This window comes from Schistocerca piceifrons, chromosome 2, assembly GCF_021461385.2.
Source record: "Schistocerca piceifrons isolate TAMUIC-IGC-003096 chromosome 2, iqSchPice1.1, whole genome shotgun sequence".
In the NCBI taxonomy this organism is placed as follows: Eukaryota; Metazoa; Arthropoda; class Insecta; order Orthoptera; family Acrididae; genus Schistocerca; species Schistocerca piceifrons.
Window position 1 is genome coordinate 852,191,147 of NC_060139.1, and position 144,179 is coordinate 852,335,325.

Below are 144,179 nucleotides of genomic sequence, written 5' to 3' on the forward strand. Positions count from 1 at the left end.
ACAGCTCTCGAAATTGCGTACAGTCGTTGTCGGTGGCTGCGATCGCCGCTCTTTCACTGCATTCAGTGGACCCGTAGGTGAAGTGCTTAAAGGCCAATTGTTAATCAGCAAACCCATCCATACTCCTGTGTCTCAAGGTTAACGCTGTACTGACACTCTCGGGAAAGCAAACCCGAAACGTAACTGAACAGTACTGAATGCAAGCTTCAAGGCAAAGAGTAAAGTGGATAGTGCTGTTGTCAACTACATGTAACGTGAGTGAATGGAACACAGCGCAGTCTGTCGATAATTGCACGGTTGTGCAGATATTTTCGACACAATTCAGACACAAAGATAAAAGGGTACATGAGATCACACGAAATGCAATTACTCCGTATCGGACCAGATGTGCGGCTGGATTCAATACTTCCTTGTAGGTTGAACGTAATGGAACAAAATCGATAAGTGTTAAGATAATTCCGGAGTACTCCAAAGAAGTGTTATGGGACCGTTACTGTTTACAATGATCTAGTAGAAAGTGTCGGATGTCAAAATGGCTCTGAGCACTATGGGACTTAACTTGTACGGTCATCAGTCCCCTAGAACTTAGAACTACTTAAACCTAACTAACATAAGGACATCACACACATCCATGCCCGAGGCAGGATTCGAACCTGCGACCGTAGCGGTCACGCGGTTCCAGACTGTAGCGCCTAGAACCGCTCGGCCACTCCGGCCGGCTGTCGGATGTCCTTTAAGACTGTTCCTAGATGATGCGGTTGTCTATAAGTAAAGACGCAACGCCAGAAGACAATATCGATGTACAGAACGACCTGCACTCTCTCCGTCTTCAGGCCACGAGTGGCCCACCGGGACCATCCGACCGCCGTGTCATCCTCCCGGTCGTTATGATGGTATTCTTGACCGAAGCCGCTACTATTCAGAACGACCTGCAGAGGACTGATAAATGCTGCAGGCTCTGGCTGTCGACCCTGAACGTAAATAACTGTAAAATATTGCGCATACTTGAGGAGAGAAGTCAACTATTGTACAACTACATGATTGATAACAAATTGCTGGAAATTGTTTCTACGGTAAAATATCTGGCATTAACCGTTCAGAGCGACCTTAACAGAAATGACCACATAAAACAAACAGTAGGAAAAGGAAGAATCTTACGAAAATACAACTCATTCACGAAGGAAGTGCCTTACAAGGCACCTGTTCGGCTGACTCTTGAGTATTTTTCGTCAGTCTGGAACTCTTACAGGCAGGACTGATAGAAGAGAGAGAGAGAGAGAGAGAGAGAGAGAGAGAGAGAGAGGATGCAACGAAGAGCGGCGCGTTTCGTCACGGGACCATTTAGTCGGAACGAAAGCGTTACCGGGATGCTCAACAAACTTCAGTGGAAGACGCTACACGAGAAGAGTTGTGCATCACGGAGCGGTTGACTTTTCAAATTTCGAGAGAGAATTTTCAGGGAAGAGTCGGACAAAGTATTACTCCCTCCCAGATACATTTCGCGGAAGACCACCATGGGAAAATTCGAGAAATTAGAGCTAATACGGATGCCTACCGACAAACATTCTTCCCACGCGCCATACGCGAGTGCAGCAGAGAAAGGGGGGGGGGGGGGAGAGAGAGAACGGAAACCAGTTATTGGCAACCAGATGTACCCCCCGCCACACATCGTTAGTTGGCCTGCGAATACTGAGCTAGGTGCAATGGTCCCCAACACTGAAATACTCAGAAAATCTTCCTGAACGATCTCCGAAATTTTGTCGGTGTGTTCTCCAGTGTTCCTTCCTAAAACTAAATAACTAAATTTACAGTCTGCTCACATCCTCTTAGCAGTTTCCTATCAAACTGTCTAATAACTTCCTTTTGTTCCCAAGACGCATCCCCAGAGCACTGCGCTGTCGCAACGAAGCGACCTACGCCCATTCCTAGAGCCAACCTTTATCAGCGTGCGGGAAGAACTATTTGACCTGGCAGCTACGTAGCTGCGATAAAAGCGTGTTTGGCATGCCGCGCATATTCTGCGAGTGGCTAATAATTCCAGCTTCGTCACTGAGCACACACTCTCTTTAATTAAGCAGCGCAATGAATAACATGCATTCCATACGGGCAGAAAAGCAACAGATTTCATAAAGTGTGCTCTAAAATTGCACCAGCTCTGAATGAGCCATATATAGTTGACGTGTGAAATCCATTTCCTACATGAAAAGCACAATATTCAGGGTATGCAGTGTATAGAACATGGACAGAACTAGGTTAGCAATTGTTAGCTTCCTTATGTAGTGGTAGGACGTACTCACTCGAAAACAAAATAATCACGTAATCCAATAGAGACAAAGAAAAAATTGGAAAGACTGCACATCTCCCTTATTTATCCGGCTATTCCGCTATTCCTATGAGAGATAACGCCGTAGTCACTGGCTAATACAGTTAATGCTATCCTAAAATACAGCATGGAAAACAACCGACTTCTGTCTTCAATACCCGCGCGGTCTAACGCGCTGCAGACATGGACTGTGCGGCTGGTCCCGGCGGAGGTTCGAGTCCTCCCTCGGGCATGGGTGTGTGTGTTTGTCCTTAGGATAATTTAGGTTAAGTAGTCTGTAAGCTTAGGGACTGATGACCTTAGCAGTTAAGTCCCATAGGATTTCACAGACTTTTTTTGGTCTCCAATACTGATATTTATTAAGGCGCACGATGCTTTTCGACCCGCGAGAGTTCATCTGCAGTTGCTTTCACGTAGCAGTATCTGCCGACACTGTTACATGTAAACACGTTAGTTAGAACATGACGTAGTTTTGGCTAATTTAACTGTTTTCACAAAAATTACTTACTGGTTCTAGTATCAGGCTGTACACGCCTGCGACGCACGTAATTTGTGTTACTAATGGAATGATTAGCATTCACAATTATTTGCTTACGTATGTTCTTAACAGAATACTTGTGTACATTATAAATCAAATGGCAAAAACTAAAGCATCCAAACATATTTCACAATTTTCTATTCTGTACTAAGATTCAACTGAAGCTAAGAAGACACTTTCTTGTAGATTTTAAAGGTAAAGTATATGCTATGAACAATTTTAATTTTTAAACTTTGGTCATTTAGGAACAATAAACTACTGAAAAACCGTGGCTATAGCATTGCGTTTGCTCGTTTAACATGTTCCCGGTAATTTTTATTATGCAGGAAAGTATTTCAAGCCGGCCGAAGTGGTCGTGCGGTTAAAGGCGCTGCAGTCTGGAACCGCAAGACCGCTACGGTCGCAGGTTCGAATCCTGCCTCGGGCATGGATGTTTGTGATGTCCTTAGGTTAGTTAGGTTTAACTAGTTCTAAGTTCTAGAGGACTAATGACCTCAGCAGTTGAGTCCCATAGTGCTCAGAGCCATTTTGAAAAGTATTCCAAGTTGTTCTGGCTCTGAGCACTATGGGACTTAACATCTATGGTCATCAGTCCCCTAGAACTTAGAACTACTTAAGCCTAACTAACCTAAGGACATCGCACAACACCCAGTCATCACGAGGCTCAAGTTGTTCTGTTTAGTCTATGTAGAATAAGCGTGTCATATACTAGTGGCCAGATGGTTTTTGAGTTCTGCTCCTACACTTCAAGTGCATCATTCGCACTTGATAATGACGAAACTGGCTTACAGTCGTACGCAGAACGGTGGTGTCATTTGTAAATTTAGCATGACAATAAAGGGAGACATTTTCAGAACTGAAGATGCGAGGGTAGCTCATGAATCATGCCTGTACATCTCAGTTGGTATGAACTTTTCCTCTCTCCCCCACCCTTTCTATCGATTCGAGTCACGATCACGTTCACCGTTTTAATGTGTCAGGAAATCTCAATGACTATACGAAGTCACAGAGCAGCTTGTAACAAAGGTATGGAATAATTTGCGGAAACTGGAATAATTTGCTGGTTTGTTTACGATACTAGGTAGAGCAACACCGGAGAAATGACCCAGTGGTCAAAATGCAATAGTGCAATAGAGCAGAAAGTGTCGGAAATTTGGCACATGTCTGCATCGCACTATTGATGCAGCAATCCTGAAATTTGTACTTTTAATAGACCTTTGGAAAAAAGAGAACCACTTGTATGAATATCAAGGACTCAGATGGAAACCCAGTTCTAAGCAAAGAAGGGAAAGCAGAAAGGTGGAAGGAGTATATAGAGGGGTCTATACAAGGGCGATGTACTTGAGGACAATATCATGGAAATGGAAGAGGATGTAGATGAAGATGAAATGGGAGATATGATACTGCGTGAAGAGTTTGACAGAGCACTGAAAGACCTGAGTCGAAACAAGGCCCCGGGAGTAGACAACATAATATTAGAACTACTGACAGCCTTGGCAGAGCCAGTTCTGACAGAACTCTACCATCTGGTGAGCAAGATGTATGAGACAGGCGAAATTCCCTCAGACTTCAAGAAGAATATAATAATTCCAATCCCAAAGAAAGCAGGTGTTGACAGATGTGAAAGTTACCGAACTATCAGTTTAATCAGTCACAGCTGCAAAATACTAACGCGAATTCTTTACAGACGTACGGAAAAACTGATGGAAGCCAACCTCGGGGAAGATTAGTTTGGATTCCGTAGAAAGGTTGGAACAAATGAGGCAATACTGACCCTACGACTTATCTTAGAGGAAAGATTCAGGAAAGGCAAACCTACGTTTCTAGCATTTGTAGACTTAGAGAAAGCTTTTGACAATGTTGACTGGAATACTCTCTTTCAAATTCTGAAGGTGGCAGGAGTAAAATACAGGGAGCGAAAGGCTATTTACAATTTGTACAGAAAGCAGATGCCAGTTATAAGAGTCGAGGGGCATGAAATGGAAGCAGTGGTTGGGAGAGGAGTGAGACTGGGTTGTAGCCTGTCCCCGATGTTATTCAATCTGTATACTGAGCAAGCAGTAAAGGAAACAAAAGAAAAGTTCGGAGTAGGTATTAAAATCCATGGAGAAGAAATAAAAACTTTGAGGTTCGCCGATGACATTGTGATTCTGTCAGAGACAGCAAAGGACTTTGGAAGAGCAATTGAACGGAATGGACAGTGTTTTGAAAGGAGGATATAAGATGAACATCAACAAAAGCAAAACGAGGATAATGGAATGTAGTCGAGTTAAATTGGGTGATGCTGAGGCAATTAGATTAGGAAATGAGACACTTAAAGTAGTATAGGAGCTTTGCTATTTGAGGAGCAAAGTAACTGATGATGGTCGAAGTACAGAGGATATAAAATGTAGACTGGCAACGGCAAGAAAAGCGTTTCTGAAGAAGAGAAACTTGTTAACATCGAGCATAGATTTAAATGTCAGGAAGTCGTTTCTGAAAGTATTTGTATGGAGTGTAGCCATGTATGGAAGTGAAACCTGGACGATAAATAGTTTGGACAAGAAGAGAATAGAAGCTTTGGAAATGTGGTGCTACAGAAGAATGCTCAAGATTAGATGGGTAGATCACATAACTACTGAGGAGGTATTGAACAGAATCGGGGAGAAGAGGAGTTTGTGGCACAACTTGACCAGAAGAAGGGATCGGTTCGTAGGACATGTTCTGAGGCATCAAGGGATCACCAATTTAGTATTGGAGGGCAGCGTGGAGGGTAAAAATCGTAGAGGGAGACCAAGAGATGAATACACTAACAGATTCAGAAGGATGTAGGCTGCAGTAGGTACTGGGAGACGAAGAAGCTTGCACAAGATAGAGTAGCATGGAGAGCTGCATCAAACCAGTCTCAGGACTGAAGACCACAACAACAACAACAACAACAGAAACGCAACGTGGAGTTTTAATAGCCCTGTTTTCTACTAGTGTAGTTATGAAATACTTTTAAAAGTTCCGTTCTAATAGTATTATCATAGAGCTTTTTTGTAATTTTCTTAATTTATAGGCTTTCGGGAAGGCCATTTCAATTATCAAATGTCAATTAAGACGTTACAAACGTGAGGACAAGACTAAACTCAGTCCGCCAAGCGGAGAAAATCTCCGACTCGGGCGGGAATTGAACCGGGGCCCTTTCAGTTAGCAATTCGCCGCACTGACTGCGCAACTACCGAGGCGGGCATTATCAAGAGTTCGTTTCCCCGCCTAGCTTACAGACTATTTCCATAGCTGTAAGCGCAAACAGGCTGCGCAGCAGCGCCTCTCAATAGAATTTTTCGAAGCCGCCGCCCCGCCAGTCAGGAACGGTGACGGAATGAGGTCGGCGAGCGGGCATCTGCAGATCGCGTCCATCAAAATTGCTCAAAAATAGCCGGCGATTCCGGAATCGCGGAGTGGAAGCTTCTGTCGTCCTCTGCTCACAAGTCGCTTCAGTTGATGACCACACGTCTGTGTCACACTGACCACTCTGCCGCCACGTTACCACTAGTGGTTCATACTGGTTTCTATCTGTCCTCTTCTTAAAACCTACGTTACACCAGCCATATTCCGTTAAAAAATAACTATTCGTGCCGGTTACGCGTCACGTATCAGCGCGTGAAACAGCCGCGGGTGGGTCGGTAACGTCAATGATCAATTGACTGTGCTGAGAACTGGGTGCCAAAGTCCTTTCTGTGCTGAAGACTGCGCACGCGCGGAAAAAGGAGGAGGAGGTGTCGTCTGCCAACGGTGGAAGTTAACCAGCCATATTCAGCTTGTTTCACTAATGTTCTGGTAACGAGTATTTTGCTTTTGTGTCTCCATAATCTTTATGTCATTATTTGCTTTGTTTTCGTAACACATCACGAAGGCTATAAGAGGACTTGATAGTTTTCTACAAGAGTTCTCCCACAAGAGAGGCCAAGTATCTGAAACTCAAACCCTATTTACGTTTTACAATATACGGACAAAGACAAGGCCTACAACGTGCATAAATAATAATTAAAACATGAAACTATTTTTACTGACAAAAGTTTTCAACATTAAAAATTTGACTGTTCTGAATAAGAAAAATAGTTTTGAATGTTGACTATTGAAAGAAAGCAAGGCGCAAAGGCTGAAGTGAAATGTACTGCCCTGTAAATATTTTTAATGTGTTTGTATGTATATATTTTCTCGAGGAAATAAATGTTGATGTTTTGAAATGTTTGAATGACACTTTTCCTGTTCTTTCAGTTCTCAGCCGCGTGGAAAATTTGCCATACGACAGTTGCCAAGAACATCCACTATGAATCTGGCATTGGTTAATAATAAATTCTACAACTGGGAATCCCTTTACGCTGTTCTTAGATTGAGATAAATTGTAACAAGGATGATCTCACATTACCTCATTTTCGTAGCAGACGGCACTCGCAACACAAGAATTTAGAGCCGACGTGTAAACAGAACAGCCACTCACTCAAAGTGAAGTCTGGGTGCAGGAGTAATACGCCAGAGTCGCTGCAGTAGATTTCACGTGCCACGAGTAGTTGACTGGTACACAAAAGCACACCGAGCGAGGCGGCGCAGCACACTGGACTCGCATTCGAGGAGACGACGGTTCAAACCCGCGTCCGGCCATTCTGATTTAGGTTTTCCGTGATTTCCCTAAATCGCTTCAGGCAAATGTCGGTATGGTTCCCTTGAAAGGGCACGGCCAAATTCCGTCCCTAATCCGATAGGACCGACAACCTCGCTGTTTGGTCCCCTCCCCCAAATCAACCAAGAAAGCAGCTCGTGTAGAAGGGGTGCTGGAGCATACTAAAGCGTGCACACGAGGGATGTGGCTGGGAATATCCTATGCTGCAGGCAAAAACGGAATATCACCAAATCGAACCTCGTGGCGCACTTGATTGTACAGAATGGTTTGTGGCTTTTTCTTCCAATTATTGATGAAGCCATTGTTTTTGACGAAACTTTGACGATTGTGTTGCTTCAATTTGTGTTCCGATGTTGATGACGAAAACAACACTGATAACAAACATTTCGGGGGAGATAGGCGAAAAGGGGTGGGAGGGGGGGAGAGGGAGAGAGAGAGAGAGGGAGAGAGAGAGAGAGAGAGGAGAGAGAGAGAGAGAGAGAGAGAGAGGGGGGGGGAGTGGGGGGAATGGGAGAGGAAGAGAGAGAGAGAGAAAGAGAGAGAGAGAGAGAGATATGAAAAGGGGGAGGGAGGGAGTACAGCTAAGCGCTCATCGATATCGACGTCATCAGAAACTGATTGCTAGCTCAGTTCGACATGTTTGTTGAGTGAGTGTTCTCGGCATATTTATTAGTTAATGGTGTGCTTTCGCGTGTTCAGTCGAGTTGTGGAGTCCATTTTTCTGCACGATATTTCGTCTTCTTCAGGAGCAGCAAGATATGTTATTATTATTCGTTCTCCCATCAGTGTGTGATGCTTTGCTGGTGTCGTCCTCTGATGCTCATTTAAGCAAGCCTTGCGATCCGGCACTCAGTTTGTCAAGATCTCACCCGTCAGTGTCGGAAAAAAAGCCGAGAGAAATGTGATAAGTTTACGTACGAATTAGTTAGTTCTACATACTTCAGAATTGCAATTTGTGACCTACAGAAAAGTAGTGGTAGTTCAGTATATATTGGTTTGCTTCTTTTTGGTGGTGTAGTCGTAAAGCTCAGGCATGGCAACCGAAAGGTCGTAGGATCGAATCCCGGTCGCACTTTCACATTCTTCAGTCTGCCTTCACCTCTCAGTAATGCCACCAACAGCATGTTCGTTAAGCTGTAGAGCTCAGTTCCCCAGTAGGATTACTGGGGCACGTTAGGGCAACACTAGCGGCCGAAATGGCGTTCAATCGGAAGATTTGCAACAGGCGGCTAAATATCAGCCAGTCACGTCATACGACTGCTTTTTTGCGTCGATGGGAACAGTGATAACAACGTATAGTTTACAGCAGTCTTTACTATCAGCGCCTCGTGAAGGAGTTAAAAACTTTAACTGGTCTTTAAAGTTCGTAGGAGTGAATGAGAGGCTGAAATGGAGAACAAGGAAGAGGAGGGGCGTAATTAAAGAACGTCAGATGGAGTTCACGATACAGGGTGTATCAAAAAGAATCATCAGATTTTTAAAAAATCATAACTATTATGTTATGTGAGATATGTGCGTGAAAAACGTACTGTTGGAAAAAGCAAACTCTCGAGTTTTACGTGGTTCCCGCTAGGTAGCAGCTGAATGCTTCCACTTCAGTTCTAGTACAAATGGTGTCGGGACAACAGAAAGCGTTTTGTGCTCTACGTTTTACGCAGTACGCTTCAGTAATAACTGTTCAGCGTGACTTTCGTACTAGGTATGGTGTGGATCCTCCTTACAGCACAGAGCATTAGACGATCGCATGAACAATTCCGAGTAATAGGTTGTTTGTGTAAAGGCAAATCGCCGGACCGTTCCCGATTATCTGACACAGACGTCGAACGCACGCGCCACAGCACAGTTTCACAAGGAGTCCGCAGAAATTCGTTCGCCTCGCAGCTCGACAGCTCAATATGCCCCCGATGTCCGTCTGGCGTGTATTGCGTTGGCTTTTACACATGAAATCATACAAAATTCAGTTACTGCAAGCTGTTCGTGGAAGTGGCAAACAACAACGTGTGGAGTTATGTAATTTCGTTCTTGGCACGATGGAGGATGACACTTTCCCTCCACACTCAGTGTTTGGTGACGATGCAACATTCCATTTAAATGGAAAGGTGAACCGTCATAATGTGAGGAGATGGGTTACAGAACAACCGCTTGAAGTTGTGCAACATGAGAAGAACTCTCTTAGATTTAAAGTGTTTTGTGCAGTTTCACGGGAAAAGGTGTACGGTCCATTTTTCTTTGCCAAGAACACTGTGCAGGAAGCACATATCTCGATATGCTTGAGAACTTTCTTTTCCCACAGTTGGAGCCTGATTCGAACGACTTCGTTTACCAACAGGATGGGGCACCGTCAAACTGGCATCGGAAAGTGCGCCAATTTTTAAAAGAAAGCTTTACTGAACGATGGATCGGTCGCACTGGACCAAATAATTCAGCCTTACATTACTGCCCCCCAATGTCACAGGACCTGACTCTATGTAATTATTTCTTGTGAAGGTTTATAAAAGACTCTGTTTAAGTGCCTCCGTTAGCAAGAACAATGAGTGAACTGAAACATCGGGTAACAGCAGCTGTGAAGCTGTAACTCAAGACATGCTCGCTGCAGTGTGGGAACAATTTGAATATCGCATTTACATATGCCGTGCATCTCAATGGGGTGTAATGTACACCTATGAAAAGGTATGAAAAAAAAAATTTCGAGTTTCCCGTTCATAAAAAAAAGTTCATTGTATATCTTTATTAGTTTTAGAAATATAGACGTGCCAAATCGGACGATTCTTCTTGATACACCCTGTATTTTAATTTGATGCTGGACGAGGACGATATACACTACTGGCCATTAAGATTGCTACACCAAGAAGAAATGGAGATGATAAACGGGTATTCATTGGACAAATATGTTATACTAGAACTGACATGTGATTACATTTTCATGTAATTTGGATGCACAGATCCTAAGAAATCAGTACCCAGAACAACCACCTCTGGCCGTAATAACGGCCTTGATACGCCTGGGTACTGAGTCAAACAGAGCTTGTGTGCAGCGTGCCCATGCAGCTTCAACACGATACCACAATTCATCAAGACTAGTGACTGGCGTATTGTGACGAGCCAGTTGCTCGGCCACCATAGACCAGACATTTTCAATTGGTGAGAGATCTGGAGAATATGCTGGCCAGGGCAGCAGTCGAACATTTTCTGCATCCAGAAAGGCTCATACAGGACCTGCAACATGCGGTCGTGCATTATCCTGCTGAAATGTAGGGTTTCGCAGGCATCGAATGAAGGGTAGAGCCACGGGTCGTAACACATCTGAAATGTAACGTCCACTGTTCAAAGTGCCGTCAATGCGAACAAGAGGTGACCGAGACGTGTAACCAATGGCACCCCACGCCGGGTGATACGCCAGTCTGACGATGACGAATACACGCTTCCAATTTGCGTTCACCGCGGTGTCGCCAAACACGGATGTGACCATGATGATGCTCTAAACAGAACCTGGATTCACCCGAAGAAATGACGTTTTGCCATTCGTGCACCCAGGTTCGTCGTTGAGTACACCATCGCAGGCGCTCCTATCTGTGATGCAGCGTCAAGGGTAACCGCAGCCATGGTCTCCGAGCTTATAGTCCATGCTGCTGCAAACGTCGTCGAACTGTTCGTGCAGATGGTTGTTGTCTTGCAAACGTCCCCATTTGTTGACTCAAGAGATCGAGACATGGCTGCACGATCCGTTACAGCCATGCGGATAAGATGCCTGTCATCTCGACTGCTAGTGATACGAGGCCGTTGGGATCCAGCACGGCGTTCCGTTTTACCTTCCTGAACCCACCGATTCCATATTCTGTTAACAGTCATTGGATCTCGACCAACGCGAGCAGCAATGTCGCGATACGATAAACCGCAATCGCGATAGGCTACAATCTGGCCTTTTATCAAAGTCGGAAACGTGATGGTACGCATTTTTCCTCGTTACACGAGGCATCACAACAACGTTTCACAAGGGAACGCCGGTGAACTGCTGTTTGTGTATGAGAAATCGGTTCAAAAATGGTTCAAATGGCTCTGAGCACTATGGGACTTAACATCTGTGGTCATCAGTCCCCTAGAACTTAGAACTACTTAAACCTAACTAACCTAAGGACTACACACACGTACATGCCCGAGGCAGGATTCGAACCTGCGACCGTAGCGGTCACACGGTTCCAGACTGAATCGCCTAGAACTGCACGGCCACAACGGCCGGCCGAGAAATCGGTCGGAAACTTTCCTCATGTCAGCACGTTGTAGGTGTCGCCACCGGCGCCAGCCTTGTGTGAATGCTCTGAAAAGCTCATCATTTGCATATCACAGCATCTTCTTCCTGTCGGTTAAATTTCGCGTCTGTAGCACGTCATCTTCGTGGTGTAGCAATTTTAATGGCGAATAGTGTACCTCTGGACGAAAATTTCTCAAATGCTCTGAGTTATTAAAATCTGTGAATGCCAGCCTTGGTTTCTGCAAAAGAGCGCTGCAGTAATTGCGACGCAGGCAGCACGTGCGTTACTGTATGTGTGGGTTCGTCAGAGGACGCTGGTCAGTGTACACACACACACACACACACACACACACACACTAGGCGTGGCAAGCAGCGCGGCTCGTGTGGTTGTGGTGCGCTGTGCAGGCGCGCGGGCGCGCTTGCGGCTACCCTTGCCGGGTCAAGTACAAGGCCCGGGCAGCTTTCACTCCGGCCGGCGCAGCCAGCCGAGGCCGCAGCGCACGCCAGCCTCCGCCCAGCTCCAGCACCTCGCCTCTGCTCTCGTCTCGTTTCAACACACACCACTCCGTTGGCAAAGCGCGTACCTGGAAACCGAGAGGTCGCGGCATCGAATCCCGGACGGGTTGGGGAATTTACAGCCTGCCTTTAATCTAACCTTCACCTCTCAACGAAAAGAACAGTCCTCGGGAACGACGCGTCGTTCGCAGTCTACTTTAAACCGTAGGTCCACTTTCCCCGATACGATAACTGGGCTAGATTAGGTACACGCAACTCGCCGAAGTGGCGTACAATTGAAAGAGTTTCACTCGGCTACTGCGCGACAGGAAATTATTATTAGCACTAGCTGACAAAGCACGCAGTAGCCGGGTATTCGTTATGCCAATTTTCTATTAAAAATGAAACAAAAAATGAACTCTTTTTGTAGTCAAATATCGAAAAACTGTCATTTCAATTTATTCGTCAAAACAGCTTTGAAATTATGAAACAGTCGTACAAAGAAATATGCATAATGTACAAAATGTAAGAGTACAGTATAGAATTAAGAAACATTGTCCCTGACAGTTTCCATATGCTGGGTGCAGCTGTTTGGCGTCTACAATGCAATTTTTAAACGTCTCTATGGCAACGCCTCTTCATAGCTCTATAGACGGCTGTCGTTCTCGCCTACAGCCGTTTGTGCTTCGCAGCTCAACGCTTTCAATAAATGCATTAAAAAGTCATGCATGCTGGGGCATTATTTTACGTATCTCAATGTTTATGACGTCACATGTCCTCAATTATGTGCTTTTTCAACTACTTTTCCAAATAGCACCACAATGTACCCTTGTAGATGCATTCAGCGGCACATGTGGATACTGCTCGCGTTTACTGCGAATACAGCTAGTATCACAGAGGCAGTACATTTAAACGTGATGCACGACGCGGCAATTTTTCGCGCATCTCGTTGTTTATGACGTCATATCTAATGAACTAGAATAGGTAGCTGGTTCTTAGCCGCACGGCGATTTCTGTCAGGCAGTAAAGGATGTGTGTACTAAGTCTGATTGAAATCTATTCATTGGTTTACGCCGAGAACTTGAACGAACATACATACGTACATAGATTTTTATAATGTGTACGGATTACACACCATTGCGTAAGGGAAGAAGTCTCACGCCTTCCAACACATACGTTCTCCAAAATGACAACGAATACTTCCCCTCCCCCTCGGCATCACTCGAATCTCCGGGTAAAGTGCTGTAATACGTCGAAATTCGCAGTAAATTCACAGAAAAGCCAAGCCACGTTATTTCACCTCACCATTCAGCGTCTCCGTCGTTCAGGTTTCCGCGCCTCTATCTAAAACCAACATGCTAAAGCATTTGGGGCTAACAGTCCACAGAAAAATAACATGCTGTGAACACTTTCTTACCACAGAACACAAAGGTCGAAACCTACTAAAAATATTAACAGGCGGTAGCTGGGGTCTACATTCTTCTACCATTATGGTTATCGTAAATCTTGACAAAACCATATAATTCCCTTCTCCATTGTTTCAATGAAAGTATTGTACACTTTACTTTTGAGATGACTAGAGCAACAAAAGTCCACAGGTTCCAAGTGAAATGATCGTGGAGGCGAGATAGAGAGCCATCTAGGCTAGACCTATCCGCACTGGTCCGTCTTACTTCAGCAACAGTGTCGGCGCCCCATAACGCACGTAAGGCAGCCCACAACCAAGTGTTACGGGTGATATTTGAGCCCAATTAGAGTCATTTCACTTATCAAACACATTTTTGCTAACTACAACACTTCACACTGCAGTCAGTGGTGATTCGTAAGCACACGTCCGCAATCATTTCGCAAGCGGTTCTTTCGCAGTTTCTGGTTTACCGCGATTGAGCGCGTCGTCTACATTTAGTCACCTTTACACAGGTTTTATGAAATCTATAAGCCACTGCTTACTGCTACAACCATTCAAGCAGCTTCCGTAGAACAATGAATAGGCTCGGAATATTTAAAATGCCGTAGCTCTAATACATTTTCATGAGCAAGAAGCAGAGGTTATTTCTAGGAGTCGTTAACCAAGTAACAAGGTTGAAAGGAGAATGTAGAAAATTATTTCACTTTCCGCTGACTGCGAGGGAACGGAAGAACAACACGAGAAAGAAGCACGATGATCAAGAGCAAAGCCATTAACGCGTCGCCCCCTCTTTGTTTCACACACACACACACACACACACACACACACACACACAAACGCGCGCGCGCACGCACAACACGCAGCCAGAGAGTGCCTACTGGCCACAGCTTAAAGGTGACGTCGCGATCGCCGCTGATGTTGCGTAGTGGCGCGCTGCGCTTGCGCTGCCACCGCAATGCGATTAGCAGGGATCGCCGCGCTCTCATCGCGACATTGCCGCAGACGGGTCTGGCCACATCCGGATGGTGAAGGTCGACTCACACTGGACGTAAACGGAACGCCACGTTATGTCATGCAACGGAAACCTCCCATCACACAGCTGTTGGTTCAAACCAGACACCACATAATGTCACACTATGAACAAATGTCTGTTCATCGTAATTTTAACGCGGAAGTCGATAATATGTCACGTATTCGTCCGACTGTGTTGTTATCTCATTCGATTCTCCCTACCGCGAAACCTAAATTACGCCGTGTCGACTATAGAAAGCTGTAGCGAAACGCAGAAAGACCTCCAAAGCGTCCACGATTGGTACCGAGATTGGCACTTGACCTTCTTCTGACTAGTTTGATGCATCCACCAATAATTATTCTCCTGTTCCAAACTCTCCATCTCAGAGCAGCATTCGCACCTACAGTGAAGCGCCAAAGAAACTGGTATAGGCATGCGTATTCAAATACAGAGACACATGAACACGCAGAATACGGCGCTGCGGTTGGTAAGGTACGGCCAAACTTTCAGGAAACATTCCTCACACACAAAGAAAGAAAATATGTTATGTGAACATGTGTCCGCAAACGCTTACTTTCCATGTTAGAGCTCATTTTATTACTTCTCTTCAAATCACATTAATCATGGAATGGAAACTCACAGCAACAGAACGTACCAGCGTGACTTCAAACACTTTGTTACAGGAAATGTTCAAAATGTCCCCCGTTAGCGAGGATACATACATCCACCCTCCGTCGCATGGAATCCCTGATGCGCTGATGCAGCCCTGGAGAATGGCGTATTGTATCACAGCCGTCCACAATACGAGCACGAAGAGTCTCTACATTTGGTACCGGAGTGGCGTAGACAAGAGCTTTCAAGTGCCCCCATAAATGAAAGTCAAGAGGGTTGACTTTTTATTTGTGTGTGAGGAATGTTTCCTGAAAGTTTGGCCGTACCTTTTTGTAACACCCTGTATAAGACAAATGTCTGGCGCAGTTGTTAGATCGGTTACTGCTGCTACAGTGGCAGGTTATCAAGATTTACGTGAGTTTGAACCAGCTGTTATAGTCGGCGCACGGCCGATGGAACACAGCACGTCCGAGGTAGCGATGAAGTGGGGATTTTCCCGTATGACCATTTCACCAGTGTACCATGTATATCAGGCATCCGGTAAAAAATCAAATCACTGACATTGCAGCGGCCGGAAAAAGATCCCGCAAGAACGGGACCAATGACTATTGAAGAGAATCGTTCAACGTGACAGAAGTGCAACCCTTCCGCAAATTGCTGCAAAATGGTGGGCCATCAACAAGTGTCAGCGTGCGAACCAATCAACGAAACATCATCGATATGGGTTTTCGGAGCCGAAGGCCCATTCGTGTACCCTTGATGACTGCACGACACAAAGCTTTACCACTCGCATCGGCCCGTCAACATCGAGATTGGACTGTTGTTGATTGGAAACATGTTGCCTGGTCGGACGAGTCTCGTTTCAAATTGTATCGAACGAATGGACTTCTACGGGCATGGAGACAACCACATGAATCCATCTCTTCAATGGTGTGGGACGTGTACAGTTGGAGTGATATGGGACCCCTGATACGTCTCTGATAGGTGACACGTTCGTAAGCATCCTCTCTGATCACCTGCCTCCATTCATGTCCATTGTGCATTCCGACGGAGTTGGGTAATTCCAGCAGGACAATGAGGTATCCCACACGTCCACAATTGCTACAGAATGGCTCCAGGAACACCCTTCTGAGTTGAAACATTTCCGCAGGCCACCACACTCCCCAGGCATGAACATTATTGAGAATATCTGGGATGCCTTGCAACGTGCTGTTCAGGAGGGTTCTCCACCCCCAAGTACTCTTGTGGACTTATGGACAGCCCTGCAGGATTCATGGAGCCAATTCCCTCCAGCACTACTTCAGACATTAGTCGAGTCCATGTCACGTCGTGCTGCGGCACTTCTGCGTGCTCGCGGGGGCCCTACACGATATTAGGCAGGTTTACCAGTTTTTTTGGCTCTTCAGTGTATGTCCTCAATTTTTCGTCGGATAGATTCCAGTCACTGTTTTCTCCTACAGTCTTTACCCTTTAGAGATCCCTCAACTACCATGGAAGCTAATCCCTAATGTCTTAACATACAATCAGTTCCACAAGAAAGTGTATGTCGTTATCTGTATGAAATAAAAGGCGTTATTATAAATATATGTTTACATGAGAAAAGATGTCATTACTAACTGCACGTTTACCTAATAGTTATTCCAATCGCCGCCATTATCGATTATAGTTTGGCACCGTTTTGGCACGACTTTCACCTATTTTCTGCATATTCTCTCGGTAACGACTCCTATCGTCCTGATTTTATGTGACAGCTGTTTCAAAGTATGTACTTGTTTTCCTTTAAGTTTCATCTTAATATACTACCAAACATTTTCTATCGGATTTGCATCAGGAGACATTGCAGGCCAATTCATTCGTAGACAAAAAAAAAAAAGGTTCAAATGGCTCTGAGCACTATGGGACTTAACATCGGAGGCCATCAGTCCCCTAGAACTTAGAACTACTTAAACCTAACTAACCTAAGGATATCAAACACATCCATGCCCGAGGCAGGATTCGAACCTGCAGCCGTTGCAGTCGCGTGGTTCCGGACTGAAGCGCCTAGAATCGCTCGGCCACCGCGGCCGGCATTCGTGGACACCTCACTGTCTTGTCTTCAAGTTGTACAGAGACGGCTGCGATGTTTCTGATCATTGAAGCACCCAGTTTTCCTCGTTCCAACCAAATACGAGGGTTACCCAGAAAGTAAGGCACCGTATTTTTTTTTCTCAGCCGAAAACAATGCTACGAATGCGAAACGGTGCATATGTATTATTTGAAGTCTCCTGAGAGAGCGCGCCAAGTTTCCGTCACTTCCGACAGATAGCGTAGCTGCAGGACAGTTTACAAATGGCGTTTGTAGTTGATGTACGTTACAAGCAATGTGCCATCATTGAATTTCTTACTGCAGATAAAGAAAGTGCGAGTTGAGTGCCCCGGAAACCAAACATCATCATCATCCTTACACGAGACACGACACAATCTTCTCATAAACTATATGTATTCGAATGCGATTTCTGAATAAGAAACCCGCTGCCTAATCTATCCTTATAGACAGAATGTGGATGGCATTATTTCTACCCGCTATGTGTGGTTGCAGTGGAATGCTAATCATATGCATATCCAGGCATACAGTACACTCCCTGCCACATTAGCTTCTGTTAAAAGCTTGCTAAATTGACTTCTGTTGAAATTCGCCTTCATGGCTTTGCAGTTTTAATAGCCAGCAGGGTATCTAATATTTTGTTCTTCTGATTACTTTCGTGAGATACAGAAAAGTAGCGATAGCTCTGAAAATACTGATTTGCATGAAATGGTACATAACTTTTCGATTCCTTTCATCATTATTTTCACGTTCTTTGATTTTTCATACACACCGAAAAGTCATCTTGTGCAACAGTGAATCATCAGAAATAAAAATATGGATGTGGAGAAATACACTTGAAATGGAATGGTAGTATGAGGAATAAAGATATTCTGTAAAAAACTTGAGAGGAAAGAAAGCTAGTGAAAATGATAAGAACGAAGAAAGCATGTTGGCTGTGACATATTGCGACGAAGTAGTCCACAACAAAGCGTTACCGAAGGAAAGATTACGTGGAAGAGATGGAGAGAAAGAATACGGCTTGGAATGCTGAGTCGCATATAAAAACTGAACAAAGTTACTTGCAGATTAAGTAAAATGTAAGCCACATAGATCAACGATGAAAGAAGAAGGACCGTGGTAACATTATCGCCACCTGTACTGTTATAAATTCGAAACTATCAGGCTGTGAACTCGCCCGATAGCAACTATGTAAAATTGCATATTTCGCCAGGGAATGACAAGTAGTGGGTAGTTATAATTAAAGTGCAGCTACTCGTGGAGGTCCAGTGTGGGCTGTAATTATCGTACGGCAAAGAAACTTCGTAGACATGCCAGTCCGTTACCGAGGAACCGAGTTACGCTGAAAAAAGATTAATTCCAATTTTGGCCGCCAGGTGCAAAACTGGTGCTGTACATCTCATCGACAGCTCATAAAAAATTGTCATTATACCTTTCTCACTTGTTTGGCCTTTTCTGCCCACATCCTGCTCCTAATCCATTACTTATGGAAATATTTCTATATATCTTCTGTGCATTTACAACGCCAGAATTGCACCTGACGGCAAAAACTGGAACTAATTTTTTCCAGTGTACATCGGTTCCGCATTAACACATTAGATTATCTACCAAGTTTCGCTGCCAAATGATAATTACGGCTCTCACCGGACCTCTTTGATTAGTTACACGTTAATTAGAACCACACCGAACAAAGCGCTGATAACCGAAAACAAGAATGATTCTCGGAGGAGCTGTGGCATCGAACGGTCGGGAAGCGGTGATTGCGAGGGCTGGTGCTGTTACACTTGGCACGAATCACAAAAGAATGTCGCCGACCCCGCGACGAGCGCAGCTACAAAACAAGCGGAACTGGTTCTCTCTCGGGCGACTCGTATGCTGGGATGTGAAAGTATTTCCTCGCCGTCTGCCTTCCGGCGGTTGACTCACGTCAACACAGTGATGATACCGACTAACCCGGCAGTGTTATTACCACTAACTCCTTCCGTAAGTATTACATAACTGTCCTTTAACGACTGCCGGAAACCACAACAGAGTTGTGCTTTGATAACCAAAAATTACTTGAAAATACGTCTATTTACCTGTGAGTCGCACCTAAATCTCTAGCTGCACAATTTTTGAGGTGGTACTACAGCAATGAACGCTATCGCACGCTGTGTTGTGTTTTCAGTGCGTCCATTTCACCTTCTCCTCGGAGCTTCCGTGACGCTGCGCTAAGCCACAAACGGGGTAGCGGCCAGAATCCACTCCTAACAATGTGTGGCGTGTGAAATATTATTATGTGCTGTACAGCTCCGCAATTCTTTTCGCAAACATGATTTGGCAAACCCGGATTAATTTCTGTAAACTACACCAGTTTAAATTAGCGTCGGCAGTCTAGCTTTGCTGTGTGTCACAGGGTCAGACTTCTCACTGTTCCAAAGTCAATAATGAAAGACCCTTATTCATTTATACTGCGCTACGCAATTAAAAGGTCACTTTATCGACACCCCGTAACTGCCTCCCATTGCGACGCATAAGTTTGAAATTTGGCTCAAAGTTGCCTACAACCTTACTCTGTAATGGCACAAAACCGTGGCGTCCTGCGACGCATGGGAAGAGAAGGCCACAGCACAGGAGTTTATGTGAGGTTTAAGGTGGGCTAATGCTGTCGCTATGGCACCAGATTTCACCAAACGTCTTCCCAACGCCACTGTGAAAGTGTCACACGATGGGAAGTTGGTACAGCCCCTCATACCCACGTTTAATCCCTTCTTTTTCTAAGCTGTCTATCCTACAAACGGCGGGATATTGTGGACGAGCGGTTTCGGAATACAACCGCCTTTGCAGATAAACAAGTGCTTGCTTGAAAGAAAACACTGACGGAAAAAAAATCGCATCGTCAAAAGAATTACTGTAGAGTAATGAAATTTCGGGAGTACATTTTTCTAGGTAACGTATTTAAGTGATTAACATTCCAATACCACAGGCAGTTGCATGGGCGAGATAAGCCACTGGAAATGTGCAAGGCTGGTACATTAATAATAGACGTAACCACCAGAATCTTGAGTGCAAGCAGGCAGACGTACATGTCTTGTGCGTACAGGTGCCGGATGTCAGTTGTAGGATGGAGTTCCGAGCCTGATGCACTTGGTCGGTCAGTACAGGCAGGGACGGTAATGTTGGTTGTGGATGACGCTGGAGTTGTTCAATGATGTCGCATATGCTCGACTGGAGACAGATCTGGTGATCGAGCAAACTAAGGCAACACGTCGACACTCTGTAGAGCATGTTGAGTTACAACAGTGGTATGTGGGCGAGCGTTATCCTGTTGGAAAACACACCCTGGAATGCTGTTCATGAATGACAGCACAATAGTTCGAATCACCAGGCTGAAGTACAATTCTGCACTTAGGGTGCGTGGGGTAACCACGAAGTTGTTCCTGCTGTCATACGAAATCCCACTCCAGACGTAACTCCTGGTGTAGGTCTAGTGTGTACAGCACACAGACAGGTTGGCCGCAGGCCCTCAACTAGCCTCCTTCAGACCAATACATGGGCAACACTAGCAGCAATAAAGAACCAGCTTTCATCAGAAAACACAAGAGACCTCAACCCTGCTCTCCAATGAGCTCTCCTTTGACACTATTGAAGTCGCAAATGGAAGAAAGTGTCCCAAGGGACCCCTTCCTGGCGAGAGAAGCCAGAGGAAGGTGATTTGTCTCTTGCTTTGAGGCGGGGCCATGCACAGTTGAGCAGCCCTGAGGGCCCAATGTGGTAGGTACAATGGCAGGAGTACCGACGCCAAAGGGGACAACATTGTCGTAGCTGTTGCATATGACACTGTTTGATACGCTGGGTGCTGCCACTCGAAGTATACACTTGGTCGCTCCAAGTTGGCTCATACCCTGTCCCTTCAAATTGGCGTGTAGCTTATCATCAGACAGCAAGAGCTGTTATCATCAGACAGCAAGAGCAGTTATCATCAGACAGCAAGAGCAGTTCTCGGTGCAAAATGCTGCCCTGAACCATATTTAGACGATTATGGGGCGCGACAGTCACCGGTATGTTACCCAGCTTGTTACAGATGAGCAGCGCCCATGACTGGCCAGGGGATGCTGTTTTGACAAAACTAATGCACTTTTCATTTTAGTGATGGCAGCCACTTCCCCCAAACTTGTCTTCTAAGATCTCCACAAAGAATAAGAGCTTTGTGAACAAGAAGGAATCCCCATCAGTCCTTGTGCAAACTAAGTATTTGGGGGAGTGTTTCTCTACTTGCCACTTAGCCCCTACATTCCTCTCATGGAGTAGCCACACAGGAATGGAATATTTTAGGGTCATATCTCTCTGCATTAAAAGTGGACTTTCCTTCCACAGATACTGCTGGGAGATAACTTTATCCGCTTCATTTGCCGCTCATCCGCCATAGTGCCATCCACGCCAAATGGGGACCCTCTCCATGAGAGCCACCCAGCCATCAGCACCCGCTGTCTGGTCAGTAATCCGTTACTCGAGTCCCCGTGCCTCAGTCACGATAGGCACATACTCTTTGGCATACATGGGGAGTTTTCAGCTCAGGCACCCACAGTGCAATCCCTGCGTGGTCAGGGTCTACCATTGTGCACGTAACAGATACCCCCCTACAACGGGATGGCTACTGTGCTGGTTTTTACCTTATTTTACCTTATTAAAGGGATGTATGCAAAGACGGAAAGGCATAAAAGTGGAGCATACACCGTATTGGACGACCTTCACTGCACACTCCGCTTATGGAGAATTTTGGAAGGCAAGGGGAATTAAGTAAGTGCGAGGTATGCGTATTATTTTGGTCACTCTGTAAATCCTGTTCTTACGTAAATATCGATATGCATAGCTCACGGAACAAAACTATGTAGCTGAGTATTCTTTGACTATTAGTACAATATCTTTATGTTGTTTCGCCGCCTCTGCCTGGGAGTGCTAGCGAAGTTACTATACACGCAATCTTAGTTGAGCAGTGTTGAGTAGGAAACATATTTTAAAGACTGGTCAGGAAATTTTCTTTATGGGTGTGATATGAGATTGGTGGAATTGGAGTATGAATACTTTTGATGCAATTGGTTCAAATTGCTCTGAGCACTATGGGACTTAACAGCTGAGGTCATCAGTCCCCTAGAACTTAGAACTAGTTAAACCTAACTAACCTAAGGACATCACACACATCCATGCCCGAGGCAGGATTCGAACCTGCGACCGTAGCGGTCTCGCGGTTCCAGACTGACGCGCCTAGAACCGCACGGCCACACCGGCCGGCTTGATGCAATTATAGGGAGAGAAGCTGATGAGATTATTTGTTTCGCTGGAATGTTGTTTTGTGTTATTGAGACTGCAGCAACGAAGATCAGGTAGTAGGACTGTTATATGGATTGCTCTGATAAGATGATATTTGCTCGCTTGAAGTTATTTTTTGAAAGTCGTGTTCTGTAAATACTATTGCGGACATTCAGTTGATTTTTAAAGCATTGCATTTGAATATGGAGCGTCATTTTAATTTTGTCGGTTCTTACCATTTAAAATTCCCACCTTTCATTCAGTTTATTATGTACGTACCCACATCGCACTTTGTGGTACAGAATTCTGAGTCGTAGTTTTTAATGTTGCTTTGCTGATGTATTCTATGCGCTGCTTTCGAGAATCTGCAAAAATGTTTGTCAAGATACGAGGTAAGTGAAAATCCAGCTCAGGGTCTTTCTTTGTACGTTTTTATTATTATAGAAGCGGAAGGGACACAGAAATAAGGAGAAGGTGGAAATGAAAGTTACAGTTTGGAAAAAAGCTGAATGTAAATGAAGAACTCTGGCAACTTGGGGGAGGGAACAGTCGTGGGAGGGGGAGGGGTGGAATTGACGAGAGTGAGCTGCAGATTGGTTTACGGGCGAGGTGGCTACTGCGACAGAAGGTATGTCATTAGCTGTCTTTTGAAGTTTGGAAGGCACTTAGTTTCTCTAATTTTAGAGGTAGACTGTTCCGAAGTCGGGTTCCTGATGGGGAAAATGATTTAGAGAACATGGAAGTGTTAGGTGATGGTACAGAGAGGATTTTACTTTGTTGAGAACGAGTATTTCTGCTGGGCTGCTCAGATAGTACTGCAAGAGTTGAAGTAAAATAAGAGGGAGCGCAGTGATTGAGAAGACAATAGAGCAAACGTAAACTATGATAGCCTCTACGCTTATCGGCACGCAGCCATGATAACTGCTCATAGGCGGAAGTGATATTGTAGAAACTGCGCACGTCACAAATGTATCGCACACAAGCATTCATTGCCAGTTCTAGCCTGCGTGAGCTTTCGTACGGCAGTACTTGGAAAACAGCATCAGAATAGTTAACTAGTGGGGAGTATTACTTACTCTACGAGCTTCTTTTTAAGCTGGAGAGGAAATACTTTTTTATATCCCTGTAGTGAGTGACAGCTTCTTACAGAATGCATCTGTGTGTTCAGTCTCAGCCATGTCCAGAATTAACCCCAGTTCTTTGCAGAAAAGGAATAGGTTATTTCTGTGCTGTTTAGGATTAAGGGTCGAAGATATTCCCTGAACTGAATGGTAATAACTATTTTGTGAGCGACTAAGATTGCCTGCGTTCCACATGGGTAAAGTTGCAAACCTATGTTGTACGCCCATCCAGGTAAGGTACGTATATCAGCATTTACATGCTGGATGCCTGTGAGCAGATGTGTTGCTCTTGCGCTTAGTTATTACTAAGGGTCGTCAGCGTATAAATGATAGTGAAATGGGAGATAATAGTCGACAGACGATTAACATATAATAATAAAAGTAATGGGCCCAGTACTGATCCTTGTGGGACGTGTGGCATTACATTCTACCACTGTGACCTCTTTGTTTCTATCATTACACACTCTTGGCGGTAGGTAAGGTATGAGTGCAAGCATTGTACAGCACTTGAAGAAAAAATCTTACTTGTGAGTTTAGCAAATACAATGTCAAAACCGACAGTACCGGCAGCATTGCTGAAATCCAAAAAGCACGTAATGGTAGCCTGTAGTTTGTCCATAGTTTCTTTCAGTTCGTCAGTCACTTTTATAAGAGCGATCGTCGTGCTACGAGTTTGCCGGAAACTCGATTGGTATTCATCGATAAGGTTATCTAATATTAAATGACTGGTAAGCTAATCGTGGACTATGTACTCTAAAACCTTGGATAATGCTGGTAGAATACGAATGGACCTGCAGTTGTAAGGTTGTTTGGCAGATTCCTTCTTGAGTAACTTTTATGAGTCCCTACTCCCAGGTAATTTTGGGAGTACTCAACAGTGAGTGCTATAGGGCCGTTACTGATCATGATAGAAATATCCTGTTGAGTACCATCGGAGGCTGCGTGTAGCTGTCTGCAGACTGTAATGTTGTGTGTATGAAAGTCACAAAGCCATAAAGCAGTAGCGAAAAGCAGGGAGACTTACCGAGGTTCGATACTTGATGGAGGGACTGCCAGTTGGTCCTGAACATGAAAAAATCTAACGTACTGTGCATGAATAGGCGGCATGACTCATTGCTGTTTCGTTACACTATTGGCGACAACAACGATTGTAAAATATCTGGGAGTAACCATTCATAGCGACCTAAAGAGGAACGACCACATTAAACTAGTTATACGAAAAGCTCAGTGCCAGACTTGAGATTCCCTGAAAGAGTCGTCAGGAAATGACTCACCCAGGAAAGAAGTGACTCGTTCTTGAGTACTGCTCGCCAGTCTGAGACTCTTCGCAAGTATGTTTAATAGAAGAGATGGGGAAGATACGAAAGGGGGCGTTGCGTTTAGTCATGGGTTAGATTAGTAAGCGCGTCATTACGAGGCAACATTACTGTTACGCGTATCTCGTTGAATGAGCACAACGAGGAAACGAAAGGAATTCGAACTCATACGGAGGTTTAGCGACATTTTTCCACGCCGCGCGCCATTGGAATGTAATGGTACCGTATTTAGCATCCGTTACAAACACCAGAAGGTGATTTGACGAGAACAGATGTTCTGCGTTATTACATACTCAGATTGCGACTAGTTTCTTGGGGAATGCGAGAGTTTAACATCCCGTCGATATCGATGAAATTAGTAACGGAGGAGGAGCACAGTCAAATAAGGATTGGAAGGGGGCCAGGGCCCGCTGGTGACTTCTCTAGGGTCGCTAAAGAAAACAATGGAAAATCTAACTAATATCTCGCCACAGTGAGGTTTGAACCCTGCTCCCTCGAAGGAAGTTTTCTACCCGGTCGGGGTCATTGCAGCACGCTCGATAGAGATTTCCCCTTCCTATGCTTTCACCTGAAAAGACTTTGACAACCAAATCTGGACGGCTGAAGGTGGTTTTAATCCGGTTCCTGCAGAGTGCGAGTCTAGTGTCCTAACGATTGCTCTTGTTTGGTGGTTATATACACGAAAGGTCTCTCAGAGGAAGACTACAACTACAACGTGGATCACCAACCACGCCGTTCTCTACATCGGAGGAATGCGTACGACTGCATACGAAACTGTCAGACTCTTGACTGGTTCGAAACTACTGACAGAAGAGGAGAAAGCCAGCGACGTCCGTCAGCGGAGGATATACACAAGTGGCAGCGGCCTACATTCCGCGCACGCCAGGCAGTAACCTTTGTTATAAACCAGACGGGCTGGGCTTTCGCCGCAACCGGTTCACGGAAGCTGCCAGCATACTTTGGGTGCCTCTTATGGTCCGGGACACCGGCGGTGCAGACAAATTACCAATTCATATTTGAAAAGGGTTGCCTACTCGCCGTTTCCTTATGCCGATGACGGCAGCTTCCCACTCCGCGGCGGATGAAGGCTGGTAGCGCATTCACATATATACTCCGCAAGCCACTGTACAATGCATGGTATTTCATACCAATATTACAGATTTCTGCCGCATTTCACTAGCATGTTAGGTGAGAAAAAGGGACACTACATTGTACGCTCCCCAATCTGTATTATTCTCGTGACTACGACACGAGATATACGGCGGAGGCAGAAGAATGGTCGTATAGATAGTCTTCTTACAGTACAGTTTCACTAAATTTACCCTTCTTTCCAATAACTCCCCAAGTTCGTTGAGCCTGTATGTTAACATATTCATATAGGCTCCGCTGACTTGTTACGACGATCCTCGCACTGCGTCTCTTAATTCGATGTCTGCTGTTATGCCTACCTGATAAGAACTCCAAACGCGACAGCAGTATTCTAGAAAGGTGGCAGTAGTGTCTTGTATGCGATTTGCTCTACACGTGCATTTTACAGAATCCTTCACACAAATCTGCGTCTTCCATTAGCGGTACCTAATACTGGCTCTACATGATCGTCCAATTTCATGACGCTTCTTACTACCACTCCTGGATGATTATGCATTTTGTCCAAGTCCGTCTGGCTTTCCTTACCGTGCTCCAACGACGAAAATTTCCTGTAGACAACAGCTTCGTCAGCGAATAATCATGCAGTACCGCTGATCCTAATTAATAAGTGGTTTATGTATAGCGAAGGTAAACCTATTAAATAACTTCCTTGGAGCGCACCAGATGTTAATTTCTTTTCTGTAGAGCAGGGGTCTCCAAACTATGGTCCGCGGGCCGAAACCGGCCCGCGGTGGCCGGCAAACAGGCCCGCGTTAGCTGGCCGGACATCCCCGGTATCCGGCCCGCCAAATATTTGAGGTGGTACCTATACTGCCAACAATTGAGTTTCGAGGCCAATCGCGACTGAAATTACTAAGTTAAATAGTCACAATTACACTGTAGTTCCACTAAAAAATACAGTGAAAAAATATTCCAAGTCGTGCTATACTAATTTCGATTTTCAGATTTTCCTTGTCTCTTCGAATTCAAACTTTGAATTGTCCCACACGTCGTCGTCTCACCTACTAGTACAGCGCATTAAACACTAAAAAAACTCGTGAGACACTCGCAACACAGACACAATCACGCAACAGAACTATCAAATATATGCTCTGGCTCTGCTACTCGCTACAAGACTACATAACTAATCTTATTGTTGCACCGCTTGAAATAACAATGCGTTGACATACTCTACCTCTGTTACGTCTTGCAGTAATAGTGTTGCTAACAATGATGTTGAGATTTCGTTAACTTTGCAGGACGCTTTCGTGAAGAATGTGCAGTGACATACTTTTTTGTCGGCGAAATTCGCCAGAATAAAATACGCCAGAATTTAGGTCAGGTACGTCCACCAATCAAAATTACGTAATTAAATAAAAATCGTAGTTCGTTTCAGTGCTAGCTATTCCCACAACCTTAGTTTTTTGCGATTTCATCTTTTCTTTAGCCTTACATTACGGTGATCATGGAGTGCTAGGGTGCTTTAATCCCACTAGGTAGATCTTGGCCCTTATGACTTCGTGGAGGAGTCAGCGTGGCCCGCGGACTAAAAAGTTTGGAGACTCCTGCTGTAGAGCAATGTCTGTCCAAGTATAACGTATCGAGTTCTATCAGGCAAATTCTGATAGAGCCAATGATGTAACTGTAAAGACACTACACTGGTGTGCAAAACTCACGGACGGAAGTAACTTTCGCACGATACGTCACTGCCATGTAACACAGCTCGATCGAACTTGGACCATACTCAGAAATAACTGCTACAGTACAGTACAGGAGGTAATTAAAAGAAATACGAGATGAGCCGAACAAATCACACTTTCATTCGAAGACAGTAATTACTGAAGTCACTGCGATTTATGACTGCCTCCTGGATAACACACAAGGCGAAACATGGTTGTTAATAGCGTGTGTGATCCCCACGGAGAACAATGCTGGCCCTGGAACGTACTCCCATGTTGGCCACAACGTTGGTAAGTTATTGTTGTAGGGCGTTCCATTCCCGCGTCAGCGCAGTTTGACAACTGCTGAACGGTTGTTCGTGCATGTGGACGTACTGCATACGTCTCCTCAACTCATTCCAAACATGCTGGATGAAATTTAAGTCAGGGGAATACGCAGGTCAGTCCATTCGCCAAATATCCTCTCATTCCAAGGGCTCCTCCCGCTGCACTCCTGCACTATTCGATGCGGTCGCACATTGACACCTGTAAAAATGAAGCCAGTGTCGAACGCATCTCTGAAAAGGCGCTCGTGGGGAGGAGTAAAGGGTCACAGTACGCCCGGGCAGCATAATGCCTCACCGCATAATTAACACCTGGACCACCAAACCATCATGCTCGACAATGGTGGACGTACCCTCATACGGCGAGAGGTGGGAACAAGAACTGCAGCCAGGAACGTGTATTGCCTACGATTTGCTTACGATGAAAGGATTTCACAAAAGGCACACTCTGCTACGGCAGATAGAATACCGTTCTTCGGGCGATGTTCAGAGTCATACTAACCTTTTTAAGTCATCGTTGCCCTTCTAATGTTAAAATTAGTTAAATTCCACGACAGCAGTTTAATTAAGCCTTTGAACATTTTCAGATGGAACAATGCAGTGTGCATTGTCAACCTTTCGCCGTTTTCGCAATGAACGCCGCGTAGTCCCACTTGATAACAGCATAAGGCCGGAACTCCAATCTTGGATACAAATAATTTTTGCGGTACAAGGCGACAGCGATATCTTTATAAATGGGGTTCTTTCGTTCTCTGGAATGGAAGAGGAATGTGTGCCATGGCGGTACAGTGAGATACCTAGCTCTACAGTGGAGACAAACCTATTACAGCTGTGTGCCGGACCATGACCGTGGGGCTGGAGACTTACCTTTCGGGGAGGGGGGCGGGGGAGGAGGAGAAGGGGGGTAATGCTTTCACCGACTGAGCTATCCAAGCACGACCCACACCCACCTTTACAGTTTCACTTAACGCCAGTACCTCACTTACTTTCCAAACTTCGCAGACGCTACACTGCATACCTTTCGGGACTAGCACTCCTGGAAGAAAGGATATTGCGGAGTAATGGCTTGCTTTGCCATAGCCTAGGTTCAAATGCTTCAAATGGCCCTAAGCACTATGGGACTTAAAACCTGAGGTCATCAGTCCCCTAGACTTAGAACTACTTAAATCTAACTAACCTAAGGACACCCTACACGTCCATGCCCGAGGCAGATTTCGAACCTGTGACCGTAGCAGCAGCGCGGTTCAGGACTGAAGCGCCTAGAACCGCTCGGCCACAGCGGCCGGCGCCACAGCCTAGGCCTCAGGGTGTTGTTTCCGGAATAAATTTGTCACTCTATAGCGGAATGCGCACTGTTTTGAAATTTCTGGCAGGTTAAAACTAGGAGCGAGACCCAGAAGAGAAGTGACGATGGCAGGTCGTGAGTCGTGCCTGGATAGCTCAGTGGGTAAGAGCACCGACACCAAAAGGCAAGACTCCAGGTTCATGGCAACAGTTTTAATCCACTATGCGGTTTCAAAATAACGCATAAGCCGCTGCAGAATGTAAGAATCATCTGTGGTAAAATTTTTAATCCGGTATGCGGTTTCAAAATAAGGACAATCCGTTGCAGAGTACATATTTATTGCACAAGAACCAAACATTGTACAGATATCATACATATGTCATTTTGAAGAGGAACCCTAAAAGTTGTTTTTCATGAAACTTTTATCCATTCTGGATTTGGAACACTGCGACTATCTTGTTAAAGGTTTCAGGAATTACTGCAACCAAAGTAAATTGTATCATCTGATGATGAATCGCCAGGCGATTCGAAACCGGTCATGAATAAATAAAAATTGAAGAAAAAACGGCAATTGGTTGCAGTAATCCCTGAAACTTTTTTTTCATGTATACCGCCACAGCGTAGTTTGGTAATTCGCCGATAGTCAGCACTATTCGCAAACATGGTGAGTTCAGGTGTGGAGCATCGATGGATAGGCCGTGCTACAGAAGGGGACAGCTGCTTCATGAAATGGCCTCCCCGATCACCAGATCTCACTCCGTGTGACTTTTTTCTGTGGGGACACATTACAAATGTGGTGTATGTACCGCCTCTACCACGTGATGTAGCAGAGCTCCGGGAGAGAATACGGGAAGCGACTACCACAGTCGACGATGCAAAAAAAAAAAAAAAAAAAAAAAAAAAAAAAAAAAAAAAAAAAAAAAAAAAAATCAGACTTTCTCTTCAAAACGCAATATGTATGACACCTATATGTTTAGTTCTTGTGCAATAAATTATTGAAAGTGTTCCCGGACTTTATGTACACCCTGTATAAGAATCATCCGGGAGGCAAAGTGGTTGCAGACATCTTTCGTCGAGGCCATACGAACAAGGGGCACATGCACGTCACGGAAAAGTGTGGCACGCCTAGGCTACGGTTACAGTCACACCAACATCGGGGAATTCCTCCGATGACCTCACTGGGCGACCTTTTCCTGTCAGTACGCCAGTTCGTGCGCGGTCTCAGTGCAACCGAACTGTGGATGATGATCGATGGAATTAAAACCACTTTGTCTTCGACGATCGAAGCAGGGGACGTTACCACACGCAAACCAGAGACTGAGAGACATATAAGGAGTTTGTGGCATCCTGAGAATGAGAAATATCATTAACACGGATATATCTTGAAATCTATGGTCTGAAGCTTGAGTCACCGCAATATTTCTGACGCTGATGTCCGTAAAATTTAGAATATCGGACTGAAAATTACTGTTTCCGATTTCATCCAATGAGGAATATCTTCTTTTCCACACTGTGAATTCATTCGTTGCACTGTCATTTCAAATGTGCAACATTACTTCTTTATTAACTGCGAAGAATATTTTAACCAAAGATAAGTTAAAATCACTCAAAATTGTTCAAATGGCTCTGAGCACTATGGGACTTAACTTCTGAGGTCATCAGTCCCCTACAAATTAGAACTACTTAAACCTAACTAACCTAAGGACATCACACACATCCATGCCCGAGGCAGGATTCGAACCTGCGACCGTAGCGGTCGCGCGTTCCAGACTGTAGCGCCTAGAACCGCTCGGCCATCCCGGCCGGCTAAAATCATTCCATAACAATTAGGTGACTGCGTGAATTGACAGATGCAGATGATTTACGAGCAAATTCAGTTAAAATGGTAATCTGATCATTACGTTGCAACACCAGCCTTAGTGTGAGAGACTCCGCTGAGTATTTCCCTAGTAGAACTGAAGATAATAACTTCAAATTTTTGGACAGGGTATTAAACAGAATGAATATAAAGAACATTACCGTATGGTTACGAGACCAGCCACTCTTCCGCTGAACTAGATTTTCTGATAGTGGATTGCTTTTCAGTGTCAGCACGAAACATTTCGAGTATCTAATGGAACGTTTCTCTCTTCATTATCATACATTCTTATAACTTTTATGATTGATCCAATGACTGAGGAAAGAGTGTATGGTGTTCGCCACATTCTTCGAAAGAGGTACACTGTAGCTCACAGACATGCATTTGGCATTGTTTTAATAGCAAAAGCCGTATTACAGGAGTCGCCTCCAAGCTGAGAAGCGTCGTTGCATCCATCACGCCAAAAACTGACGAAGGAGTTCGGCCGCAGTGTGACCAAGCTGTGCACCACTGATGTCGGGCAACCTCCGGCAATGGCGTCTGCCGATCATTGTCCATGCCACTACGACCGCGCGCCCTGTGAATGCTACGGCCAGTCATCGATCAATGTCACGCTGATTTTGAATAAGCAAATCTCGTTCCGTTAGCAAATGTCTATGAGACGAGACGTGCGCAATTTTTCACAGTAGGGTCCCGTGCGGAAACGTCCTCGCCGATATCTATGTAGGTTGCACCTGAAACTCGTCCACTGTCTGCCTTCACTAATTCCGCGATAACTTATCTTAGCAGAATATCTCCGCTTCAGCGAAAAACAAAGCATCGAGTCACTGACCTGTAATCACGCACAACCGAAACTGTGTCGAGGCGAAACAACCGTTAGCTACTTGTAAACAGACTCATTTTTAATATATGCGCAGTATAGTTACCAGTTATAGACGATATTCAGAACTGACTTTATATCTTACGAAATAAGAGCACAATAGCGAGTTGCATGAGCGCCATTTATGAATACTGAAGAGTGTACCTCCAATGGGTGCTAAAGGTACCTCCAGCAATAATAGTGCTCCAAACAGTTGTCCATCTCTTCGAAAAGGAAGAAGCAAGGTTAGGGTTTACCGTCTCGTCGACATCGTGGTCACTAGAGACGGAGCACAAGCTCGGACGGAGAAAGAAATCTATGCGGTGGTTGTTGTTCAAGTTTTACTGTCCCCATTGCTACATATCCTTAAACCTGATACACAATATAAATATGGTGCCGCTCTATCAAACAGCCATATATATTGCGAGTTTATAATATGTTTTATTTTGTAACGAGAAAGAAACCGATGCATTCCCTTGACGGAGGGTGTCCCATGAAGCAAGTGATGAACAGAACGTTTTTGAATACGAAATTGAAAATATCTATAGAAACGACAGAAAACTCAAACAGCAATTCATAGATATAGATACTGAAATATGAATGGATTATCTCCATAATTTTTTTTCTTATTAAGTGGGGCAACTCGATACTGTGCCCAGTCTGCTCCAGATCGTATATATAACTAGCGGAGTTGCATACTGTAAACTTTAACACAATGTTTGCGATCCAGAATGAAATTTTCACTCTGCAACGGAGTGTGCGCTGATATGAAACTTCCTGACAGATTAAAACTGTGTGCCAGACCGAGACTGGAACTCAGGACCTTTGCCTTTAGCCTTTAGCCAGCAAGTACTCTACCATTTGAGCTACCCAAGCACGACTCACGACCTCTCCTCCTCACTGCTGTACTTCCGCCAGAACCTCGTCTCCTACCTTCCAAACTTCACAGAAGCTCTACTGCGAAACTTGCGGAGTTCGAGTCTCGGCCCGGCGCACAGTTTTAACCTGCCAGGAAATTCCATATCAGCGCACAGTCCGCTGTAGAGTGAAAACTTCATTCTGGAAACATCCCCCAGGCTGTGGCAAAGCCGCGTCTCTGCAACATCCTTTCTACCAGGAGTGCTAGTTGTGCAAGTTTCACAGGAGAGATTCTGTAAAGTTGGAAAGGTAGGAGACGAGGTACTGGCGCAAGTACAGCTGTGAGGACGGGGTGCGAGTCGTGCTTGGGTAGCTGAGATGGTAGAGCACTTGCGCGCGAAGGGTAAAGGTCAAGAGTTCGAGTCTCCGTCCGACACACAATTTTAATCTGCCAGGAAGTTTCAGTATTTCCCGTGTTTACTTTAATTGTTGAAAACAAAGCTTGCTACCGCTCCCTCACATAAAGCTGTTGTAACCCAACATGCTCTTGGCCTACTCGATCACCAAATCTGTCTATAACAGAGCACATACGGGACATCATGGGACGACAACTATAGCGACATCCACATCGAGGATTAACCGCCCCTGTATTGACCCACCAAGTGCAACAGGCATGGAACTCCAGCCCACATCTGACGTCCGACTGAGTGTATGAACGTTTGCTTGCTTTAATTCAACATTCTGGCGGTTACACCGGTTATTAATGTACCAGTATTTCACATTTGCAACGGCTTATCTCGCGCTTATATTAACCTGTGATCTTGTGATGTTAATCACTTAAATATGTCACCTAGACAAACATAGTCCCGAAATTTCATTACTCTACATTAATTATTTTACGGTGTTCAGATTTTATTTTCCGTCAGTGTATTTCAGTGTGAATATTGCCAGCGCAGTAACTAGCTAGCTACGTTAAATATATTAGTGTTCGGTATGAGAGGTAAACGCAGCGACGGTGAAACGCAACTAGGGCGGACGTAGCAGTGATCGGAGGAGGGCAAAAGGCGCATATAGCGAACTGCCCGCCCACGCTTCATCAAGCGTCCGGCACCGCAATCAAGCAGCGGGGCAGTTAATAACTCATTACGGCCGGCGGCGCAGCGGGAAACCAGGAACCGAGGGCCCACGTGTCGGGCCGCGAGGGCAAGCCCGCCGGCCCTGCCCCCGGACCGCAGTCACGGCGGCCGTGCTGGGGAACGAACCCTGGACTCCGCTCTCTGGGAGGTCGCACGTGACCACCGCTCCGCTACCTTTACCCGTTGTCCCCTCCAAGTGGAACGCACGCACAGGCCTGCCTTCGCGGTAAACCAGCTGATATTTCGTGAAGGACGCCACTCACCACAGCGAAACATTAGAGTGCTACTTTCCAGTACAAAGAGATGACGAATATGTTATGACTAATGAAAATTTGTATCATCCGGGACTCGACTCCGCACTTCTTGTTTACCTTGAACCATTAGTCTACCTGGTCACGCACGTATCCAGGCTGGACTCTAAGTTTCATCGCAGCTGTTGTTTCCGAATATCTTGAGGCTTTTCCCCTTAAGAAATGGTTGGTTCCTGCCATGACGTAGTACTGCGTCGAGCACACTAACCTCATAAGCTGTAGTCTGTGGTACATTGCATGAGGATACGGTTGCGGCTTCTTTTACGGTTGTGTCCGGCCAAACACACGCGAGACCGACCTGACTGGCATCTGCTAGCCTTTCTAGCGACTAATTGCACTACTCACAACGAAGGCCCGTTCCAAGCTAATGACATAAACACGAGGGTTAAGTACACCGCTGGCCATTAAAATTGCTACACCACGAAGATCACATGCTACAGACGCGAAATTTAACCGACAGGAAGAAGACGCTGTGATATGCAAATGATTACCTTTTCAAAGCATTCACACAAGGTTGGCGCCGGTGGCGACACCTACAACGGGCTGACATGAGGAAAGTTTCCAAGCGATTTCTCATACACAAACAGCAGTTGATCGGTGTTGTCTGGTGAAACGTTGTTGTGATGCCTCGTGTAAGGAGCAGAAATGCGTACCATCACGTTTCCGACTTTGACAAACGTCGGATTGTAGCCTATTGCGATTGCGGTTTATCGTATCGCGACATTGGTGCTCGCGTTGGTCGAGATCCAATGACTGTTAGCAGAATATGGAACCGGTGGGTTCAGGAGGGTAAAACGGAACGCCGTGCTGGATCCCAACGGCCTCGTATCACTAGCAGTCGAGATGACAGGCATCTTATCCGCATGGCTGTATCGGATCGTGCAACCACGTCTCTATCCCTGAGTCAACAGATGGGGACGTTTGCAAGACAACAACCATCTGCACGAACAGTTCGACGACGTTTGCAGCAGCATGGACTATCAGCTCAGAGACCGTGGCTGCGGTTACTCTTAACGCTGCATCACAGACAGGAGCGCCTGCGATCGTGTACTCAACGACGAACCTGGGTGCACGAATGGCAAAACGTCCTTTCTTCGGATGAATCCAGGTTCTGTTTACAGCGTCATGATGGTCGCATCCGTGTTCGGCGACATCGCGGTGAACGCACATTGGAAGCGTGTATTCGTCATCGCCATACTGGCGTATCACCCGGCGTGATGGTATGGGATGACATTGGTTACACGTCTCGGTCACCTCTTGTTCGCATTGACGGCACTTTGAACAGTGGACGTTACATTTCAGATGTGTTACGACCCGTGGCTCTACCCTTCATTCGATCCCTGCGAAACCCTACATTTCAGCAGGATAATGCACGACCGCATGTTACAGCTCCTGTACAGGCCTTTCTGGATACAGAAAATGTTCGACTGCTGCCCTGGCCAGCACTTTCTCCAGATCTCTCACCAACTGAAAACGTCTGGTGAATGGTGGCCGAGCAACTGACTCGTCACAATACGCCAGTCACTACTCTTGATGAACTGTGGTATCGTGTTGAAGCTGCATGGGCAGTTGTACCTGTACACGCCATCCAAGCTCTGTTTGACTCAATGCCCAGGCGTATCAAGGCCGTTATTACGGCCAGAGGTGGTTGTTCTGGGTACTGATTTCTCAGGATCTATGTACCCAAATTGCGTGAAAATGTAATCATATGTCAGTTGTAGTATAATATATTTGTCCAATGAATACCCGTTTATCGTCTGCATTTCTTCTTGGTGTAGCGATTTTAATGGCCAGTAGTGTATAAGGAGGTATAAGAAGATATACCGTAAGCATATACCGGGTGTAACGGATGTAAGTGCAGATATTCCGGTTGGTGACTATGGGCGGTGTCCTGAACAACATTAAATCAATTTGATTGAATTTTCTCCTTTTGAGAACACAGAAGAACAGATCTGTTTAGCTTGCTAAAAGCATTATAGAGCCAAGATCTTGCATAAATAATTCTTTATTTAAAACAACTGGTTTCGACAGACTTTGGTGTCATCTTTAGGTCTTAAAAAGACCTGAGCTGAAAGTGACAGCAAAGTCTGTCGAAACCGGTTGTTGTAAATAAAGAAATATTATGCGTCTAGACTTCGAACGTTTTTAGCAACATTGTATCAGTATTTACCTCATTTGCAGACTAATAATGATAGCCATTACAAGTGGTATATTTTTAGGTTGGTTAGTACCTCTAAGCACATGTGGCAAGAACAAGCCATTAACGTGTAATAAAATAATAAGCAACAAGTCGTGTGACCAGTTATGCAACTGATTTCTTATTATTTCATTACACACGACTGCAGTTGCTGAAGACGGATAAAATACTAAAGCCATTAATGCTTATTTACCCCCAGGAAGCAGGTCAGGTGTTGACGTGTCGACAGGTGGAGGCAAAACGGTTAGTCTATTCTGATAGGCGTAGTCCACCTACTGGTGCAGTACGACCGTGCAGAAAACATCAGGGCATAAAATTTGTGACGTGTTTGTGGGAAGATTGTTAGACGCAGCGTAGAAACTACCACCCCGCCCTACCCCTCACGCGCTTCACACCCCGCCCTACCCCTCACGCGCTTAGCTCCTACCGGGCCCTATCCCGCGCCTTCACTAGGAAAACATGTCATATATGCTTCCGCACGTGACACCCTTTATTTTATCAGTGAGCGGCAGACATTGTTTAATGAAGGACTTTTAGTTTCTTTTGGATTAAGATTTTCTTAGGCAGGTGATTGCGGAAATAAGAGCAATTAGTTGCAATCCTAATTGCCAAATTATAAAGCTGTTGACTCAGTTTTTAATAATTTAGGCACGTTAACGTTGATCTCGCTAGAGAGCTGACTGTAACTGATTATTAATAATACGATTCACAGTTGTAAACTGACTTCGAAATAAAATAGGCAGTCCAGCTTTTAGGGCAAAATTTCTGTCTAAATATAGCCCAGAGTCCTGCTTTTCTATTTTTCGAGCTGGAAACACTACGCGCAACGGCCTTATCAGTAGTTTCAGACGTAATAGCCTGGATTATTATCTGATCTGGCCTTGCAACGATAGACAACATGGCATTGCTGTCTTGGCACTGCAAACCGCTAAAAGCAAGCGAAAATTACATATATTTCCCCGAATATGCATCTCTATTGCATGTCTTTATGACGATGGATCCTCTTTGGAAAAATATTTCGCAGGTAAAAAGAGTCCCTCATTCCGATGTTCGAGAGGTCTTTAAAATGTTCAATGTGTGCGAAATGTTATGGGACTTAACTGCTAAGGTCATCAGTCCATAAGCTTACACACTACTTAACCTAAATTATCTTAAGGACAAACACACACACACATGCCCGAGGGAGGACTTGAACCTCCGCCGGGACCAGCCCCACAGTCCATGACTGCAGCGCCTAAGACCGCTCGGCTAATCCAGCGCGGCGGAGGTGTTTACTCAGAGGTATGTCGCCATCAGGAGGAACAAAACTGGCGTAGAATGTTGGATCGCTTCTGGATAGTTAGGTTAGAGTATGTAAAAAGAGATATGGATCGGCTGAAGGTAGATATAGTGGGAATTAGTGAAGTGTTGTGGCAAAAAGGAAAGGACTTCTGTCAGGTGACTATATGGTTATAAATACTAAATTAAATGAAGGTAACACGCGAGGAGGTCTCGTAACGAATACGAAACCGGGAGTGCGGGTAAGCTACCTTCATCTTGCCAAAGGAATTATCCACGCTGGCTGACCACATGTCAGGACACGCCCATAACATTAGGCAAGAGATTGTACTTACAATGGGCCACTCTGACGTTAGCGTTAACGCCGTATTCACGCCCGCTGCGCGGGAAATGTATTGCCCCCATGCGTGTAGTTGCTCTTGTCGTCCGCCATACACTGCCTGGTAAAGAAATTGGCCACAGGACTCAACTAAAAAATCCACTTCCAAATTTCTATTTTTGTCAAAGTAATAACTGACACAAGTTCCATGACAGAGTGGCCAGCGTGTCTGACTATCAAGCCGAGGGCTCGGGTTCGATTCTCAGTGCTACCAGTGGACTTCCTCGGTGGAAAGACTGGGATTGAATGCACTATGCCTTTTGATGGCATTTAATCAGGTATTCTAATGAGAAGTAGCGGCTCGGAGGTCTGGGAAGCTGACAACGTATGGAAGAGTGGGGAGCCGAACCCCTCACCCCTTCCCCCCGGTCCGAACAGCATTCAAATAACGCTACAGGCAGACGAGTAGACGATAACATTAGGCGCAGTTGATATCGTTCATTTCTCATCGCCTGAATGTGAGGTTTTTGTAATAACTAACATCTAGGAGAGACCCCCTGAAATAATTATTAATACAATGGTCATATTACTGTTTTCTTTTTAAATCGCGGTATCGGATGAAAGTATGCTGATTGTTCCAGAATAAATTTTGTAAAGGGCAACTGCAATAAATTTAATTGCATTGCAGAATAAGATAAATTTTGCAGAAATAATAGCTATAACACATCTCTGTTTCACAGAGTTTTGAGTTTTTCTCATCGGTCTCCAGTGTTTGGCAAATTCATTTTATTTAGCTTTGTGCCGGATGCCTTTCCTTCTAGTACAGCCGTCAGTCAACCTACGAGCGGGAACTCTTATGCGCCGCCTACCTTCTGAAGAGGAGACTGGGGACGAACCCAACATTTGCCAAACCGAACGTGGACAACCATCTAAACCCAACCCCAGATTGGCCGTGTAGGTGATCAACGGCTGTTAATCCGCAGCCGCACGATCTGCATGTCTTGCAAACTAGTGCTCTGCGCGTTGAGGTATATGAGAAGGTCAAATGAAATGTTTTACAATACACTTTAATTACATTCGCGTAGCTAGCGCACCGAATCCTTTTATCTGATAGTAACTGTAAATGCCGGTCTCAAGTCAAGTTTTTACAGGTGATGGATGTAATTAAGTCCGCAGCTCGTGGTCGTGCGGTATCGTTCTCGCTTCCCACGCCCGGGTTCCCGGGTTCGATTCCCGGCGGGGTCAGGGATTTTCTCTGCCTCGTGATGACTGGGTGTTGTGTGATGTCCTTAGGTTAGTTAGGTTTAATTTGTTCTAAGTTCTAGGGGACTGATGACCATAGATGTTAAGTCCCATAGTGCTCAGAGCCATTTGAACCATTTGATGTAATTAACATAAATTATTTCTATATGAAGATAGTAACTGTTCTCGAAACATCAGATTGCTGTTGTTGACCGTGCAGCTTTTCCCTGGAATAAATTATGACTAACTGAAACCCTCAGCTGCCGACAGGTGTTGTTGATATACCTCGATGTGGACAGCTGAAAATGTTTGCCCCGACCGGGACTCGAACCCGGGATCTCCTGTTTACATGGCAGACGCTCTATCCATCTGAGTCACCGAGGACACAGATGAACAGCGCGACTGCAGGGACACATCCCTAAAAGGTACATTATATTTGTAGAATTGTGGACAGCTGGGAATGTGAGTCTCACGGGAAGCGTGCAAGGGATAAGTACCTGCAGTCCCGCTATTCATCTGTGTCCTCGGTGACTCAGATGGATAGAGCGTCTGCCATGTAAGCAGGAGATCCCGGGTTCGAGTCCCGGTCAGGGCACACATTTTCAGCTGTCCACATCGAGGTATATCAACAACACCTGTCGGCAGCTGAGGGTTTCAGTTAGTCATCATAAATTATTTCCTTAAACTGAATGCAGTAGTAAACCAATGACCATATTAACTAACTTTCAAAGTGGGGCTTTACAAATGCACAAGTGGCGCGATCGTCATCCTGGACGAGTGCGCGATCGTGCAGGACGCGTACAGCGAACGTTGGCGACCCTTATCACAACTTTTCCCCAACTATAAATGTGCTGAAGGTAGACCGATGTTTGCTCTGCCGATCGCGGTGCCATTACGTAATCGAGCGCGTCGCGCTTCATATGGGCACGCGTCGCAGTTTCTGTCGGGACTTCGCGGCAGAAATAACTTCACTAACAGCTTTCCAGTTACTCATTAGCAAAGTTTAAGGTCTTCTATCCTGATTTCGATAAGCAAAGGCGCTCACAAGACGTTCCGTACATCCGCTGGTACCAAGTAGTTGGGAGAATATTCGGGAGGTGTTCAACTCTACACTGTACCGATGGACATATCAGTATGGACCTGTCGCTAAGCACAATGATTTGTGGACAGGTCTCTGAGCTGTCGTCTAGCCTCGCCTGGGAAAACAGTGAACAATGCACAAATTCCAAACCACGTGAAGCTCCCCTCCGCTGCCACACGCTGTGTTACGTCAGGTGGCCACTGTCCTTGTGTGGTAACACGGAAGGTCAGTGCTCTTAACAGAATGTAGGCAACTTCCTCGTACATCGCAGAGCACTTTTCGTGCATAGATCACGGAACACTCCAAACGTCAGGTAGTTAGTGCACAACAGTGAAGTCTTTCCATTCTTACCGAGCGAGGAAAATGTGAGTTTTTATATGCCACTACGCGTGTCCTAACAGGTTTACCTTACTCGCGTGGTTCCTGCTGCAAGATATACGACGATGACAGCAGAATGGTCGTGCACTCTTCTTCTTCTTACACAGCTTTCTGAACAGGATTTCGCGAAAATTACGTCGTCTTTCTTCCAAGGATTCACAGTTAAATGCTCGGAGCATTCCTATTACAATCTGGTATGGGCTGTACCGTGCTATTACGACCCTTGGTGCGTATCCCTGAATTCGATACCTATTTGATAAGCACCCAAACACTGTAACAATACTATACAACTGGTCGCACTACCGTCTTCCAACCGATATCCTTAGAGATAAGTTGATGAACTTTCCCAAAACCATTCCGACAAATCCACATTTTCCATTCCCGCTCCGTAACACTGTGTTTACATCATCATCCCATTTCATTTCGCTTCTTCGTATTATCCCTAAATACATATACGATTTTACATGCTCGAGATGTTCTACACTAATCTTGTTATCAGATACTAACGGGATATTTGTCTGGTAAAATCCATTATCTAGCATTCGGTGACAGTTGTCCCTCTTTCCCGGCCGGGGTGGCCGAGCGGTTCTAGGCGCTACTGTCTGGAACCGCGCGACCGCTACCGTCGCAGGTTCGAATCCTGCCTCGGGCATGGATGTGTGTGATGTCCTTAGGTTGGTTAGGTTTAAGTAGTTCTAAGTTCTAGGGGACTGATGACCTTAGAAGTTAAGTCCCATAGTGCTCAGAGCCATTTGAACCATTTTGTCCCTCTTTATGCCAAGCGGAAATTTTTGTCATAGTGTTTTTGCATTCCTTTAAGATCGTCCATTAGCGATGATTTCCAGTACGCAATATCGTTATCAGTGACCAATGTTATAGTGCTACTAATTCAATCTCATAAATCGTTTGTATATACTAGGAGCATAAGGGATCCTATTCCGCTTAAGTGAGACACACTCCGATGTTACTTTCGTTATATTGTACATAATTTAAAAGGTAAATAGATGAAAATCTATTTAATGAAAATTGTTTCAACAGTTAAAACTGAGCTAAATTGGAGGAGGAAAATAGGTCCGGATGTTATTTGGCACTTCTAAGGAAAGCATGTAACGGATCGCCTATTGCGCCCGTTAACATTGCTTTACCTCTCAGGTACGCGGCGCTACAATCCGATGACAGCCGAAGAACACACCGTCGCCTCTATCGAAGAAAATGAAATGAATTCTAATAATGTTATGTGTTCAGTTCTTATTTGTATGGCATCGACTAAAGATCGATGGGCCAGGCCAAGGTTGCTTGATAACTGTGGACTGAAACGGAATATAACATGAAGTTAGAAAGCGAAATACAGCGCAGACACTGGATAATATTATGAAAAATATATCTCATCTGAGCTACAGCGGAAATAATATACTTCTTCTTGTACCCAGGATTGTATCTGTATGACGGTTGAAGTGACGGTGATGTACACTGAAAAAAGGTTTCACCACGAGTTAAAATTTCAGCAGTCGTGAGCTGGCACGAACTCTTAACGGGAAACCCCGCGTAGTCAGATGCGAATAATATGTTGAATAATATATTGAATATAGCCCCCTTATGTGGGGATTTGCAACTTTGTCGATTTTAAAACTTCAGCGCACCCTCGTTCAGGAAGGTGAACTTTCAAACTATCAGCCATTATAACCCAAGACCTCCCGATAGGCAACACACCACAGACGACGCAAAACAAAAACTCACTTCTTATTGCCTTTTAAACATTGTTTGATGTTTTTATTTGTACGTAATTTTCTCGATCAATTGAAAGCTGATCTTTTGAAGTGTGTGGATGACACTTTTCGTTTGTGGAAATTCAAAACAGTCTTTTAACGCGAAAGTTTTCCTTTCTTTTACGATTGTTTCGATCTACGAGATCATCATCAGATGTGTCTATCTTGCTAAACTAGTAAACAGAGCCTGTAAAACTTCTAACCGACATTTGGACACCGTGAAAAGACATAAAAACGCAGTAAAGCCGTGATATACTCAAATGACTCGCAGAGTAGGGTCAGCGATAACGTTCGTGAGTATGCTGGCAGAGTTTACCACAGTTTTATTACATTTTTACAACTTTTCAAGGTGCCCATGTCGGTTACAAGCTTTTTAATACTTTGTTTACTAGTTTAGAAGGACAGACACATCTCATGAAGATCTTGTAGACGAAAACCGATCATAAAACAAAGGAAAAATTTTGCAATCAAAGTCTTTTGGATTCCAGAAATATTTTAAACACTGGGTCGATACGCATTTCAACGTGATTGTGTCATATTTTTTTAAATATTTTGATTTTTGGGTCGTGTCGATACAGTAATCTGAATATTGGAATGTCAGTTGTGACGATACGAACGTAGGGATAAAGCAACCGCCAACCCCGAGCGAAGAAAATCTCCTAGCCGGTGGGAATCGAACCCGGACCCCTACGGTAAACAATCCGCCGCGCTGACCTCGCAGCTACCGAGGCACATTTATATTTCATCATAAGACTTGTACTATTCTTTCGTTTGTCAGTAGTTTGTAGGATTTACCGTTCGATGCTTGTCAACTCTCCCGGGTAGTTATGCGTGTTAAAGCACCGCTACCAAAACGGGGAGTTGCAGCTGTCACCGACCAACGCCGCCCCGCGGATTAACGAGGGTCGGTGTCACGGCCAGCCTGGATACGGTTTTTTGGCGGTTTTCCACATCCCACTAGATGAATACCAGACTAGTACTCAAGTCGCGCCTCAGTTACACAATCACAAACATTTACAAAACACTCACTCACAAGCATTTGGGTTACGCATATTACATCCCAGGGAACAACGGGGTGGTGATAGCAGAGGTATCCGGCCATCCTTTAAAATATGAACCATGCCAAATCCGTTAATAAGAGCTGTAAAACTAGCATAAGCTACGGCAGTTTTCATACTAGATTTGGTCAGTTGAGGTCGCAACCGCGTTACCTGTACGTTAGGTGTGTTGCAACCATGGGCCGTTACCTCATTTCGATCTCTTTGTTTGCGGTTGTGACTAGTGTATTCCCTGGCTCCCCGAGAAAATGGAAGCGGTGAATCGTCTAGAAACCGAGCGAGGACATATAATGGGCAGCATTACCTAAGGATAATTTTTGTTCTATATACTTATCCTTCTGTCTGTTACTTAAAATTAAATAGTATTTATAGCTCATTGCAATTCTCAGTGTTTAATTCAGATTTTATTGGAAAACTGTCCATCTGTAACGTGAAACAGAGGGATGTTATTAAAAATAAATTACAGATTTTTTCACGTAGCGCTAGAAAACGCAGCGGTTTCGTAAAAAATGGTAAAATTTAAAAAGGCACAAAAAAAACATATCAACAGCGCTTCAGTACTTCGACGAGTTTATGTAAAACATGTTTCTCGTATTGCTAAACAACTTTCGCATTTATCAATAACCATCTCAGAATATATACACTCCTGGAAATGGAAAAAAGAACACATTGACACCGGTGTGTCAGACACACCATACTTGCTCCGGACACTGCGAGAGGGCTGTACAAGCAATGATCACACGCACGGCACAGCGGACACACCAGGAACCGCGGTGTTGGCCGTCGAATGGCGCTAGCTGCGCAGCATTTGTGCACCGCCGCCGTCAGTGTCAGCCAGTTTGCCGTGGCATACGGAGCTCCATCGCAGTCTTTAACACTGGTAGCATGCCGCGACAGCGTGGACGTGAACCGTATGTGCAGTTGACGGACTTTGAGCGAGGGCGTATAGTGGGCATGCGGGAGGCCGGGTGGACGTACCGCCGAATCGCTCAACACGTGGGGCGTGAGGTCTCCACAGTACATCGATGTTGTCGCCAGTGGTAGGCGGAAGGTGCACGTGCCCGTCGACCTGGGACCGGACCTCAGCGACGCACGGATGCACGCCAAGACCGTAGGATCCTACGCAGTGCCGTAGGGGACCGCACCGCCACTTCCCAGTAAATTAGGGACACTGTTCCTCCTGGGGTATCGGCGAGGACCATTCGCAACCGTCTCCATGAAGCTGGGCTACGGTCCCGCACACCGTTAGGCCGTCTTCCGCTCACGCCCCAACATCGTGCAGCCCGCCTCCAGTGGTGTCGCGACAGGCGTGAATGGAGGGACGAATGGAGACGTGTCGTCTTCAGCGATGAGAGTCGCTTCTGCCTTGGTGCCAATGATGGTCGTATGCGTGTTTGGCGCCGTGCAGGTGAGCGCCACAATCAGGACTGCATACGACCGAGGCACACAGGGCCAACACCCGGCATCATTGTGTGGGGAGCGATCTCCTACACTGGCCGTACACCACTGATGATCGTCGAGGGGACACTGAATAGTGCACGGTACATCCAAACCGTCATCGAACCCATCGTTCTACCATTCCTAGACCGGCAAGGGAACTTGCTGTTCCAACAGGACAATGCACGTCCGCATGTATCCCGTGCCACCCAACGTGCTCTAGAAGGTGTAAGTCAACTACCCTGGCCAGCAAGATCTCCGGATCTGTCCCCCATTGAGCATGTTTGGGACTGGATGAAGCGTCGTCTCACGCGGTCTGCACGTCCAGCACGAACGCTGGTCCAACTGAGGCGCCAGGTGGAAATGGCATGGCAAACCGTTCCACAGGACTACATCCAGCATCTCTACGATCGTCTCCATGGGAGAATAGCAGCCTGCATTGCTGCGAAAGGTGGATATACACTGTACTAGTGCCGACATTGTGCATGCTCTGTTGCCTGTGTCTATGTGCCTGTGGTTCTGTCAGTGTGATCATGTGATGTATCTGACCCCAGGAATGTGTCAATAAAGTTTCCCCTTCCTGGGACAATGAATTCACGGTGTTCTTATTTCAATTTCCAGGAGTGTATATTCTTGTGTTTGTGCTTGTAAACTGTACTTGCATCAAAAGTAACTGCTTTGGTTACATAAAAGCACAGACGTTATGTCAACTAATTTTTATTATTTATGAAATGCATCTTACATTTTGTAAGGATATAAAATACACAGTGGACTAACGCTGAACCACTTCTCTCTCACAGATTGGTTTGTGTTTCTTTCCCTACTAATAATACCAATACTGGCGGTAATCCTGCCATTTACTATGTCATTTATGTACTGTACCAAAACTGACAAACCATAGTTTTGCGAGGGCATAACTCTAGTTGATAATCACGCCTGTCTTGCGTTGATTCAGGACAAACGCACAAGAAATAGAAGAATAAAGATGAGACAGTGTGGTCCTCGTCCAGAAGATCCACTATGTATTCTGTTTCAGTCATTAATAAACTCTACTGCCACTGCTAGTTTTTTAATATTTTTACAATTTTCGACTTTTTGTGAGGAGGACAGTCTCTCATAAATTCACTTTTACCATTCGGGGCACAAAAACGGCGCAGCAGACAGCACTCACAACAAACGCAGTTTTTGCGCCGGCATGTAAACAAAAACAACGACTCGTAACAAGCGACTCTCGGTACAGGGATTACACGTCCAGGAAGCTGCAGTAGCCTTCACCTGTCAGGAATAGTCATTTGGGACAAGAAAGTCGCTCGTGACAAGTGCGTCTACTGCGGCGCCCGTTCTGAGTCTCGCTTGTTTTGAGTGGTCACTTTTGTCTGCACGTCAGCGCCAAAATTGCCGATGTTGTCAGGGCTGTCTGCTGTGCAGTTTGGCATCTGAATGGTGAAAGTGAAGTTATGAGCGAGCATGCTTTTTACGGAAAAATTTAAATATAGTAACAAATTGTAGGAGCAAACAATGAGGGCTTATTAATAACCAAAGCAGAATTCATGGTGAAAGTTCTTGACGAAGGTCGTATGGGAAATTCTCTACACTCCTGAAAACTGAAACAATAGCAAACATATCATCCAAACATTTCAGAACATATACATCTATTTGCTCGAGATAATATATACTTGGCAAACACCTCAGACAATATGTAGCATGCTGTAAATACCGCCCTTTTGCTTTATCCTTTGTATCTTGTTTTCTTGTGACGTGCCAAATAAAAAGAAAAAGCGCTCCGTCGTCAGGCCACGAGCGGCCTACCACGACCACCCGACCGCCGTGTCATCCTCAGTGGAGGATGCGGACAGGAGGGGCGTGGGGTCAGCACACCGCTCTCCCGGTCGTTATGATGGTCTTCTTGACCGAAGCCGCTACTATTCGGTCGAGTAGCTCCTCAATTGGCATCACGAGGCTGAGTGCACCCCGAAAAATGGAAACAGCGCATAGCGGCCTGGATGGTCACCCATCCAAGTGCCGACCACGCCCGACAGCGCTTAACTTCGGTGATCTCACGGGAACCGGTGTAGCCACTGCGGCAAGGACGTGCCAAATAACGAAAGTTATTTTTCTCGTCGAATAATTCCGACTCTTTCACTGCTGAAATAATTTTCGGCACAACGCGTTCATCTGCTTACATTCTTATTCATGCGTGGTGAGGTTTTTTTTCTGTGTAAAACGTAAACGCTTCTTGCTTTCACACCTTGTGTATCTTCTCATTGTGCCACGAAAACAAAACAAACAACATAAAAAAGATTAAGAAGACACGAAAACGCAAAATTCATTTCCATAATAGGAGTGGGCTTGACTAGAATAGGTGATCTCCCGATGTTAGCAGACGTCACAACAGCCCCTTGTCTCTGCGCATGCGCAATGTCCAACATACGCGGGAATAGTCCGCAGTCTGTAGCTAACTGGTGTCATAAACACACTCGCGTCGTCATAGGTCGCTGATTTACACGAGGTCATTAAAAGCACACGCGCTACCAGAAAGTCGCTCGTGTAAAACGGGCTTAACAGGGGCTTTAGTTCCGGGTCAGGAAGTACCCTGCGTTCGCCTAGGAGCCGAAGCGAAAGATTAACCGGAGATGCGAGCCGTAATTGGAGCGTGGGTGGTTGCGGAGCAGAGCGGCTGTTGGGCCAGAGGTGTCAGATCTCGCGCGCCTGGAGAGCGAGCGGCGAGCGGGCCAGCAAGCCAGCAGACGCTTGGCAGCCGCGGTCCGGCGTGGCGCGGCGCACTGACTCACACGCAAGGTTAAGTCGCGCGCGCCCAGCCACAGCCGAAGCCGCGGCCGCTTGCGTAACGCAACGTCCAGCCGGGCCCAGGTTAACGCCGGCCACGTAACGCTCGCATTCCGCCACCATCGCGCCCTTGACTTCTGCATTCGTTCCGAGTCAGCCAAGATCGATATACTTCCAAGCCAACCTTCATCCACCTAACATCCACATCTACATCTTTCTGTTGAGCACCAGTGTCAAGTTCGTGCAGTGGGTACCACAATAAGCATACATAAGGGTTTCTTCCCGTTCTGATCCGCCAGGTTAGCCGAGAGCGCTGCTTCCTGGACTCGGGTAGGCGCGCCGGCCCCGGATCGAATCCACCCGCTGGATTAACGACGAGGGCCGGTGTGCCGGCCAGCCTGGATGTGGTTTTTAGGCAGTTTTCCACATCCCTCTAGGTGAATACCCGGCTGGTCCCCACGTCCCGCCTCAGTTACACGACTCACAGACATTTGAAACACATCCGCACTTTTTCATGATTTACACTAGATGCAGACAGATGGGGTACTCTGATTTTGTCCCGGGGGGTACGGGGTGGCGGCAGGAAGGACACCCGGCCACCCCTTCAAATTAAAATGCCAAATCCGATTTAACCACGCCAACCCCGCGCAAAATGCGGGACCAAGGCGCAAGCGATAGATAGATAGAAGGGTTTCTTCCCGTTCCTTTACACCACGGGTGATCAACGTTTTTAGACTTGAGATCTACTACATGCAATTTAGCCCATTTAGAGATCTGCTGACTCAAAAATTCCTACATGTTTAACTACAAAGCAACACAATAGCCAAATTAACCATTTTAATTACATAAAACACATACAAAGTAATTTTCTCTCCATCAAGAATTGTAGTTCTACTACTAAGTTTTCATTACACATATGAAAAAACTAAATTAAAATGTACACCATCATAAACGACTCAGTATTTCACTATATTGTGAGTAGCAATCTATCCTTTTCATAATATAGTCATTATTCCATCCTGGATTTTCTGTATTTTGTATTTAAATGGCTCTGAGCACTATGGGACTTAACATCTATAGTCATCAGTCCCTTAGAACTTAGAACTACTTAAACCAAACTAACCTAAGGACAGCACACAACACCCAGTCATCACGAGGCAGAGAAAATCCCTGACCCCGCCGGGAATCGAACCCGGGAACCCGGGGGATTTTCTGTATTTTGATCATTACCGTTTCTTTGCGACGTAGCCTGGCACCTCAATCTTGGCACACCGTAGGTACAGCGAAAGTTTTTCGTATTCAGGTACATGTGATTATATGCAATGCCATTAATTTGACGTCGTAAGAGGCAAATGATGAAGCAAAACTGTGAGTGCAAACTGCGCTTGAGAATGTTGCAGGGATCACCAGATGTTGCAGTCGCTCGATAGAGAGAATAAGGCACAGCTACAAGTGATTCGCAAGACTTCACTATTCCGGCAACGCGAGGAAAAATGTGGGAGAAACTTTACGTTCAGGTAATTTTTAGGTAATACTGCCAAAAAGGCTGACAGGGGACTGACATAGTTTCCACGTGACACGCGTTCTTTATATTACATCGTTGGTATCGTAGTAAGCCATGCTATCCGCAATTGCTCTGATTTTCACGCCGTGGTCACTCCGCCAGGCGTATGTTGCAGGAAGTAATACGTTGGCTGACTCTTCTTGGAAAGTACGCTGTCGGAATGTCAAGAGTTAACCTTTCCGTGATGCGCAACCACTTCTTACTTGTTAGTACCTCAGTAACTATCTCGCACTTACTGATCGCTCACGGTGAAGGGCGACGCTCTTCTCTGAATCTACTCTATTTGTCGTCGACTTCGCGTCAGTAGAGACGCAGGACAACCTCAACTGGACATGGATAAGACAAAAGGTCGGCTGTTGTCTTGCTGAAGAAGCCAACAGAGCATTGGCCATTACTGGTACATGGAACCTACGAGAATCCTACACCAGGACGGCTGGACGGAAATTGAAATTCTGTTGTGCCCAAATAACATTCAGTGCTTAGTTTCTGGAACTCAAAATTATTTCATCTCAAATTAAATGTGCCAGAAAGGAAATTCGGAAATGGAGTACGTAGCAGCTCTCAACGAAACTAACACTGTGCTACACTGCCCGATTTCTCGTACAGGGAACGTTTCCACAGAAAAGTCAAATACACCTCCTTACGTCTCGGTCGCTATTGACATGAAATCGAGAATTCGTATGTCTATTTTAGCGTGCCTGTGGGAGCAACAAGCAATCACAGCGACTTTACACAAAATGTGATTGACTAGGCAATTTACAAACCCGTCGACAATCGCCACCTCTTAAAAATGCGCAGTTTTGAGTTTGATTTATGTTTAAATGCTGCCAGGCTTTAGTCGACTCACTGTATTTAGCCGGGGGCATTTTTTATTGTTTGCGTGGGGTACGTAGTGGATAATCTAGCTCAAACTTCGACAACGTGCATCTCTTTCATGCAAACAAACAAAGAAACTAATCTACGTCGTAGCATTCCATGCGCCCAAAACCTGCACTCTAACTGCTTACGCAAAGCAGTTAACTGTAGCTTCGTTTAGTGTAAAATTTATGTCTCAGGAAACCTGTTAGAAACATAATTTGTCCACTTTAATAGGCCAGTCGAGTAAATCCAAGACACACTCATAAAGGCGAACTAAAAATAAAACATGACGATGAGGCACAGCCCCGAAACCGGTTTTAACGAACAATTTAACGACCAGTCAACGGCAATGGCGTGTTTTGTCCCATACAACTCAGCCCAGTTCGATACTGTATACCATGGACCAATAATAATGTTCATACAGTGCGTACATTGATACCACTTTTCGATGAATTGTTTGCAAATATGGAATAAGAACTACTGTAACACGTTGCCAAGACTAACACCAGCTAGAAACCGTGCTTCTAATTTAATAGGACATTTGTGGCGCTACAAGAAACTCGCTTCACTGATGAAAACACATTTGAATCAAACAAATTCAGAATATTTAAAGGAAAACCTGGAAAAATTGTAATGAAGAAATGCCCTCAGCTTGGCACAGCTTTTGCTGTAAACACAAAAATTCTGAACTCTGTCGAACATTTTTGGTCAACATCATCGAGAACATCTTTCCTCACTTTTCGATGTGCAAATAAAAAATACACATTAATCAATGTTCACGCTCCCACAAATGACAAAAATAATGCTAAAAATAGGGAAGAAACAGATGAATTCTGGGAAAACCTTAAGGATCATATATCAGAAATCCCAGAAAACAATACAAAAATACTTCTAGGAGATTTTAACGCTCAGATTGGAAAAGAAAAGAAATTCCGCGATATTGTCGGCAACTTTCCCGCACACAAACGAACCAACAAAAATGGAGAAAGGTTAATTATGCTCTGTAAGCAGTTTAAACTCAAGCTAATGCCAACACGTTTTAAACATCTTCCCAGAAAACAAAAAACCTGGGTATCTCCGATAAAGAGTATCGGAGAATTTCAAATAGATCACGTTGCCATCTCCTCCAAATGTGAAAAAGAAATATTGAACACACGTGTCCGAAAATCTCTAAACCTCGACTCCGATCACTATCTCAGGAAAATAAAAACTAAACTGATCCCACAAAACAAACAGAAAAGCAGAAACGGTGAATATAAAAACAGAAATAAAAAAATTTTGATCTTACAACCCTGAGAAATTACAACCTTAAGTCCAACTCTAACCTCAAGGATTTTCAGAAAAAAACTAAAGACATTCTCCCCTTCACAAAACCTCCAAGAGTTTCAGAACAACTTGATTGAGGCAACAGAAACAACCTTTCCAAAAAAGAGCAAACCGAGACACCCGTGGTGGGACAGCAACTGTAATGAAGTTCTGCATGAAAGACTTAAAGCCTGGAAAAAGTGGAACTCACATAAAACTGAAAACAACTTTGATGAATTTAAGCAAGCCAGAAAGAATGCCTCGAAAATTATTCGCAACACCAAGAGACAATATGAAAAACAACAACTGGACTCAATCGAAGAGAATTTCAAGAAATGCAACACGGCAGCTTGGTACAAAACATTCAACCAGAAACTCCGAGGATACCAGTCCCCTTGCCTAAACCTTATGAGAAATAATAAGACTCTCGCCACCAACAATACTGAAAACTGTGAAATCCTGGCTGAATATTTTGAGACACTCCTAAACTGCCAAACACTCATCCGGACTCTCAGTTTTACGCAACGAGAAACATTACCAACACATTCAACACCTCCGACACGAGAGGAAATCACAAACATAATCAAAAATCTCAAAAACAGGAAAGCATGTGGAGAAGACACAATTACAGCAGAAATGCTCAAGCTTGGGGGAGAAACATCAGTAGAAGCACTACACAAAGAACTTGAACAAGTATGGGAAACCAAGAAAATCCCAAGTCACTGGAAAACTGCCCTAATTCACCCTTTGTTTAAAAAAGGTGACAAAAGGGATGTTAACAACTGTCGTGGAATATCGCTTCTCCCAGTCCCATACAAAATTCTATCAAAAGCCCTGCTCAATCGTGTATCACCAATTGTAGAGGGAAAACTTGGAGAATATCAAGCTGGCTTCAGACCAGGAAGATCCTGCGCCGAACAAATTTTTAACCTCAAAACAACAATGAACTATTTATCTACAAGGAGCAAGAAATATTTCATAACATTCATTGATTTCAAAAAAGCTTATGACTCAATCGATAGGGACACACTCATCAAAACACTTCGAGAATATGAAATAGATGAAACAACAATCACCATAATCAAAGAAACATTAACAAATACAACATCAAAAGTAAAATTCCAAGGAGAAATTTCACGCCATTTCGAGGTCAAAACCGGCGTCAGACAAGGAGAAGCGCTGTCCCCGGTACTCTTCAACTGTGTTCTGGATAAAGTCATAGCAGAATGGAGAAAACTCACGCAAAAACATGGAGTTGAGAAAGTCCAAATTGGAGGGAAGTGCTACAAAGCCATTGAAACCAACTGTTTTGCCTTCGCTGACGATCTCGCCTGTTTAGCTTACACACAAAAAGACACAATAAAACAAATAGAATTACTTAAAGAAACTGCTGAAAAAGCAGGCTCGCAAATTTCATTTGAAAAGACAGAAATCATTACAAATATCAAAAATCCACCAAAGAAAATAACTACGAAATACGGGAAAATACAGGTATCTAAACATTTTAAATATCTTGGTGAACTAATTCAGCCTGTGGCAAAAGGTCATCCAGCCTGCAGGGCTAGAATACAAAAACTAGAGACAGCAACTCACTACTGCAGACAAATGTATTTAAAAAAAAATGTATATCCAAAAACATTAAACTCAGACACTACCAGACTGTCATTAGACCGCAGATACTATATGCATCAGAAACACTGGCAAATTTTACATACGCAGAACAGATAGAAAATCGTGAAAGAAAAATTGTGAGGACAATTCTTGGTCACAGGAAAATAACAGATGATCAAGGCAAGCCTGTATACAGACTAAAAAGCAACAAAGAAGTGTATACGAAGTGCAGCAAAATTACAGACGAAATTAGAAAAAGAAGATGCTCCTTTTATGCTCACATCATGAGGATGAACCCGAATAAGCTTACAAAACAAATATTTTCGTACATCGCAAATCTAAAAAATAAAAATTTATGGTTTATCAACACAGAAAGAGATCTAAAAGAAATGTACATAGATCAGGAAACAATATTTAACAGAAACCTTTTTAGAAGAAAACTGAATTCATTCACAGGTTTCGGTGTGAAAATTAAGAAGACTTGTGGAACTAAATGGTCTGAAGAGAGAAAAGCCGCCTTCAGCGCAAGAATGAAAGAAGTGTGGACTGAGAGAAAGAAGACTTCCCAGAAGCGCAAGAAATAACTGTTTTCACGGTCTTCAACGGCCAAATTTGTATAATAATAATAATAATAATAATAGGACATTTAAGAAAGCAGTCTCAATTTTTGCCATTCATAACGTTATCGTACAAGCCACTCACGTTTTATATTTAATTTGTGCCTACGAAATGTGGCAATAAAGGAGAAACATTACTCCTTCTAATAAATATGAACGTACGTAGTATACAGATGATTAGCAACGTAATTTTATACTTCAGTTTCGACCGACAGTTCGATAATCTGTCAGTATTACAACTTCCGTGAGTGAAGACGTCAAAAGACAGTTCTTCTAACACAAAATTTACAAACCGAGCGAGGTGGCGCAATGGTGGCACACTGGACTCGCATTCGGCAGGACGGCGGTTCGAATACCCGTCCGGAAACCTAGATCTAGGTTCCCCTTCCTTTGAAAAGGGCACTGCAAATTTCCATCCCCTTTCTTCCCCCACCCGAGGCTGGATACCGCCTCTAATAGCCCCGTCGTCGAAGACAGGTCGTTAAACCCTGATCTTCGTTCCATCTGAATTTATAAGCAGCGGCTGAGCATTATGGACACGCGGAGCAAGACTTCCCTTGTAACTTCACCAGTTTAGTATGAAGCGGTACTTTCCCTGCTGCACGCTTCACTAAGATCTCATTTGTTTTTTCCTTTCTCCTCTACCATTAATTAGAAACAAGTCAAGCAAGCGTAACCGATGGAGTGCAGTCGTAAAGCAGTTCCCAGGAAACCTATTAACGGTTCTGAAACATAGATGAGTCCCGCCGTGTTTCCTGAGCTGATACCGCTACGAATGCCTGAAATTTATTGCCATCACCGACTGTCCTTTAATCACACGGACATATTCGATATAATCCTGCACCGACATCGTTAACTGCCAAGCCTTTTACGCTTCAACGGGCGCTATCATGCAGACAATATATAAGATTACATAATTGCGATGCTGTCACAGGCTCTGCAATCATGTTATGAAAGAATTGTTTATCGTAACACCGATGATCATTTGCTACATGAACTAGTAGGTAGGACGTCACTAATATGGGTTCGTGATAAAAAGGGCTTGATGCCGTGGATGAAGGGGCACTGCAGCGGTAACGGTTAATGAAGTTGTCAACCCGATTGCGAAGGAGGCGGTGCGCAGAGAAAGACAGTGAAACGTGTTTAACAAGTAGACCCGTTTCATCCTATGTGAATGCAAATTACAGCCAAGTGGAACATCAAATGCATTCTTCATAAAATTTTAGAAAGCTTTCTATAAATGTAGTGTCGACAGCGGTCGGTATAAAATGTTAAAATTCAGTAACACAGTATAGATCGCAACACTCTATTTAACTTGGCAACCGGTCTGTTCTATAATGTAGACCATCTTCTGGCCGTAAGCCCTGCAGTACCGTAGAAATACATATTCAGAGGGATTTCTGTACAAAGATATGGTAACGCGGCTAAAAAAACATGTAAAACAAAAGCGGCAATACTAACAAAGTACGATGTTATGTCCATGATGGCGGCTGGTGGCGGTGGACGGAGCAATACCGGTAAGAGCACAGACGTCATCTGCTAAATAACGCAGCATCACTCGAGAATATATACTGTAGGCTCCGCCCATCGCATACAGCGTTACATCATTGATAACCAGTCATATACTTCTTACGTGAGGTAGTGTGCATTGCATTGAATGGTGTAGTCGAATTTACGAGAAAAGCAGATATAGAAATACATATAAAAGAATTAATACCCTGAAGGTTTACAAAAAAAATCCTATCGTAATGAATTTAAAATACACAAACGAAATAACAGATGTGATTTGATCGTTTCTTTGTGTAGACTGCCCTATGTGCACTACTATATAACAGGAAATATTTCGTTAATGCTAAACAGTAAGTACAGATTTTGAAGCCAACATTTGTCCAAGTTTATGACCAGGTTCTTTGACAGTAGTGTACAAATCATGCGCAGTGGTTCGTTGTAACAGCTAGAGGCTGAAATGTGGCAGTCAGTTTCTTTGCTACTATCCTCTATGGAAGCTGAAACACGACGATTCAAAGTCATCGGAAAGCGATTGGCTCTCTGGGCTGTAATTATCGATACCGGCAAGCCATTGCTATGGTAACCAAATACGGCCACTTCTGCTAACACTACTTGAGGAGTTCATACAAATGTCCTTAGTGGGCAGTCTATACACAAAAACGATCAAATCATGTCTGTTATTTTGTTTCTTTATTTTAAATTAATTATAATAGGATTTCTTGAGAACCTATGTGTATGTAATTCTCGTGTATGTATGAGGGTTGGAACTTTAATAGTAGCAACCATTTATTTACAGCTCGTACAAAATAGATACGTGTTTCAAAGTTTTACTGACCTTCAAAGTAATCACGAGCATTGTGTGTAACCCGTTGCCAGCGATGTGGAAGTCGTAGGATACTCTTAGCAGTGCCAGTTGTGTTGACAGTTTGAGCGGCGCGGTCTATTGCTCGGCGAATTTGTAGCATTTCTGAAGCTAATGCCGTGAAGTGTTTCCTTCAGTTTGGTTGAACTCACGAGGGCTTAAGTCAGGGGAGTGCAGTAGGTGGTAAAGCACTCAGCAGCCCTATCAGTCAAACATATCAGTAACAGCTTGCACTGTACGTGCTTGAGCATTGTCCTGCAAAATGATGGTCAGGTCATGCAGAAAGTGTCATCACTTCTGTCTCTGTGCTGTTCATTTTTGGAACACAACCTAACACCAGCAATAATTATTATTCTGGTGTTTATACGTGCTCTATTGATTATTTCTGGGAGTATTATCTTTTACTTTTACGTTGACTGTCTTTAAATATTTTTTGTTTGAAGGGTGAGTATTTCTTTGTTTAAATTTGCTTAAGTATTTTAATTAAACATATTGTTTTGTGGGCTCAATAATATGAAGTTTTCCATCTTAGGCATGTATTTTTTTCTATCTGTTTGTTAATTTTTTTCTTTATTTTTTGTAGAACTACAATTTTTATTTTGGGTATTTATTATTTAATAACTGATTACAGAGTTTTTGTCAAGTGAGAATTGTGAGAACTTATTATTTTAAATGGTTCTATGGTTGTGATAAGTTTAATTTTGGATTGGATATCCCTTATTCTTATACATTTTGTTACATAATTTCATCTTTGGTGATTCATTATAGACAGGATTATATGTCTGGTGAGAAGGATATGAATCGTTTTATTATTATTCTATTAATATTTATTCTTTCAATAGGTTTTTTAGTCCAAATAAGACTATAATTTTGTTAGGCTGCGATGGTTTGGGTTTGGTTTCTTATTATTTGGTTACTTCTATCAAAATCTGAAGTCTTACAGTGCAGGTTCTTGACCGCTTTATCTAATTGGATTGGTGATGATGCTGTTTTGATTTCGATTGCTTGAATGTTAAATTTTGGTAGTTGAAATTATATTTACTATTATGAATAACAAAGTTTATTACTGTATTAATTGTTTCAGTGGCTATAACTAAAAGAGGATAGAAACAAAGCTTATTACTATATTAATTGTTTTAGTGGCTAAAATTAAAAGAGATCAGATTCCTTTCTCTTCTTGACTTCCTGCAGCTATGGCTGCTCCTACTACTGTTTCTCTTTTGCTTCTTTCTTCTACTCTTGTTACTGCTGGTGTTTATTTATTAATTCGTTTTACTCCAATATTGGATACTTATAATTGTGGTTGAGTCTTATTATTAATTGGTTGTATGACTGTCTATGACTGGTTTGGGACGAATTGAGAGTTTGATTTGAAAAAAAAATTATTTCTCTTTCTACTTTAAGACAGCTTGGTTGCATAATAAGAATTTTGGTAATGGCTTATCCAAACCTTGCTTTTTTCCATTTGTTGGCTTATGCTTTATTTAAGGTATTGTTATTTATATGTGCAGGTTCAATAATTCATAATTACAGGATTCTCAGGATATTCATTTTATAGGTTCTATTGTAAATTCCATACCTTTAACTTATGTTTGTTTTAATGTTTCTACTTTGTCTTTGTGTGGGATACGTTTTTTGTTTAGATTTTATTCAAAGGATTTAATTCTTGAGATAGTTTAAGATGGATTAATTGTTTAATTTTTTCCTTTATTTTTTTCTACAGATTTAAGAGCTTCTTATTCTATTCTTTTATTTTATTATTCAGTGTCTGGTGAAAATAATTTTTATTCAAGATTTTCTTTAGATGATAAGGGTTATTACATCTACTTTGGTATAGTTGGTTTACTGTTCACTGCCATTTTTGGTGGCAATCTTTTATCTTAATTAACTTTTCCTATTCCTCATATAATCGTTTTACCTTATTATTTGAAATTTTTAACAATTACTGTTGTTTTAGTTTCTTATTGAGGTTATCTTGTTTCTGACTTTGATTTTTCTCATAACTTGTTTTTAAATATGTTATCCTTTGTTAGATTTGCTGGTTCTATGTGCTTTATAGCCTTCCTTTCAGCTAAATTTGTTAGCTATCTACCTTTGAAGTTAGGCTATTATTCATCAAAGTCTTTTAATTATGATTGAGGTTAGTTATTAAATGGTCAGGGCTGAAGCCAGAGACTGTGGCCATGTGTCTGTGAGTTGCGTGTGCGTGTGTGTGTGTGTGTGTGTGCGTGTGTGTGTTGCCTATTTTTGTCCATTGCCTTGCCTATCTGCGACTCAGCATCTTCGCTATATGGTGAATAGCACCTATCCTTTTCATAATACTGCTACACATCCTTTATCGTAATAATTCACAGTTGCGTTTTCCATGTGTGAAATTATTAGAAAGAGTTCATACCATTAATATTATTTAAGTAAGACTTTACGTGGAATTACTTGTCTGTCCTGCCAAACTCTGTGCATGCTTTCATTCGTCGCCGGCCGAAGTGGCCGTGCGGTTAAAGGCGCTGCAGTCTGGAACCGCAAGACCGCTACGGTCGCAGGTTCGAATCCTGCCTCGGGCATGGATGGTTGTGATGTCCTTAGGTTAGTTAGGTTTAACTAGTTCTAAGTTCTAGGGGACTAATGACCTCAGCAGTTGAGTCCCATAGTGCTCAGAGCCATTTGAACCATTTCATTCGTCAAGGATTATGAAAGTCGCTTCAATTAGGAAAATTCGGCACATGTCACGGTCGAAATGTTTCTTGTTTTTATTTCTACACTCGGTTTTTCATTAATCTAAGTGATGTAAGCACTTCATTGCGACCTGACCCTTCACATTTATAGTCCGAACACTATGTCGATTTTGCTGTAAGAAATGTCTGTTTACTTGGTGTCCCTTGTCCAATTGCGTACATAAAGCGTTTTAATTTAGAAAAACTTTGCTCAGAAATAGCGACCACGGCTACAAACTTGTTATACAATGAGGTAAAAAAGTCATGGGATAACAATGTGTACAAATACAGATGGAGGTAGTACTGCGTACACAAGGTATAAAAGGGTAGTGCATTGGCGGGTTCTCATATGTGCTCTGGTGATTCATGTCAAAAGATTTCCGACCTGATTATGGCCGTACGATGGGACTTAATGAACTTTGAACGCGGAATTGTAGTTGGAGCTAAACGTGTGGGAAAGTCCACTCCGGAAATCGTTGGGGAATGCAATATTCCGAGATCGACAGTGTGCCGAGAATACCAGATTTCGGGCATTACCTCTCACCACGGACGACACAGTGTCCGACAGCCTTCACACAACGACCGAGGGCGGCGGCCTTTGCGTAGAGTTTTCAGTGCTATCAGACAAGCTACAATGCGTGAAATGACCGCAGAAAGCAACGTGGGACATGCGACGACGTATCCGTTAGGGCAGCGCGGCGAAATTTGGCTCTAATGTGCTATGGCAGCAGACGACCGACGCGAGTGCCTTTGCTAACAGCACGACGTCGCCTGCAGGGTTCATGACCATACTGGTTGGATGCTAGACGAATGGGAAACCGTGGCCTGGTGAGGTGAGTCCCGGTTTCAGCTGGTGAGAGCTGATGGTAGGGACTGAGTGTGGCACAGAACCCACGAAACCATGGAGCCAACTTGTCAACAAGGCAGTGTGCGAGCTGGTGATGGCTCTGAGCACTATGCGACTTCACTTCTGAGGTCATCAGTCGCCTAGAACTTAGAACTAATTAAACCCAACTAACCTAAGGACATCATACACATCCATGCCCGAGGCAGGATTCGAACCTGCAACCGTAGCGGTCGCCCGGTTCCAGACTGTAGCGCCTAGAACCGCAAGGCCACTTCGGCCGGCAGCTGGTGATGGCTCCATAATGTTGTGGAGTGTGTTAACATAGAATGGACTGGATTAACTGGTCAAACCGAACCCATCATTGACTGGAAATGTTTATGTTCGACTACTTGGAGATCAAGCAACTGTGGAACAGTAAAGGTCGTCTGTCATCTGGGGTCGAGGCGCTGTTTTCGTAGTGTATTCCAGATACGGGAGAGGGTGATCTCCTTGATCATCCGAGTTATTTCTTGCAGTAGGGAAAGTTGAGAGATTCGGAAAGTGCCTTCCCACCCGCGAGCGGCTTCGGGTTGAATTTTGCGGTGTTTTTAGGCGACCGTCGCCTTGAAGTGCGCGCGCAAGTGCTCGGTAACCGAGGGTCTTACTTGAGAGCGTGGAGCCTGCAGCTCGCTGGACAGTGCCGCCTTAGTGAATAACATGGCATAGGCGAGGTTTAGCAAAAGGCATTAAAATATATTTGTTTCGGTGCAAATTTGAAAGTAATGTTTTGTGCGACTCTTTCTCTGTTGACTTTGAAGTGTATTCCTGTTATGGTGTCGGACTAACTGTGGTGGGAGTTGTTAGGGGCCATTTAATGACATTGTGCTGAACTGTTAACGGTGTTCGTATTCCAATTCAGCTGTTGGATATCGCAATCTTTGTGAAAGTTGTTAGAAACAGGCAGTGGAGGTTCGTCCAAAATTTCACCAGTGTGCATCAACGTTGCAAAAATAGTCAGAAAATAAATTCACAAAAATATATTAAAATAAAAGTAGTACTGACTCAGTGACGAAAAATTAATTTCTTCTCAGTTCATCTGCCTAACCACACCTTCGCAATTCACAACACATTCGGATAATACAGTCAATCATTTGTGACAACAAAGAATACAAATGCCATTGCTGATCCTAGAACCTGTTACACATCTGAAGAAAAAAAAAATAGCACAGAACAAAATGCGAACCTATTTCCTTCGATTCAATAACTCAATGTGTCTTTCTGCAGGGCCATACAGAACACAGACAATAGATAACAGTTTTACTATTTACTGTAAGATCTCTTAAGCCAATGCTTCATTAACTGACATTTATAAGAGATCGTACTAAGGGTGACGAGTTCGTAATAAATCTTCAGGGTGCCAAAAACAGCATTAATAATATAAAGCTACACGTGGCTGAAGGATAGCGCTTTCCGACTGGCCTTCCAGTTCTTAATTTTGATTGGTCACTAGCTTAGAGTTCAGACGTCGTTGTGGGGATATTACTACTACCCACGTTATTTCCGTTGTCGCATCTGATGACGCGGTGTTGTGACGATTGTAGAATAGTGAGTGCCAGCAGAGATGACGTGATATCAGAGTATGCGCAGTCGCACACAGACAGCTGCTCCTCTTCTCTGAGTGCATCACAGCGCGGCTGAAGTCATTTCCAACACTCGACACTGGTTTCTTGTTATCGCGGTGAGAGCGCTACAAAAACATGTTGCTGTCGGTTTTGTTTGAATAGCAGCATGCATTCAAAGGGATTTTGCGAAATTTTAGTGCGATTTGCGGCTCGCATTCGAAGAGAAGTGACATAATTTTAGTGCGATATTTACAGTGTCGCGTAGCTCATTAGCACATGGTCACTGGCCGCCATTGGCTGTAGGGCTTGTAATTATTGACTTTGAAGAAGTGAGAAGTCTCCTGGATTTAAGCGAGCTTGGCGCCGCTTGTTTAAACTAACTGGATAGCACATGAAATGTACTTGCAGTTGAAAATGTGAAAAACCATCGGCTGTATAAGGGAATGACGACAGTAAAAATTTGTGCCGTACCAGGACTCGAACCCTGATTTTCCGCTTTACGCGAGCAATCGCCTTAACCACTCTGGCCATCCGCGCACGACTCATAGCCAGACCCAAAAATCTATATGTCCTCGTTCCGTGTAACATATCCGAAGAAAGATTGCATCGTTCTTCTTAATAATACAGGCACTGCAATATCGTAACTGGATAGCGTAGTAGTGCACACTTCCGTTTAAATGTGCAAGACAGTACCTTGCGGTTTTCTTTTCTTTTCTTTTCTTTTGTGTGCACCACACGCATCATCAAGAGCGCGTGCATTCAGGCCACGATCACGAGTGTGATTTTTCGAGACGCAACATAAGCTCCGAGGTGCGGATGAAAGGTACATTTCATAGTTTACGTAATAGTTTTCATTCGATTTCCATGCGTTAGAGGTAAGTTAACTGGATGAGGTCCGGGAGGCGGGGATGGGCAGGAATAGAAAAAGAATAAAAGTAAAGAAAACTGAACCACATTCAATCCAGCTGCAAATAACAATTTGACCATCACTAAAGTTAACAAAGAATGAAATTGCCTCAAGCGGCTTGCAACAGATTCGTGCGATGTTTTTTGTAAATACACCAAACCGCCTGTTATTGTATTATAGCTTCACTGACAGAGCCACAGAAACACGCCGATAGCGGTGGCTTCCCACATTTCGTCACGAATAACGTTCCGAGTTGCCTTACGTAACTGCGCGAGTCATGAGCCACCCGCTGTTAACTTCTGCGGCGGCCGTGTCCACATTACACATCGGAGTCGGCACAAAGGACAGTGTTAATAGATAGTGAAGATAGCGAGTGCGCTTCTCTCGGAATGCGGCCTGCCGCCCAGGTCCGGCCGCGTGCTGGCGGTGGCCTATTTCCGAGCAGCAATCCGGAACCGCGGCGACAGCCGCCGGGCCGCCAGCGCCTCTGGCGGCGCGCCGCCACACCACGCCTCGGTCGCCGACCTCCCGGAGGTCCGCACAAAAACACGTGAGCGCCAGCCGTAGAGGCATCGGCCCAGCCCTGTCCTTTCGCTGTGTCCCCCACCCCCTCCCTCACGGCGAGCACGCGCCGCTACACAAGAGCGCTTGCTATACTGCAGCTGCCAGTTGCGATCACGTCTTGTGCGTGTAGCGACTGTAATGTCGAAAAGCAGGGAAGACTGTTTGTTGAGGTTTCTGTCTTTTTAGTCCGTACGTACACGGCGCTCGGGAGAGGCCGTCGACTCTGGCAGGCTACAGTTTTGAACTAAGAGTTTGATTCATGAAAACTTTAAGTATTTATTACTACGCAAATGAAGTAAGAGAGAAAAGCTACACATAGAAGTTGGCCAAAACCAGTCTGAAAGGCTTGTAAGAATGTTGCAGGGTAGGTTGCGCTGAGAAATAATTTTACGAAAAAAAAATCGAAACATTGTAACGTTATCAGGTAATTAGCACTCACGTTGGCCAAACAGGCCGCTGCGCGCGACATTTCAAGCGGGCCGCTAGAGACGGTGTCCCTGAATGTATTCTTCGTTTCGTTTCCTAAAACCGAAGAAGCGAGCGATACATAAATTGAAAATGGAGCATTAGTAACGATCGAACCCGAGCCAAACGATGAAAGGTCTCGTGCGTTATCACGTACACCGTGAGAACTGACACTAATTGTACTGGCGGTCTAATTTCAGTGCTAATCAACTCGGAAATGGCGCAACGTACGAATTTGTTTCATAAAAACTACAGGGTGGCGCACGAAATGTGTTACCAATCGTTTCTTTCAAAATTTACGACGCACATTAGGTATCCCGCTGGGGTCTCTATAGCAGTACCAGCAGAGCTTGGAAAAACAAATGAGGTACGAAATGACGTGTAATTCACGATACTGCCGCTAGGAGACTAGTAAGCAGCAATGGCTGACAATGGAAGACTGACGAGACAGCAACGATTGGCAATTGTGTTACTTCTTCATGAAACGAAAAGCCTTGTTGTGACTCAGAGGCGTTTTCGACAACAGTTTAACACAAGATGGGTCCCTTGCAAGAAGATCATCCACAGGTTGTAAGATAAATTTGTACAGGAAGGAACAGAATTGGAAGCGAAGTGACCTCGGCCTAAGCCTGTTTGTTCGCCGGAGAATATTGAAGCGGTACGAGTTGCTGTACAGAGTAGTTCCGGGAAATCGTGTAGAAAGGCAGCAGTGCAACTGGGAATATCCAGACGCTCCGTTCAACGCATTCTTAAAAGTGACCTCCATATGTACCCATACAAGATGACCTGTGCACAGAAGCTCACTGAAGAACGCAAGCAGCAGAGACTACTGTTTGCTCAGTGGGCGGAGGGTAGGGAAGAAACTCCCAATAACGTTTGGTTTTCAGACGGGGCGCATTTTCATTTAGACGGTGTGGTTAACAAACAAAATGTACAGTTTTGGGCCACTGAAAACCCACAAGTGCTTCATGAACGACAACATTATGGTCCGAGGATTACAGTGTGGGCAGCAATTTCCAGTCACGTACTTATTGGACCCTTTTTCTTTGAAGAAACTGTGAACAGCGAGCGTTATTTGAGCATGCTTCGCAATAGCTTCATTCAACAGCTTCTTGCTACTGCCTTGCCCTTCAACACGCAGTGGTTCATGCAAGATGGAGCAAGGCCACATACTGCAAACACTGTGTTGGAGGTTTTACACGAGCATTTCGACATGCGGATCATTTCACTCAGGTTCAAAATGGCTCTGAGCACTATGGGACTCAACAGCTATGGTCATCAGTCCCCTAGAACTTAGAACTACTTAAACCTAACTAACCTAAGGACATCACACAACACCCAGTCATCACGAGGCAGAGAAAATCCCTAACCCCGCCGGGAATCGAACCCGGGAACCCGGGTGTGGGAAGCGAGAACGCTACCGCCAGGTCGCTTCAATGAAGAACAAAATTGGCCCCCCAATAGTCCAGACCTCAATCCATGTGACTTTTTTCTTTGGGGGTACCTAGAGGAAAAAATTTTCCCGAAACGTCCACGTGATTTAATGGAGCTAAGAAGACTTATTCTTCAAGCTTGCAGTGAAATTACGGAAGACTTGTGCCGCAGGGTAATACTAACTTCAGTATTCGTTTGAAGGAAGTTAGGAAACGAAATGGTGGACATATTGAGCATGTGTTGAGTTAGAACAAATCTCCGTGGACGGCTCTTCATTGTAGTATATGCTCCTTTCGGATTGTATTGACAATAAAGTTTATATTCAAAAACAAAATGGTAACACATTTCGTGCGCCACCCTGTATTTCTCAGAACAACCTACCCTGCAACACCCTTAAAAGCTTTTCATCCAGTTTCTGGTCACCCTGTACATCATTTTTCGATTCTGTCCGCATGGCGTGTCAAACGCACATTCCACCGCCCCGCTATGGAAGTACATAGATAACTCCAGAGAATGTGAATGCAGGCACTCGTACATATCGTTTATACCTAGTCATCGCCTCAAAATACTTCCCTCCACCGCTTCTTTGAGCTGTCCGAACACACGATATTCACTCAGGGCGGCGTCTGGCGAGTAAGCAGGGTGTTATAAGACATTCAGATTTCATATCCGCATTGCTGGTACAACTGAACGGGCAACAAAACACCTGCCGTCAGACGTTCTTCCCGTTTACCCCTATTGCAGGGCGAAGGTGGTTTCGTATCAGATGTAAGCATGAACTGCTGGTCACTGTTCATCGCCTTTAAATGGAATGCTCCAAAATTACACCGTTTGCATCTCGAAAGAAAATGAGCGTTCTGGCGTAACCAAAAGCGCGGGAACGAAGACAAACAACGCGAGACCAGAGAAGGCGGTGAAATGACGTCGGCCAATGGTGCGCGGTATAGGACAGCACCACGACAGGAGCGCCCTCAAGCCGAAGTAAATATAGGCGCCGCTCCTGGCAGCCTTGGCCGCTCATATCGGCTGAGTATACACGTACATTAGTGGACAGGATTCGTAGAGTATTAGCACGGCCTAGCAGAGTGCTACGATATCAGATTGTAGTGATCCATATCCATTGCTTGTTTGAACACTATAGCAAGGACTCGGATTTATGTTGCATGTTGCCCATCGCTTGCGACACCTTTGTACATTATTGTCAATCTGCTTCATAGAAATAAAACTACTAACGTTATTTGCTTGAATTGTTATATAGCATTCCGAGAATTCAGCATCCCCTAGGCACGCTACACGAGTCGAGTGGGCAAGACTCAACAATAAGCATGACTTTTCTGCCGATGATTGAGAGTTGTATTTTTTTGGTCTCGCTGAAGAATTATGGCGCCATTCGTCGCTTGATATTTTCGATTCAGGTTGGTGACCGTACACCCACGTTTCTTCAAGACTCCTGGCAGAATTCTGTGCAGAAAGCCATTACCTTCGACTTGGTAACAACGCAAAAGTTCCTCACAATCATCGACGCGACGCTGTCTCAATTTAGCAGTCGACTGACATGTACACATCTTGGGGTCACGTTATGGAATTCCAGCGCAGCAGGAAGAATATTGTTTGCTGAACCTACACGCCTGTTTTATTTCAGGATCTCTTCCACGGAGGCAATCTGCTTGTTCTTCACTACGCACTGTGCCTCTTCACACTTCGTGTGACCGTCGTACTTTTGCTGCAGGAACAAACTCGTATCACCGTACCGTGGTTTCGTCCTGCAATGCGTTTCCACGGCGCAAGTCGACAACCGTATGGCAGTCTTTGAACCGACACAGCTGTGATGCAACTGATGCAGCAACAGGCTACCTAGTAAACGCCAGTCATTTGTCGAAATTCAGAGCTAACTCCTGCCAAAGGCCAAATCTATAGTTCAACTTTTAGCAATTGTGTTGCACGTTTAAAGTCTTCATTTAAATCGCTCTCATACTATTATCCAGCTAACCTTACGAGTTAAGACTCAGATTTTGGTTCCACCAGAGGCTGACGTCGGGGTTTCACTTTCATCGTCTTATTTTGCTTTAGTGACCGTGGTGCACTATTAGGTAAAGCATTAGATACGGGTACTGGAGATCCAGGGTTCACTCCGAGATAGGGTTGGGGATTTTTCGGCGGTCCAGTCCACCTGCAATCATAGGAGTAATAAGGATCTTTCCGTGGAGTAAAAGGCGACCGGAGGGATGGTCCCACCACCCTCCCCCTCCTAGTGCCGCGGAGAAAAAGGCTGTACCCTACCTGCAGTCAGGCCAATAGCCCAGACGCGAGCTTGCGCCACAGACTATACTAGCTACTTTGGTTTAACGTGATGTAAGGTTAGCAATTTGGACCCTGCGTTAAATTCGAGACATTACTCACATTTTTAATAAAAATCACCAGCAATGACGGCCAAAGACTTCTGGTATAAAGAGTCTACCAACACCTTGTAGAAAAGGGCAGAGGAGAGCAGAGTTCCAGGAAGGTAAATCGTCCCTAATGCATGAAGAATCACCCATTCTTAATATCACGGGAATGCAGAAGGCAGTGGAATGGTTCAAATGGCTCTGAGCACTATGGGACTCAACATCTTAGGTCATAAGTCCCCTAGAACTTAGAACTACTTAAACCTAACTAACCTAAGGACATCACACACACCCATGCCCGAGGCAGGATTCGAACCGACGACCGTAGCAGTCCCGCGGTTCAGGACTGCAGTGCCAGAACCCCACGGCCACCGCGGCCGGCAAGGCAGTGGAAAAAAGCATTAAAAAATACATGTATCCACAAGACATGTGACGCGTAGTGTGTTGCATTAAAGGACACTCCCTTTACGTTCTGCAGCTGCACATGTAAGATTGTGTTCTCTCGCTCTGCACAGCCACTGGCTGCTGTAGGAAGTGGACCAGGGAGGGAACTGGTTGCGGCGGCGACGCCACAAAAAGAGGCGCGGGCGCTGGTGTCCAGTGTGCAGCACACGACCTGACGCCGGCGCGCGGCGTAGCTGCTAAAAATACCCTGTTTGCGGCCACGCCGCGACCCCAACTATTTTCGTCCCCCACCGTAAGGCTTTCCTTCTTTTCCTTTAGTTCCGAACACAAACTGCCCCCTTCAGTATATTCGGGCTGTTCCTATAGTCCCTCTTCTTTAAAGAACTCCTCTTAGATCGCTTTCTTTTATCCTCCAAGCATCGACGAAACATCTCAATCTCTCGTCTTCATCTATTACCACAGCTCTTATGAAACGTCCCCTTCGAAAAATTATACATGACTGTGCTTAAACTGACACACAGTATTTTTAGCGCAACGCAATCTGACTTTCAATAATCCCTACAAAAGAATGGCCCTGACTAACATTAACCTATACCTTTCACAAATCACTTACCTCACAAAAATCTTCGTTACTCGAACTACTGCAATACAGCGAGCGCCACTACTGCCAGCTAAATAAAAGATTCTAACTACTGAAGAGACTAACTACTGATAGGCATAGCAAAAGAAAGATTTTGATAGAGAACAAACAATGTATTTACCTTAATAGTGTTCAAAAGTCATTATATATATATATCAGTCCATGATATCCAATATTATAAATTTACTCTTTCTGATGGACACACGTCCAGATCGTCCGCTCTCAAAATTCTGCCATCTCTCTCCCCACATCCACCACTGCTGGCGGCTCACCTCCAACTGCGCAACGCTACGCGTTGTTAACAGCCAACTGCCCAACACTACAATAGCAAATTCCAACAATGCCACCCAGCCACAGACTGCACACAGCACAGCCAGTGATTTTCATACAGAGCGCTACGTGGCGGTGGCGTTACCTAAACAGCCTACTTACACTCTTTAACCCAGTTTAGGCACCAACCTCATTTTGCTGAGTGTCGTATTTGGCTGACTCTGCGCTTTGCGCGAACTCCCCTGTACAATGACGATCCGAAACAATAATGGCCAACTGCTTACTAGCCTATTGATCCACCTTTGGAACGTAGTACGGCAGCGATTCTGCTTGACACGGATTCGACAGATGTTTGATACGTTTTCGGATGTATGAGACACCATAAGGCTACGCACAGGTCACACAGTTCCTGTAGATTATGGGGCGGTGATTTGTGGGCGAGGAGCTCGTCCCCGATAGCAGCGTCCAAGATGTGGTCCGAATTTGGCGGCCGAGACATAAACGAGAGTTTACTTCTTCTTCTGTGAGGATGCGCACATGCTCCCCGAACTCTTACGAGACTTGGTAAGAATGTCTTCCAAGAGTAATGTGTGTCATGGTGTGGGACACTACGAATGTAGTGTGAGAGGACATACAAGGTGAGAATGTGGGTCTCGCGGGAGGCGTGTGCGAGATAGTCCTCGGTGGCTCAGATGGATAGAGCGTCTGCCATGTAAGCAGGAGATCCCGGTCGGGGCACACATTTTCGCCTGTCCCCGTTGATACATATCAACGCCCGTTAGCAGCTGAAGGTATAAACATAATTCTAATTTCGTTCTAGACGGCTGTAGGTCATCAATGGTGTATGTTCTTCCGGACATGTCCGAAAGAACAGACACCATATCCCTATAGTACATAAAACAACTGTTATCTCGAAATGTGCTTTCAAATCCGTTATCAAATGTCAAAGATGCTGTCACAATCCATACGTACTGTTTTATACAGGATAGCGGTAGGACTCTGCAACCGGGTACAAATTATATGCAATGGTTTGGAGCAACGCGACAAGTCACAATTTCGTCAAATAATCATTCACTTTTCCTGTAATGTGTGCTGCCCTGACTACTCCATCCGAAGGCAACGTATGTTTCTTTTGCAAATCAGACACTATTTATCAAAGCAGAGGAAACGCCATTTCCTTAAAACAATACGAAATACGGACTGTGTTCTGTGAAACAGTTTAACTTGCAAAAACAGAATCTGCAACCCGTTATGCTGATTAAAATGCTCCACAGAATCTGCATGCTGTTATGCTGATTAAAATGCTTCACGGAATATATGCTGCTTTATTATTTTTAGAGAAAGCACGCTTTCCCTGCATGATAAATATTATACAGGGTGCCCAGGTTGAGTACACACCCGTGACATTCCACAGATGTTACCTTATATTGAAATTTGATATTCAGCAGTCGGGGACCTGTCTACAGTTAATAATCCTAACAATGTACCCAGATACTGAAGCAAACTCCACTTTTTGCTATATCTTTCGGAGCGCTTAAAAATATTAGTGTCACACAGCGATTGCTGGTAAGAGGGAAAAAATGCAGATTTGAGTTTAACGTCACGTCGACAATGATGCGATTAGAGGCGGAACATAAGTTCTAATAGAACTGGGATGGTGAATGACATCGCTCGACGTCCTTTTTCAAAGGAACAACCTCAGCAGACGCCTTAATCCCATTATGAAAATCGTGGAAAATATAAAAGATGGTCAGAAGCGCTCTTTGAGTGTTACTGTTTGTGCTAGGGCTTTTTACAAAAACAGAAAACTATTGTGTTACTCGTGACGACGAAGATTACCAACACAACCCATTTTGAATTCCATTAATCGTTATTTACTTGTCGATGTAAGTGGAAGCGCCCTTTGTCGTCTGTCTTGGACCTCATCCCTAAAGCATTCCGCAGCTATTTTTCCGAAGTTTCACTAAAAACTTAAATGAACGTAACAAAATTTTGTTCATCTCCTCTACAGCCGTGAAAAATGTACGTTACTCAATTATAAACAAAAGATTTACCTCAAAATCAACGAAGACAAAGTCCGAAGAGTTGACAATCCTAAAAAGGTCTTGCCCTCTACGTACGTGGATATTTTTTCTATTATTACCATTTAGCCATCGCAGTATCCCCACACAACCATTCTTAATACCTACTCTACTACCGATTTCATTGATTGATGTTTACAAATAATTAAAGAGGAACTAATGTTACATACATTGCATCACTAAAAAAGAGAACAACATATATGTTAGTAAACGTCTCATAAATAAACTGGAAATAAACAAAATATTTAAACATCAAGTTCGCATCGTCTCTTACATTGTCATGCAATATATCTTTAAATGAATAAACATCGCAGTCAGTGTGAGCCAGCCGGCCGGGATGGCCGAGCGGTTCTAGGCGCTAAGTCTGGAACCGCGCGACCGTTACGGTCGCAGGTTCGAAGCCTGCCTCTGGCTTGGATGTGTGTGACGTCCTTAGGTTTAAGTAGTTCTAAGTTCTAGGGGGCTGATGACCTCAGCAATTAAGTCCCATAGTGCGCAGAGCCATTTGAAGCAAGTGTGAGCCATATATAATGGGATAACAGCGAGACTGCAGTCGATGTTGGAACGAGAACCTCTGACTTAATCAATGCTCGGAATAAACTATTTCGTTGCGACTTGCGAATCATCTAATATTATCGTACATCTGATAAGCGTCTTCTTTTCAGTGCACAAATCCCACACCACAGATCCCTTAAAATCTTTCTGGAAAAGACGACTGAATATTTTACAGTAGTTCACTCGTAATGACACGCATTAATACCCGTAGTTACCCAATGCCTGCTCCGATTCAAATGTTCAAATCCGGGCATGGAGCTAGTGGACCGTCAAAAGTGTGTGGATGCTGACAATGATGACAGCAGCCACTCGCCACGACACACGCACTGCTGCCGCCAGTTCCTGCGGCCAACGAGAGGCGTGGAGCGAGCCGAGGCCCGCGCCACTTCGTTTTGTCCCGCTTCTCCCCCTCGCCGATCCTCCCTCACATTTTATGACGGCTCCCCTCGGCCTGCTGGTCCAACTGACTTCGCACCACCCCCCAGACCCTCTCCGCTTATATTCTCAAGAAAGACAGCGCATTCTTCTCTCCCCCAGACGGTCGACCTCATTCGTCTCCGTCTCGGCGAAGTAGCGAGGGAGGAAAGGTCGCGTGAGTCATCTGTCTGTGAATCGTATGAGTTCTCGTATTTTAACTGTTTGTACATCGTATTTTCCGAGGCGGCGACTGGTGACCAGTCCGGCACATGCCTGAAAGAGCGAGGAAAACCGCCTAAAACGACACTTTGGCTAGCCGGAATACCAGACTAACGGCTTTTAACCCACCACTCGGTTTCGATCCGAGTCTGGCTTACCACATTGTTACGCAATCAGGCCTGTTCCATATCATTACTGAGTACTGAATGTTCCGCTTCCTCACTACCTGAAATGTACCTGAACTCCCTTCTTTTCTTCTCCACACGCGGTTCGGCGTCGAGTCAAAAGTTTCAGAACTCCTCCAATTCGTTACCATCGGCAGAGTCGGAGTAACAGGCCTGCTTCCTTTCACGCAGATTTCTGCCGCCTCGTTAGTTTTCGTATTCCTCTATTTCTTATTCTCAGCCGAACAAATCGTTAGTGCCACGGAATAACTACCGAATACATTTTCTCACTTCTCATCTTTCTTTTTTTTTCACGTAGAATTTGTTTCCGATTCGGCAGTATTCGTATCCCTCCAGTTCCTTCGTGTGGAACTCTCCGTTTTCCGCCGTGCGACAAACCCGCCGGCTTTTCGATTGCCCACAGCGTTAATCGGGACTACGGCAAAGGACTCGAACACAGTGACTCTCGTCCGGCGACCATAGGTGTGTAACCGTGCCTTGTGGTTGCCGAGGCCGATCACGGTGCGGCATCACTGCCCTGTCTGCCTATTGCGGCCTACGTGAGGACCCAGCGTGTTGCTTCACTTTAGAATTATTTTCATTTGACAACGAGTTCAATTCTCGTAATTTCAGCTGTTACAATTAATGCCAGTATAGTGAAAGGTCTCTGTCGGATTCCTTTCATGTTAATTTCTTAAATCTGTTGTCACTTACGGCGTACATTCCACTTCTAAATTTACTATGGTGTTTCTGACTCTATCTGGGAGGAGACTAAGCAGTGGAACGTGTTACTTTTACACGTAAACAAGAACGATCTGTCACACTACTACACTTTAAAACACAGTTTATATGTAATTCATGTCACACAGTCTCTTACGGAACCTCGATCTGTCACACTACTACACTTTAAAACACAGTTTATATGTAATTCAAGTCACACAGTCTCATATGGAACCTACATCCGCTTTCTTTTATATACTGTATATGATAAGATACTGTCATCCCCCCTCCCTTCTGTGTGAAAGGAAGAATGAGCAAATGTATTTCTAGTTGCATGCTTGATGGTAGCAGACAAGCCTGTCTGCTAGAGAACAGTAGGACCAACGTCAGAACAGGTAGATACACTTTCTAAAAGCAAAGAGGTTTCTATTCTTAGTATGGTCCTGTCCGGCCCTTGTTATGTTGGTATAGGAAGCTGCCTCTCTGGTCACTTCCGTTTGTATCTGTGAGGCACCCTCGGTAGGGGCCCACGCCAGTCGGTCCGTGGCGAGCGTCTGAAGTGGTAAGATCTCCCGCTAAGCGCATCTCTGCTAAGTCCATAGGACAATGGATTTCTTAAGTTCAGCCTAATTGAAAATTTAATCACCTTCGTTTCAGGTTTAGATCTAAAATATCTTATGTTATCTTAAATTGCAACGCAGTGTAATTCGAGTGTGAATGGTTCAAATGGCTCTGAGCACTATGCAACTTAACTTCTGAGGTCATCAGTCGCCTAGAACTTAGAACTAATTAAACCTAACTAACCTAAAGACGTCACACACATCCATGCCCAAGGCAGGATTCGAGTGTGAAATTCAGAATATCTTCCAGTAGTTGCTTTGTCTCTACTTTGTGGGCAAAGTGGAACCACATGGTGATGATCCGTAACTGTAACTAAGATCATCAATCTTAAATGCGAATGTGCGTGAGATTATAACGTCTCGTCTTGACAATATTTTTCAACATAGCAACTTGTGGGGTGTACTTTGTGAGACCATTACCACGTGCTTATATAATTGTTTGACCCATCAGGTTAATAGTATGACGATAGTAACCAGTTGGAGGTTTTTCTTTTGTAAATTGCGTTTCGATGTAACTTATTTTAATTATCAAAATTAATTTGGAGTTACACTCTTTGTGTAAACCAAGTTGACCACGTGAAGCATGTGGTGTAATTATCAAAGCAGCCCTCAGCTATTCTTTTCGAGAAGATTTCACAGACAATTAGTATGAATTTAGAATACCAGTGTGTGGTAATTTCGCTGGCCAGGTTGGCCGAGCGGTTCTAGGCGCTACAGTCTGGAAACGCGCGACCGCTACGGTCGCAGGTTCGAATCCTGCCTCGGGCATGGATGTTTGTGACGTCCTTAGGTTAGTTAGTTCTAGGGAACTAATGACCTCAGCAGTTAAGTCCCATAGTGCTCAGAGCCATCTGAACCATCTGAGGTAATTTGACGACGGACAGGATTGCGCTACGACCGTAACTTGTTTGGATGAAAATTGAATCGGTTGGTTGTGGTTAATTTCGTCTTGCATATGTTTCAACGTTCTTTGTGTGTTATTTTATGAATGCAGTGTTGTATGCAGTCTCCCAATCTTGGCTCCATATTTGATGTGTTCCGTAAGATTATAAACTCACATTTTCACAATCCTAAATAAGGCACCTGTTTAGTTATGAATCAAGTTTAATATGCTGAAATTTTAACGGAACAATGATCAATGTTAAAATAAATGTCAAAATATAAACTGATTTATTTCATTTTATTTAAATTCTCTTTTTATATGTAAATTAACGGCTGTCGTAAGATGACTATTAAAAGATTATAATTAATGCTAGTCTGGTTGGCAATTTGGTAAACTAGACTGGATACCTGGTGAAACAGTTGCTCAGTAATGCAAGGATAACTTCCCCAGATAGCTCACAGCTTTTAACCCGCCTTTATTATCTTTAATATCAGCACAGCTTTCAGAACAACTTAATGCATCAACTTTACAATAGTACAGCCACGGTGCCTATTCGTCAGTATGTAGGAAAAAAAAACCTCTTCAGGAACGAGATACAACTCAAACAGTGTACTCAAAAGCACCGTTACACCCACAACTTGGTAGGTTGGCAAAAAAAGTATTTGTGTGCAGTGGCTACGTCAGTTATGCTGTTCAGTGACGAAAGCGACACAACGAATACTTCGTAACCGGTATATCTCTCGACAGTACCGAATACATGTGGTACAAAATCTAGCTGTTCATTTTCCATGCCTACTCGATGTAGCGCGCTGCGCGTTAAGATATACAAACAGATCCATACAAAAAAGAAAATGAAAGCGAAAAAACTAAACGAGCAGTCCATTACTGCCGGGAGGGTGGCAGCTAGGGGAGAGTGTAATGTATGCACCGCGACAGAAGGGTCGAGGCATTGCGTGTCCCAGCTAGAACTGAGAATGCTGAACTCCAGCGTAATGACTACGTAGCGACTTACGACAGTCTGTGTCAGACGTAACATGAACGTGAAACTCCTGGTTATAGCGAATACGTGCCCTAACTATTAACTCCGAGTCTTGCAACACATCCGTTGACCCAGTAGGGCTATTCGCCCATACGGCATGAGAGAACCTCTTACTATGGTTTTCGCTATTAGTCAGTGGGAAGACTAAAAAGTAAGTTCTCGGATTAGAAAGCGTATAAATCAGGAATGTAGTCTTTCACACCTACAGTTCAGTCCATACATCGATGAAGCAATTTCAAAGGACATAAATGATAAGAGTAGCTGATGACATTTCTATTCTTAGTAAAAATGAGAAAGAACTGCAGAAATGAAGAGTCAAAGCCGGCCGAAGTGGACGAGCGGTTCTAGGCGCTACAGTCTGGCACCGCGCGACCCCTACGGTCGCAGGTTCGAATCCTGCCTCGGACATGGATGTGTGTGATGTCCTTAGGTTAGTTAGGTTTAAGTAGTTCTAAGTTCTAGGGGACTGATGACCTCAAAAGTTAAGTCCCATAGTGTTCAGAGCCATTTGAACCATTTTAAAGAGTCAAATGAGCACACACGATGGACTGAAAGTAAACCAAAGACAGGTGAAAGTAATGATTAGCAGAAACGAGATTAGCGATAAATATAATAGCGAAACTGGGGACCACAAAGTAAAGGAACTGAAAGAATTTTGCTACCTTGTTAGCAACAGCGCACGACGGAAGAAGCACGGAGGAAACAAAAAGCAGATTAGCACAGGAAAATAGGGCATTCCTTGCAAAAGTAAATCTACGAGGGTCAAATGAATCCGTTAACTTGATGTGAAAATTTCAGAGAAGATATTTTTGGAACACAGAATTACATCGAAGTGAATGAGGGATTGTGGGCAAACTGGATAGGAAGTGAATAGACGCGTTTGAGATGGAGCGCTACAGAAGCATTTTGAAAATTAGAGGAATTGGTAAGCTACATAACGATGTTCTCTGCAGAATCGGCGAGGAGACTAACACGTAAATTTTGGCAAGGAGAATACACAGGATAACAGAACGCGTGTTAAGGCATCAAGGAATAACTTCCGTGGTAAATAAGGAAGCTGAAGGGACTAAAACTGCAGTGGCACACAGTGATGAAAAACACTGAAGAGCCAAAGAAACTGGTACACCAGCCTAATATCTTGTAGGGCCCCCGAGCACGCAGAAGTGCCGCAACACGACGTGGTATGGACTCGACTAATGCCTGAAGCAGTGCTGAAGGGAACTGACACCATGAATCCTGCAGGGCTGTCCATAAATCCGTAAAAATATGAGGGGGTGGGGACACAAGACGTTGCAAAGCACCACAGATGTGCTCAATAATGTTCATGTCTGCGGAGTTTGATGGCTAGCGGAAGTGTTTAAACTCAGAAGAGTGTTCCTGGAGCCACTCTGTAGCAATTCTAGACGTGTGGGGTGTTGCATTGTCCTGCTGGAATTGCCCAAGTCCGTCGGAACGCACAATGGACATGAGTGTATGCAGGTGATCAGACAAGATGCTTACGTACGTGTCACCTGTCAGAGTCGTATCTTTACGTATCAGGAGTCCCATATCACTCCAACTGCACACACCCAACAGCATTACAGAGCCTCCACCAGCTTGAACAGTCCTCTGCTGACATGCAGGGTCCATGCATTCATGAGGTGGTCTCCATACCTGTACACGTCCATCCGATCGATACAATTTGAAACGAGCGATCGATACAATTTGAAACGAGACTCTTCCGACCTTTCAACGTGTTACTAGTCATCAACAGTTCAATGTCGGTGTTGACGTGATCAGGCGAGGCGTAAAGCTTTATGTCGTGCAGTCATCAAGAGTACGCGACTGGGCCCTCGGCTACGAAAGCCCATATCGATGATGTTTCGTTGAATGTTTCGGATGATGGCACTTGTTGATTGCCCAGCACTGAAATCTACAGCAATTTGCGGAAGGGTTGCACTTCTGTCACGTTGAACAATTCTATTCAGTCGTCGTTCGTCCCATTCTTGCAGGATCTTTTTCCGGCCGCGGCGGTGTAGGAGATTTGATGTTTTACCGAATTGCTGATATTCACGATATACTCGTGAAATAGTCGTACAGGAAAATCCCCACTTCATCGCTACCTCGGAGATGCTGTGTCTCATCGCTCGTGCGCCACCTATAACATCACGCTCAAACTCACTTAAATCTTGATAATATGCCACTGTAGCAGCAGTAACCGACCTAACAACTGTGCTATACATTTATTGTCTAATATAGGCGTTGCTGACCCCAGCGCCGTATTCCGCCTATTTACATATCTCTGCATTTGAATTCGGATGCAGTTACCGGTTTTGTTTGGCGCTTCAGTGTATATCGCAAAAATAATGAATACTTAAGGTAAAGTGCTTTTCTAGGATGAAGAGGTTGGGACCGGAGGGAAATACGTGGCGGGCCGCCTCAATCTTCGTATAAGACTGATGACTACCCCAGCTCCCCCCCCCCCCCCACCCAAAAAAAAGGTAAGAAAGGGAACATCAGTGACACTAAATATACGACGCACCACTGGTTCAGGTGACTTTTCGCTGTAAGCAGGGGATCCGGGTTCGATCCCAGGCTGGCAGAGCTTTTCATTAGTTGCATCTCATTCACTCCACGGAACTGTATATTACCTGACCGGAGGATCAATTCAAAAATCGCAGCCGTGACCAAGAAAACCGAGACGCGCTATTGTGGTAGAAATCGATTGGGAGACGGACCGTCGAAAACAGAGGTCTGCGCGGACAAAATAAACGCTATCCTGATCCGCGAGTTCCCTCTCCGCACGACGCACTCACGGCTCTTACCTTTACCTACGGATATAAGGGTTTTATTACGTCATTTAATCCGTTCGGTACACCAGAACTCTGACGGTAGGCTTGCGCTTGACCTGAATTTTCGCCTTCTGCACCGGACCTTGTAGATTACATTACGTAGGGCCCGTAAGTACAGGATGGCATTTACTGTACTTTGATGCAACAGACGATCCGTAAGTTAGAGATTGTTGCCACAATTACTGAAACTTTTTTGCCGGAACGTTTTCGCAATATCGGAAGGTTAAATGAAGTCGTCACATGGCGCACACTGTCAACTGTTTATAATGTACGTCGTTTATTAAATGTAGGTTAATTTGGTATAATATTAAATCAAATTAACATGCTACACCTCTCAACGTAGCAAGCGCTGCAATGTGTATACGTATGTTCAAGAGAATTGTTGAGAATTGATTCATTCTACACCGTACCAAAGGAATTAGCCCCCATCTGCAATCTGAGGCTACATTTAATACAAACTTTTGCCACTTCAAGCTATCATCGCCTGCGATTTATAATCACAGGTTTAGCATCGTCAAGCTCGATGATAACTTGTGATATTAAAGGTGTAATTCCGCTTCTACACATTGAGGAGCAATAATTTGGAATTTTTGCTGATTATTTTTATCGTCATCGATCAGGATTTCCTCAGTCGATATGACGTTTACTCTGTTTGAGATTTTTAATTTTCTTTGAAAATCTAACATTATTGGTAAGCAACAATTTTTCTCTGTCAATAACTCATTGAGTAGTACACATTTACCATCAGAAGGCTGTTAACTGTAGATCGTTGTACCAAAATAGTGGCATTCATACTCACATTAATAATATAAAAACATATACTTCACATATATTAAAGAAATAGGCATGCCATTTCAGTATCAAAGTAATGTACCTAAATACAGAGTCGATACCTGTCAGTCGTTTGAGATGCATTAACTTTTATGTAATCGCTAACAAATTTAGCTCTTATGGCATTACACATCCTCAAACTCACTGAATAATAGCAATTTTAGAATTTTGCCATCTCTTAGATGAATTTCTGCGATGGCAGTGTACCATACATTATTTACGTTGTATGTGAAACACGGACAGGAGTCAAAACATGGAACGAAGTTTATAAGCGTTGGAGTGCCCTGGAATCGCTTTCATGCAATGAAGACCAAACAGGAATGTCTCAGACATAAGCCAAGTGTTGGCAAAAGGGACATGAGCTGTACGTGTACATCCAGCAAGAGGGACATGTCGCCGTCTTTAGCTTTTGCCTGTATGAACAACGTATCTACCCTCTCCACTGTGCATTCCAGTCATCACTGTGGCAGTCTGTCTCGAATGGATAAAGGTATTGACTCAAAACAGTAATAACTATTACTACCGACGGTATGTACTCCAAATGGACAAAATCGTCATACTGACACTACCGTTTAACTTCCAACCAGTGAGTAACGATTGTTGTGGATATCTGGAAATATACTCGCATATATCCACAACGACATGGACTTATTCACAAAGTAACCATTGCTGCCGAGATCTGCATCCGCGCAGACCCGTAGTCGGGATTATGTTAATGGCAAAAATTTTAATCGTTAGCAGTGGCGGTAAATGGGGGAGGGACGGTTGCGTACGTCCCTGGTCAGCAGAGCTTGGGTCAGGGTCCTTGGATACATGCCAGACCTTCCCGCAACAACTCGTGGAGTGAAGGCGTGCAACCGGTCTTCTGTCAGGTGACGGACTTTCAATTCGCCGAGCCAACTCACAGAATTCAAGACGAGCAAGCTGTGTGCCTACAGCGAGTTTCACTGCTTCCCTCATCTCGTATCACCGTAATCGCAAAATCAACGCTATACGAGACATTCACTCTTCGCCTCAATCTACGCGAAACAGAGCAAAGAGAGAGAACAATGACCATTCGCGAAGAGATAATGCCAATATGCGCAAAGCAAGAAAGTCTGCACAATTAGCGAAACTCGATTTGTGGCTCCGGTTTCACGCGAACACTTTGTTATCCCTGAGCTGGTTTCACTGATAATCACCCATTATCGTTATATTCTTATTCCCTAAGACATGAAATGTAGATTGTTGGGCAGTTCAATTACGCATTTTAAAATACTATGATGATTACTGTAAAGATTATGATGAAGACAGTACATTTCGTCTTTATGTATTCCTTACGTGTTACACAATTACTACGCAAATGTCAGCATACAAAGGAAATAGGTATTAACCTTGATTTACGCAATGTTAATCCCTAGACATTACGAATTGATTGTCGTTATAGTGATTAATCTGAAGACTGGCGAGACTCAGTTCTCCGAACTGTTCTATCCTGTGTAAGTCTGTAAATCTTTTCACACCTGCGTTACTATAATCAAAACTTGACCTCCACCAACAATCTTTGTCCCCCACACTTCTTTCCATTACCAAATTATCTCTTCGTTGATGCCTGAGGTTATGTCCCGTCAAATGCCCTGTCTTCTGGTAATATTGTGTCGTATAGTTCTTTTCTTCCTAATTCAGTTGAGTACGCCTTCCTTAGCTACTCTGTCTACCTGTCTAACATTAATTATTCTCATACTTCAAAAGCTTCAATAGCTTATGGGCTATACTGCTTAGCGTTCGAGTTTCTCTTCCGTACACTCCCCGTCTTCAGGCCACGAGTGGCTTACCGGGACCATCCGACCGCCGTGTCATCCTCGTTGGAGGATGCGGATAGGTGGGGTCAGCACACCGCTCTCCCGGTCGTAAGATGGTATTCTTGACCGAAGCCGCTACTATTCGGTCGAGTAGCTCCTCAATTGGCATCACGAGGCTGAGTGCACCCAGAAAAATGGCAACAGCGCATGGCGGCCTGAATGGTCACCCATCTAAGTGCCGACCACGCCCGACAGCGCTTAACTTCGGTGATCTCACGGGAACCGGTGTAGCCACTGCGGCAAGGCCGTTGCCTCAAGGGTACAACCAAACAAAAATATTTCGTATTAGGAACTGGATCGTATGGCATACAGTAGTGCTAATTATTTTATTTCGGTCAAATTCTGATGGTTCAAATGGCTCTGATCACTATGGGACTTAACTGCTGAGGTCATCAGTCCCCTAGAACTTAGAACTACTTAAACCTAACTAACCTAAGGACATCACACACATCCATGCCCGAGGCAAGATTCGAACCTGCGACCGTAGTGGTCGCGCGGTTCCAGACTGTAGCGCCTAGAACCGCTCGGCCACTCCAGCCGGCTCAAATTCTGATCATCCGTTTCAAGATCGTACATTTCAGAAAAGATTTCCTAACACACACAATTATATTCGATGTTAGAATATTTATCCTTCACGGGAATGATTTTTCTCACATTTGCCACCTTCCATTTTACATCCTCTACTTCCGCCATAGTCAGTTATATTGCCCAAATAGGAAAACTCGTCTACTTCTTTCAGGGTCTCATTTATTAATCTAATTCTGTCACTGTCACCTAACCTATTTCGAGTAGACTCAATTCCGATTACACGTTCATGTCCGATATACGAAGCAAATAAATAAACGTGCCTATGACACGGCACACTGCTGCGTTGAAACACCGTAAAAAGCTGATCAATTCCGGACACGGAAGAAGAGAAAAGAAAAGGTTCGGCTGAAGCGGCAGCGGGCCGAGTGAAAGGAGAGTCTGTCTCTCCCGAGAAGGGCCTGCGGCCAGAGAGAGCGGCCAGCTGGTACCGTACCGCCCACGCGCCGCGTTTGCTGCCAGCCACACTGTGCACTCGCACTTGTTTGTTTACCTTCCCAAACAGACAACGGCGTCTGGACACTGGCGTCCAGCAATAGCATCTACTGGGGCCAACAAAGTACAGAAGTGTGTGGCGCTCATCACTACCCCTCAGAGATTCTTTCATCAGGTGACCGAAATAAGCTCACAGTACAAAATAAGAGTGACCCCCTTGAAAGAGCGCTCTGGTCGCTTTGGGGCGCGTTAGATAGATGGTGTACCAGGCGATCATCTGGCACCTCTCTACTGACACACACACACACACACACACACACACACACACACAGTGCTCCAAGGGGAAGACCATAATTCTATCAGTTGCGCCTCTCGGTTGACGAATAAAAATAATAATAATAAGAACAAGAAATTTCATGTGTTTGTTTTATTTGGCGTGACGTTGTGTAGACCAACTTGAGAGACAGCGATGTATCGAAAGTTTCCTATAAACATATCAAATGAATATGTAATTGGCAAAGGCCGGCCGATGTGGCCGAGCGGTTCTAGGCATTTCAGTCTGGAACCGCGCGACCGCTACGGTCGCAGGTTCGAATCCTGCCTCGGGCATGGATGTGTGTGATGTCCTTAGATTAGTTAGCTTTAAGTAGTTCTAAGTTCTAGGGGACTGGTAACCTCAGATGTTAAGTCCCTTAGTGCTCAGAGCCATTTTCTAATTCGCAAAGATATGAAATAATGATGTAGATGGCTACATAGCTGGGCGTCTGCACACCAAATAAATCACAGACTACTACTACTACTACTACTACTACTACTGCCCGCCCGGTTGGCCGTGCGGTCTAACGCACGGCTTTCCGGGCGGGAAGGAGCGCCTGGTCCCCGGCACGAATCCGCCCGACGGATTTGTGTCGAGGTCCGGCGATCCGGCCAATCTGTGGATGGTTTTTAGGCGGTTTTCCATCTGCCTCGGCGAATGCGGGCTGGTTCCCTTTATTCCGCCTCAGTTACACTATGTCGGCGATTGCTGCGCAAACAAGTTCTCCACGTACGCGTACACCACCATTACTCTACCACGCCAACATAGGGGTTACACTCGTCTGGTGTGAGACGTTCCCTGGGGGGTTCACCGGGGTCCGAACCGCACAATAACTCTGGCTTCAGTGTGGGACGGCGGAGGGGTGAAGTGGACTGCGGTAGTCGTCGTGGGGTTGTGGACCATTGCGGCTGCGGCGGGGACGGAGCCTCTCCGTCGTTTCTAGGTCCCCGGTTAACATACAATACTACTACTACTACTACTAATAATAATAATAATAGAATATAATTGAAAGACTAATTATTAAAACCTGAGTGTCTTATGAACAACAAATGGTTCGGAAATGAGAAGTAGTGAAGGAGATCTTCCAAAATATATAGAAAATATCACAAGTAAATACAGAGCGAAAATTAATCTTTTTTGGACACCTAACGAGTCAATAAGAACAGGTGAACGAAAGAATATTCCTGTATTTCAGGTAAAAGAAGTTAACAAGAGCATGCGCCGCAGAAAAAAGAAAAGAACGAGAAAGAAACAACATCAAACAACCGGAAATAACAGAAAGAAACCTTTTTAAGAGCGAACTAAATTCAGAAGGTTTTCAAGGAAGAATAAATGAGAAATCGTGTAGAAGATGGACAGAAGAGAGAATAAGGACACAAGGTAAGACGGTGTAGTAGCTGTGGAAAAAAAAGGAAACAACACAGAAAGAAGAGCAAGTTAAGTTGTCAGGTCAGTCAGGAGTCAGTCACCACGAAGATTACTTGAAATGAAATAAAATACACTACTGGCCATTAAAATTGCTACACCAAGAAGAAATGCAGATGATAAACAGGTATTCATTGGACAAATATATTATACTAGAACTGACATGTGATTACATTTTCATGCAATTTGGGTGCATAGATCCTGAGATATCAGTACTCAGAACAACCACCTCTGGCCGTAATAACGGCCTTGATACGCCTGGGTACTGAGTCAAACAGAGCTTGTGTACAGCGTGCCCATGCAGCTTCAACACAATACCACAGTTCATCAAGAGTATGACTGGCGTATTGTGAGGAGCCAGTTGCTCGGCCACCACTGACCAGACGTTTTCAATTGGTGAGAGATCTGGAGAATGTGCTGGGCAGGGCAGCAGTCGAACTTGTTCCGCATCGAGAAAGGCCCGTACTGGACCTGCAACATGTGCTCGTGTATTATCCTGCTGAAATGTAGGGTTTTGCAGGGATCGAATGAAGGGTAGAGCCACGGGCCGTAACATATCTGAAATTTAACGTCCACTATTCAAAGTGCCGTCAATGCGAACAAGAGGTGACCGAGACGTGTAACCAATGGCACCCATACCATCACGCCGGGTGATACGCCAGTATGGCGATGACGAATACACGATTCCAGTGTGCGTTCACCGCGATGTCACCAAACACGGATGCGACGATCATGATGCTGTAAACAGAACCTGGATTCATCCGAAAAAATACGTTTTGCCATTCATGCACCCAGGTTCGTCGTCGAGTACACCGTCGTAGGCGCTCCAGTCTGTGATGCAGCGTCAAGTGTAACCGCAGCCACGGTCTCCGAGCTGATAGTCCATGCTGCTGCAAACGTCGTCGAACTGTTCGTGCAGATGGTTGTTGTCTTGCAAACGTCCCCATCTGTTGACTCAGGGATCGAGACGTTGTTGCACGATCCATTACAGCCATGCGGATAAGATGCCTGTCATCTCGACTGCTAATGATACGGGGCCGTTGGGATCCAGCACGGCGTTCCGTATTACCCTCCTGAACCCGCATTCGCGTTAGGCTACAATCCGACCTTTATCAAAGTCGGAAAGGTGATGGTGCGCATTTCTCCTCCTTACACGAGACATGACAACAACGTTTCACCAGGCAACGCCGGTCAACTGCTGTTTGTGTATGGGAAATCGGTTGGAAACTTTCCTCATGTCAGCACGTTATAGGTGTCGCCACCGGCGCCAACCTTGTGTGAATGCTCTGAAAAGCCAATCATTTGCATATCACAGCGCCTTCTTCCCGTGGGTTCAATTTCGCGTCTGTAGCACTTCATCTTCGTGGTGTAGCAATTTTAATGGCCAGCAGTGTAGTTTTACGTGATCGGAACCGTAACTCCGTAAACATTAAGGTCCCTTCCCTACACCTACGAGTATCGGACGCTGCTGAGTTTGTTTACGTATCGAGGTCGCCAGCAGCTGCACGCTAGTCGCGTTCCGCCCTGAATTGGATCCACGATGTCAGGCGACAGCGACAGAGCAGAGCAGAGTAGGGGAGCTGTGTGCTGTGGTGTGGCGGCGGCCGACCTTGCCTTGTTTACGGCGCGCTGCCTTGGCCGCCGTCCAAGCCCGGCGCCTCCTGCCAGCAGACAACTGCCCAGTCCGGCGCCCGCGCAACGCGGAAGCAGTCAAACGCTCACTGCTGCACCACGCATACGGAACATCTATCTGCACAGAGTGGGGCGCGTTGAAAGAAGAGAATGAAACTGTTTCTGATGGGCTTCCAGAACACGGTAAAGAGAAACGCAGCAAGTGAATTTTGCGTACTTATGTAATATTTTGTTTTGGAAACATGTCACCACAGACAAGGAAATGTCCATCTCGCCCGTGGCTCCGAGCTTCCGTTGCGTGATGAAAAACAACGCTCGTGACCGCCGCCTGAATCCATGCTGTTCTGGCGATGTGCAGCGCGCCACACAAATTACGCGACGTCCTGCTCCACGGATTTTTAACGGATATGATTACCGGCAGACCAGATTAATTACCTCCACTGCTACATACAGTGAGTAACGACAATATTCGAACACTATACGATATTTACTTTGTATAGCACCATAAGTTTATTCTTAACAAAACAAAAATACGAAATAATCAAGTACTATATTAAGGTAGATGTCAAGTAAATAACAGTATGAACTATTTCACACAACTTACAACAGCTGTAAACAGTACGATTTAAACTAAACATTGTTCGAATTTCACGTTACTTTAGTATTCGGAAAGCTGGGACTGTACCACTTGTTATAATCGTTCACTTCAAGTTATATACTCTGACAAGGGAAGCCACGACGTTTAGATCGCGGTTTACCTTCACACTTTGTACTCTTTTAGTAGTCCATTAGGACAAAATAACTTCCAAGTAGTAAGGCGTACTACTAAGGCGATTTCGAGAAAATCGCAACAGAGGTTTTGCGTGTGAGTGGCGTGCCAGTGTGTTGCAACCTCTAGAACCCGTTGGCAGCGGTCGTGTGGTTAGTGCTCAAGTTACATGATCGATGAATCGAGCCCCGCTCCTGTTTTCTTCATTTAGATTTTTTTTAAAACTAGTCATATTGGTTCATTGTTTCATTTGAAAGGTAATATGCTGAAAAGACACGTGCATTTGCATCAACGTTTATTGACTTTTCAATATTATTAGACTGTCTGCTAATTTTTACTATCACAACAAATATTATATTTATAATAAACGTCCAAACGCAAAATGTATGCCTGTCGTGATTTCTGAAATACCTTATACCTGCAATCGCGTAAGGTGCCGAGAACTGCTTTGCATCTGGACGCTTCGATGTGCATGCACAGTTGTCACGGACGAGACACAGTTCTGGAAATCCCTAGTCAAACATCGACAAATAAAGATGTAAATAACTTTATTCAATAACACCCTGAATTACAATACCCCAGAATATGAGGATAAGGTCTAACTAAACGTCGGATTTGTTTTCGACATTACGAGTTGCACCATGATACTTTTCACACAGACACGGAGAACATAACTAAATTGAACTGGCATCTACAACATCGAATGAATGCAACTTTAGGGCAAGCACAAGGAATCTTCAGAGTTTCCACGGAAAAAATTCTCTTTCTTCTGGCAATCTGGATGCAGACCATAGGTAACGCAACATTCTCGTAAATATCGGTGACGAAAATTGGCGATGTATTTTAATAGCATCTTCACAACAAGCAATTTCTCGTTCATTGTCAATCATATACGAACAAGTTTGAAATCGTTTTATAAAATTTTTAACTTGCCTGTTATGGTTGTGGTCTTCAGTCCGAAGACTGGTTTGGTGCAGCTCTCCACGTTACTCTATCCTGTGCGTGCCTCTTCGTCTCCAAATAACTTCTGCAATCTACATCCTTCTCAATTTCCGTACTGTATTCAACACTTGGTCTCCCTCTACGATTTTTACCCCCACCCACACTTCCTTCCAATACTAAATTGGTAATCCCTTTGAGTCTCAGAATGTGTCCTAACAACCAATACCCTCGTTTGTTTGGTGAAGTTGTGCCACGAATTTTCTGTCTTCCCAATTTCATTCAGTAGCTCCTCATTAGTTGCGTGATCAAGCCAATTAATTTTCAACATTCTTCTGCACATTTCGAAAGCTTCTGTTTTCTTTTTGTCTAAACTATTTATCGTCCATGTTTCTCTTCCGTACCCCGCTACACTCTAGACAAATACATTCCGAAAAGACTTCCTAACGGGTAAATCTATATTCAGTGTTAACAAAAGTCTCTTCTTCAGAAACGCTTTTCTTGCCACTGCCAGTCTACATTTTATATCCTCTCTACTTCGGCCATCATCAATTATTTTGCTACCGAAATAAAAAAAACTCATCTACTACGTTAAGTGTCTCTTAGCATCACCTAATTTAATTCGACTACACTCCATTATCCTTGTTTCATTCCGTTCAACTGCTTTTCCAGGTCCTTCGCTATCTCTGACAGACTTACACCCTCATCGGCAATCCTCAAAGCTTTTATTTCTTCTTCCTGAAATTTAATTCCTACTCCAAATTTTTCTTCGGTTTCCTTTACTGCTTGTTCAATGTAAACATTAACTAACATCGGGAATAGGCTACAGCTCTGCCTCACTCCCTTTTCAACCACTGCTTCCCTTCGATGCCCCTCGACTCTTACAACTGCCGTCTGGTTTCTGCACAAGTTGTAAACAGCCCTTCACTCCCTGTATTTTACTCCTCCTGCCTTAAGAATTTCAAAGACAGTATTCCAGTCAACACTGCTGAAAGCTTTCTCTAAGTCAACAAATGCTATCGTTTTTTGCCTTTCCTTAGCCCATCCCCTAAGATAAGTCATGAGGTCAGTATTGCCTCGCGTGTTCTTACATATCTACAGTATCCAAAACTGAGTTTCCCCGATGACAGCTTCTACCAGTTTCTTCATTCCTCTCTACAGAATTCGTGTTAGTATTTTGCAATCATGACTTATTAAGCTGATAGTTCGGTAATTTTAAAACCTGTCATCAGCTGCTTTCTTTGGAAATGGAACTACTGCATTCTTCTTGAAGCCTGTGGGTATTTCGCCTGTCTCATACAACTTGCACACCAGATGGAAGAATTTTGTCGTGGCTGGCTCTCCCAACGTTGTCAGTAATTCTGATGGAATATCATCTACCCCCGGGTCCTTGTTTCGACTTAGGCCTTTCAGAGCTCTATCAAATTCTTCTCGCAGTATCATATCTCCCATCTCATCTTCATCTACTTCCATTTCCTTTTCTATAACATTACCCTCAAGTTCATATCCCTTATATAGATCCTCTGTATACTCCTTCCACCTTTCAGCTTTCCTTTCTTCGGTTAGGACTGATTTTCCGTCTGAGCTCTTAATATTCATATAGCTGCTTCTCTTTCTTTTTGCCAAATGACTCCTTAATTTTCCTTTCCCCTACTGAAATATGGTTCTAAATTCTTAAATCTGTCCTCTAGCGATTCCTGCTCAGCCATTTTGCCCTTCCCGTTAATCTAATATTTTAAGCGTTTGTATTCCCTTTCGCCTGTTTCATTTGCTGCATTTTTAAATTTTCCCCTTTCATCAATTAACTTGCCTATAGAGGTAAAAGTCGCATGATATTTGGTTAATAATAAAGTAAATAAACAGTCAAACGACATTGGAAATTTAATAAACGTTCTTGCAAGCACACGTGTCTGTTCATTATAGTATCTTTCACATGTAATATGTACGAAATAATACAACCGGTATTAACAAAAATATAAATTTAAAAAAAGGACGAGGAGGAATCGATCCACCGATCAACCAATTACTGAGGTTGAACGTTAACTACACGATCGCCGTCAGATTGTACTCAGGGATGCAACGCACCTGCGCATCAGTAACGCGTAGAAACTTGTCTTGTTATTTTCTCGAAATCGCCTAAGTAGCATGCCTTACTACTTCCACACTATACTGCCCTAATGGTATACTAAAAGTGTACAAAGTTTGAAGCAAATCCGCGACCTAACTGTCGTTGACTCTCCTTGTGAGTTAGAAGGAAGTATTCGTTTACAAGAGCGATGGAGTTGTCCAGGCGGTACAGTGCCACGCAAAACTAATACCAGTTTTGCTATACGACAACTTGTGACTTTTCATAATGCGAAAGGTACATCATATAGGCAAACTGCTTCAATGTTCAACAAACGAGTGACGTGGCAGGTATCGTGAGACGATTTAAAAACGAGGACCGTACAGGCTCTCCACAGAGGTGACAGAAGTCATGGGATAGTGATATGCACACATGTAGATGGCTTACACATGGTACAAAAGGGCAATCCATTTCCAGAACTGTCATTTGCACTCAGGTGATTCATGTGAAAAGGTTTCTGGCGTCATTATGGCCGCACAATGGGAATTAACAGACTTTGAACACGGAATGGTCGTTGGAGCCAGACGTATGGTGCATTCCATTCCGGCAATCGTTAGGGAATTCAATATTCTGACATCCACAGTGTCAAGTGTGCGCCGAGAATGCCAAATTTTAGGCATTACCTCCAAGCTAGGACAATGCAATGGCCGACGGCCTTCACTTAACGACCGACAGCAGCGGAGTCGGCGTAGAGTTGTCAATGCTAACAGACGAGCAACACAGTGTGAAATAACCGCAGAACTCAATTTGGATGTACGACGAACTTAGCCCTTACGTGGCAAAATTTGGCGTTAATAGGCTGTGGCAGCAACGACGGACCCGAGTGCCTTTGGTAACAGTACATCATCGCCTGCAGCGCCTCTTCGGGGCTCGTGACCCAATCGGTTGGATCGTAAACGACTGCAAAACCGTGTCCTGGTCAGAAGAGTCCCGATTTCGGTTGGTGGGAGCTGATGGTAAGGTTGGAGTGTGCAGCAGACCCCACGAAGCCATGAACCCACGTTATCAACAAGGCACTGTGCAAGCTGGTGGTGGCTCCATAATGGTGTGGGTTGCGTTTCATGGAATGGGTGGTTCAAATGGCTCTGAGCACTATGGGACTTAACATCTGTGGTCATCAGTCCCCTAGATTTAGAACTACTTAAACCTAATTAACCTAAGGGCATCACACACAGCCATGCCCGAGGCAGGATTCGAGCCTCCGACCGTAGCAGCAGCGCGGTTCCGGTCTGAAGCGCCTGAAACCGCTCGGCCACAGCGGCCGGCGAATGGTCTGGATCCTCCGGTTCAAATGGCTCTGAGCACTATGGGACTTAACATCTGTGGTCATCAGTCCCCTAGAACTTAGAACTACTTAAACCTATCTAACCTATGGACATCACACACATCCACGCCCGAGGCAGGATTCGAACCTGCGACCGTAGCAGTCGCGCTGTTCCGGACTGAGCGCCTGAACCGCTAGACCACCGCGGCCGGCGATCCTCCGGTCCAAATGGCTTCATCACGTCAGTGTATGCCTCAAAGAGGCCTACCAAAGAAGTTGGATGCACATGACAAGAGAAATCTAATACGAAAAACAAAGAAGAATCCTAAAATCAGGGCACCCAAATTCGCAAATGAGCTAAAGGAGACTGAAAAGAAGGTACATCCTCAAATGAATAGCACAGCACTGAAAGATAGTGGCTGCAATGGAAGAGTGGCTAGGGGAAAACCGTATGTGAATGAAAAGAATCGAAAGAAGAGATGGGACTTCGCTAAAGAGTTTATTACGAAGGAAGGAACATACTGGAACGACGTCACTTTCACCGACGAAAGTAAATTTAACAGTTTCGGGCAGGATGGACGAAGAGTGGTGTTGCGGAAGAAGAATGAAGAATTCACAGTAAAAAACGTGAAGAAAGCTATGAAGCATGGAAGTGGCAGTGTTCTTGTTGAGCATTTAGATAGGTGGACTTAGAGGTCATAGACACTATTATGGGCAAATACGTCTACCTAAACGTATGAAAAAAACAACTTGCTCGGCAGTGCACAGATACGGAAATCAAACGCGTTCACGTTTTACGATGACAGTGACACGAAACGTAAGGATTGCATTGTGAGCTCTCAACCCAGTTGAGAATATGTGGGGAGAACTAGAGCGACGTATTAGAAAAACGCCAATATCTTCTATAGAAACTTTGAAGCGGCGATTAAAAGAAGAATGGAACGGTCTATGACTGATTGTTTAAAAATATCATCAGCAATAGACTGCAGCGTTTGAGAGTGGTGATACATCAGAAGGGTTACCTGAAAAGATACTGAAACACACATATTTTTTACAAAATGAAATAATTAGTTATGACAAGTGTCCGAATATTAAATTAATGCGAAAATAGTATCGAGTTTTATTTAAACGATCTTATTAAACAACTCACGTAAATTATGTTAGTTAAGTTTATGCTTTTATTTACAAATCAAATAAATTGGTTACATTTTTTGTTTGTTTTGTTAAGAAAAAAGTGATAATGCTACAAAGTAAAAATATCATGCTGTCCGAGTATTAACGTTACCCACTGTACGTAAAATGAGTCTAAACAAACCGCCAACCTCGCTGTGACCCGCGAGACAGGCTTAAACTCCTTACTGCTCCAAAGTCAATAATCAGTGCCTCGTAGCTATCCAACTACTTTCAGTAATTCCGGGCTTCGACCACTGGACGGAAATTTACACCACTAAAAACACTTCATACACCGCCTCCAAATGACTTCGACTTCTTACTGCTACTGCGTAACGTCCACGACAACAGAACAGTAAAAAAAAAAAAAAAAAAAAAAAGTAACAGCAATCTCTACCAGTCCACGATCTGTCTTCTAAGACATTTCAACTGTCGTTCTCATTAAATCAATTTTCCATTGCCGAACGCATTCATTTCAGTCTTTGCTTCCTGGAATACCTGTTTGCAGAGTATTAACCGACCTTTAACAGCGAAGCAGAGTGGAAAACTTTTCTTCCGAAGGAAATGCGAAGTTGCATTTCAATCGTTTTAGTCGCTAGCCAACTGAGAACCTGTGTACTTGTTGTTCCGTTCAAGTTTTGGCTTAAAAGAAGTTCCAGCTATTTCATTATCAAAGGTATTTACTGTGGTGTCGAAGAATGTAAATGGATATATACTGTACATACAGAAAACAGAACGAATGTTTGTAGCGCCAATCGGCCACACTAGATATTTACAGAAACAAGACATATACCACACTGGTTGCAGAAGGCTGACGTCACTTTTAGCTGCGAGAATAAATTAATCTCGAGACGAAGCGTTTGTACAATGGCGAGGCGGGGTATTCGGAGCTGGTATGCTCTACCCCCTCCCCTTGTGAGGCCAACTTCCGGCTTCTAATAAATCCCCGTGCAAGGATTAAAGGTGAGGACACGGCCCTGTAAAACTGTTGATAAATGGCTACTGCGGCCGCAGCCCCCGTTTATCTGATTTATCGGCTTAAATTTTCCCTTGAAGAAGATGGGGCGCGTGGCCACAACGCGCACCGCAGATTAAAGCACGGAAATTCCTCTGCCGCTAGAATCGTAACACTGACATTTTCCCGATCGTAATAGAGATAACAATATCTTCTTGTGGAAAGGAAAGTATACCTAGTGAAAAACTACGCTAGTAAATGCCAGGTTATGGTGAAAGGGTACAGTACCGCCCAACATTGAAAATAGGTACGAAATTCTTGTCAGAACAACACATTTTTTGTGTAAAAGTAACTCAATTTCAATTAATACAGCGAAGCCGGATACCAGTGTGGGAAAGAATGACAATTTATTTATTTAATTGATCACATGTGCACTCCCTCAAAAATAAATCCCTACACCCAGTTTGGTGAGATCTGTGAAAGGAATGAATGTATGGTCGTCTGCTAACCACAGATAGTGAATCGGAATATATGATCATCTTTGAGTCGATCCTTTGGCTACCTTTGGTGAGACCAAAGAGATGGAAGTTATCAGAGCTTTGAGCGTCTGAAATGTGGCTGACCAATAAGGTAGCAAGGTGCTTCTCCCACTTCGAGAGAGGTGCGAGAGAATCAGAATACGGCCATGTTTCAGCACTCTGCCGCTGAACCTTCTGCTGTAAAGACCTGTTTTTTTGTTGTGCTCCGTAATGAAAGAGTGGAGGCATGGTATGGATGTGGAATATTTAAGAGTAGTTAGAATTAATAATTTCACTTTCACAGGACCTTTTGTGGGGAAAATTACAAAGTGAGGCAGGTAATTTTAAGGGGATTGTAGTAAACCAACGGTCACAAAGAGCCCACGTGTAGTTATAAGTTGAGATACTTCCGTGAGCTTAAGCGGAAATATTTAAGAATTAATAGCGTGTGTACAATAAGCTGAGATATTTAAGAATTAATAGCGTGTGTACAATAAGCTGAAATATTTAAGAATTAATAGCGTGTGTACAATAAGCTGAAATATTTAAGAAATAGCGTGTGTATCATAAGTTGAAGTATTTAAGAAATATCATCCCGTGTGACGCTAAATTTAAACTCTGAGAGAATCAAGGTGAGTTGGCCGTTTTTCCAGCAACGCCACTTGGCTTGCATTGCACAGGAAGACGTGCGTTTATCTCCAGAGTTCACAGTAGGAAAGTAGAATTACAAAGTGGGGCAGTGTCGTGTGAAACTGGGATAAATATTGATTGAAGTGGGAAAGTGGAAAGTGATGAAGTTGTAACCGTTCTTTGTGTAATATTTCATATTGTTGTGTTGTGTATGTCTTGTAATTTGGGTATGTGTGTTTTGCATGGGAGTAGCAAGGTAGTTTCGAAAGATTTGTGGGTATGCGTGTTCCTTCTGTATCGCTCGATCTGGAGGAAAGTTTCGTGAGGATTATTGTGAGAGGCGAAGTGTGAGGTATAATAAAAGATCCACCATCCGATCCAGGGAGTGCACTGTTGCGGTAAATAGATTACGAGACCATAGTATAGAGATTAACTAACGTAAAGCCATGCCCACTGGGCGGAATTTCTCATGTGATTTTGTTGTAGGTTGTAGAATTTGTGTGTTTAGGAATAAATCAAATAGTGAAAAGAGTGAGATTGGTGGCCTTTTTCATTAAATTGTATGTTATCGTAATGTCCCGAATTTATATAAAAGCCGTTAAATCAAAGACAAAAGGTAAATGTGGTATTGCCAGTGCGTAGTGTACAGTCAGTTCTATAAATCACTGATAGTCAGATGCGTGTTTCCGTTGCGTATTATTCATACAGGAGGACAATTTGTAACTAAATAGTAAGATACGAGAATTCATGTTGCTCGATAAATTAAGGAAGAATCCACTCGCTTGGCAAACCACTCATCTTGCAGGCCTGACTGCTTGATGCCACAGTATGAGAAAGGCAAGTGGGTGCCTCTCATAATTTCGACCCTGCCAGGATTCCGTTTTTTTTTTACCACGATAATTTTGTTACCAGGATATTTAATTTGTTGCCAGGATTCCGTTTTTTTTGCCACGATAATTTTGTTACCAGGATATTTAATTTGTTGCCAGGATTCCGTTTTTTTTTGCCACGATAATTTTGTTACCAGGATATTTAATTTGTTGCCAGGATTCCTTTGCCAGGATCGTTTTTGTTAGGATATTTTGTTGTTAGGGTTTGCTGTTAAGATTTTTTTTATGGAATGTATTGTGATAGCGCTAAGAAGTAAAATTTTTTCTGTTTGGAAATTCTTTCTGGATTGGTGAGGATCTTTTATTTTATTTTATGTAATTAATTGCTATATCGCACAAGGCTGGAAGATCGTTTCATAATTTTTTTTTTGCGTAATGTCCGTAGTAACTAGGTCGCAGTCAAAAGGTGTAGCCACCATGGAGAATAGCGATTCTGGGGTGGACGTAGCAGTGCAGCAGGAAGTAACTGTTGACCATGGGTTAATAAGCGAGAAAGACAAACACTCCGAAGGGGCTGTATTGTTCAGTGGACCGCTGCAAGGGGATCCTTTATGCGGCGGGCTTTGTCCACAAACGCGGGCTTTTCCCGACGACGCGGGCGAGCCGAGACTAGGCCAGGTGTGCGGTGAAAGTGCAGCTACCCTTAGCGAAGCTACGGTTTCTCAGGCGAACGAGGTGAGCGCGTCGAAAGTAGGAAATAACGATGTGATACTGCAGTTTTTACAAGCGATGAGTAGGGAGACTAACGAAAGATTAGAAGCAATCAATAGAGATAATAAGGAGAGAGATAGGGAGGCTAAGGAGAGAGATAGGGAGACTAAGGAGAGATTGGAAGCAAATAAGGAAAGATTGGAGGCAATTGATAAGGGAAATAAAGAGGCAATGAGGAAGCTACACACAGTTATCGATGAGCGTCTGTCCGCAGTTAATAATCGGTTAGATGAGGGGGAGGAGAATCTGGGTGCGTCGAAGCAAGTACAGGATGCTGTGAAAGAAAAAGCCAATAATTTGGAGGTACGAATAAGGGCAATAGAGAGCGATATTACAGAACGTAGGGACGTGTTGCCGGAGGAGCGAATCAAAGAAGTTGTGGTCAGAATGAATACGATTAGTGCAGAGGTAGAAAAGATTAGTATAAGAGGCGAGACAGGCTCTGACAGTACGCAGCGAGAAGTTTATGCCAACCAGGGGGAGATACAATCGCTATTACAGCTTAAAGAGGCGGAATTAGTAATAAGTAGGAAACATAGTGAAGAACTAGCACAGTTGCAATTAGCGTGCAGCAGCGAAGGTGACACATCACCAGGTAGAGTGGAGAGGGAGATTGAGATAAACTCGAAAAGCGAAAATAGGCAGAAAGAGCAAGACGAATTCACAGAGTCAGAAGAACGGTTGTGTCGGATAAAACAGGTGGTAGACTCAGCTGGGTATAGTCCAAGGCTGTCTCAATTTCAAGATTCATTACCTTCATCGTGGGGACTGCTCCTCAAAACGAAGTTTGTGTATAACCATTTGAGGGACGAGGCTAGAGCGAAAATGCAGGAAGTTATTAAAGACTGTAGTAGCTATTTAAATGAATTCTGGTCGCAAAGTAAGCAGGACCAGGTTACGCAAAGCATATTGATGATGCGAAATGGTAACGAAGGTGGTATAAGAGATCCAGTGTCGTGCTATCAGGAAATCCTGAGACGAAATAGGTATTTGGATGTGACATACGAACCTGGGGAGTTCATTAAGATCTGTATAACGAAGTTGCCAGTGAAATTGCGCAGAGGTATAGTGATGGCAGGCAGAGGCTTAGACGATTCTGCGTCATTTCAGCACTTGTTACAAGAATTGGGTAATGAGAGCAATATCGTGAACGGAGACACGACTCATAGGTCAGACAGAGTCGAGGATAGGAACGGCAGAAACTATCAGAATGACAGGAGAGCATGGAATCCTGGTATTTCTTTCTTGTCGTAATAGATTGATGGATAGGAGAAACAAATCCAACATATCAGCCCTTAGCATCTTGCCTTAAAACACATGCAGCTGGCACTGAAAATTGTCTATGTAGCAGACATACTCTACTGATATGTAGGAATGCAAATACCATACTTCTGATCAGAGAATAAACCACCAGTAATGGCATCTGTTAGGCTGGTCTCTCAGAGCAAAATTTGCAAATTTTTATTTCGAACTGTAAAGTAAAAGAACTGTTTCTTCAAAGAAACCAGTTGCTAAAATGTTATGTAATAATGCCAAGGAGTCCAGTATAATTACTGCGATTTTACTATTGCAGGTACTTAACACGTAATGTAAAAAGTAAACATTGTGATCTGTATGGAATAGGGTACGTTTATACTGCTGTTACAGGTAACATCAGTAATGTGATCGAAGTTTTTAAATTAGATGCCATCTGATCTATAGTATGTCATAGTCGTGGTGACAGTTATAATTAGGTGCTGTGTATGGTTGTTCGGATTCTGGTGTTAGTGAAAGAGGCTACTAGCACCAAAGTTTCTAACACTTGGGCTGTCCCATTTCTCCCAGCTTGTATATTCTCTGCATACATTTAATTTTCATGTAAGCTTAGATTCCTAACTAGCAAATTCTTTATAGTGGACCATTCAGAGCGAGGCGGATTGTCCATGAAAATGCTGTACTGATTGAGACGATCAAGGGAAAACAGTCTCGTGGGCTTCATCACATTTCAAACATCAAATTGTGGAAAAGTTAAGGATAGATCTAAAGTAGGCAATTTATGGTAGATAGTCAGTGTATTTATTTGTGGTGTGTAACGTTGTGCAGGGTCAAATCGAACATAAGAATTTTCAGGCGGGATGTCAGGAAGTATGACGGAATAGACTGGTCAGATGAGTCATGAACAGGAGTCGACAGAGTGGTGTATGTACGTATTTTTTGTCGTATAAATAAGGATCAAGCAGAAACGACGTGATAATTTATGAGGGAATAAAGATGGTAGATAGAGAAGCGACGTGATAAATAGTAGTGGATAAAGGTGATAGGTAAGGGAAGAAGCGACGTGAAGCAGTGTGATTAATAAATAGAGATTCGACGTGATGAAACAGTGGTAAATAAAGGTGAGTAGAATTGAATAATGTGGAGATGTCTTAGATGTATGTTACAGAGAGACCTGTGTATGCTGCAATAGAGATTGATGCGAATGGCGAAGGAAGACCAGGAAATGATGGAGTAATGGACGGACGGAGAGCCGAAATACGAATGAAGAGATGAGGACAACTGCACAATGTGAAAGGACATAAAGGGAGTATGAGATCCAGATGGTGAACGTTGTGGAAAACTGACGTAAGATGTAATATAAGTGTAAGATCTAATTCTTAGCATAACATTTGCGATTTGGCAAAAATAATATTTATTGTTGTTGTTGTTGAAGCCTGGTACCAGTATAACCAATCAAAACGGTACCAAGAATGTGTACAGTTATTTTGCAGGTTGAATAATTTGTGTATTTTTGTTTCTTAGATGAAATGTCGCAATTCTAAGTTGATATTTAGCATGAAGTGAATGCAGAGGTAAGCCGATGGAGAGAGGTGCCAGAGTGAAAGGACGAATTCGGAGACTGGAAAGCTATCTCCGGAACAGCTTCATGTGTTATGTGGTTGAGTATAAGGGAGCAAAGGTATGGTATGTTGTCGTGAGTGTGGTGGTGTTATAAGTATAAGGGAGCAAAGGTATGGTATGTTGTCGTGAGTGTGGTGGTGTTAAGGTTAGCCGACTTCTAGACCTATTCTGTTAGTGTATCTATGGATTGAATGAGAGGGAAAATGTGATGTCTGGTGAGTGAGAGTCGTAGAGTAGTGTGATCAATGCGCACACTCCTGTAAAGGGGATGCTACCGTTCTGTAACTACAACATTATTATGTATTGTTTGATTTGGATGAACCTCGATGGCAGGTCAGGATTTGACATCATGTGGATGGTTCATACATGTCCTAGAAATGTTGTTATATATAATAAAATGTAAAATGTATAAAGAGATACTAATTTCAGTCTGTCACAAACACAAGGGTGCATTGTATGTTGTAGATTTAGAGTCACCAGTTTCTAAAATGTTTATTGTGTTAGGAGGTTAAAGTAGTTTAATATTTAATAACCTGTGGTAGGTAATTGTGAGCTGTATAGATTATTTCTTTTTTTTTTTTGTTAGAACACTTTCAAGTGATATTAATTTCAATCTGTCACAAGCACAAAGGTGCATTGTATGTTGTAGATTTAGAGTCACCAGTTTCTAAAATGTTTATTGTGTTAGGAGGTTAAAGTAGTTTAATATTTAATAACCTGTGGTAGGTAATTGTGAGCTGTATAGATTATTTCTTATTTTTTTGTTAGAACACTTTCAAGGGGTATTAATTTCAGTCTGTCACGAGCACAAAAGTTCATTGTATATTGTAGTTTTAGGATAAAGTTTCTAATACTTTCACTGTGATAGGATGTTAGAGTAGCCTACTATTTGCTATTGTAATTATGAGCTGTATAGATTGTTTATTATTCCTTTTGTTTTTTTTTTACACTTTCATGTTTTGTATGAGGGACGACAGGTACAATGAATAGAACGAGTGTGGGCTGTCTATAGAAAAGAGATAAATGTTGATGTTGTATGTGTAGAAAACTAGGGTGTATAATTTTGATGTAAGAATTTCCTTTTGTCTGTAATGTTGCGAGATGCACGGAAGGCTAACTGATTGGGTGTCGTAACGCCCATACCGCTAGCGGGCCGAGCTGACGATGCCATGGCGACAGGCGACAGAGCCGCGGCACTCCCCACTCCACTGTCGGACGGGGTACACTCCACGCGCCCGCTACAGCAGGTCAACGGCCTGGGGCGACACGCACGCACCACTGGCCATTCATGAGTTCCGCCACCCTTACGACTGGGGAAGGTATCCCGCGGAGGCAACAGCGGGTGGTTTCTTCTGCTCAACGGCGCGCGCAGCGGCGCTACTGCAGAATGGACGAGGCGCGGCAGAGCCCGGCGAGCATTTTTTTTACCAGCAGCTAATAACTAGTACTGGACTGTGGAGCCGTGAAACAAGATGACTGCGACTTTCCATAATGTGGAAAGTGAAGGACTGGTGTTTCCACGTTGTGAGTGGTGGAAAAGATTTTGTCTTTAGCAGACAGGACGATCGTTTTGTTTTGTCTTGACCACTGAATGGTGGGATCCATAAACTTTTGGCAGTGACTTGTTAAGTGTGCTTTGTGAATTGCACGTGGGACACTTGGTACACTTAGAGGACAGTTGTCGTTTGGTGAACAATTATTGTATGAAGGCAAGAAACTAGAGTGGGACATTGACATTTGCGTCTGTAGTAGGAGACATTTCTTGAACTGGTGCGGGAATAAGTGCTGTTTGTTGAAACTTACGACTTTTAATTACACCATGAACTGAAAGGACAGAACCGTGGGTAATAGTAGTTGTAGGGCCATTTTTTTGGGCGAACAGATTCGTGTGAATGGTACTCTGACAGTGACTATGACGTTTGTGTTTAATGTGAGATACAGTTTGCTGTCCAGTGCGTGTTCAAAATGCCGATTTGAGTGACTCAAAGACTTTCGTCCGGGTAACCATGGGAGAGCTTTGACACCGAGACAGTGGTTCTAGGAAAACTATCAGCAACTTTTTGACCACAAGAAAATCACAGAATGAAAGGTTTCCGTGTGACTCGCAAGATAGGAAACAATGTATTTGTAATTGTGTAAATGTTTTTTTTATGTGTTTCATTCCTGAAGGGACAGCAAGTGTAATTGTATTTCATCAACATTTGTGTTTAGAATAGTTAGTGTGTGTTTTTTGTCTGTTCTGGGTTATCAAGTTCACGTAGCATGTTTATTAGAATATTTCGTACAATGATGCTCTAATTATAAGCAAGTGGCGTAATACTAACGTAGCGGTTCATGTAGCATTGATCAGTAAGATTGTCACAGGGGACAAGAGTTTGCATTGCACAACAAATATCGGAATTAACTGATGTATTTTGATGTCGTCCATAGTAATAATCTTGTTGGTGTTTTGACTGAAGCCACTTATTTTTATTATCACAGTGGTGACATTTCACATTAAAGTGTAACGAAGGCTAGTCGAAATGCAAGTTCTTGTCGTCTATATGTGTGACAACAGAGAAAGTATTTTTTATTTGTTTTAGAATTATTGAAATTTGGATTACTCATAAAAATAACGAAGATCCCAGTAACTAAAGCAAAATTTTATCTCAAGATTATTTTTTCATTTCTATGATGTGATGTTTTATTTGTCATGTAGATTGTTGTAAATTTGTATGTGTACGTTACTCCGGATTGTGGAGAGTACAATAATGCAACAACTGCCAATTGCGTAAAGTAACAACATTTGGTCGTCTATTTGAGGTCACCAGGGGCTAAGGTCTCCTCCTGGTTACTTTGATGATTTGCTACGTTTGTTCTAATACAGTTTTCTTAAAAAAAAAATGTTCGGAACTACCCTCGCATTGCAAGGATAGTACCGTGCCATTTTTTTCTGCATGGGTAGCCGGTGGTGAAAGGGTACAGTACCGCCCAACATTGAAAATAGGTACGAAATTCTTGTCAGAACAACACATTTTTTGTGTAAAAGTAACTCAATTTCAATTAATACAGCGAAGCCGGATACCAGTGTGGGAAAGAATGACAATTTATTTATTTAATTGATCACATGTGCACTCCCTCAAAAATAAATCCCTACACCCAGTTTGGTGAGATCTGTGAAAGGAATGAATGTATGGTCGTCTGCTAACCACAGATAGTGAATCGGAATATATGATCATCTTTGAGTCGATCCTTTGGCTACCTTTGGTGAGACCAAAGAGATGGAAGTTATCAGAGCTTTGAGCGTCTGAAATGTGGCTGACCAATAAGGTAGCAAGGTGCTTCTCCCACTTCGAGAGAGGTGCGAGAGAATCAGAATACGGCCATGTTTCAGCACTCTGCCGCTGAACCTTCTGCTGTAAAGACCTGTTTTTTTGTTGTGCTCCGTAATGAAAGAGTGGAGGCATGGTATGGATGTGGAATATTTAAGAGTAGTTAGAATTAATAATTTCACTTTCACAGGACCTTTTGTGGGGAAAATTACAAAGTGAGGCAGGTAATTTTAAGGGGATTGTAGTAAACCAACGGTCACAAAGAGCCCACGTGTAGTTATAAGTTGAGATACTTCCGTGAGCTTAAGCGGAAATATTTAAGAATTAATAGCGTGTGTACAATAAGCTGAGATATTTAAGAATTAATAGCGTGTGTACAATAAGCTGAAATATTTAAGAATTAATAGCGTGTGTACAATAAGCTGAAATATTTAAGAAATAGCGTGTGTATCATAAGTTGAAGTATTTAAGAAATATCATCCCGTGTGACGCTAAATTTAAACTCTGAGAGAATCAAGGTGAGTTGGCCGTTTTTCCAGCAACGCCACTTGGCTTGCATTGCACAGGAAGACGTGCGTTTATCTCCAGAGTTCACAGTAGGAAAGTAGAATTACAAAGTGGGGCAGTGTCGTGTGAAACTGGGATAAATATTGATTGAAGTGGGAAAGTGGAAAGTGATGAAGTTGTAACCGTTCTTTGTGTAATATTTCATATTGTTGTGTTGTGTATGTCTTGTAATTTGGGTATGTGTGTTTTGCATGGGAGTAGCAAGGTAGTTTCGAAAGATTTGTGGGTATGCGTGTTCCTTCTGTATCGCTCGATCTGGAGGAAAGTTTCGTGAGGATTATTGTGAGAGGCGAAGTGTGAGGTATAATAAAAGATCCACCATCCGATCCAGGGAGTGCACTGTTGCGGTAAATAGATTACGAGACCATAGTATAGAGATTAACTAACGTAAAGCCATGCCCACTGGGCGGAATTTCTCATGTGATTTTGTTGTAGGTTGTAGAATTTGTGTGTTTAGGAATAAATCAAATAGTGAAAAGAGTGAGATTGGTGGCCTTTTTCATTAAATTGTATGTTATCGTAATGTCCCGAATTTATATAAAAGCCGTTAAATCAAAGACAAAAGGTAAATGTGGTATTGCCAGTGCGTAGTGTACAGTCAGTTCTATAAATCACTGATAGTCAGATGCGTGTTTCCGTTGCGTATTATTCATACAGGAGGACAATTTGTAACTAAATAGTAAGATACGAGAATTCATGTTGCTCGATAAATTAAGGAAGAATCCACTCGCTTGGCAAACCACTCATCTTGCAGGCCTGACTGCTTGATGCCACAGTATGAGAAAGGCAAGTGGGTGCCTCTCAATATATCTCTCATGTTCGAAGTCGAAACACACTCAGTCGCGCGACGCAGAATCTGACACCTATTTTGAGGGGGGGGGGGGGGGGGGAGGGGGGAGGGACAAAGATGCCAAACGCACTAGTGCTCGGATTTTTACAATAAGCAGACGACTTTGAAGTTCACGACTTGCATTGGTGAAGAGCGCCATTCACTCAATCGAACACACTTTTTGCTCGAAGCTTTTACCTTACAGATAAAGAAAGAAAGAACGAAAACTTGTAAAGAAAGAAAGAACGAAAACTTGTAAAGAAAGAAAGAACGAAAACGTGGTACAAAAATGATCAGCTTCTTCTCTTGGAAATCATAATCTATTCACTATATTCATTATAGGCGACGAACTGTAACTGTGATTTAAATTGAAGATTTATTTGCGAATAAATATGAAACCACTTTTTTAATACAATTTATTGTACCACTAATATGTTTTCGAACCACTACAGGCTCATTACCAGATGGAGGTATTACAAGAGTATTATGTCGTGGACCAAGTGTAGCTAGGCGCTGAGGAGGTGGTGACTGCACCGCATCGCGTGTCCATTATGTATATTCTCAGGTACTACTCACAAATATACACAGCATTTAGCTGCACTTGGTTTTACACTTATTCAGAGAACGTAATCACTGGATGTTATTACAAAGAATATGAATATCACATACGACACTTTGTTAGATCATGATCTTTGGCCTGAGACGCATTGTATTACAGTACAGTTAATATAAAGTGAATCCTGCCAGCAGCAGCAGCGATCTTATATTTGTAATATACACGTAATATGGAGTGAAAGTTGAATAAAAGAGTATCATATAGAGTGAAATATTTACTATGTAATTAAAGATTGGACTAGTTACCGAACGCCACAGCTGTTACACTACCGGGAGAACATAATTTATGCAGTTCACTCACCATCACCACCACAGTGTCTAAATTCGCTTGGTCCACGATATAACGTTCCTGTAACATCTGCATCTGATGATGAGCCTGCAGTGGTCCGAAAACATGTTGATGGTATAATAAATCGTATCAAAAATGCAAAACAGAATTGTTGCATATTAACTCCCAAATAAATCGTCAATCATTATCTTTTTCTTGGCCTTTATCCCGTAACTGAGTCGGGACGTGAATACCAACCCGGTATTCATCTGGTCGGATGTGGGAAACAGCCTAAAAATTACATCCAGGATGACCGGCACACCGACTCTCCTCGTTAATCAGCCAAGTGGATTCGATCGGGGTAGGGGGGAGGGAAGGGGGGAGGGGGGGACTCCGGAAATTCTCTCATTGTCCGCCCCGGTAGCGCGTCGGACTCCTATTCCCGGTCAGGTCGGAGATTTTCTCCGCTCTGGAACAAAGTGTGCTGTTGTCCTTACGCTCCTATCGTCATAATTTTCATTCCAGTCTTGAGATGGCTGAATCGGCACAGCTCGAAAGCTCACTAAATTTAAAAGAAAATTATGAAGTAAGTAAACTTAAAGTTTTGCACTGCCCTCATGACGTTATTGTGTGTGTGTGTGTGTGTGTGTGTGTGTGTGTGTGTGTGTGTATGAGAAAGAGAGAGCCATGCGCCTTGTGTGCACTCTTCAGACTGACAGCATGCCTCAAGCGCTTTACGGAAGGACATTTGTCAATAGGGGAACTTGCCCACCGAACAGGCGTACATCGCAGTCACGTCATTCCGTCTTTCTGCTGCTATCGCGTGATACGAAACACTGAAGATCTTCTTCGTAGTGATTGCCCGGGTCTACAACGCCGATAAATACAAAATACAACTCTAAGGTACTTCGAGCAGGGTGCAACAAAGCTAGGCGCTGCCTTTTTGGAGGAAACTGGAAGGCCTTTGTATCTCTCAGACAAACTGCACCCGTCTCCATACGATCTGTTTGGCTTCTATGTGTCCATTGCCAACAACAGTACCAACTCCCCGGCACCTACGTGCGCGAAAAACGTAGGCAAGGGAATACCTGGATAAAATGTGTTGGGATCTTTCTAGTGACGATTGCAAGTTTCTGCCTGCCGTCTGATAACCGACATAGTTCGCAGTAGATGGATGCGGCCAAGTATGAAGGCACCACATGCAGTCCCACAGTTTCAGCAGAGAACTCGGTCAGTCACGCTTAGAACATATAATGTACAGACGATGAGCACTTCCGATCGTTAGTGAATGCAGTATCGAGGCAGGATCCTCCAACATATTGTCCAGCTGTATACTCAACATTTCGGCGATGCGGTTGCCTTTCAATATCACAATGCACGACCATTCAGCTTCCACCTTGTGAACGCCTTCCACTACTAGACAGCAACTGACTGAATGGAATGCAATGGCCCGTGGTATATGTTGACCCAACTGGCTGTTCTTGCGACCAGTTGAAACTTGCAGCCCGTCTTGGTAAGCACACTCCTAATGCAACAGATGACTACAGAACGGATGTCATCGAAGAGTGAGGCAGGTTTCGACCACCTTGCGGACAGCATGCCAAGAAGTATCCAAATGCGTTACAATGCCAGGGGTTGAGAAAACACTATTAAATATTACCTAGTAGCAGATTCTAATCCCACAGATGTGGAAAAACATCATACATACTATATATCTTTCCGTTTTCTTTGATAATGCCCATTCTTTCATTCTCTGCTCGCACTGAATAAAATGTCCGCTCAAGTTCGTTGATTTGCACGTGGAGCAAAAATCGCTGAGCAGATTATTTTATTTAAAAACTCTCAACAGTTTTTAAAGATCATTAGCCGGCCTCAAAGCTACAATTATTCAACGATTTATACGAGAAAAAGAATTTGTTCCTGGTCGTTATAAAACACAGATGTGCATCGCAGGAAATTATGTTGATCAACTGGGTCAGGAATAGTTCAAATGGTTCAGATGGCTCAGAGCACTATGGGACTTAACTTCTGAGATCATCAGTCCCCTAGAACTTAGAACTACTTAAACCTAACTAACCTAAGGACATCACACACATCCATGCCCTGCGGTCGCGCGGTTCCAGACTGTAGCGCCTAGAACCTAACGGCCACCTCGGCCGGCCAGGTATAGTTATTTCGAGATGTATAACAGTTCTTATCATTTATAATTTGGGTTCCTTGTTTCACTTTTGATCCTAAGATTAGGCACGGAAAAGAAGCGGCAGTGTGTGATCTAGTGCCACAATAAAAATTTAAGGCAATTAATGTGCCAGACAGAATGACAAATGTTAACTCAGCGCCTTTTTGAAGGCAGACATATTACTGGTAGTGAAATTAAGGTTAAAGTTGTTTAAGTTATTCTATGTTCATTTCGAATTCGTGAAGAATTACACAACGTTTTGTGTTGACTTCGCTGTTACTAATAGGGCGTTTAACCAATTTAATTTCAAGTTACTGAAGTTTCAACAGATGCTGAAAGTAAAATTTAAGAGTTTGTTTGGAACAGAATGGAGTCGACGACGAGATCATTACAGATGAGGCTGCGGTGGCGGACAATAGCGTTTCAAAAACGAATCGCTCCGTATTTAGCTCTAATCAACATTAGTGTCAACGAGTTATCGGCCAGTGCTGCACACACGTCTCAAGATGGCGCTTTGTGACGGTCGGAGCTGGTAATACGAAATGTAAATGTGTGCGTAATAGTTTACTAAACACAGCATTCACGGTCGTCTCCAAAGGACAAAAATATCATAGTTCATAAAAAGAAACAAGTACGTCTATTAGTGGCAAAGTGTGAGCTCGAAAAACACAGCGAGCCGGCCGCGGTGGTCTCGCGGTTCTGGGCGCGCAGTCTGGAACCGTGCGACTGCTACGGTCGCAGGTTCGAATCCTGTCTCGGGCATGGATGTGTGTGATGTCCTTAGGTTAGTTAGGTTTAAGTAGTTCTAAGTTCTAGGGGACTGATGACCACAGCTGTTAAGTCCCATAGTGCTCAGAGCCATTTGAACCATTTGAAAATACAGTGAACGTTACAAAAAATGTAAAAATACCCACTGACGACAGGTGAAGTGTTACAATGCAAGTGACGTCCGTCGACTGCCAGTGCTGATTACAGATAAAGGAAAGAAGTAATGTAGGGTTTCTCCGGAGGATTGTGCAAACGGATTCGCAGATTTAACTTGTTTATTTTGAAATATTGGCACATGTCTATTTCTCTTTCAGGTGCCAGAGATTTCATAAGCCACGCTAGAGTAACTAGCAGTTCTTTCAGTTAATAAAGGTAACAACGCCACCCGACAAGATGGCCGGCACGCAGCTGCGGAAGCGTCCAGTGCGGAGAGGGAGCTGGCCGCCTGCCGCTGCCTCCACGCTACGCTGGAGGCTCCTGACGGCCGATGGTCTGTCTGGCAGCGTGCCGCCGCACACCGAGAAAGACAGCCGCACTGGCAAGTGCACGCGTCTCTCCCAAATGGGGACGTGGGCGTACCGTGGCTGCAAGAAGAGCCCATTACTCACCGCGACCAACCAGGCGCTGCAGCTGCAGCGCGACAAACTGCTACACGTCTCCGAGTTGCTCGAACGACGGTAAATACACAGCAGTAAAAGCAGTCACTTCGTTTTCGACGTGTGTTAAATCTGCACATAGGATGTCATCGTACAGCGTCAACAGTATCATATCACCGAAGGAAATTATTTTTTTCTTTCTCGGTGAACGCTTAGCGTGATTTGATAAATGACTCCTATTTCGTCGGGAGCAGTTGTGAGTTTGAAATCTACGTAAATATGGGATATAATGAAAAGGCTCAATGTATAACGTTGGTAGCTCTCATAGCATCATTCATCGCTCCTCTGGCTTGTCACAATTTGATGACATTCGCGATTGTGTTAAATTATATTTAGATCCTGAATGAGTAATATTATTGCGTCGACGCATTTGTTCAAAAAAACAAGATGTGCACAATGCACATCATTCAATGTTGAATAGCAATTGCTTCACTTTTCGATAGTCTGGAGGGACTTAACATCTGAGGTCATCAGACCCCTAGAACTTAGGATTCGAACCTGCGACCGTAGCGGCCGCGCGTTTCCAGACTGAAGCGCCTAGAACCGTTGGGCCACAGCGGGCGGCTTTGGAGGACAAGCCGAGTGCTTAATACACTATCGCAGTATTATAAGGTTAAAAAGACTTTCATTGGAACATCATTACAATACCGTCACAAAGCCCATATGATGCACTTCTCTTCTGACGACCGACAGTGAATGCCGGCTGAAATGAAGGCGGATATTAGGGAATATAAATATTTAATGGTAAGAAAAGTAGAGACAAAATCTTTTATCGTCGAAATCACCAATTATTTAAAATCATTAGGCGTCTTAATCCGAGTGGAGAATCATTTGGTAACAGATATTGCAGACAAGGTTGATATTATCTTCAACTGTACAGAAAAGGCGCTAAAGTTATTTCAGTGTTTGGTTCAGCGTACGTATGCAAATGCTTTTTTCTCTGTTTGAAATTGAGAATGTGTTGCCAACATTCGGGTTTAACACGTTTTAATCTCTGTAACACCACATGTTTCTATCATGAACAGCAGTTCCAGATATATTACATATACTACAAACAAAAACGTGCATAAATTTAGAACCATCACAACCTAATGTTTGGCGCCTGGATGTAGACCTAGTACTTCTGTTCACAGAATTAGCACTGTCCAATGTAGTTACTGAATTAAGTAAAGTTATTGCTTTGCCGGAAAAATAAAAAGTTCAAAATAAACACTCGTGATATCATAATCACAAAACTTTGTTGCAACACTAGCCTTTTTACGAGTACGCGCACTGTGTTGCAAACACGTCTCCCTAAGTTTCCTGGGGGTGCAACCTTCTACTTATAGCCGTCTCACTCGCACATCTGGTCTTAACAGCGCAGCACTGGCGGTGGAGGGGGAGGGGGGGAGGGAGGGGGGGAGGGAGAGAGAGAGAGAGAGAGAGAGAGAGAGAGAGAGAGAGAGAGAGAGAGAGGCCGGAGCGCTGAGCAGACTGGGATGGCGCCGAGGAGCGCGAGTGCACACCGGGGAAGTGCAAGTCTTGGGCAGCTCTGATTTAGATTCAATATTTAATTGCTGGTTACACAGCACGTACAACCAAAAATCACATACAGGGTGTAATACAATCAGTAAAGAAAACTGAGGTAGCTGAAAGTATATGATAGTAGAAGCAAAAACTTTCTAGAGATGGTCAGCAAAGGAGTCGTTTCCCAGTTATAGGGGAATGTGTGCTTACTAGCCGCCACTGACTTCATCATGCCATACTGTCCACACTCTATCGCAAATGGATCTGAAATGCAATTTCTTTATCTTACCCATATAATTGCTAATTAGGCTGGAATTATATCTATGGCTCTGCTTAATGCAGCTACACGTTGCAATTTACTGCACACTTGTACTGTCAATGGAGGTGTTCCACGTGTCGTCCTTTCACTTAGATCGACTTCTGCGTTAGTGTTTGCAGTGCAGAATGAATTCTTTCGAACAGACCCGGACCATCTTGTAAATCTTGACAGGATTGTACAATCTGCTTCTCCATTGCTTCATCGGTATCAGTGGGTGTGCTGCAGGCCGTTCCTCCACCTCCCAGGCAACTTTTTTTCAACTCACTGGAACAAGTTGGCACCGGAGATTTAAAATAGTACACATGTCTTAAATCGCAATGTAACTGTTATTTGGCTCTGGGATGACACCAGTGAACGTGACAACGGGTGACCGACGTGAAGCGACGGACAGGAGAGTGTGGCGAGGCAGTGTGTGTGTGTGTGTGTGTGTGTGTGTGTGTGTGTGTGTGTACAGTAAACCTAAGATAAGTTGAGTTACGTTCCGAAGTTGTTCATTATTACATTTTGTTTACGATTGCCAGCGACCTAAGCGACCTAGTAACATGGCAACGTCTGCTTTGTGTGTCAGTAAGAAATAAGTAACGTAAACGAGTGCTATTTTTATGGCTTGGCGGGAGATGGGGGAAGGAGGGGAGTTGCATGGTTGAAAAGCACCGGAGTGCTGTTCACTTCACTTCTAACATGATACCACACTGAAAAGTCCAGAGCAGTGAGATGATGTTGGAGGCTTGTCCTATTCATATTGGCGTGTGAGCAGCAAAATGTCACAGTGCTAAGGCCCCATCATGCATGTACCAGATATCCCCAACCATGGGCTACAGGCGACATTTGAACCAAATTAGATGGAGAGTTAATCAAAAACTTCACAGGATTACACTTTAAATACATTTGTACAAACTACGACAGTATTACATACTGTAATATGAGAAAGGGACAGAGAGAGATAACGGAGGGAGCGACAGACAGAGAAAGAGAGAGAGAGACAGAGAGAGAGGTTAAATCTGTCCATATATGCGTGCATGTATGCTTGCAAAAGTACGTCGTTGATATTTCATCACTTTTACATATCCCAGCAGCTTCTAAAAAAAATGTAGAAGTAAGTTCGGTATATTTATGACACTCGTCGCATTGAAATTATTTTTGTGTGAAAGAAACAGAGTTCGCTTCTAAAAGTTACTAAGAAGAAAGATTGAAAGCAGAATCTGAGTGGGATGCCATTTTACTTTCCGCAGACTGCACGGGGAACGCAAGAACAACACGAAAAAGAGCACAAGGAACACACCCACCCACCCACCCACACACACACACAGACACACACACACACACACACACACACACACACTTGTCACGCAGCACATACACCACAGGTTAAAGGCGATGTCACGATCTCCGGCTGTTGCATAGCAGCGCGGGATGCGCTGACGTCGCAATGCAATTTACAGCACTCGTCGCGCCGTCACGACTCGTCACGTAACCGAACGGCGACCTGCCGTCACATAGCGGTTGGTTCAAACGAGAAAGAACTCAACATCACACGTCCCACTGTCATCTGTTCATTGTGTTTAACATGGTAGCAGACACTGTGTTAAGTGTTCTTCTGCCCTTATTGTTACTTCACTGGACTCTTCTTACCGCCGTAACGAGTCCAGAAAATTGGAAAGAAATGCAGGATGATCTGCAGACGCTTGACGCAGGGACTGGTAGTCGATCGTCAATATAGACCAGGGGTTCCAAAACTTTTTCTCTGACGAGAACTTAAAATTATAACAAATATCACAGAAATCATATATCTTTTAAAGCGCTTAAACTTAATTTAGTTGGAACAGACCTCGGGAGACCCAACTGTACCACCCGACTGCCGAGTCATCCTCAGCCTACAAGCGTCACTGGATGAGGATATGGAAGGGCGTGTGGTCAGCACACCGCTCTCCCGATCGTTGTTCGTTTTCGTGAACGGAGACGCTACTTCTCACAATCAGGCAGCTCCTCAATCGGCTTCACAACGGCTGTGTGCAGCCCGCTTGCCAGTAGCGCAAGGGAAACCCGGACGGTCACCCATCTATATGCTAGCCAAGACCGACGGGAACCTGTGTTACTACTGTTTGCTTTAAAAGTAATTAGTACTGTCAAAATGTCGGAAGACTACCACCATGTTATTAAACGTTTTTCGCGGAGCACTTACTCATTCCCACGGATCACCTCTGTACCGCAGAACACGGTTTAGGAAACCCTGCCGGCCGGGGTGGCCGAGCGGTTCTAGGCGCTACACTCTGGAACCGCGCGACCGCTGCGGTCGCAGGTTCGAATCCTGCCTCGGGCATGGATGTGTGTGTTGTCCTTAGGTTAGTTAGGTTTAAGTAGTTCTAAGGTCTAGGGGACTGATGATCTCAGATGTTAAGTCCCATAGTGCTCAGAGCCATTTGAACCATTTAGTAAGCGTACATCCCGATTTTTAGTGGAACGACGACATAAAGTTAGGAGTCGAGGACGCAGATGTCAAATTGCGATTGAATGGGAGAAACCCCCTGGGAAATGTAGTACTTGTGTGAAGGAGATAGTTTACCAAACCCCTCTTTGACCTTTAATTCAGTATTGCTCGTCGGCGTCGGACACTTACCAGAGAACACTGATACTGAAAATAGAGAACATACACAGAAGAGCAGTGGATTCGTTTAACCCTAAATTACTACACTCTAGTAAAATGTACGATTGCGATTCCCATCAATTTTGTATTGTCAGTACAGGGTGTAAAACAGAACATTTTGTACTTATTCTGTATGTGACATACTACTGGCGACCTTATAATTGTAACTAACTGGTGCATATATTATAAATTACACGTCTTTGAGGCCGAGGTCGCTAACGCATGCTTGTGCGGTGACGCTCGACCCGGAGGTAAGTCAGATCGAATCCTGGTGGTGGAAAAAAATTTCACAGCCAGTCCTTATTGGGCAAGGGGTAGAGAGGTGGAAAGTTCTTGATCACCAGAATTCGCATCGTGGCCCTTGTTTCAACACCGAACCTCGCCCCAGTGTCTCATGAAGTGAGAACATAAGAGACTGTTGATGGTGACCCGTGTGTCGGACGACCCCCTTGGTGCTGTTCGCGAGAAGCCCACATCACGTTTCACCCGTTCCCTTCTATCATCATCATGCAACATAGACTTTAGAAAACAGACACACAATACATATAAATAGTATTATAAACACTGTAATGGAGCAAGCTGTAAATAAATAAACAAAAGAACTATAAATTATGACTTCCTTTGAGCAAAATATGGACCAGTGAAATTTACCATGGTTCAGTAACAATGTAACATTTCCTCCCCCTTAGTGTTCTGGGTTCATAAGCGCGAAAGCGTCACGCAGATACTCATCCAACTAGAGCGACAGACACTGTACGAGAGGCGTTAACCATGCCTGTCAGATTCACTGTAAAAATTTGGAGGCTGTTCGCTTGTAGCAAAGTCAAGCAGCATATTGCTTCCTCCTTCGCATAAATGGTTCAAATGGCTCTAAGCACTATGGGACTTAACAACTGAGGTCATCAGTCCCCTAGGCTTAGAACTACTTAAACCTAACTAACCTAAGGACATCACACACATCCATGCCCGAGGCAGGATTTGAACCTGCGACCGTAGCAGCCGCTTGGTTGCGGACAGAAGCGTCTAGAACCGCTCGACCACAGCTGCCGGCCCTCCTTCGCGTACCTCGCGGGGAGACTACGATGGTGAAATTGGATTCTGCCTCACAAGGATGCCTGATTACCCTCGTTCTTTCCACGCACTATTCACGACTGCAACAGGACAGCACTGACGTGACTGTTACACTAAGTATGCTCCGCAATAAGCGAAAAGGTGGCTTGGGGAGTACAGTTGCAGACTATAACAGTGTTTTTTGAACAGCGACGTTAACTATCGCCCATCCCCACTCGAAACTTCTGGGCCGGCCTCTTGTGTTGACGCGTTGTGTCTGAGAGGCGTGCCGCCCGGCTGGCCTGGACGTGGCAGCTGTAAACGAGATGAGGGGCGTCGTCCTGTATGGGCAGCCGGGGACTCCCTGGGAGTCCCTACGCTAGGGGAGGCTCCCAGGGGAGGGGGCCGAGCCCCGAGCCCCGAGCCCTGGCGTGGGAGGGGAACAGTGGCGGCATCGAGCGGCGGCGACACGCGGCACACACACAGAGTCCCCGCGTCCCGGCCGTCAACCTCGCTGACCACACTGAACTATTCCTGCTTGCGCATTGCATTGCTTCGCAACTATACTTCGACATAATGGGTTGCAATCGCATTAAATACGCCCATTCCGTTATGTTTTGGATCCAAAGATGACCCGAAGAAGACAATGCAAAAATAAAACTGGTACAGACAAATCCCAGTGCACTTTGCCTCCTGTGCCAATCAAAGCTACACAAAAACACCTCCGCGTCAGAGCCACTGTGAATTACAGAAACGTTCCCACACGCCCACTTGCAAGGAACAGGTTGAAAATCTTGTCACAAAACAATAAAGTACGGGAAGACAGAACTGTAAGAAACTCCACACAGTTCATACAGCACACGAAAGACCTACAGATTCCAGAAACAGCCACCCTGCTGTCATTTGATTTGGAGAATATGTATCCGAGTTATTGGTGTAATAACCGAAACAATAAATATTATAGAACAAAATCTCAAGACACACAGAACACTTCCAAATGAATCTCGCAAAGAAACAGACAACCTGCTAGAGCTTATAACACAACAGCACTATTTCCAGTTAATAATGAATTCTATTTATAAAGTGGAGGAACACCAGTGGGATCCCCAGTGTTTAAACCATAGCAAACATATTTATGAACCACGCAGAACAGGTCATATTTCACACAACAGTGCCAAATAGGTACAACTTCCTACACCGGACTAGATATATGAATGGCATCTTCTGTCTGCCTCATAACTCAACTGCCGGCCGCAGTGCCCGAGCGGTTCAAGGCGCTTCAGTCGGGGACCGTGCTGCTGCTACGGTCGCAGGTTCGAATCCTGCCTCGGGCATGGATGTGTGTGATGTCCTTAGGTTAGTTAGGTTTAAGTACTTCTAAGTCTAGGGGACTGATGACCTCAGATGTTAAGTCCCATAGTGCCTGGAGCCAATTGAACCATTTTTTGATAATTCAACTAAGCAGTAAAATTGACCAGTTACATACAAACATTAATTCTGTTCCTCTCAAGATTCATTTTACAATAGAAAAAGACAAAATAAGCTATTTAGTTTCTTGGACAATACAACAATGATTCAAAACAACCAACACACATTTGACATACACCGAAAACCTACAACAACAGACACATTTATACACAAGAATCACAAATTCCAGCACTTAGATACATGCTTCACAGACTAAACACAGCACCATTAGACACAGGCACGTTGGCACTTGCTGGTGCACATTGTCTTTTAAATATCCCCACAGAAAGAAACCCGGCGATGTCAAATCCGGAGACCTAGGGGCCAATTACTAGAGCCACCGCTGCCGATTCACCGACCAGTGTAAACACTGTATGGATACTGTAACAACATATCCTTTGAGATTAACGTTACTATTTTATATAACCAACTACGATTTTTCATTTAGGTAAGGCATTTCATATCACTAGCCATACATTTTGCGTGTTTTTATTGTATCGCGTTTTAATATTTTTCTCCTTTTTTTATTTAAAGACGACGACTTAGCTCTAAGATTTGAGAATGTGTACTGCATAACGAAAATTCGAATATTGAATGTATTTTGCACTGTTCACTTTTTGTATGCAATTTTCTGTATTTTAGATCTGGCGATGGCTAGTCTGTGAGCCGCACCCGGTAATCAACAAAGAAAATTTGCGATATTGATGTAGGATTTTTATCCACACATGTTTTAAATCAACAGATCGCTTATCTCCCCACTGACAGTATCAAAGATTAATATTCTGTATGTTCTTTAACAGTTACATGGGTAGGTCAAAATAACAGGTAGAAACGAGGGAAGGGGACTGATACCAGCAATGTTGACACTCTTCAGTCATTCTATAAAATTTCTACATTCGTATCAAAAATTTCAGAAGTTAAAAACAGGCGAGGTGTTTATGACAAAATGGTAACGGATGTACACTGAGGACGGTGTTCGCTGGTAAATGTTGATAGTGGATGTGAGGGAAGTTCTGAAGAAAATGTTATGTGGAAAAGGATGTAGGCTGTTTATGTGGGAATGAACTGACATTGGGATATAGGTGCTAGTAGACGAATGGAATGCCAGGTCGTCAAGAAAAGGATAGACTGAAGCCTTTCGGGGTGAGGTGGGATGGGTAGGATAGATTTTGGGGACGAGTAGTTCTGCTGTCGCCCCATCTAGAGTTAGTAAAGTAGAACAGGAAAATGGGTAGGTTAAAATAAAGTTGATTAATTATCGAAGGCGATGTAGGCTTGGTTTTGGGACCAGAAGGCAGATAAATTGTGATGATTTGATGTAGCGTATGGTGACGTTAGGAAGGGTAGATTTGCTGGAGGACAACGGCAAAAAGCTGTAGGAGTGGGACCATGAAGGTAAAAATAAGAGGAGTTGTCATGGCGTCACAAACTTGAAGCACCCAAGTGAAGATCCGCCATGTTAGCCACCCCAAAAGATTCGCTTCTGGTGTTTTGATTCCGTGGAGTCGTGAAGTGTTTTGATGAAAAATGCCGGCTTGCTTAGCTTATGGGTGTACTAATCGTTCTGGCTGTAGTCTAAAGTTTAAACAAAATACATTTCATTCGTAAGTGGACTTACTTAAGCGCTATTTTCTTATATATACTTGAAATTTTGATGCACTGTTAAGTTTTACAGTATGGTTTTATTTCTGTGATTTGACTTTAGATTTCCTATCAATCCAACGCGAAGAGCTCTCTGGAGATGAGCAAGACACTTGGTTTCCATTGTTTGGTTTTTCCCTAGTAACTGAAAACTCCTGGCAAGAAATATCCTGGAAATGGGGACTAATGTTTTAAAATGCAATAATTTAATATAAAAATAATGTATCTACATGTAGTTAATTAAATCTTCGGTAAATGTGTGGATTACCGGTTACAGTGGTTAAATTATAAGTACTTAAAGGGTTACATTTTTGTTAAAGTAAAGTTCCCTATCAAAGTCCAGGCTATTTAGATCATTACATTAATCACTGTGCTGTCGTGTTACCCTGTGAGTTGCTGTTATTTGCCACACTGGATGTCACTTGGTAGGTACGATTTAAAAACAAAGCCGATGTGTAAACTACAATGGGCCTAAAAATCTTAAATTTAGTTCTTTACCTTAGTAATTTAACGAACCTTTCACTTTGTTGACATGACAGCTGGCTTGTTTATATCATCCCTGCATACATCTATGGGACACCAAAGGAAAAAAGGTAAGTTTCTTGCAAACTTGAACATTTAAAATTTGCATTTGACTTGAAAATGCAACGAATACAAATTGGTGCCTCTAAACTATAAATCATTGCTGTTGGAGTTCCGGCTTTATCAATTATCGACACAAACACAATGAGAGTGAATAGAAATGGATTACGAAAGCACGCTTTTCATGGCACATACTTCTCTTCTCGGTTATTCGAAGTGTATAAACAAAAAGGAATTACAGGCCAGAAGCGTCATATTTTCGTGTCGTATTACTGTATCGAATGCGCATTTTGAGACCAGAAAAACGTTTGAAGTTGCGTTCCTTTTGCTGTGTTTTTCACTAAAACAGTGTAACATGTACTATATAAAACAAATATCGCGTGCACACGACAAAAAGAACGAACAAGATGCAATTGTAAAACTCGTCTGCTAATGTTTTGGGGGATCCAAGATGGCGGCAGGTCCCGCCCACTGGCTTCAAAACAACGTACAGCGTAAGTCTGTAGCGCCATCTCCCCTTATTCTACCTCCACGAGTGGGACAGAGAGAGTGTGTGTCGTATTGTGGTATCGACTGGGCGTATGGGGACAGTGAGTTTAGGTGTTACAGGTCGGAGGGTTTTCAGATCTGGACAATCTTTGTGGAATTGATGGGATTTGCAGTGAGGACAGGTTGTCTTGTTTGTGCGGTGATCATTGTACTGGAGACATCGGCGGCAACGAATACACAGAACATCAGCGTTTAAGAGGATGTCGTTCCGTGTCTTGTTGCGAGGGCACGGTTCTCTTTGGTCAACAGAAGTTACTCGACTGTACAGACTGCGAGGCAACTGACAGAAAGACAATAGGTGTTTGTCGCCACGCGCTCGGTCGGGCAGTGCTATATTGCGCTGCTTTGTAGGTAAGCATAGGCCGACATTCCTGTGTGTGTGAAAGGTGTTAGCGGCGCAGCTGAGGCGGAAAGCGACAGCGTAGAGGCGGCAACGGCGCAGCCTCGGCGCGGGGGATGGCCCCCTGCCTGTGGGGGATGGGGAGTTGATGGTACGGATGGCATGGAGTGGGGTGGCGCGGCATGGGACTGGCGGGAGGGAGCGCCAGCACCTGCTGCGACGCCCGACACCTTCTGCACAATGCCAACACCAGCAGCTGACAGCCTGGGGGGCTGCCCACGACTGCATTCCTCCCCAAACAGCCTCGCAGTCGCTCACCTGTAGCGTGACATTTCCTAAAGTCGGACTGAAGTATAGGACTGCTGCAGACCATTCCTTCGTTTTTCCGAGGAATTCCACGCACAAATACATCTCATGCATGGCTAGAACCGTAAAGAGATCTTATTTACATTTTGCACTCAGCAAATGTTCTATTAATGCCCCTCTAGTCCACGGCACGTTTCGAGGTTCTTGGGGGTTGGGATCCGTACGTAAATGCGCTCCTTAACGTACCGCCAAAGGGAAAAGTCACAAGGCATTAGGCGAATTCGGGGGTCAAAAGGAACCGAGCCACATCGTCTTCAGTGCCACGCGCAATCCAGCGATGAGGAATTTCGTCGTTTAGATAGTGACGAACATGGATCCTCCAATGAGGCGATGCCCCGTCTTCTTGGAAGATGAAAGTCTCGGAATCACCGGTCAGTTTTGGAAACAACCATAAGTGCAACGTGTCAAGGTACGAGGTATCCATACAGCTTCGTCTGCGACATTGCACAGAAAACATTAACCTTCGGCGAAACTCGTTATTACCCAACAATTACATGACGATTTTCAGGGGCCCCCACTCCAAGATTGTGGCGATTAACATTTCCTGATAAACAGAAGGTTGTTCCGTTCCTGAATATCAATCTGGAAGCGAAATGTTCATCCTCAAGTGCTTCCTACATCGTGATTCAAAACTGAAGGCGCCGACCATATTTTTGTTGCAGGAGCTGCAGACAGTACGGTATGAAATGTAACAGCCGTCGCAGATTCTTCCACGGAGCTTGCTGCGGTATTCGAAGGTCGTGGATTGCGCAGACCGTTGATTTGTATAGAATTCCATACGAAACTTTGCCTTACTCTTTCCACGGCTACATCTGGCGCACTTTGTCCATCCGTACTTTTCTATTTACAGAGACAACCAGTGCTGAGCGGTTCTAGGCGCTTCAGTCCGGAACCGCGCTCCTGCTACGGTCGCAGGTTCGAATCCTGCCTCGGGCTTGGATGTGTGTGATGTCCTTAGGTTAGAGGTTAAGTAGTTCTAAGTCTAGGGGACTGATGACCTCAGATGTTCAGTCCCAAGGTGCTTAGAATCATTTTGAACAACCAGTGCTCCTAAATTGTCGATACTAACGCACGATGCTGTGCTTACACGGCGGTTCTTTTCCACAGTTACTTCAGAATGCACGCTGCACTGCTGTTAAATGTCTCGCATATTACAACACACAAAAACTCTTTTCTTGCTATATCGTCATTCCCTCAAGGCATTGCATTCGTAACGACAACTGCTGAGCACAATGCGAACTGGGTGAGTGTACAGTTCTATTCATGCATCAATTATACACTGAATGGCCAAAGAAACTGGTATAGGCATGCGTATTCAAATACAGATATATGTAAACAGCCAGAATACTGTGCTGCGGTCGGCAATGCCTATATAAGCGTATGGAGCAATTGTTAGATCAGTTACTGCTGCTATAATGGCAGGTTATCGAGGTTTAAGTGACTCTGAAAGTGCAATGGGACACAGCTTCTCCGAGGTAGCGATGAAGTGGGGATTTTCCCGTACAACCATTACACGAGTGTACCGTGAATAGCAGGAATCCGATAAAACATCAAATCTCCAACATCGCTATTGCCGGAAAAAGATCCTGGAAGAATGAGACCAATGACGACTGAAAACAATCGTTCAACGTGACAGAAGTGCAACCCTTCCGCAAATTTCTGCAGATTTCAGTGCTGGGCCATCAATAACTGTCAGCGTGCGAAATATTCAACGAGTCATCATCGATATGCGCTTCGGAAGCGAAGGCCCCCTCGTGTACCCTTGACGACTGCACAACACAAAGATTTACGCCTCGCCTGGGCCCATCAACACCGACGTTGGACTGTTGATGACTTAAAACATGTTGCCTGCTCGGACGTGGCTTCTTTCAAATTGTATCGAGCGGATGGACGCGTACGGGTATGCAGACAACCTCATGAATCAATGGACCCTGCATGTCAGCAGGTGACAGTTCAAGCTGGTGAAGGCTCTGTAATGGTGTGGGATCGTGTGCAGTTGGAGTGATATGGGACCCCTGATATGTTTAGATACAAGTCTGACAGGTGACACGTACGTAAGCATCCTGTCTGATCACTTGCATCCTTTCACGTCCATTGTGCTTTCCGAAGGACTTGGACAATTCCAGCAGGATAATGCGACACCCCACACGTCCAGAATTGCTATAGAGTGTCTCCCGAAACACCCTTCTGAGTTTAAACACTTCCGCTGGCCACCAAAATCCCCAGTTGTGAACAATGTTGAGCTTATCTTGGATGGCTTGCAAGTGCTATTCAGAAGAGATCTCCACCCCGCCGTACTCCTACGGATTTATGGACAGCTCCGCAGGATTCATGACGTGAGTTCCCTCCAGCACTTCATACGTTAGTCGAGTTCATGCCATGTCGTGTTGCAGCACTTCTGCGTGCCCACGGGGAGCCCTACACGATAGTAAACAGGTGTACCAGTTTCTTTGGCTCTTCAGTGTATTTATACATGTAATACTTTGGAAAAGATATAGGAAAAGAACGAATAATTCGTGAATAATTTATAGTTGCCACGTATACAACACACTTTGTGAGATTAGAACATTTGTCCATAAGAAATGCTCAACGAGGTAGTGTTTATACCATTCATTCGTAGGAAGTCGCAACGTAACCTTCATCCATGGCAGTGCCTATGTCTGTCCAGTTTAATGATCCACGCGTTTTTCGAAATACAGCGGTTGTTGATTAAGTACCGCTCAGAGCAGAAGATGACTCACGCGTTCCACGGCTGCTAATTGTCGCACGCCGGTTCCAGGATTTTTTTCGTCCACTAGACGTAGCGTACGTCTGGAGCGTAGCATTTAATCGAACTGCATCGTCGACTGTGGGAAAACTGGAGAAAAGAGACTCCAAGAGTGTGAGATGTGGTGCTCTAGAAAAACGTTGGAAATCAAGTGGACTAGTATGGAATGAGGACGTTCTCCGCAGAATCGGCGAAGGAAGGAATGTATGGAAAACACTGGCAAGAAGAAGGGACAGGATGAGTGGACGTGAGTTAATATATCAGGGAACAACTTCCACAGTACTAGAGGGATACGTGGCGGGGATAAGCTAGACTCCAATGGTGGCAGCGTATTAACTGTTGTGAAGCAGACTGTTTTATCTAGTGCGGCTATTACATAATCCTAATGTGAAATAATGTGGTTGCGGAAGTGTCAAAGGTCAAAATGGTAAACGAAAGCTTTTATAAACCATCTGCCTCAGCAGCAGCTGCAGTGATAGAGCGTTGGTGAACGTTGCTTGTAGCTTTCCTGACTACTGCAATAGCGGGAAACTTCGATTTACCAGCTACAGAATTGGCGAGTTACGAGTTGAAACCGCTCCCAGAGGCTGTCACTTTGTTCCCAAGTTTTTTAGTGAAAAACAATTCGATCAGTTAGTTACAGAGCTGAGAGCAACGTCTTGCGCTCCCTAGTAGCTAACAGACCCTAACTTTTCGAAATAGTTAACAAAGAATAGGGACCAGTGACCATAAGGCAGGTACAGCACCAATGACTACATGTGCTACAAGGTCTGTTAAGAAAAGCGTGGAAATATTTTTACTTGGCAAGAGTAACAGGAAACAAATTGCAGAGGGTCTGAACAGTCAACATTTAACATTCAGATGTGGCGAAGAAAATGTGAAGCACAAATGAGTAAAATTCAGTCATACAGTACGCCTTAGACATGTACCCGGTAAGGTTGTGACGTATTTGAAAGACCCGCTGTACTTCGACAGCCGCTTTACGAAGTTGCTAGGAAAACAAATAGAGATTCTTTACCGATTTAAGGAGAGCGTTACGGAAATACCGAAAACCTGTACTGGCAGACGCTTGAAGATTAGGTAAGTTATCGCGCGAATGTGTACTTATCAAGTTTCAAGAATCAGTATTAACTGAAGAATCTGGTGTCCACAAATTATCTTTACAACGCTTGACTCTCATAATTTTAACACTGTAGTAGATTATAAGAACTCATTTCCAACTTGTGACGATGTAACTCACAGTTTCTTCCATTTTCTAGGTACCTCAGGTCCGACGAAAAATATGAACGGCACAGCAGAAAGCTGAGCGTGTAGCCTGGTTCAGAGACAGAAAGTTCATAGCCAAGTTCATATTAGTATGAAAGGCAACCACCGCTCCGACCAACTACACGGCTTGTGACATCATCAATTATAGTTTTGTAGTTATCATAGTCTAAAGCTGTAAAGATAATTTATAGATATCCATTACTTCAGTCTTCTACGTATCGCTTTCATTTGGATGGTGAAAACAAGATGACCGTAATTACAGCGCACACACAGTCATTTAAACTAAAGACTAACGAATTTATAAACGTAGCTACAGGTTCGATAGTTCGAAACACTTAGAACCAACTGGAGTGAGAAACAGTCAGTTCTGAGTTCTTCATATAGTGGTTCAAATGGTTCAAATGGCTCTTAGCACTATGCGACTTAACTTCTGAGGTCATCAGTCGCCTAGAACTTAGAACTAATTAAACCTAAATAACCTAAGGACATCACACATATCCATGCGCGAGGCAGGATTCGATCCTGCGACCGTAGCGGTCGCTCGGCTCCAGACTGTAGCGCCTAGAACCGCCCGGCCACTCCGGCCGGCTCTTCATATAGTGCTTTCACCATTTGTTTAGTATACTTTATACACTGCGATAAAAAAAAAAAAATCAGGATGTCATCTTCAACTGCACAGTAATTTTAACAGGCGTTTGAATTCAGTCACGTGAAAGAATGTGGTCGAAACCTGAAGACGCGTACTCCAAGCGAGTACCTTTACATAAATGTATTCACTGAAGGTCTCGTAAATGTTTGCTCTCTCACAATTGCGGCCGGGAGAGGACTCCTAATCGGTGCTGCACTACTAGTTCCAGCAGTGATTACAAGCACCATGCTACATCCTGTCCTCTGTCATCATTATGAAAACGTGTCCACCATTGGAACAATAGCGCATTACAATCCTTTCTTCTCGAGCGTAGTACGCAGCTAAATATTCCATTCAAGCTCGTTTGGTGATTACTATGAAGATGTGGGAAGCAGTCGTATACCTTGAGTCTTTCAGTTGCTTAGGAGGCTACCTCCAGAGCTTGTGTAAGGCCTCGTGAACGATAAACTATAGTCGCTATTCAGGAGAGCGACTCGGATTCGAATCTTCTTCGCTTACGGAATCAGAATTCCCAGTGTGCTGCAACGGGTACAATAGTCGTTAAGACAATGCATCCGTCTTCGGCGTGAGCGATTTTCGAACCCCAGTGCGGCCATCTTGATTTAGATTCATTGTGCTTTCTGTACGTCATTTGGGGGGCAAATGGTTTTGAATAAGCCAGGCTGACTTTGCATCTATATCCAGCTGAAAAATGTTCCATCTCAAATGACGTCGAAGCTAATTTCTAATCTTACATCTCCTACAAACATTACCTACAGAAAAGACGTTGGTTTACACGTTTGATGAGTCTACTAAAGCCACGTGTGTTCGTTGACACAGAGGGGGTGGTGGTGGTTGTTAGTGTTTAACGTCTCGTCGACAACGAGGTCATTAGAGACGGAGCGCAAGCTCGGGTTAGGGAAGGATTGGGAAGGAAATCGGCCGTGCCCTTTCAAAGGAACCATCCCGGCATTTGCCTGAAACGATTTAGGGAAATCACGGAAAACCTAAATCAGGATGGCTGGAGACGGGATTGAACCGTCGTCCTCCCGAATGCGAGTCCTGTGTGCTAACCACTGCGCCACCTCGCTCGGTCACAGAGGGGGAATTGCAGAAAAAACCACATATAAAAATATTACTGAAACTGGTTGAAATGGCATCGTACGCTTGCATGCTCTCGCTGTGCGGAAAAATTACCGCGCCCACTTTTTCAGGGAAGTCATGAAAATCCACAAACATGACAACAGCTTCAGTAAGAAAGAGGAAAGCCTCAAGCTAAACGGATCTGGGATTCCCGTGCAGCAACGAATGGCCGTTACAGGTAGCAACGGGAGAACCGCAGCGGGTATTGAGCATGGAAAAGGCCTCAGACGTTGGCGCGACAGGTAAGTACATCCTGAGGCCGCGAGTTCGACTCCAGTCAGCCGCCAGCAATGGAGAGCGAAGCTTTCACAATGCCAGCCACTTGTGCTGACGTCATACAAATGTCGGTTCAAGAACCCGAGATAGAAGCCAAGGCAACAGGTTTATAGAATGAAATTTCCAGAATGAAAGGAGATGAGGTACTGGCAGAATTGAAGCTACGAGGACGGGTCGCGAGTCATGCTTGGGTAGCTCAGATGTAGAGCACTTGCCCGCGAAAGGCAAAGGTCCCGAGTTCGAATCTCGGTCCGGCACACAGTTTTAATCTGCCAGGAAGTTTCCACAGGTTTATAGTTTTTATTACTTATCATTGAATTTCAATTCCATTTATACATTTATGCTTAGTTTCCTTTACCCTCTTTGCATCCATATCCAACTGCAAAATGTTCCGTGTCCAATGACCTCGAAGTTAATTTCTAATCTTCCACCTCCTAGAAATTTTACCTACAGAAAAGCGTTGGTTTAGCTTACTTTTTTTTCCAAATTCGAACTTACCCTCCGTCCCTAAAGGCCTCGCCTACATAGTTTCCATGCAGTTCTCCCATTCATCCTTTGTTCGTATGTGGCTTGGTTACTTCTCAGCACTGCCATCACTACAGATACGCCAAAGCAAGTGTGCTGGAATTTACTCTTCAACTGCGCTAAAAACATCTCGTTCGGTACTATATTAATACAGTCTCACAGACATTTTCGACAAACCAAACGGCTACGCGAAACTGTAAAATACTTATTAGGAAGTGAAATATTCTAAGACAATATCCGTAACCAAAAAATGCAGTAATAGATGCTTATCTATAGTTAGAGAGAGAGAGAGAGAGAGAGAGAGAGAGAGAGAGAGAGAGAGAGAGAGAGAGAGAGGGAGAGAAAGAGAGAGAGAGACGAATGATATGTTTCCATCAATCATACAGTGGCGAAAAGGATAAATAATTCACCATGAAGCACCAGTCCTAAATGTATGCAACTTTTGGGAGATGTTCGTCAATAAGGTAAAATTTTCATCCCATTCGGGACTGATATTTTTCATCACCAGTTTGAAATGTGACCTCCACGGACACGAATAACTCCTGAATTCGTTGTGGCACACAAGCAAATAGGTTCCGAAAGCCAGCTTCAGAAATTTCTCGCCATATCTGGAGCACATTCTGCGTCAGTTCATGAATATTTCTGGCTAGAGGCTGGTGTGAAAGTATACGTCTTCCCATTGTATCTCAGAAATGCTCTACAGGGTGAGAAGTCAGGGGATCGGGCAGGCCATTTAAGGATCTGTAGAATACACTGATGGGGAATTGCATTATTTTTCAGGAATATACCATTTGCTGTCCTGAACATGAACGGTATGAGAAGAGAGGGTACCATTCTTTCCACATACTAGTGAGCATTCAGGCCCCCTTCAGCAATTATCAAATTCTGTTGTCATTTGCAGTACCTCTATACGTCAAGATCAGAAGATATGGAGAGGTATTGGTCTCACGAATCGGTACTTCCTGCGACTTCCCACCAAGGTGACTACAGAGCCTTTGGCGTCGAGAGAGGGAGATTAGTGTTTAGCGTACCGTCGACGTAGAGGTCATTAGTGACGAGAGTACAAGCTCGCATTAGGGAAACATGCGGAAGGGGATCGACCGTGCCCTTTCCAAGGAACCATCCCGGAATTTGCCTCAAGAGATTTAGGGAAATCACGGAAAACCTAAATCTGGATGACCGGACGAGGGTTTGAATCTTTGTGCTCCCGAGTCCAGTGTGCTAATCAGCGCACTACCTCGCTCGGTTTGGCGTCTATCTGACCGTGACAGACAGAAGCGAGACACATCGCTGAACAGTATAGAATGCCACTAAATGTACCAGTTGACTTTACACCATGCAAATGTCTAACAACTGAAAATCCAGGATGGAATAATGAAAATCTTATGGAAAGGGTAGTTGCTATTCAGCAAGAGACTGTGGCCCCACGGGTATTCTGCAAAGTCTCATTACTGCCAAGGATTATGTGACAATTTTGGGGTGATCAGATACACCCCATAGTACAATGTTTGTTTCCCACTGGTGATACTGTATTCCAACGCGACAGGACCCCTGTTCACACAGCTTGCATCGTCCAGGACTGGTTTTGTGACCACGAGGAAGAATTCTCGCACCACCCGTGGCCACCACAGTCACCAGATCTCAATAGTATTGAGCCTTTCTTCTGTACTTTGAAGACAAGGATGCTATACGCTTCCGTCATCGTTACCTGCAGGAAGAAGATCCCCTTGAAAATCGTACAGGACCTATAGTTATCCGTTCCCAGACGACTGGCAGCTGTTTCTAATGTCAACCGGTTTCCTACACTGTGTTGTGTCACCTTTAGCTTTTTCCATATTTTTGTTCACCCCCAGTAAAGTGTCCATTTACGCGTTTTTTTGGTTAAGAGTATTTTCAACATTTTTTTTTATTTGACATAGCCTTTTTCTTGGTCTTCAATTTCCGTGAGACTATTTTAGTGTTCAGTTACGCCGGGAAACAGGTTGTCGAACAGCGTTTTTCGTCCTCAGTGAGGTTGGAGCCGAAACAGCGAGCCACGGAAACTGCATTTGACACCACACGAAGACAACTACGCAACCTAAAGAATCGTGGAAAGAAAAATCAAAACACTGAACTGGCTGCAAGACGTTTCTGTAGTCGGAAATTTCATCCTCTGTAAACAGCATAAAGATCGCAATCGGTTTAGCGTGGAAATGAGAACTGGCTGCCAGCAATACGCGGCACTCACCGGCCTATCTCTACACACGAGAGTGGGCGCCAGGCAGTGAAAGCACTGGCCGCTTCCGATAAAGTGCGCGCCAGATAAGCGCGCGGCTGCTTCCCTTTAAATTAAAGCCCGGCTGGGCCGCCGTTCTTTATTCCCCTTTAAAAATGACAAACAGTCGCGCCGGCCGACCCAGCTGCTCTCGCTCTCTCAGCCTGCGGACCCCTTTAATTCCTGTCGCGTACGCGCCAACGCGTGCGCGTTCCTCCCTGGCAAGTACTGTACGCAGAACCGACACCGTCATCATCCTCTCGGGAAGCGGTCGTCAAATTGTGGCCCGCAGGCCGCATGTGGTCCGAATCAAGTATTTGTGCGGCCCGCGGTTCTCAACCGTATTTTGTAATAATGCGTCTCTACCAAACAACAGCCGTATCCAAAACACGTCCACTGACGTTTAAGTGCTTCTAAAGAGCGTAGTTTTCCTGCTTAGTAAGACATGTACAGATAGCAGTATTTTATGATGTGCTTAATTGTAATTGACGTTGATGAATTTGGTCGTGGGCAAGTAAGTTAAGTTGGTCGCTTCCATCAGGGGCAGATGGGTTAGTAGCGCGTCCGCTCCTGGCCTAGAGGATGTGAGGGAGGAATGTTTTGTTCTTGTCTTCCATTACTGACAGCTTACGGGCGCGCAAGCCTCATACCTTTTAGCTGCTACACACAAATTTGAATTTCAAACGGAAGTAACACGCCTTCTTGTGACTGAGCATTGTATTTGTAGCAACGAATGTGTAATTAAATTAAGACTACTGTAATAAAAATGGTTCAAATGGCTCTGAGCACTATGGGACTTAACATCTGAGGTCATCAGTCCCCTAGAACTTAGAACTACTTAAACCTAACTGACCTAAGGACATCACACACATCCATGCCCGAGGCAGGATTGAACCAGCGACCGTAGCGGTCTCGCGGTTCCAGACTGAAGTGCCTAGAACCCCTCGGCCACACCGGCCGGCACTACTGTAATACAAAGCATTGAGTAGAAGAGGAAATGACATTCAAAATATTTACCAAACATTTGTGACTGTGTCTTATGTTGCACAATGCTTTCAAATTTAAGCACAATTACTAATATTAATCAATTAACCATCCGCTCAAGCACGCAACGGAACAAGACTTCGTCAGGCAATTTCAGTGTCACAACTTCGTGATCGCTGAAGGTGGCGGCAATCTAGAACAGAGAACAGTCGATACGAAGTGTTCCGAATGGTGCCGCCTTTCACCGGCCAGTACTTGTGGGCCATCGGCGAGCTTATCACGCCCCCTGCTATAGCTAGTGCACTGTGGGCTCATAACATATTTATTTCGGTTACCAATTTAATAACAATATCAGTGCAAACGTGGCCCGAGGTGCGGCCCCAAATGTCAGTATGGTTCTTGAAAAGAACAGTCTGACGACCATTGCTCTGGGGTCAGCAATAGTTGCGCTGCGCTACTTTTAAAATCTCGGTGAAGCTACCAGTTCTATCTTCTGACAATATTGTTGCGCAAAGGTACTACGGATACAAACTCTAATGCAATTTTGGGGTCAACGGAAGCCTTCCGATTGCATCCGCCTGCTTTCAACCGTCACTATGTCACCAGGTTTTTGAGCTGGTTTTGTTTGTACATGTCGTGTTGTTGTATTTGATGTTGCCCTCCGGTGGTGGATGTGGACGTGTTGATTTTAACGTGTGGTATTGGGTTCATCTGAGTTTTCGTTGTCATCGTACTAACGTGGTTCTGAGTTTAGGCAATAGGCGCGATAACGTGGATCGTGGAAGTGTTTTCAGTGAGTTATTAAGGTGTTTGTTTCGTTTTGTTTCTTTTTTGTTTGTTTGGAGTTTCTGTTAGGTCTGATTAGTTTGGTTTTTGCTGTACGGAGAGAAGTCTAATGTTTTTGATTGTTTTTGTTGTTAGGTATGAATATGACAGTGGAGTTCACGATTGACAACTACGTTTTGAGATGGCTGACGATATGACGTCCGTCATACAGTTTCTGCAGATTTTCCGTCTTGTTGCTGAATATGTTAGATGTCACGTTTGTTGTAACAACGTGAGATTGACGACAGTTCCGGCGACTCGGATCATGGATATGTATATGTGATTTTGTTGGCGTGTGTGTGTGTGTGTGTGTGTGTGTGTGTGTGTGTGTGTGTGTGTGTGTGTGTGCGCGCGCGCGCGCCTGCATGTGCACGCTTGCGTGCGGTAACCAACCTAGGTGGTATTGCCGGAGGCTTTTGCTGGTAAGTAATTTTTGTTTTGGTTTTATTCTGTAGTAATTTTGATGTTTTGTGTGTTGTATATTTATGTATGTCGGTTGTGTTTTAATTGATGTAGTGAATATGGGGTATTTGGGTTTTTGAGTTGTTGATTTTGGTACCACTTTTCGGAGTTGTAGCCGTTGGTTTTTTGGCATCGATAGCTGCGGTTGGACTGTACAGGTCAAGGGAAATGTCCGATTCCCCTTTTTGGGGTTGTAGTTGTTGCTTTTTGGTGTCGTTATTTGCAGTTGAGCTATATAGGTCAAGGGAAATGTCCCAGTCCTGTGGTTTTGTTGGTGTAGCGGAATTCTATAATTTAATTTTTTTGGATATTATATGTTTTGGAATGATATTTTTTTTATTGTTGTACATTTAGTTTGTCCGCGCCCTAAGCCCCCAATTTTTCGCGGTTGTCCCGTTAGTCTCATTTTATTTTGGAGTGAGACGTTATTGTGTCATTTTTTTTTTTGTTCGCGTTTGTTGGCATGTGTATGTAGTGATGTCATTGTCATCATTTTGTATACCCTGGAAGTAGTCATTTCCGCAATATCGATGATGTCTTGGGTTCATTCGGACGCTTGTGTAAGGCCCAGTTTTGTTAAATAAACGCGTGGCTGGAAGCCGTGGCTATTATATCAAATAAATTATTAACTGGGTACGTCGACCAGCCACAAACTGATTTTAGGTTACTTTATTCAAAAAGTACCGTTACCGGTTCCAATTTGTACAATTTATTATCAGACGGCTTTCATGCACTCGTCAGAACATATGATGCACTGGTTAACTGGTGAGCTGCCCTAGAATAAATGATCATTCAGGGTTACAAACGTGTAATAAAGATGGTTGCATTACAGACCTGTTAGAATGCAATTTACGTGAAATGTTCAGCTGCAGCTTTTGTTTTCACAGTTTCCTTCCAACGAATCATATTCGCCATGTTGTTTGTACTTTCATCATCACATACGTTGGTCTACATTATTAAAAACTTCCGTTTGCGATACAATGATACAAAGATATGGCATTTTGGCAAAGGAAGCTAAAGTTACTGTTGCGCGAAATGGAAAAACTATTTTACATTAAATGTGAGGTATTAAATACAGATAGATAAATGGGATTTAATGACTTACAACGCTATAAAATTATTTTACAAATACAATATAAATCATGTTTCTACAATATTACTCATGGCACTAAATGTGAATGAATTTTAATGCACTACCATCATCACTGTTCAAATAACACGTAAGACTTTCACACACTTTCTTATCCCCATTTGTTCATCTACCGTAAACCAATGCGTCATTTGTTTTGACGAAAGCATGAAAGATGTCTGTTGATTATGAATTGTATAAATTCGAAACTGGGAATAGTATTTTTTAATAAAGTAACCTAACACGGATTTGTGGCTAGCTGCTGTATACCATCAACTATTTTTAGAAATAATTGTATATAAAACTTCTGAAACCTTCAGATACATTAGCAAAAATTTTGCTACATATCAAAAGAAAGCTAAATAAAAAAGCAAATATTGACAATAACAATAATAAAATTAGCTAGACCAGTGAAACTCAGAAACGTGTAAAATAAATGAATGTTTTTGAAAAAGATATTTAAAACAGAAAAAACTTCAGAAAAAATTAAACACTTTTGGAGTTTTCAAGAGAGAGAAAAAAAGGAAGCGCAGGAGGAATAGGGGGCAAAGAGAAGAGGAGCCATCAGACTGACAGTGGGAAAAAAAGCATTAGGAAGCAAGAAAGACAAAACACAATTGAATGTGGCCGTAGTGAAGAAGTGTATGTTCTGTGATTATTGTAGATAAATTATTCATTCGGTTTGTACTGCTGCGTTATTTATTTATTTTATTTTAATATATTACTAAGCATTTTGAATATGTTTTGTTCATTGGCATGCGTTTTTACTGCATACGTATGAAAATAAACGTTACTGAAACAAATTAAGTAGTTAATTCTAGTTTACTTTAGTAATCTTTATACTTATGTGCTTGCAATAAAAACGCGTGACCATGAATAATACATGCCAGAAACGCGCAGCAATGTGCTAATAAAAATTAAAACGTGACTGGTAGCAGTACAAAACAAATAATTTAAGAAGAACCACCACCGGAAGTAAGAACTCGAAAGTTGATGTTGGACCTGGTCCATTGTTAGTTGCTGGCCGGATTCGGAAAAAACAATTGTGTCTTGCACGAGCGAAACTCCAGCACTAAGTGAGCTCGAAGATATGTAGGGTAAAGAGCCTGCCTGTTTCGTATTGTGTACCACCGCCTAACATAGTACAGCTAAGTGGGAAGAGGTGCATTGTAAGGCAGCGACGTATCGTGATCTCGTTATCTGCTCCGCCAGAACAGAGCAGCGTATACCCCGAGGCGACTTCGCGACGTAAGACGAACTGCTGCAGCGGCGGACACAGCAGGGCGCACGCAGCTACACAGTAGCGGGTGGGATTGGGCTGCGCTGGCTGGGAGACGACACGGGCGGGCGCTGACCTTGGGGGCGGCCTTTGCCCCATAAGTAGCGGTAAGCCGAGGCGGCCAGCCTACACGCCGACAGCGCTGCGTTCCCAGCGAGGAGGCTCGTCCCAGTAGCTGTCTGCTCAACACTGGCGCCTCCTGCCTTTACGGCCGCTCGCGCAAACTGAATACGAACTTTCACCGTACGTCATCCTGTGATTTTGCCGTACGAAGTGAGTGCAGATGGTGGTTGCGCGTTAGTTAACTTTCACAGTTCCCTGCTGTATAGCGATGCCCAGACAAACAATAACGACAGTCACCTCATACTCCTTGAGGGTGATGCAGTATCTGCAGGGCGATTCTTATCAGCGTTTGAAAACCCCCGAAGCGACGTAGATGACGCGGAGAGTGTAAAACACATGGGGCCCAAATGTCGGAAAATACCCGAAAAGTAGATAACAAATGTTGTGCCCATATGACGCACCTCGCTGCAGGTACAACGGTTGAGCTGGCGTAATTGTTTTGGGTCATGAACAAGATGCGAAAGTTATGTTTCTTCGTGTCTTAAAGTAGCTGCAAGCCGTCCAACGAACTTGAGTACGCCACAAACTACGTAACAAACTATTAGAACTACTTAAACCTAACTAACCTAAGGACATCACACACATCCATGCCCGAGGCGGGATTCGAACCTGTGATCGTAGCGGTCGCGCGATTCCAGACTCAAGCGCCTATAACCGCCCGGCCACTCCGGCCGGCAAACTAGTACAAACCGAAACTGTATCCACAATAGACCGCAATCCGAATTGCATAACGGTGACACACACACATTCACGTTTTTGTATTTGTTTACTAACAGGCACTCATACTATTGCAGATGACATAATGTATGCCGAGAAAAACGGCAACAAAAAAACGCAGAAAATATTCCGGTAACAGCGGCAACAATTGTAAAATCATGCTGTGAGGTATAGTAAATACGGTATTAGGAAATTATTCATAGAAACAATATTTGGAACAAAACAGCACACATATAATAATGTTTTCCAATGTTTTATAAGAATGCTATTTCTACATGTTTAAGAACCAAACAATACACTGATGATGGTGGTATTTGTCGCTGAAACTAGTTTGAGGAAATAAATAACTAAATAACAAAAGCGTTTTTCATCAAGGCGGATCCATAATCTCATACTGTTGGTTGAACTCACTGGTATGTAACACACGATCATACCAATTCAAGTCAAGTATTCACGTTGGCATGGCTCCGGGCCTATGTACAGGAGTATAGCACATGTGCCTCAGAATTCGAATCTTGTGTGTGGCAGGAAGTATTTTTTCAGTGGCTTAGACAATTTTGCGTTTACATTGAGATAAGACTTACTATTTTATTTACCTGTCTCGCGGACCCTGCTGCTTTACGACAAAAAAATTAGCGTCTTGCGTCGCTACCAGTAAATGACCCAAATTTTTTTTTTTTACTAAACAAAGTCTGTAAGCGAAAAGAGAAGGGACAGGAGGAAAGAAACACAAAATAAGAACAGCTTTTGCTTGGTTACAGCTTGGGACAATAGCTTCTACATTTACAAAACAGATCACATTTAAAACCAGCCAGTCGCCATATGAGCGTTCGTCCAGTGATTTCATAGTTACCCACATACGTTGAAACAAAGTTTTCATTTATTATGAACATTGAGGGACCCAATATAGCTAAACGGTTTCATGAGAAGAACGATATGGTAACCGTGAGTTAAGAATGCAAGGATGAAAATTACAGTTTCTGCCATCGACAACTGGGTCATTAGAGACGATTTGTACTCGCGGCTTAATTTCTGCCGAAAGTGGGGGAGAGATCCTAGCAAAAGAAAAGCTGTGAAGGCGTCATGAATCATGTATGATTAGCTGTTGATAAATAAAAGTACGTATTCTCGCTTTAACAAAATCTGTGATAGACTGCTTTGTGCGTTCAAATACCGGTCCGGCACACTGTTTTCATCAATCAGGAACTTCCATTCGCAAATTTTTTACACGCTATGAATATTCTATTTCCGTGTTGCATTTCTGTTATTGTGAATTAATGTGTAGTGTGCCATGGATAGTAGACAGAATTTCAGTGTGTTGTAGAATGCGTTGTACGAGCTTAAACTTGCCCTTCAAATGGGTATTTTTAACTTACATCTATGTTTGCTCCACGAAGTAGAGGAAACAAAACACTGGTGGAACATGCTAAATCGAAATATTATCATAATATAATCCATTAACACAATTAATACTTGACATTATCTTTTAAAATGTTGCTAATTTTACATTTGTTACTTTATTTTTTTATTCCGTTAAGTATCACAACGAGAGGTGCACAAGACAATTAGATTCAATACAGATACGTTTCAGAAACACAGTGGTTTCAGACAGGCCATATAATATGAGGGAGTCCCTAAGTTGATTATATGGTACGACACACACACACACACACAGTGAGGTCAAGAATACTTTCGTATAAGATCGCGTCCAGATATGAATTACGTTGTAGAATAGATTATATCTGGTACCATGTTTATTTTAATGAGCAAAAATATAAATTTCTGTTCCTAGTCATTTGTTGAAAGATGTTTATTCTGAGATGTGCTCAGTAATCTCTCACATGTTTCTAAAATCGATGTCAAATTATGAATTTATAAAATAGTGTAAAAAGCAACAGGCAAATACACCTACGTCAAATTTATTAATGAATAAATATAGCAATAATTAACATTACATACTCTACAAAGCCGGCCGCGGTGCCCGAGCGGTTCTAGGCGCTTCATTCCGGAACCGCGCAGCTGGTACGGTCGCAGGTTCGAATCCTGCCTCGGGCATGGATGTGTGTGCTGTCCTTAGGTTAGTTAGGTTTAATTAGTTCTAAGTTCTAGGCGACTGATGACCTCAGAAGTTAAGTCGCATAGTGCTCAGAGCCATTTGAACCATTTGAGCTGTGATGAAGGGCCCCTTTCTGTTCCAGTTTGCAAATTATTCTTTTCTTGCACTGTTTTATAATGTTCACTCCATAATCCTAATTTTATTCTTGTGTTGTCCCATAATATAATAATGTATTGCTCACACTAATTGTCACCACGAAAGTATGAACTGAATGAACAACGAAAGTCGTGAGTTCAAGTTTAGCTATAAAAACACGCAATTTTCTTGCCCTTTGTTACGGCAATATTACTCGCCTCCCATCTCCCTCTTCCCGACTGCCCCGACTCAAGATCAAATTTGACTAGTTTTAAATGTGTTGCACTGATATCGTTACGAGACACAGATAGAAAAAAGATTTGTTTACATGATGAATAAATTACTGGCAGAGATAAAAAAAGTAGCTCCGTTCTTTGTTTGCCTACATCGAAGGTCGATATTTTACCTATAGCACAGAAGTTACTGTGTTTTACAGGCTACAGTATCGATGTTGAAATATCGATGTTAAAGTCGTAACATCGATATTCTGTACATGTGAGTAGTGATGTTGAACGAACATCCCTATCATCGATTAAAATTACTTGATAGTTGACGCCTGTCACTTGCCGCTACAGTTTTGCCACTCGCCTGCCGGCTACCTCTCGGTTATAGGCGACTCACAAACACAACGGTCACTTCAGAAGTGCGGAGCAATGTTGAAAGTGGTCGCCGCGAGGTATGTCGGAAACGCGAGACGCACTGTTAACAGCTTATTTTAAGTGACCAATGAATGACTTTCGGAACACGAGCCATTTTGTAGCCCTGAATTTAAACTCAAGTCCCAAGCTAGCCACAACCTTCTGATGTGCAGTGTATCCCAGAAAACGGCGATCGACAATCCGCGGCTGAACTAAAATCACGATCGCTTCGTTCTAAAGCAGACCTCTACGAGCAAGAATAAAATTAGGATTATGGAGTGAACATTATAAAACAGTGCAGAAAAAATTCAGTTTCAGGCCTAAAGGCAAACTGTTAATTCTCGCTATCACTGTTTACTTGAAACTATTCTCACATTGTCTACGCGAGCTAGCGCGTTAGCAATCGATGGAGGAGTCTAGGTTGGGACTTGGCTGCAGATTATACGCGGCACACGCAGATTTCCAACGAAAAAAGAATTACAGGGAGAAAAATAAGGGCAATTAAAAAAGTCAATACGTTGGTGAAAATGAAGTGCAAAATATTAGAAATATAAAGATACATTTAAACCAATTAGTTGAACAAAAATAATAATCAAAGTCCTTTGATTAGATTTAGAAATAAAAAATGCTGCATTTGACGAGATTCGAACCCATAACTTTCTAGAAATCGGCTTCATGCGATAGCCATTGCGATACGCCACAATAACTGGCTACGTGGTTATAATTTATGTCTGTGGTGACCCAGTCGCGATGGTGATTCGGTCTTCAAAAATTCGGCTTCACGCAATATTGTGAGACGCTCATGTAATGTAAGCCGATGTCTGTGATTATAACTGTATATGTGACGTTGAATCGCGTCTTGTGCGGAAATAGTCTATAGTGTTTGGTTAGTGCTGCGTATGAAAGGTGTGCCTTTCATTATGCTCGTTGTGTAAGCATTATGCTCGTTGTGTAAGCGTGTTGCTTTTGGTGTGGTTGTCATGTGTGATCAAATACGAAATAAAAGCGCCAGATCCATTATTCGGGAGTGATACACATCGAGGAAATTAGCCGGACAAGGAACTGGAAGAAAAACCAACAGACGTTGTGATAGTTCGGCAACACCCAACAGTTCGGCCGTGACGTTGACCGCTCTGACTGGAGGAAACCAGTGTCAAGTATCAAGGAATTTTAATCGGGCTACACATTCTATTTCATGCTGTTGCGCTGAACGGCCTGTGTGAATGCCTGCTTCCAAAACGCAATGTGCGAACTTTTGCCGCGCAGTGTGTGTAGACGTTTACTGAGAAGACGCAGGGGTCCCGATAGGTAGGGAGCGAGGCGAAGCAGCGGCCAGGCGGAGGCGCGGGTACCGTTAGGCCCTCCCCCACCGCTACCGGTCGCGGTCGCGGGGAACACTTCGCCACGGCCGAGGAGAGCCATCCGGCGTAGCGTTGCATCGCAACCCGGCTCCTGCTTGTTTTCTTTATTGTTATTTCATCCCACTCGCCCCTTACAGTCGAGGATGTGGGCTGCTAGCAGTACAATATCCCGCTCTTCAGCTTATAACATTACTAAAAATTAATGAAGGAATGGCAAAACTTATAAAAAGACGCAAAAATTGAAAAGACTTTAAAACACAATGTAGAAGACATTACAAACATAGAAAGTGGTTTTCTTCGTGTAAAGATTAAAAAGGAAAGAAAAAAGTCTGATAGGTAAAGATAAAAAGACCAACATGTACATTTAAAACTTTAAAATGAAAATGAGATGGCAACACTCGTTAAAATGAAGCAATGCGCTTTCACTAAAGAGCTGAAGGACATGCGCTGGATGAAGAAGCCGTCGGAAGATTAAACGTTTGGGTGATAGCAGATATAAGTTCATAAGCCGCCAGGTGGTATCTGTAGAAAGAGGGTGGGCGTTAAGGTAGATATTGGGAAAGACGGAAAGGAAGGGAGAGTGTGATGGGTGGACAGGACCATACCATTAGGAGAGGAAGGGAGGGGGTGAAATGGAGAGAGAGGAGGGGGGGGGGGGGGGAATGTGATATGGAGTGGGAATAGGTGGGAAAAGCTGTAGGTAGTAGGATGGATAAATATCGAGAGGATTTCATTGTCTGGGAGAGGGAGTCGGTTGAAGTTGCGTTGGGATAAGTAACGGAATGTGAATATATGTAGGGGCAGTGGGACGTGTTAGTAAAGGCGCGGCAGCATACCAGGATCGGTGATCAGAGGTGAGACATTAGGATTATTGGAAAGTAGTTCGCGGGTAGTACAGGAGATGCGGAGGTGTTCGATATGACGAGGGGTGGGAATTTGATGAGACGGTAGAGGATCCACGTAGGTGAAGGTAATCGGATGCGGAAAGCCAGACGTGGTACGAGGCTTTCGAGGATTTGGATGGACTTAAAGAACTTTGGTGAGGTGGAGGTCCACGCAACATTTGCATAGTAGAGGATAGCTGGGATCAGGCTTTAGTAGGTGTGGAGAATGGTAGAAGATTGTAATCCCTAAGTTCGGTTTATTAGTAGTTTTAGTCTATTGTGGGCCGGCTGCAGCATGCTCTGAAGCGTAATGTCAACCCAAAAGCGAGCTGGGCGCCGCATACACAAGAGACTGGCCATGCGTTGACGAAAGGCTCAACGTTCATGATGTCGATTATATTACGTCCACCGGTCCACGCGCTACAATTTGTAGGTGCATACATCAATCGCCGCAAGTTTCGTGTACTACATTTACAGGATTTAATCTGCTGTCTGTCAGCCTCCTACGGGCCCAAACTGCAACTATCAGTTAACGGCAGGTGCCTAGCGTTTTAGCTAACACCATATAACTACTAAACAAGTGTATCCACTTAAATCCACTGTCTCATAATAGAGATAGTACTGCAATATTCAATTTTTCTATCATTAACAAAAAATATAAATATAGCTTCCACACTGTCAAGACACTGATTACTGTACCATCTTCTCAAGTAAAGTTGTTCTACGGCCGACTGATTTACCTCCTGATAACTCCTTCCGTTATACTGCCCTCAAAGAGTTTATTTCCCTTATCACCGTCTCCTTGCTTACAGTAAGATTAATAGCTTTCGTTTTTTTTTCAATCTGTTTTTCTTTTCATTCATTCATTCACACATAGTGTTCCTTCAGTCCAAGCGTAAAGCAGAGCTTTCAACTAGATGAAACGAGGGAAGTTAGGATACATTAACAGTGAGAAGCAGCCACTGCAAGCTATTTCTGTAAAATTACTAATAAGCGATTATAGGTAGCGTAGGTCCATCCAGGTTCACACTTCCGGGAATAACTCTTCAGTAATCTGGTAAAGGTCTCCTCTATCTCTTTAACGTCTCATCTCCTGTTTTTATCTTTACCTTATGACAAGCATTGATGTATTTTCGCTAATTTGCAGAAGGATCGTATCGTCTCGAGGATTCCGCAGTGTTACTGGTAGAGGGTGGCCAAAAGCACTTCCTGTAGCCACCCGTCCACCTCCCCCGGACAGAATTTGTGTCCCATCTGTCTGCGACTAGTGTTATCCCATGTGAAAGTGTGACAACGTTTTCGAAATTTTTGCGAATGGAAGACTGCTAGCCGAAGGGGCTCGGGTTCGATTCCCGAGGCCGGCCTCTGAGGCCGAGCGGTTCTAGGCGCTTCAGTCTGGAACCGCGCTGCTGGTACGGTCGCAGGTTCGAATCCTGCCCGGGCATGGATGTGTGTGACGTCCTTAGGTTAGTTAGGATTAAGTAGTTCTAAGTCTATGGGACTGATGACTTCAGATGTTAAGTCCCATAGTGCTTAGAGCCATTTGATTCCCGGGCGGGTCGGATATTTTCTCCACTGGATGTTGTGTTGTCCTTACGTTCGTATCCTCATAGCACTGTTGAGCTGGCTGTATGGGCACGTACCGAAAGCCAATGCATTAATCATATTTAGCTGATATTCCTGAGATATACGAGTCTCACCTTTGTCTACGATAGTATATAATCGTCAGACTCAATATGGCACAGGAATATGGACTGTATACGATTAATATAACACCTACGCCTGACGCACGGGCAGGATTAATTCCATTTCGCTCATTGCTGGGGTGCTACTCCAGTATCGAAGAGTCTTGGCAATACTGGTGCGAGTTTAACAGGGGAATACTAAAGGGCTGAAGCGTGAATTGGAGTTTGTATTGGAGAGAGAGACGAACTAGGATAGTCCGGGCAGGCGTAGTAGCCACAGCGCCAGCATGGAGCAACTGACAGCGCATTTGTCTTGTGAACAGGAGACCCGGCTTTGAGTCTGGGCTCTTGTACAAATTTTAATTGATTGCTTCACCTTGGATCATTAACCAATGATAAAAGGAAGTGTTTGCGTATCCTGCAACTGATACGGGACGTGAGTACCGGCCAGGTATTCACTTAGTCAGATGTAGGAAACCGCCTAAAAACTACATCCAAGCTGACCGGTACACCAACCCTCGACGTTAAACCGCGCATTTTCAGCTGCCTAGATAACGAAAAATAGATATAAATCTGTATAGTATAAACATTAATGTCAACCGGAATTTGCATCCCCAAGTCCACATATGCTCGAAATTTCAGGAGTGATTAACAAAGTCCAATTTTATTTTTTTAATATCAGAAGATTTCTAATTTCCTGAATGATGTCTTCCAGCAACATGGTGAATTTTACACGGCAACCTTCTCACAGCTCGGATTATTATTCACTTATCACCTTCTGCAAATGTGGGTGGCTCCTGTAAAGAAAGGCCGTACAGTCAGTGTATTCCCACGACCACTTGGTGATATGTGCAGCAATTTCTGTCCACGCGCACAGATTTATTTAGACGGATTCGAACTGCGGCCATAGATTTCATCTATTTTCCTCAGACTTGCGACCCCGCGCTGCAGCCTCGCGCACACCACTTATCTGGAAAACTTCCGGTTCAGATTTGCCTGGACAAATGTGAAGTGCGCGGACAAGTCGTACCGCCTGTATCGGCCTTGAGCCGTCTTTCTGAAGACGTCATGAAATTCAGCGAATCAGCAAAGCAGCACTGACGTCATTTCACTCTGGACGCCACGGAACGGGATGGAACATCAAAATATTTCACTATGATTTTCAAACGGTGGCACCTGCAAAGACGCCAGTGGAATGTAATGCCCTCTCTTAAAACTGTTCAGGAAGAGAGCTTTGATTTTGAAGTTTCTGGTAGCAATGGAAGTTAGCCATTCTCGGTGCGCTTAATGTTGTAGCAGTGGATTTTGTGCTTTTGTGTCAATGTTGCACTGATACTCTCGGAATAATATTAGTGAAATTCTCCACTCGCGTGTGCAGCATGTCAGTAGCTGACACAGAAATGCTTTATTAACACTATAACTGTGGGTACAACTACTGAAATGCGCTTTTTCGTTACTTTACACGTTTCGTTCAGATAAAATATCACCAATGATATGAGGTTCCTCGTTCAATTCCAGGTTACAATGGAGATGGGGTCTCCATGCACGTTTCACTAGAAACGAGTTTAACGTCCCGTCGACAGAGTGATCATTATGGACGTAGCACAAACTCTGATTAGGGAAGGATGGGGAACGAAATCGGTTAAGCCCATTTCAAAGGAACCACTCCGGCATTTGCCTTAAGAGATTTAGGGACGTCACGGAAGACCTAAATCCGAATGGCCGGACGGGGATTTGAACCGTAGTCCTCCCGAATGCGAGTCCAGTGTGTTGATCACTGCGCCACCTCGCTCGGTCGTTTCGCTAGAATTTTCTTCTCTCACCGGTGCTACGTAAGAAACAAAAGATAATAGGAGAGCAATTGGGCGGCCAATGAACGGATCAGGGGCAGCGCCGGGATGGAAGAGATGGAGGTGAAACGGACGATTCCCCCGTGTCCGGCCTCAACACATTGTAGGGTTTGTACTTGAGCATCGGTAATACGACCGTGAGGCGGCATGACGTGATCCCGTTGTCTCTCTAGCTCGCACTGCCTGTTAACTATTCGCTCCGCGGTGATCGCATCGCAGTTCGTGGGAAGCGCGTGACGTCACTTCTTCGCGAGTTGGATGTCCACTCGTGGGACATTCGAGCGACACACTTGCGCGAGCGACTTGTTTTCTCACCGATCCCTTGGCGTAAGCCTCCAGTTCACGTAAGGCTTCTAAGATAGCCGTAACATCTGTCGCGAGCAGTAACTGTGTTTCAGGCCACTTAGTACAGCTGTGTTACTAGCAATATTGCGGTAACTCCCGTAAGGCCCTCTTCACTTCACAGTCATAATCAAGCCCAACAGGCAGAGGATCACTAAATCAAATATTCAAAAGTGTTATTGAGAGATGCTCGGTAAATAGTCTATCACTAAAGTGCGTTTTCCTCTGTGTACGATGCCATTTTTTCGTAAAGAAATTACAGAAAAAGGCACAGTACACAGAAAAAAACGCATTTGAAAATGGGACTCGTTTCCCAAAACGAGGCGCCGGCCGGAGTGGCCGCGCGGTTCTAGGCGTTACAGTCTGGAACCGAGCGACCGCTACGGTCGCAGGTTCGAATCCTGCCTCGGGCATGGATGTGTGTGATGTCCTTAGGTTAGATAGGTTTAATTAGTTCTAAGTTCTAGGCGACTGGTGACCTCAGAAGTTAAGTCGCATAGTGCTCAGAACCATTTTGAACCAAAACGAGGCGTGTAAAATGTAAATAAAAAATCGTGACTAGTTGCAGAAAATTATTTATAAACAAACCAGTACTTCAATCAATTCTCTACAAGTCAAGATATATCTCCATCATTAAAAATACTAGACAGAGGAGTTGCGTATTTAGTTTGAATTTTTCCATTTATTGATATCATGTAGAATAGTTATTTTAGTCAATTCCATATATTCAAAAAAGTACGGTACTCATTGCACAGAGACGTGCTGTAAGGGTGACATCTGATGTCTATTCTCGAATTTCTGGTAGGCAACACTTTAAGAAATTAGACACAACAACAGTCTTTTAATATCGCTCTTATAAAGTTTGTTGCGAAGAACGCTCTTATAAAGTTTCTTGTGAAGAGCCAGGCACAAATTGAAAATAGCAGCAGCATGCACAAATATAACGCTACAAACATGAACAGCCTCCAGTATCCACAACTTAATCTTGCTCTTGCAAAAGAACGAGCGAAATATGCAATCATAAAAATATTTGGTCACCTCCCTTCTGTGTTGAAGGTGCTGGCAGACAACGAAAGTTTTAAAACCTAACTAAAACCATTTCTGCTTGACAACTCATTCTACTACATAGGTGATTTCCTGAATAAATGTAAATGTCATGTGACTAGGGCCTCCCGTCGCGTAGACCGTTCGCTGGGTGCAAGTCTTTCGATTTGACGCCACTTCGGCGACTTGCGCGTCGATGGGGATGAAATTATGATGATTAGGACAACATAATACCCAGCCCCTGAGCAGAGAAAATCTTCGACACAGCCGGGAATCGAACCCAGGCCCTTAGGGTTGACATTATGTCGCGCTGATCACTCAGCTACCGGGGGCGGACAATTCGTAAATAATTTTTTTAAAAATCTCTGTTTTCATAGAGAAAATACTCGTATGTCTTACTGGTAAAGCTATTGACACGTCCACAGCGTAGAGACATGTTGCGATTATGATCCGCGGAACTTGGAAAAAAACTAAGCACCAATTTCCCGAGAAACCTCCCATCAGAAAGTGCAAAACCTAACAGAAGGATCATAGGCTCTGCAAGGAACTGTAACCTGCACTTATAAATATCTGTGTGCGTCACCACAAACCAAAATTATTATCATCAGATAAACTACCGAAGTAGTTTGGAGCTGACGGCATGGTGTATACACCAAATGCCAATAATTTTAAAGAAGTGCAGGAGTCTATCACTCTATCCTCGTCTACTGGCTGCTACGGCTGTATCCGAAGCAATGTAAGATTGTGAACATAGTTTAATACCAGACGCTCCCATTCAGTTGCAAGCACAAGGAGCAGTATGAAAAAAAGTGCGTGTACTGGCAGGGAAGCGAAAGAATCCTTCTACAAACGTGATTATAGGAAGCAATTCTTCGTCAAGATATTTGTGCGGCAGTAGTGCGAAAAGTATTCCAAAGCCGTTTGATATAGACGAATAAAACTCTCTCCGATAAAAGAGCTCCACTGGCAACTTACGTTCACATACCTACGCAAAGAGAGATAATGATTCGAAAAGTATTTATGACAAAAAACGTCAATGTTCTCATACTACTCACTTGAAGTTCGCAGTGAAGTGTTTCATATGATTTAACTGGCGAAAAACGAAATGAGAAAACAAGAAAACCAAAATATCTCGACGCGAATACATACTGAATTTTCGTAAAAGAAGTGAAAGTGCTCCCTCTATCTTTCGACCAGATCAGAGGAAATGCAAATATTGCCACGACGGGCGAGTAATTCCTGATTAACTCGGAAACGGCGCAACGTATCGAATTTTTTTTAAAAACTGTTTCTGAACACCCCGTATATTGCAGCGAGTAACAGCTGTTTGAACTTATAAAACAAATATTTTTTATATATGGCAATTGCCGGCCGCGGTGGTCTCGCGGTTCTAGGCGCGCAGTCCGGAACCGCGCGGCTGCTACTGTCGCAGGTTCGAATCCTGCCGCGGGCATGGATGTGTGTGATGTCCTTAGGTTAGTTAGGTTTAAGTAGTTCTAAGTTCTAGGGGACTGATGACCACAGCTGTTAAGTCCCATAGTGCTCAGAGCCATTTGAACCATATATGGCAATTGGCCACACCAGCAAAACTATTTGTTTCTTTATTCTGTTGCACATAAAACGGAAACGACAATTCGGCAGAACATCCGGAAGCACACCATTAATTAATCACGCTGAGAAAACCTGAGAGAGAACATTTCTTTGCTCACTGCGTACGGTTGGCAAAACTGTGCCCATTAGTAGTCCTTCGTCATAAGTCTTCGTAACGGGTTTTCTATGACGTCATACGACTCTCCCTGCCGGGAAGCATAGATTCCTGTAATTTGGGTGTGATCGTGAGCATTGTGGCATCAAGTGTAAGTTATTTACAGTTAATGTGGTGCTACTTCTGGTGAGACCGTGGTATAAGTAACATATTAAAAGTATAGACCAAGTACGTTACCTTACATACTGGCCGAAATATGTGAATGAAATAGATCAGTTTACCTAATACTGCTGAACTTAGCAATTGATCAGAATGAAAGAAAACCATTATACGCCAGCAGCGACCACTCAGATGCGTTACAACACCGCCTTGCC

General features: G+C 43.9%; 1 pseudogene; it reads right to left on the reverse strand.

Moving 5' to 3' along the window:
- Nucleotides 1–80,964: 80,964 nt before the first annotated feature.
- On the reverse strand, nucleotides 80,965–81,082 carry LOC124778880 (annotated as a pseudogene).
- Nucleotides 81,083–144,179: the final 63,097 nt, after the last annotated feature.